This window comes from Dreissena polymorpha, chromosome 3 (assembly GCF_020536995.1).
Source record: "Dreissena polymorpha isolate Duluth1 chromosome 3, UMN_Dpol_1.0, whole genome shotgun sequence".
Classification (NCBI taxonomy): Eukaryota; Metazoa; Mollusca; class Bivalvia; order Myida; family Dreissenidae; genus Dreissena; species Dreissena polymorpha.
This window is the reverse complement of record NC_068357.1, coordinates 83,937,795-84,051,330: the sequence shown is the minus strand read 5'-3', so window position 1 is coordinate 84,051,330 and position 113,536 is coordinate 83,937,795. Positions and strand designations below refer to the sequence as shown.

The following is a 113,536-nucleotide window of genomic DNA, read 5'->3' as shown; positions in this document are numbered from 1 at the left end:
CTGCTAATCCAGCTGAGTCCGCCACCCTCGAGCCGGACGTCTTCTACACTGCTATGTTCGCTGTCTCCCCGACGATGCAGCGGTCTAGTCAACCGCTGTTAATCGACGGGGGTTCGCTGTCTCGGGAATCTTGAAGACCGGGGGCCCGAGCCACTCTGTATGCAAGGGTCAAGGAGGTAGTGTGGCTTTCACACTATACTTTCCAAGAGAGGGACTGGAGAAAGCGGGACAGCGAGCTTACCAGTGTGGAGGACGTACGGGGTGGACCTGGTGATGGTATCAGAAACATCGAGGGTGTGGCCCTAGAGAGTGGACCCGGGGCGGCGGTACTTAGTGCGCTCAACGCACTGGGGAAACCGTCTCGGGGTTGAAGACGACGGCCGGTGACAACGAGAGTGGCCATAAAGGCAGAGCTGCTTGCTGCACTCCCTCGGCGGAGCTGCGTCCAGACAAGAATTAATCTGGAGATTGTCTCCCCTGAAAGATCACAGGGGCAGGTCGATACCTAATGTAGTCGTGAAGACGCGGAAACGACCTGTAAATAAACTACAACAACACACACCCTGGCGTGATTTTATAGATGACCTTACCTTCTGACAAGACTACACACTTGAGCACACTGTTGTGGAGCTACACTGGACGCATATGGGATAAGACATTCGTATGAAGCGGGTCATATATACTGGGTGTAACGGAACACACTTTCATACACTCTCAGTTTGATAATTTCAGATGACAAACACTTATTTTCTATCATCATCATCATCATCATCATTATCATCATCATCATCATCATCATCATCATCTGAACGTATATTCTTAATGAATTTGATGCCTTTAATGCTTGCAAAAATCACAAATCCCATCGTCAGTTTATCAGGGACCTATACAAAACAAACATTTGTTTGTATATGTCCCCGATTAAATGTACGATCTGATTTTAAATAAACTGTCTTGAACCACATATTAATGAAAATCAACGATAAAAAACAACCTTTGGTTGTTAATAGTGAGCTACAGATGCTTATGATGATTGGTAGCATGACGATAATGAAGAGGAGGATCTATTACATTTACCCTTGCATCAGACTTTGGGTTGACACTAAGCAATCCGAACATGTTCATACAATGATAAAACATGCCAGTCTTAATACATTTCAACTATAAAAAAAAAACACTTTACTTCACACTTTTTGGTATTTAAAACTGAAATTCGGCTCACCAATGTGTGGTGCATCAAAGCCTTTTGTAAGTTCATATCTTGATGTGATGACAATTCATTAACAACATCAAGAATGTCATGGGTTTCTTCAACATAAGTGACCTATGGATAAAACACACTTATATTGAGCTATTGTAATAGAGTAAGTACATTTATAAAGCACAATACCATTCATAAAATACTGTCACAGCAAATTCTTTTCCACATATAAAGTGCATTTGCAATGAACATGTAAAATGTATTTGAAGTAAACAAAGACTTTAACACTATCACAGCACAGCAATATACATGACGGGATAAATAGTACTTAACATTTAAGCATTAATTATGTAAGAACCGCATAATGCGAAAATGGGTCTTATGCCATATACGGCAAGTGCACCTTCAGACCAGCCTTAGCATCCACACAGTCTGGGCAGAAGCGACCCTGTAATCTAATGAGACCAAAAGAGCTTGTGTGACTTCATAGCGGACATCGTAGCTCCTAACCTGGTTGAGGGATACGCTAGCTGCACATGCTACTCATTTTCCGTGACGCCGCTTATATAGTAGTCATTTGTTTTTGTTTACAATAGCGCTGCAAAAACAATTCTATAATTTTGAAATACTTTATACTTGCATTTGATTTGTTACTTGCATTTTTTGTAAATTATTATACCTTCATCAGTTAAGAAGTTAGCTCCTCAAAGTTATTAGACATACAATTTAAATGAGCAGACCACCTAACAAAGTGAGTCCTATGAAGTCATGTCTGTTTGCTGACTAACAACCTTGAATATTGAATTAAATGACAAATTACAAGAGTATTAGAACATGAGCTATATCACATGGGGTTGTATTCGGCAAGCGTATCTGAATTATAACATATTGTCATTTCAGTTAAAAATCGTATAAATGTAAAACTTGCAAATTGGGTATAAGCATTACATTAAAAAAAGAAAGATGAACTTTAATAAATTCCAAGAATTCAATGCCGCATTTACAAACATTGCGACAAATTAGGTTTGAATATAGGGTTTTTTGTATAGTCGTTAAACAAAAAACTAAAACTTAGAAATTAAAGTTGGTTTGCAGTAAAAGCAGTTATCAGTGTATACATTCATCAAACAAAATTATCATGGTAAAAATGCTTACAATGCTAACAATATAGCCAAACCAAACTATAGAATTGTTTGGATCAATGTGAATCATAAACTGAAACTTTCAACCAAATAAAATGAAACCTCAAATTTTAAATGATTATTATTGGTCAATACATTCAGAACTTGAAACTCAGCTTGAGAATAAGTACTATTGTAGTTTTTGTGCATAAAAAAGTCACTTCCTTGTCCGCCTATGGCACTCAACAGGTATGTGATAAGTTTGCCATTTTGGCCGTAAAAATATCCACATAGCAGAGTATCAAGATCTCAGTAGGTCACTATCAAGAAGTTGCTGGGCAGTTGGACGGTTGTCAGGATCTGATGACAGCATCTGACGTAATGTATCACACTGAAATGTTATGAAGAAGGTAACACATGTTAATATTGCAGTAGTGGACGGAAAGGTTGTCTACATTGAGATTTTTTACTTCATTTCCATTTCGGGTATTCGTTTTACCCTTTTTATTTGACAACACATACCTGGTACTGATTCCACCATCGAAAAGCATCTTCAAGTGTCAGCAAAAAAACTTCTGCCTTAATAAAACAAAACCTACACATGGGCTACTTAAAAATAAAGTTATCTTAATTTTGTACAGATTAAGAGCTATAAAAAGCCATTCAAGACACATAATCCGAAAATTCCAGGTGATTCCAGGTAATTTGGCTGGTTATTGAATATGAATATTCAATATCATACTATCTTATATTTCATTTGATTTGGGTAAAAGTTGTCAGACATATTCAGGGGAGATAACTCAGCAATTATGCCTTAAATGATTTGAAGGACAAAAATAAAACTTTTTTAACTTTGAAGAAGATTGCATATTACATGTGCGGCTGTAATTAGAAAAAAGACAACGGGTCTACAGACTGTAAGACAGGAAATATTATGAATGATACTCCACCATCTTGGATTGAGGAAAATAAAAGATTGCACAACAGTTTGGATAAAGTAGTTTAGTTTTGCATTTTTTATGAACCACTTTTGGTAAAGAAAACACTATGAAATTATTTTAAAAAATCTGATAAAATTTACAGTATTTTTCACTTGTAACTTTGCCTAGAGAAAACCTTTACCAAGAACATGTTCTTTACGGACTTACCCATCGTGCATGGTTGACCTGAAACTGTTCAGGAAAGTCACGCCTCCTTGCTGCCTCAAGCATTTTTGCTCTCTCTGATCCAGAGTCGAAACTGTGGAACATCTCAAAAACAATCACCCCAAGGGCAAATATGTCCACTTTGTTTGTATATTTTTTTCCTCTCTGAAACAAAAATGGTCTTGTAAATGATCTTATGAAGTATTTAATTTTTTCAACTTGAAGAAAATCAACGTGGACTTGTTAAAAGAATGAAATGTTCAATTATTGTGATCATATGATTTGTTGGTGACTGGTTACGACTTAAAAGTATGACTTTAACATGTAGGGTTTCGAAATATTGATGCAACTTCATTTTATTTAAATAAACTAAACAACATAACATGTTAAATATTTCAGTGAATTAACATATATTTTTTTAATCAAAATGACGTCTAAATATTTCGAAAGCGCAGTTTAATGCATAGAATTTATAATATCAAATAAAATCAGTCTTAGAAAAACAGTAGAATTTGTTACAGTTTAACTACACAACCCCTTAAATGCTGCATGCAATTCTGGTCTCACATACCTGTTCTGGACTCATATAGAAGAAGGTGCCAACTCCTGCAGTATGACTTTTAGCCACCCTCCCTGCATCCAAACTTCCCACATGGTCCTCCGCCATAATCCTTGCCAAACCAAAGTCACCTAGCTTGACAGAGTTGTCAAGTGCAAAGAATATATTTGCTGGTTTAAGGTCTTTATGAATGTATTTCTTATCATGAATGTATGCCAGTGGAGAAGTAATTTCTCTAACAATTTTCGAAATTACATCAGAAGGACGATGTTTTGTTCTATCCAACCAGTCTTTCAAAGTTTCAGCCTTACATAACTCAGTTTGAATGTACAGGAAACTAGGGGGCACCAGTAAATTAGGCGGATTAATGCTTAATTGCTGAAGCCTTTTGTCTTGTCTGTCCAAATCATTAGCTCTCCTATCCATTGATCTTCCACCTTTTGTCGCATCATCATTATTATTCTCGGCCTTTTGCTTTGACTCTTCTGTTTTCCTTTTTCTAGAGGCTTCACTACTTTCAAAAGCAATACCATCATCGTCTTCAACAGCATCCTTATCCTCCTGCCATTTATAATCTTTCCCCTCCTCATTGTCATCATTGTCATCATCCTCATTTTTATCCTTTTTCACCTCATTATCATCAATGTCATCTTTTGTATCTCTACTGGATGTGCCAATTGATGACTTTCCATCAGTGGACCAACCATAGGAGTCAGATACACTCGACTCGGTCGCTTTATTATGTTGACGAACATCATCAACAAAAAAAACAGGGAAATTATTAGCTCCAAAGTTTTGCAAGTCTGCAAGCTGGGCATTTCTTGGTGGTGCAGTGTTTGCAGCAGGTTGTTTATTGCTTGTTTCATCATCAGATTGTTGTTTGGAAGATGTTGTTTCTGTTGGATAGTCATCAGAACAAGTCAGGCTGCTAAGACCCTCCCTGTAATTGACAACGAACAGCGCTCTGAGAAACCATTCTTAGTGAATGTGTGTTAAGTATCGTCTCAGATGTGGGACGACACTTTCCATTTAGAAAGACTTTTGTTTAAAAGTGCCTTCCTTAAACGAATAATTCCATAAACAAGCGGCAAGTTTTGTCCGTCATTATCAGGTGTGGACTGCAAGGCTAGTCTGGGACCATACTTTACTCACCTGAATTATTCCTGGTTTTCCCAGAGTGTGGCTTAAAATAAAATAAAAACTTCCCTCCTTATATCAGATGTGTAGAGTGTATTGCCATAGAAATAATTTCAGGACCAAATCCCCTACAAGTTCTAGTTGGGCCGGGAATATAACCTACGATTGTTGAATCTGTAGTCCAGAAATCTACCGACAGTGCACGACTGCCTGAAACAAGAGTTCCGCGGTCAGAGACATATGCCCTACCCCCAAACAGGGCTTTAGACGAGTGACTCCAATTTAAATAGGGGTCATCTACTGTCAAAGGCCAATGCCCATGTGAAGTATCAAGCCAATCGGTCAATTCGTTGATGAGATATTGATCAGAAACAATTTTCACACTTATTGTGACAGTGACCTTAAGATATGACGTAGTGACCCCAATTTTGATAGGGGTAATCTACTGTCCAAGGCCAATGCGCATGGGAAGTATCAAGCCAATCGGTCGATTCGTTGACAAGTTATTGATCAGAAACGCTTTTCCCACGTATTGTGCCAATGACCATGACCTTTGACCTAGTTACCCCAATTTCAATAGGGTCCCAAAGCCAATGCACACGAGAAGTATCAAGCCAATCGGTGAATCAGTCGATGAGTTATTGATCGGAAACGATTTCACCCTAAGTGTGTATCAGTGACTTTTACCTTTGACCTAGTGACCCCAATATCAATAGTGGTTATCTCCTGTCCAAGGTCAATGTACATGGGAAGTATAAAGCCATGCGGTGAATAAGTTGACGAGTTATTGATCGGAAACAATTTCACACTAAGTGTGTAAAAGCGACCTTGACCTTTGACCTAGTGAACCAAATTTCAATAGGGGTCATCTACTGTCCAAGGCCAATGCACATGGAGAGTGTCAAGCCAATCGATGAATCAGTTGACGAGTTATTGATCCGAAACGATTTTATTTTTAATGTGTAAAAGTGACCTTGACCATTGACCTATAGACCCCAATCAATAGGGATAATCTACAGTCCAAGGCCAATGCACATGTGAAGTATCAAGCCAATCGGTCAATTAGTTGATGAGTTATTGATTGGAAACCATTTTCACACTAAGTGTGATAGTGACCTTGTCCTTTTACCTCGTGACCCAATTTCCATAGGGGTCATCTACTGTCCCAGGCCAAACCGCATGTGAAATATCAAGTCAATTGTTCAATTCGTTGATGAGTTATTGATCGGTAACGATTTTCACATTTAGTGTGATAGTAACCTTGACCTTTGACCCCAAAGTCAATAGGGGTCATCTACTGTCCAAAGCAAAAGCACATGTGAAGTATAAAGCCAATTGGTTAATTCGTTGACGAGTTATTGATCAGAAAAGAACTGGTGTACCGACAGACCGACTGACATCCATCAAAACAATATACCCCTTCTTCTTTGAAGAGGGGTGTACAAAACTGTAAAAATGTGATTGAACTGTAAAACCGCACATACATATGAGTGTCTTGTTCTGCCTGCCAGCCGGAGGGTGGAATTTCCATCCATGCCTGATAGTAGCGCACAATGCCAGGATGGACGAGTCGTGCCAGGGCTCGAACTTCTGGTATCACATCTTTACAGCAAAAAAGACAAGGAGCAAATGATTACAAATGATCCACTGAACCAGCTGAGCTCTTTTAAAAACCATTTAAGACAGCGATGCAATCGTTACAATTATACACCCATTTTTTGTTGGGGGGGGGGGGGGGTTAAGAAAGCATTAACACATTTTCAGATGATTACTTATTGCCTTTGACGTTGATTGATGTTTCATTAAACACGCTAAATTTGCTATAAGATATTTCGTTTCAACAATTCTTAAATATCCTCTTACAATGACCTGTACCTTTAACACCAAATACTTAATGCCATGCTTGATTTTGATAAAAGAATGGATAAAGTTATTACACTAGTTTAACTAGTTGTTGAGTTATTGCCGAGACCTTTATTTATCGTATTTGCGGGTAATAACTGGACCTTTCGTTTAAGACGTCTTTTGTAATTTCTAATAATTTTTTACTTGTCTACCAATACTGACGCACGAAAAACTCATGACATATTCTAAATTATGCATCCCACATGTTTATCGATGTTACACTTCTTTCATGTTTATTTCAGATCAAAAGTGCCTGTTCATGGTGATTGTAGTTCAGTTTTCATAGTCATTTGATATCGCACAATACACAATTATTAAACGCATTCACTGGATCAACAATTAGATTAACAACCATGTATTATCAGTAATTATGGGCCATATCAGCAAAGAAACCGCACTCCAACACCTAAATCCATTTTTTTCCAGATTTTATGAAAAATCAGTAAACAGTAAATATCATGTTCAATAATCTACAAAAAGCATGTAGCTACAAAGTTACAGCGCATTTGATTTGAATGTAGAGGAAATGTCAATTCAAAATCATTTGCAGTTTAATTTAAAATGAACTACACAATTTTTAACCCAAATTAAAAAGTCAAAATCGTTTTCCCTACAAGTGTTGTTTTTTTTACAATATTCAATAAACCCACGCTTTCCATGCAGACCCACGCTTTCCATGCAGATGACTTGATGTTTTACATATGAAAGATAATTTTAGGGCGCTTTTTATCCGGATAATATGATAAACACAAAATTCATGAAAACTGTTTATTTACATTTAGAATTTGCGAAAAACCAAGCTGAAGATGTCATTCTTCAATGTCATTTCTGTTTATAAAAAAACTTCAGACAAGGCTGTACACATGCGAAAATCATTTAGTATTTGCAGTTATTCTATTAATTGATAATCGATATATTTAACAGTACCTGAAATCATTAAGTTAACCATAACTAGATTTCCTCAAACTGAGCTTAATGAATCAAAATAAAAACCAGATTTTATAGTAAAGTATAAACGGCAAATTTGAAAATACTGAGTGTCAAAACATAATTATCTCTGGGACTTTTAACTGTATCACTCTTCTGTCAGGTTTCCACAAATTCTGCACCAACAAACTTATTTTAAAACACCTGCCACTACATTTGTGTTAAATTCTGATCTGAAGATATATTCCTATATGCTGATTATATTCAACACCAAAAAATGCATCATAGTAACATCATCACACAGTGTTGGCTGAACCCATGTATCTATTATGTGAGCGTTTGGTGCCCAATATAGCTGTGTAAAAAATCATAATTGTTATTTCTTCTACCAAAACCAGCCATAAGTAGCATATTTACTTAATCTTACCATTTTTCTTTAATCCTTTTTACCGCATAGTGTAGTAAATCCATTTTATTCTCTGCCTCAAAAACTACTCCACAAGCACCTTTACCCAATACTTTGATCACCGTGAAGTCTTCGCGAAATCTGCAAAAGGATTTCACAAGAGGATTAGTAAAAGTGTTTTCTATTCAGGGAAACATGAGGATAATGAAGTTAATACACAAGATGCTGATAGAACCATGATCAAATACCGGTAGTAAGAAAAGAATGTACAAATAATACAAACTTTAAAAAAATCAGTACATTAAATCTGGTACTTATAGGCTGTATGTGTAACACATTCTTGACATTTGACCTCTTTTGGCGACATTGACCTTAAACCTCAAGAAATACAACACAAATAAAACAAGGGCTGATTGTAAAACATGCATGCCCCCCATATGGGCTGTCCGTTGTAGTGGCAGCCATTGTGTGAATACGATTTTTGTCACTGTGACCTTGACCTTTGACCTAGTGACCTGAAAATCAATAGGGGTCATCTGCGAGTCACGATCAATGTACCTATGAAGTGTCATGATCCTAGGCAAAACCGTTCTTGAGTTATCATCCGAAAATCATTTTACTATTTCCGATCACCGTGACCTTGACCTTTGACCTTGTGACCTCAACATCAATAGGGGTCATCTGCAAGTCATGATCAATCTACCTGTGAAGTTTCATGATCCAAGGCGTATGCGTTTTTGAGTTATCATCCGAAAACCATTTTACTATTTCGGGTCACCGTGACCTTGACCTTTGACCTAGTGACCTCAAAATCATTAGGGGTCATCTGCGACTCATGATCAATCTACCTATGAAGTTTCATGATCCTAGGCGTATGCGTTCTTGAGTTATCATCCGGAAACCATTTTACTATTTTGGGTCACCGTGACCTTGACCTTTGACCTAGTGACCTCAAAATCAATAGAGGTCATCTGCAAGTCATGATCAATCTACCCATGAAGTTTCATGATCCTAGGCGTATGCGTTCTTGAGTTATCATTAAAAAACCATTTTACTATTTCTGGTCACCGTGACCTTGACCTTTGACCTAGTGACCTCAAAATCAATAGGGGTCATCTGCAAGTCATGATCAATGTACCTATGAAGTTTCATGACTCTAGGCCCAAGCGTTCTTGAGTTATCGTCTGACAACCACCTGGTGGGCGGACCGACCGACAGACCGACAGACCGACCACCCGACATGAGCAAAGCAATATACCCCCTCTTCTTCGAAGGGGGGCATAAAAATACATCCATATTTTTTTCGAATTCGACCTTTATGTGACCAAGAAATGCACATAATATACTGTATCCACAAGAAAATGCGCGCAAAGAAACTGAACAAATTAATGATAAGTGATGAATTAAACAAACGTACGAGCTGTTTAATGCCCAAGTTTAATACATGATCTAAAGAACAGAAATAGGTAAATAGGCTGCATGAAAAACCTCCAGTGTTCCTTGCTCGCGGTTTCCCAGGATTCCCATGGTTTTATGTACTATGCAGAACTAGAACTTTGTCACAAACATGACCTTTACCCTGAACCACTTTGTCAGCATCGTATAAGGGCAGATAACTCAGAAATGTGTGGGGAAAAATTCAGCCTTGATCTGAGAAAACGGGGCTTAATACATGTGCGTAGAGTGTCATCCCAGATTAGACTGTGCAGTCTGCAAATCAGGGACGACGCTTTCCGCTTAAACATAATTTTCCGTAAGGAGAGACTTCCTTTAAACTACAAATACCATAAAAGCGGAAAGTGTCGTCCCAGATTAGCCTTTGCGGACTGCACAGGCTAATCTGGGATGAAACTTAACGCACGTGCATTAATACCAGTTTTCTCAGAATGCCGCTCAATTAGGATTAAAAAAGTGTCCTGCACATCTAAACTTTATGGTGATGACATGCTATTTGATGTCAATTATCCAAACAACAAACAAACAAACAGACCAATCGATGAACCTCAATACTCCAAATGTTTGTTTGAAAAATCCGTCACTGCGACCAATATTCTACACTTCACTTATAATGTATAAACTATCAGCAACACTATATACGTCATGTGTACCTTGAGTTAAAGGTTTCTCTTGCTACAGGTGCCCGAGGGGATGTTTGTGATGTAAAAGGCTGGGGTTCTGCAGCATCTGCTAAATTAGGTCTTTGTAAAAGCTGGAATTTAAATAAAACATAAACACCTGTATGTGAATATAACTTTTAAAAAAATAGCAGATTTTTTATGTTTTCAAATGTTCAATACCACTGATATATCAGCATAACCAAACTGATTTTAAGTTTAATATATAACTTGTTATAAGGCAACAGGTAACTTACTGCAAAAAAACAAAATAAGGTTTTTATTGCTTTTTAGCTAAAACACAAATGATAAATATTTGTTATTACAATTCCTTAAAAAAATCTCATTAACCTAGCCTATGTTTATTTTAAAACCCTGTTACATTACCAATCTATTGTCAGCAGCAACCTGTTGATCAACTCTTGCAGCAGCATCTTCAGAAAGAACTAACTGCGATGGTTGAGTAGCTCTTTCTGACTGCAAATAGACTGGGCATTCATGCAGAGCATTTGGTAGGTCAAGTTGTGACCTTGTAGCATGTGTAAGAAACTGTGTGCCTAGTAACTGACACGGCACGTTTCTTATGATTTCACAGGTGTAAGGTGTCTGAAAAACATTAATACGATCTATTACAAATAAATTATTTTTGATGAAGATAAATTAAGATAATTGGAAGGCCATACAAGATGTCTTTGTGAAACACTATGTCTCCCCCATATATTTGACCTTTGACCTTGGACGATGACCTTTACCTTTCACCACTCACAATGTGCAGCTCCATGAGATACATATGCATGCTAAATATCAAGTTACTCTCTTCAATATTGTAAGTTGTAAAAGTTTGACACAGACAAACCAACAAACTGACAAAACGACAGGGCAAAAACAATACAAATTGTTAAACACTTACGACCAAAGACATAATTATACATTCAGAGTAATGTCAAACTATTGTTACAACATAAGATTAGAGATAAATACGAGTTGTGTTTTGGAAAAAAACAGGACTTTGATAATGCATGTGCGTTAAGGTTTATCCCAAAATTTATCAGAGACAACACTTTCAGCCTAAATTGATGATGACACTTTTAAAACACAAATGCATTATGACCCATTTTCCAAGTAAAACAGTTCTTATGGCCATATAGTATTTTTAAGTTGTACCACTACACTTTGTAAATGTACTTTATATTTTGATTCATCGATTGATGCATCGATTGCATTCATCATCTGCGAGATATATTCAGTGCCCTCCGAGAACCAGTCCATTAGCGTTGAGCGTTTTCCTGTGGATGTTGTTAGTAATATGGGAGGTGTCATCGTTGTAACTAGAAGAAAACATAAAGTCATTTTAAAAATACTTAACTTGTAAAATAATCATTAACACTGCGTATGTCCTTTGTTTACTGCATGTCTTTCTTAACATGGTAAACAGAGTGTTAATGTTTCATGAAATGCTAGATCTATAAGTTTAAATAGTACATAACATTGCATTATATGTAATGTAAATAACAACAGATAAGTTAGAAGAATAGTTTTCTTTCAATATGCCCTGCAAACTTAAGATAACAAATTTTAGTTGTTTCATATGTATCCAAGAAAATAAGGCCTAAAGAATAGGTCTGTTTCCTGTTACAAGTTAAAAACAAGTAGGTTCCCCTGTCGGTATTTGTATAAATGAATGAATGAATGGTTATGTTATAAATCAACAAGCCTTTCGTAAAAGCTTAAATCACTAACAGCTTAATTTCATTCTTAGAAAAGATCTAATGAAGAATGGTAGTCATAGACCTGGCCCTTGTCTAATACCTATAAAAGATTTGAGAGAATTTTTATGCGAGTCTTTGTCGAAAAAAACCCATTAATTGCAGGCGAGTATTATATATATACATAAACTCAATAGATACACTCAGGATAATGATGATACTTTTGTTTTGTTGGCAGTTCTGAAGTAGTATGTAAACATGGTCATACATTGATATTGTTTTATGGTAATCAGTGGCATCCCAACTTCAAAAACATTAACAGGGCTGTGATTCAAGAATCGCCACAAAGGAGAATATTACCGTACCCCAACTACAAGGTTGTTGACAAGTTGTATAAAAAATAAAGGTTCTGAAACATTTTCTCCAAATATCAAAACTTTGAAATTCGACTAAGCATTCAGTTTCTAATTGAAATCGGCATCTGTGACAGCCAAAGATATATTCAATAGAATTTCATATTCAGATATTGTGCAAAAATTGCATTATGGAAAACTCGATATGATGAAGTATGATGACGGGGTATTCCCATGGGCACACTTAAACACGGTTATTTAAAACGCTGTAACTACCGGGAAACACATTTTCGGCTTCGGTTATTTCAGTCGGAAATTGAAATTTTATCTTGATAATTGGGGGAAACATATGCATATTTGGCATTGGGATTGGGTCCCACTATCGGACCCGTGAGATAGGCAGAAAAACGCCTAGCCGCCTTTTGGGTTTGACTGCGAACGGGAGACACTCGATATGACAACAGGACCCTTGTTAATTGATCGATTTTGACACATAGCGTAGTCACCTATTTGGGTAGGCATTGCCATGGAGACGCTGCGGATTAGTGGGAACACAGATGCGAGGTACAGTTCAGCCCAAGATAAGGTACATGTATATATGGATGTTGCAAATACCAGGACATTTGACAGATTGCCGGGACTCAGGGATACGCTCTTCATTTCCAGGACTATCCCGGACAATGCGGGGCGTACTGTAAAACCATTAAATTTCGTGTGGTACGAATTTTCGTGGATTTCGTTGGTGAGCTAAACCACGAATTCAAGTACCAACGATTATTTATACATTTTTAATCCGAAATCGATCATTTCCGAATGTCATTTCCGACATTTTATTTTGTTGTCGGTTATCCGAGATATTTGCTTTTTGTAAAAAGTACTTCACTTCAGTAGATCAAATTACACTATATCTTGACTAATTAAAATATTTCCGAATTGAAAATGGTAATAATACTTTTTAAATCAAGCACGGTATTTAAACTGTACATCAACGATTGTTCTTTTTTACGTGGCGTCATCAAATTAAGTTTGCAGATTGATCACATGTGTCAATTCGTGCCAACCAAAGTTAAAAGAGACATAACGGTTATCACACGTGTATTTAGGGGACCTTATTACTCAATTGTTACTACTAGGGGACCTATTACGCTGAAAATTGCAAATATTGTCAAAACAACATTGGTGGCAATTAGCGAGCGGGGACCCACAAGTGCGCCGCTATATCGCTCTTATAGACAATTATCGGCAACACTTTCATGCTTCAGTGCACATTAACCTCAAGTCTTGCTGTCAACACAGATAAGCAGATTATGCTTCGTTATTACTCTGGTTGTTTTAATAAAAGTTTAATTATTATGACGGTCAGTCTTCCCCGAAAAATTTTTAAATCCATGAAATGACGTATCAATGAATTAGTTATTTTTTATTTGAAATCCAAGAAATTACGTGTCAACGAATTAGTTTTTTATTAAACCACGAAATTTCATATCGACAAATTTCTATACGTTTACAGTATGCAAAGTAGTATCCGTTATTCTTTGCCATGTGTTTGGTCAAATTCAGATAATTTTAAAATTGACCCCATGTGTGGCCCTTTTACACGAAAAAGTCCCTTTAAATGTCTATGTAAAACCCCGAAACGGACCGCACACATTCTTACCTGAACATAGCCCGCAAGTCTTTGCACATTTCGTGTTCAAGGCCGGGTTTGGGCAAACGATCTCTTTAAAATCAGCACAAATGTCGGCGTCGTCCTGGCATACTCCTGAAACAGGAGATAACAACAAATGTACGTGAATGGCATGCGTTTGCAAATGGAGACGGCTAGGTATGACTTTAGAGAATCGTGCAAACGATATTCACGTACATGTAACATATCAATGCAGACTTGTGATAAGTGAGATAGCACGCCATTTCTATATAAAAGCTTTTTGGACAGGTAGTATCATAAAAAGACAGTATAAATGATTCGACATAGTGAACAAATAAGGCTTGTGCAAAGGAATACCAAAATGTATGTCTTCAAGAAATCATGTAACGGGAGATGAACCATGTACTAGTATTACTCAATTGTTTCTATTATGGGACCGATTCCGCTGAGAATTGCAAATATTGTCAAATCAACATTGATGGCAATTAGCGAGCAGGGACCCACAAGTGCGCCGCTTTATCGCTCTTATCGACAATTATCGGCAACACTTTCATTCTTCAGTGCACATTAACCTCAAGTATTGCTGTCAACACAGATTATCATATTATGCTTCGTTATAACTCTGCTTGTTTTAATAAAAGTTTTATTATTATGACGGTCAGTCTTCCCCGAAAATTTGAAATCCACAAAATTACGTATCAAAAAATTAGTTGTTTTTTATTTGAAATCCACGAAATTACGTGTCAACGAATTAGTTGTTTTTTTCATTAAACCACGAATTTTCATACCAACGAATTTCTATACGTATACAGTATGTCATGTATGGCCAGCAGATTGGACGCCATGTTTATAGACAGGATATATGCTCGAAAGTATGCAAATACACAAGCACGGCTAATTTTATTGTTTTCGTTGCGGTATAGTCAAACTTTTGTGGAATAAAAATACGGTCGGCGGTAAAAACATACGGTCGGTCGGGTTACAGGAAACAAGACTATTTTTTGTTAGGCCTTACTGTCCGATTATCACACAAAACTGTCACACAACTGTTCCTTCTACTTCACACATCCATACTAATATGTTTGCAAGTTCAAATCAGTCTTAGTATCAGAGAAATTTGCTGTACCAGGGTTCATACAGATTTTTTTCCTAGCGAAATTCAAGCACTTTTTAAATTCTTTTCAAGGGGAAAAAACCTAATTCAAGCACTTTTTTAGTCCGAACCGCTGAAAACTGCACATTATTCTCTGTACAATACTGACAACATTTTTGCTAAATTTGCATCTACTTGCTTAACATTCTTTGTGACTTACAACAGTCTGCACTACCATGCTAATATCAACTTGCCAATAGAGAATCACATGCCAAAATACGTTAAATATTTGCATTAGAATTTTGTCCTTTTGGCTTTTGAGTATATTTGACAAGATGAAAAAAAATGCTATTATATCATTTTTCTGTATTATTATTATGCCGCAGTACACTTCTGATTTTTTGCAAAAATGACCAATGAAAGTACAACAATGAAAAAATATCATATGATCACAAAAACTATATAATAAACACTTAATAACGCTGTCATTCAACCATATTTCAGTTTTAAAAAGGTTTCATTGAAAATGAATTAAACATTACCTACAATAAAATGATGTACACAAAAGCACTAACGATCGCCAATAAATGATCACTGTTTACAGCATTATCTCCCCTGTCAGATCAACAATTGGAGCATCGTCACAAATTTGTAAAATTGTGAATTCATCCAAGAGGCACACACTATGCAACAATTATTCTTGATTTGATTATGCTTTTTCATGAAATACACGATAGTGAACCCCTTTTGGTGTGACCCCCTATTGGCGATTTGACTGTACAGTAACAACTGTTTAATCAAATGTAAGATATTTCATTATGTGATAGTAATCGACCAAAGGCATTACACATACCAAAACAAAAACTGTCATTTGTATTGAATATGTATTGTAAATGTTGACGTTTGGCTCTGGTGACTTTTCAACGCCGATTTCCATGATTTCAACGCGGATTCCCCCATACTAGCGATCTCTATATCTGATATGCATACTTTACAAGATACTTTGACTGTAGAATCGGCGTTGTCAACAACTCAAGGGTACTTAAAAAGCAAAGATTCCCTCAAAATGCATTTATTCGCTAGCATATTTTAGCTTGTCAGCACCGTAATGGTATAATGCGTAAAACAAGAGGGCCATGATGGCCCTAAATCGCTCACCTGACTAAGCTTGCTACATCATCTTAAATTCAATCAGATTTTGGCTTGCTATATCATGAAGTACAAATGGGCCAAATAAAATTTCATTAAGACGTGAAGAAAACCCGGTGACCTAATTTTTGACCCCAGATGACCCATATACGATCCAACATCAGATATTATCAAGATACACATTCTGACCATATGTCATTAAGATCAGAGGGAAACTATTACCTCAACAAGGTTTTTCTATGATTTGACCTAGTGACCTAGTTTCTGAACCCAGGTGACCCAAATACAACCCTAATCCAGATTTAATCAAGATAAACTTTCTGACAAGATTTCAAAAAGATCTGATAAAAAGTGTGACATCTATTGTCTACACAAGGTTTTTCTATTATTTGACCTAGTGACCTAGTTTTTGACCCCAGATGACCCAAATACAATCACAACCCAGATTTCATCAAGATAAACATTCTGACCAAATTTCATAAAGATTGGATGAAAACTGTTTCCTCTACTTTCTACACAAACAAATTGTTGACGGACGGACGCACGCACGCACAACGGACGCTCGACATCAAATGATTACATAAGCTCACTATGTCAATTCGTGACAGGTGAGCTCAAAAATAACCCCGAACTAGACCAATTGGCGGAAGATTGGTAGTAGTTGCCTCCCTTACATTCTAAAACCCTTACCGACCCGTACCGTTCCAGGACCTGTCAGTATAAACAAATGGGAACCGTCATAAATCGTGAAAAAACTACGACTTCAAGGTCTGTGCAAACCCTGTGTACAAGTGTATAAGTTTATTGAATTGATATCTCAATGCAATTTATATGTTTGCACACAAGTAGACAACTGATACATACTTTAAACGCTAACAGTCGAGACTTGAGCAGACTCTGTCTCACTACCATCGAGCACGGTCTGCACAGGCTTGGTGGGGGTTGTCTTGGGCCCATTTGCTGAGAGGCTGACCACCTGGGGTTTCTCGATCTGAAGCTGCCTTGATAACAGGGTCTTCATCTGGCTGTCGATTGCCTGCAGGATGGATTGGGAAATATTTGAGTAGTTTTTTTCATTCTTGATTTTAATATAAGCATTGTTCTGAGAAAACTGGGCTTAATTCATGTGTGTAAAGTGTTGCCCCAGATTAGCCTGTTGCAGTCGGAACATGCTAAAGAAGGTCAAAACTTCAAGCCTAGACTGAATTTTCGTGTGGAAGAGACTTCCTGAACACAACAAATCCCATACAAGCAGGAAGTAGATTCCTTGATTAGATTAAGTGGACTGCAAAGTATAATCTGTGCTCACACTTAAGACAGATGCATTAAACCCAATTTTGCCAGAACAAGGCTGACTTTTAGCTTGGCTGTTTTCGGAGAAAACCCGAGGTATTGTCATAGCCAGCTCGTCGTGTACGCCGTCCGTGTCAAGGTTCGTTAAGGTTTAACATTGGCTTTAAAATCAAAGTCCTTCCACCTACAACTTTAAAATTTCATGTGTAGATGCACCTTGATGAGTTCTACACACCACACCCATTTGGGTCACTATGTCAAAGGTCAAGGTCGCTGTGACCTCTAAAAAAAAAGAAACAAAAATTTCTGAAAAGCTTTCGCAGCCGAGCGTGGCACCCTTTATGCGGTGCTCTTGTTATTCTTAAGTTGAACATGATAAGCATGTTTCATCAAAACAGTCATAAATATGGCTTTTGGAATGGAAACGAGGCAATAAGGTTATTCATTGATTAGACCTTGTGACTTTTTTTGGACATACATGACCTAGATTCAAAAATCCAGATCTTGTGAAGACAGACATGAATACATTTTATCAAAATAAAAAAAAAAGCCTCTAGAATAGATAATGAGCTCCAAGTTGATGACTTTGTGCTCTGGTAAGCTAAGAGCTAAGTCAATTTGGGAACATTAAGATTCCACCATAAATACTCTTTCATGCCCTGATATGAATGGACTTTTAAAAATTCCACAAATCCAAATACACACTCGAGATTTGAACAAACCTGATAAAAAGTGCTTTTTCAGTTTTGTTCAAGCGCAAATAGCTCAGGAATGTGTGCATGTACATTGTCTTGCACATCTATATATCTTGATGAGGACATATAGAGAGAAAGAATTGTTTGATTCAGTGGAATATCGATTTTAATTCACAAGTGATCATAGAAAATAATATTTTCACGACAGGCTGCGCCATGAGTGAAAATTTATATTTTCTATTATCACAAGTGAATGAAAATTATTTTTTTTCACCATTCATTTACATTGTACATGTACACGTGTTTAACTGGAGAATTTCGATTGAATAATGACGTCATTTCACAGTAAAGAAATTTTTAAATTTCACTGTCATGTTTTACTGTTTGAAACAGTGAAATATCAGTTTTAATTCTCTGATATTTCTATATATAAACTACAGGAAAGCATTAAATAAAAACAAGAGATGTGTTTGTCAGAAACACAATGTCCCCTTCTGCCCCGCTTTGAAGCCATACATTTGACCTTTGACTTTGAAGGATGACATTGACCTTTCACCACTCAAAATGTGCAGCTCCATGAGATACACATGCATGCCAAATATCAAGTTGCTATCTAAAGCGATATAGAATTTATGAGCATTTTTCGTAACCTAAATGCAAAACCTTAACGCAAAGTGTGACGGAAAGACAGACAGACGGATAGACAGACGGACGGACGGACGGTCAGATCACTATATGCCCTCCTTCGGCGGCATAAAAATTACTAATAAAACAAGAAATGTGTTTGTCTGAAACACAATGTCCACTACTGCGCCGCTTTGATTTTGTTTTTATTTAAAACTACTATCGTTTGTATTTCTTACAGTGACTAATGTTTTGGGTGAATTCCAATCTCGGCATTTTGCATGATTAAATGATTGTTAAAATCCGCATTGTGCAGCATTTGGGGGAAAGGAGTACTATAACATTGCTATAAAAAAACGCACAATTAAATGCTAAAACTGCACAAAATTGTTTAAAAAAGACGTACATTTTCTTATATACAACTACCAAGTAGTAACTTCAAAAGTAAAACATAACATAAAATACAAATAAAATGTATTATTGCAATTACATAGTGCAGTCAATTAAGAAGCTACTTAGATTGCACTTTAATTCCTTTGGAAGATGAAAACCAAACATTACAAAACATAATTTATGGGATCATAGAAAGCATACTATTAAACTAAAACTGTTTTTAAGCATGTTCTCGTATCCAACAAATAAGCCACAACATGCATTTAATTTTATATATTGTGAATACATAAAACACTAAGGAATGAATGTATCGTTCTTTATCATATAATGCATAGTCTGTGATCGTCAGGAATTTCAAGAAAATCGGGTACTGAACATTACACATTACAAAGGGCTACATACTTTCAATTTTTACAACAGTTTGCAACAGTAATCTATTCAGTCACTATTGCATAGTGGACATAAAGGGACCGAATTCTTGTGGGCTTATGCTAACTTAAATTATTGTTTTTATAATTATATTGCGTACACGAAGTGAGCTTACCTTGATGTTTGCATTAGCCATGTTGTACTGGTTTTGCTGGGGCTGGTCAGTGTAATGGTCAGCCATGCCTAATAAGCTCCACCTACTACGCGGCTCTGGGAAAAGAAGTATTTTATTTTATAGTATTTTATTTTGTATGCTTGTATTGCTGTTAGTTACTTTGTAATAGCGGGAGTAAATAAAAAGTTCATGTCAGTTGGGTCTTGTGTATAAACCATCCATCTAAGGGTCTAGACAATAAATAAAGATAAATAAAGCAACATTAAAGCTGTAGTTGTCGACAGGAATCAAGGCATATACAAACAGCCTTCGATGAACTTGCTATTGCTGACAGGAATTTAGGCATATACAAACAGTATTCAATAACTTGCTATATATTGTTGACAGAAACAGCTTTCAATGAACTTGCTATTGTTGACAGGAATTTAAGCATATACAATCAATATTCAATGAACTTGCTATTGTTGAAAGGAATCTACGCATATTCATACAGTATTCACTGAACTTGCTATGCCGTTTGTAAAAGAAAAGTTGATAATGAAAGGGTCTTAAACACATTAAACATAAATATGTTTGTTTTTAAGGTGCATGTTTAAACAGTTATTATTTATGAATTAGCATATTAAAAATTACAGAGACAGGGACAATAACATACTAATGGTATACAGTGTAGTAGTATATATTTTTCCCAAATGTCCAAATATTCCTGATTGAAACTTTGACTTTTTTAGTTTCAAAAATATTGTTAAGAGATGATACATCTAGAAATAATCTATTTTTAAGTTGTACTATCCATTTAACCTTAAAGTTAATGCTAAGGATTGTCCGTTTTATGTGTGTGTTTTTTACAATAAGTCAAAATTTATATATGAAGCATTGATACTTTTTTCATATTTAAAGAAATTTGACGCTCAAATTCCGAATTTCACAGGAGTAGGTTATATTCCTAAAATGGAGAGAAAACGCCCTGACATTTATTAGATAATGTGAAATGAAAGGGCTTTTTATTTATTACTATCGCTGTGGCCGAATTCGGCCTACATCCTCTCAGTAGATTTGTTTGAATTCATAATGTTAAGCCTAAAATGAAACTTACCTCTAGAAATTGTATTCACCTTTCAGCAACAGCACGTTAACATTTTCCTCAAATAGGGTTTTGCATGTGCTATTTTTCCCCCTGAATGTAAGCTAGAGTCCATTCCCTAAAGTTTGATATTATACCCTAAAGAACAGGCAAAACATACTTATTTTTAAATCTGTAACAAGCATTTACAAGCAGGTAAAGACCAGCAACAAAAACTAATCATAGTAAATACCTGTTGATTGCATGGGAAATCATATGGTTCTTGACCTGCAAGCATCAACAAATAAAAATGATATCAAAGTCAGATTTAAATACTGTTATAAAGTAGTCCTCAACAATTAATTATTTATTCACTCTACAATTCAAATTTACTAATGATTTTGAAAGATGCACAACTGTTGATGAAAATGTTTCTAGCACATTAAAAGGTTTAAGTGAAACAACTAAAACATAAACATATTTAACAAAGTAATGCACTGAAAAAACAAACATACAATAACAACAAGTTAATAACAAGAACAGAAAAATAAGAGCCCATGTACATCCTAACATTCTTGTTCAAATCACAAGTACTTAAAAAAATTGTGACAATTAAAAACAAGAGCACCGCCTTGCGGGTGCAGACCGCTCATCTATTTTCTTTTTAAAGGTGAAGGGACTCTCATTTTCAATCACAAAGGAGGGAGGAGTGGAGTGAAGAGGGGTGTATAGTGTGGGGTTGTGGACATTTATTACATTATCTTCCAAAAAAGCGAAAAAAAAAAAAAAAAAAAAAAAATCGGGGGGGGGGGGGGGGGGTTTTGGGTGCGATGGTTGGACGGTATTTCAAAAATAACCGTTTTAAAAAAAAATGGGGGGGGGGGGTATAGTGTGAGGGTGTGGTGATAATTTGTGAGATGATCTTAAAAAAAAAAAAAAAAAAAAAAATCAAAAAAAAAAATTGGGGGGGGTGGGGTGGGGGGGGTGGGGTGGGGGTATAGTGTGAGGGTGTGGTGGTCATTTGTGAGATGATCTTAAAAAAAAAAAAAAAAAAAAAAAAAAAATAGGGGGGGGGAGGGGGGGAGGGGGGGGAGGAGGGCACGGGGGATGGTTTGGGTGAAGTCTATTGTGGTATGTCAGGTAAGAGTAGTTTCATCAAAGTATCAATCAAATCTAATCATAAATAAAGAAGTTATGGCAATTTTAGCAAAATTTAATAATTTGACCTTGAGAGTCAAGGTCATTCAAAGGTCAAAGTAAAATTCAAGTTGCCAGGTACAGTAACCTCATGATAGCATGTAAGTATTTGAAGTTTGAAAGCAATAGCCTTGATACTTAGAGTGGATCGAAACACAAAATTTAACCATATATTAAAAGTTACTAAGTCAAAAAAGGGCCATAATTCCGTAACAATGACAACCAGAGTTATGCAACTTGTCCTTTTACTGTACCCTTATGATAGTTTGTGAGTGTTCCAAGTATGAAAGCAATATCTATGATACTTTAGGGGTAAAGTGGACCAAAACATAAATCTTAACCAAATTTTCAATTTTCTAAGTATAAAGGGCCCATAATTCCGTCCAAATGCCAGTCAGAGTTACATAACTTTGTCTGCACCGTCCCCTTATGATAGTTCATAAATCTTGCAAGTATGAAAGCAATAGCTTTGATACTGTAGGAATAAAGTGGACCTAAACACAAAACTTAATCAAATTTTCAATTTTCTAAGTATAAAAAGGGCACATAATTCTGTCAAAATGCCAGTCAGATTACATTACTTTGCCTGCACAGTCCCCTTATGATAGTTAGTAAGTGTTGCAAGTATGAAAGCAATAGCTTTGATGCTTAAGGAATAAAATGGACCTAAACACAAAACTTAACCAAAATTGTCAATTTTCTAAGTATAAAAAGGGCTCATAATTCTGTCAAAATGCATGCCAGAGTTATCTAACTTTGCCTGCCCAGTCCCCTCATGATAGTAAGTAAGTGTACCAAGTTTGAATGCAATAGCATTGATACTTACTGAGAAAAGTGGAACTAAACGCAAAACTTAACCAAAATTTTCAATTTTTTAAGTATAAAAAGGGCACATAATTCTGTCAAAATGCACGCCAGAGTTATCTAACTTTGCCTGCCCAGTCCCCTCATGATAGTAAGTAAGTGTACCAAGTTTGAATGCAATAGCATTGATACTTACTGAGAAAAGTGGAACTAAACGCAAAACTTAACCAAAATTTTCAATTTTTTAAGTATAAAAAGGGCACATAATTCTGTCAAAATGCACGCCAGAGTTATCTAACTTTGCCTGCCCAGTCCCCTCATGATAGTAAGTAAGTGTACCAAGTTTGAATGCAATAGCATTGATACTTTCTGAGAAAAGTGGACCTAAACGCAAAACTTAACCGGACGCCGACGCCAACGCCAACGCCAACGCCAACGCCGACGCCGACGCCGACGCCGACGCCGACGCCAAGGTGATGACAATAGCTCATAATTTTTTTTCAAAAAATAGATGAGCTAAAAATAATTCTGAAAGGATTAATATGAATAGAAGAAACAAGAACTTTCCTAACAAAAAACGTTTCATTTTTTAATATGGAAAGCACTGTGTTTTAAATATTTAAATTCATAGTCCAAATAATTAGATGTTGTATAACAGTGAAGTTCAGGTAACCAGCCCGTGAAACACGCACATGCCTCATAGGGAACCAGCGGCCAACCGACAGCACGAGTCTTAACTTTCACTTCTTGCACGGGCTGTTGAAGTGAGTAAATGTGTTTGCCTGAGGTATTACCAGCCGGATTTGTGACTATAAATGAGCCTGTGATTGTATATGTTAGCCGGTGACTGTGTGTGAATACGTATTTGTCAAGTGTAGCCGACGAATTTCCCTCGAGAACGTCAAGGACAATATGTGCCAACCTGACGAAGTTTCCATACGATGTTAATGTATCCATTTTAGTGTCGTCGCTAGTAGTTGCAGTAGTTGTAGTCAAAACCCACGATGAGCTATATGTGTAACCGGTATTACATGTAACACCACAATGGTGGCAGAAGTGGGATTTCAGTGTTGTGTTTTAATGGTTGGGCTAGTTCAATAACTCTTTTGCAAAATCAATCGGCATCGTGGAATGTGTCAGAGGTTTTCCTAGTTCCTAGCCATTTTGGGAAAAGGAGTCTCGTCAAATGGTGATTTTTTCAATCAATATCATGACAAATTTGGGATTTTTTTTATCAACACAATTCATTTACCAAATTTAGATTTTTTTAGCAACAAATATTGACACATCAGGCCATTTCCTGGCCATGTTTGGAAAAAAACAATTCAATAGCGCTTAAAGTCAAATGATTTGGGAAGAACTAATTTAATATAACTCTTTATAATAATGAAAATGAGGAGAACACAATTATATAAAAAGAAGACAAAGATGGCTCTAGTTCGCTCACCTGAGAGGAGTCAGTTCATTCATTCTTTACCAAACGTCAAACTTGACCTAGATATTGTCCAGACAAACATCCTGGTCAAGTTTCATCAATATTGAACCAAACCTCAGGCATATGAAGTGATTTTGTTTTTGTACGATTTGACCTGGTGACCTATATTTTGAGTAGACCCCCCTTACCAAACATCAAGCTTTGCTTACAAAAATAAATATTATGACCAAGATTCATAAAATCTGAATCAAAATTGTGACCTCTAGAGTGTTTACAAGGATTTTGTATAATATAATGAAAATTTGGACAAATTAAGGGCAATAATTATGGCATTAATTATGTGATATATATAAAATCAATCTTTTTCCCAAGTTTCATGATGATTGGACTAAAAATGTGACTTCAAGAGTGTTCACAAGCTTTTTTAGCTCACCTGATTGCTCAGTTGAGCTTTTGTGACCGGTTTTTGTCCATCGTATGTCCGTCCGTCCGTCCGTTAACATTTGCTTGTAAACACTCTACAGGCCACATTTATTGTCCCATCTTCATGAAACTTGGTCAGAAGCTTTGTCCCAATGAAATCTCGGCCGAGTTCGAAACTGGTTTGTGCCGGTTCAAAAACTAGGTCACTAGGTCAAAAAAAGAAAAACCTTGTAAACACTGTAGAAGTCACATTTCATTCCCAATCTTCATGTAACTTTGTCAAAATGTTTGTCTTAATGATATCTTGGTTGAGTTCAAAAGTGGTTCCGATCCGTTGAAAAACATGGCCGCCAGTGGGCGGGGCAGTTTTCCTTATTTGGCTATAGAGAAACCTTGTAAACACTCTAGAAGTCACAATTTTTGCCCAATCATCATGAAAGTTGGTCAAAACATTGGTTCAATTGATGTCTCGGACGAGTTCGAAAATGGTCGAGATCAGTGAAAAAACATGGCCGCCAGTGGGCGGGGCATTTTTCTCTATATGTATATTGTGGCAGTTTTCCCAATTTGGCTATAGAGAAACCTTGTAAACACTCTAGAAGTCACAATTTTTGCCAAATCATCATGAAAGTTGGTCAAAACATTGGTTTTATGGATGGTCGGGATCGGTGAAAAAACATGGCCGCCAGTGGGCGGGGCATTTTTCTCTATATGTATAGAGTGAAAACATGTGAACACAGTAGAAGTCACATTTTAGGCCCAATTTTCATGAAATTTGCTCAGAACATTTGTTTCCTTGATACGAGAGTTGAGTTCAAAAATGGTTCCGGTCAGTTGAATAACATGGCTGCTGGGAGGGGGGCAGTTTTCTCATTCGAAGAAGAGGTGGTATATTGTTTTGCTCATGTCGGTCCGTCCGTCCACCAGATGGTTTCCGGATGATAACTCAAGAGCATGAAACTTCATAGGTACATTGATCATGACTCGCAAATGACCCCTATTGATTTTAAGGTCACTAGGTCAAAGGTCAAGGTCACAATGACCCGAAATAGTAAAATGGTTTCCGAATGATAACTCAAGAACGCTTATGCCTAGGATCAAGAAACTTCATAGGTACATTGATCATGACTCGCAGATGACCCCTATTGATTTTCAGGTCACTAGGTCAAAGGTCAATGTCATGGTGACCCGAAATAGTAAAATGGTTTCCAGATGATAACTCAAGAACGCTTATGCCTAGGATCATGAAACTTCATTATAGGTACATTGATCATGACTTAAAGATGACCCCTATTGATTTTCACATCACTAGGTCAAAGGTCAAGGTCACGGTGACCTGAAATAGTAAAATGGTTTCTGGATGATAACTCAAGAACGCTTATGCCTAGGATCATAAAACTTCATAGGTATAATGATCATGACACGCAGATGACCCCTATTGATTTTCAGGTCATTAGGTCAAAGGTCAAGGTGACCTGAAAAAGTAAAATGGTTTCTGGATGATAACTCATGAGCGCTTATGCCTAGGTTCATGAAACCTCATAGGTATATTGATCATGACTTTCAGATGACCCCTATTGATTATCAGGTCAATAGGTCAAAGGTCAAGGCCACAGTACCTAAAAACGTATTCACACAATGGCTGTCAAGGTTACGGTGACTCAACTTAGAAAAATGGTTTTCGGATGATAACTCAAAAATGCTAACGCCTAGGATCATGAAACTTCATAGGTACATTGATCATGATTTGCAGATGAAATAATGATGAAACTTGACCAGGATGATTGTCTGGACAATATCTAGGTCAAGTTTGACATTTGGTCAATATTGAATGAACCGACTCCTCTCAGGTGAGCGAACTAGGGCCATCTTGGCCCTCTTGTTTACTATATTAATATAAGAAAAACTGCCCCCCCCCCCTGGCAGCCATGTTATTCAACTGACCGGAACCATTTTCAAACTCAACTCTCATATCAAGGAAACAAATGTTCTGACCAAATTTCATGAAAATTGGGCCAAAAATGTGACTTCTAGAGTGTTCACATGTTTTCACTATATACATATAGAGAAAAATGCCCCGCCAACTTGCGGCCATGTTTTTTCACCGATCTGAACCATTTTCAAACTCGTCCGAAATATCAATAAAACCAATGTTTTGACCAACTTTAATGATGATTGGGCAAAAATTGTGACTTCTAGAGTATTAACAAGGTTTCTCTATAGCCAAATAAGGACCCCCCCCCCCCCGGCAGCCATGTAATTCAACTGACCGGAACCATTTTCGAACTTAACTCCCATATCAAGGAAACAAATGTTCTGACCAAATTTCATGAAAATTGGGCAAAAATGTGACTTCTAGAGTGTTCACATGTTTTTACTATATACATATAGAGAAAAATGCCCCGCCCACTGGAAGCCATGTTTTTTCACCGATCTGGACCATTTTCAAACTCGTCCGAGATATCAATAAGACCAATGTTTTGACCAACTTGCATGATGATTGGGCAAAAATTGTGACTTCTAGAGTGTTAAAAAGGTTTCTCTAAAGCCAAATAAGGAAAACTCCCCCCCCCGGCAGCCATGTTATTCAACTGACCAAAACCATTTTTGAACTCAACTCTCATATCAAGGAAACAAATTTCTGACCAAATCTCATGAAAATTGGGCCAAAAATGTGACTTCTAGAGTGTTCACATGTTTTCACTATATACATATAAAGAAAAATGCCCAGCCAACTGGCGGCCATGTTTTTTCACAGATCCCGACCATTTTCAAACTCGTCCGAGATATCAATAAAACCAATGTTTTGACCAACTTTCATGACGATTGGGCAAATATTGTGACTTCTAGAGTGTTTACAAGGTTTCTCTAAAGCCAAATAGGGAAAACTGCCACTATATACATATAGAGAAAAATGCCCCGCCCACTGGCGGCCATGTTTTTCCACTGATCTCGACCACTTTCGAACCCGTCCGAGACATTAATTAAACCAATGTTTTGACCAACTTTCATGATGATTGGGCAAATATTGTGACTTCTAGAGTGTTAACAAGGTTTCTCTATAGCCAAATAAGGAAAACTGCCCCGCCCACTGGAGGCCATGTTTTTCAACTGATCGGAACCACTTTTAAACTCAACCAAGATATCATTTAGACAAACATTTTGACAAAGTTAAATGAAGATTGGGCATGAAATGTGACTTCTACAGTGTTTACAAGGTTTTTCTTATTTTTACCTAGTGACCTAGTTTTTGACAGTTTCGAACTCGTTCGAGCGTTGGGACAATGCTTCTGACTAAGTTTCATGAAGATGGGACAAGAAATGTGGCCTCTAGAGTGTTTACGAGCAAATGTTAACGGACGGACGGACATACAACGGACAAAGACCGGTCACAAAAGCTCACCTGAGCAATCAGGTGAGCTAAAAATAATTAAAAATATTTATTTTGAACATTTGGAAAACACATACAATATCGGTTTGGGATCGGGGCCGGTTCCTTAGGGATGGGTACGTGTTACGGCCTTTTTTATATAGCAGGAAAACTCATGTGTTTCTTTGTCACTTTGTCAAATAGTCATGCAATAATTAATTAAACAAGAGTTCCGCAGTCTGAGTCAAATGCCTGCCCCCCAGACAGGGCTTTGAACTAGTAAGCCCAATTGCCAAGGCCAATGTACATGGGAAGTATCAAGCCAATTGGTCAATTCGTTGACGAGTTATTGATCGGAAACGATACCACAGTTAGTATGACAGTGACCTTGACTTTTGACCTAGTGACCCCAATTTTAATAGGGGCCATCTACTGTCCAAAATCAATGTACAAGGGATGTATCAAGCAAAATGGTCAATCCGTTCGCAAGTTATTGATCGGATTTTTTTATTCTTAGTGTGACAGTGACCTTGACCTTGTGATAAAATTTCAATAGGGGTTATCTACAGTCCAAGGCCAATGCACATGGGAAGTATCAAGCCAATTGGTCAATCTGTTCACAAGTTATTGATCGGAAACAATTTCACTTTTAGTGTGACAGTGACCTTGACCTTTGACCTAGTGACCTTAATTTCAATAGGGGTCATCTACTGGAAAAGGCCAACGCACATGGGAAGTATCAAGCCAGTTGGTCAGTCTGTTCACAAGTTATTGGTCGGAAACGAAATGGTCTACCGACAGGCAGACATCTAGCAAAACAATATTTTCAAAGTGGGGGATATTAAAAATGTATGCGATGTTGGTAAGAATTTTTCAAGAATAATGTCATCAAAACTTTAGAAGGTACAGGGTTCATAAGAAAGACTATCAGACAAGCTTCTTTTGAAACCTAGTAACCCGAATGTGATGTCTACTACACAATAATTGACGGAGAAATCACCAATTATGTTATGTAACTGTTAAATCAGGATTTATCAGACAAAAATCAGAGAACACATGGACTCCTAAATTGGAAGAAGGATTTCAAAAGGAAAACGTAGGAGTCCAAAACGGAATTCAAATATTGCAAGCGGCTTCAAATTTTCATGAAAACAATCTATTTAAATAAAGAATAAATATACATTATTCTTGGTATCATAAAAAATCGACACTACACTAATTATTTATTGAATGTATAGTTATAATCTCTGGTAATGATACAATAAACACAATAGATGTAGCTGATTATCCCATATAACGACAGTTTCGATTAAAACAATAATAATTCAGTCCAATTTTGAGGATCAATGCGTTTAAGAATTTTATAAACATAAAATTACACCATTTTCTGAAGTGAAGTGAACAGTGAATTACGGGACAGGTGTTTTCCAATTGAACATGCAAAAAGCAGGCAACACAATGCGCGCACATCAGGCACTGTTCAATTTTGCTCAAGTGAATCTCAATTTATATTGAAATCAACTGAAAACAAAGCAAAGATTTATTGCGTCATACGCAGTCATGCAAACATTACATGCTTCCCACGGACTCTGGGATTGGTTTTCGATAAGCGTCGTTTTTGAAAATTACGTGTACAATACACTTAAATGATTTCCGCATGAAGTTTCGCTAATTAACATTCATGACAACTTAACAAATTGAACCAAGCAAATTCAGCTGGAAGGCGGAAGCGTCCACTCGTGTCAGGGCAACAGATAATAGTTTGGGTCAATTAGTTTTCACTGCAAGTTTTTTGTAACAATTAGTGTTTTCCCCTCAAAACTATTTGTCAATTAGTTTTTTACAATTTGATCAAAACGCATAAATATTTCTGGATCAGATTAGAGCTTCATTTTTGGATATTGATAATGCTCAGCATTTCTTATTCAAATTTAGTCATTATAATATTCACACAGACAATGGTTGTTTGTAAATATTAGTACTAATTGTATATTGACAAATGGATGATGGAGTCATTTTGTTAAAACCAGTTTCAACACTCCTGCCTTATCAGATCATACTCACATTGCCCAACCCTTTCAATCGATGACAAGCCAGTGGAAATCACGATGTTGTTAGTTTTTGAGACACGGAATCGCAGCGGTGTTTAGAGCCGAATATTTCAGAATATGTCACCTGCGCTATAAAATGTGATCGTATACTCTTCACAATGTCTTTTCCCGACAGTTTGGGTCTCGAAACAAATTGTAAAATATTGGGCGCGCATGCCGTTTATGAAAGTTTCCTCACCCGATTGCGTTTAACAGAGAACCTTTTTCCGAACTTTTTTCGGGTGTCGGCTCTTTCGGACCCAAGCACTTTCGGCCCCGGTTTTTTCAGGCTCATTCGGCCCCAATTTCAGGCTCATTCGGCTCAAGCACCAGGCTTATTCGGCCCCATTTTTTATTTGAATTAATAGTTAACAAGATGTGTTTGTGAAACACAATGTCCCCCTATATGATGTTTGACCTTGAAGGATGACCTTGACCTTGTGAAGGATGACCTTGACCTTTCACCACTCAAAATGTGCAGCTCCATGAGATACACATGCATGCCAAATATCAAGTTGCTATCTTCAATATTGCAAAAGTATTCATAAAATAAGTGATTTGGGCCACATATATTTGACCTCTGACCTTGAAGGATGACCTTGACCTTGACCTTTCACCACTCAAAATGTGCAGCTCCATGAGATGCACATGCATGCCAAATATCAAGTTGCTATCTTAAATATTGCAAAAGTATTTATAAAATAAGCGATTTGGGCCACATATATTTGACCTCTGACCTTGAAGGATGACCTTGACCTTGACCTTTCACCACTCAAAATGTGCAGCTCCATGAGATACACATGCATGCCAAATATCAAGTTGCTATCTTAAATATTGCAAAAGTATTCATAAAATGAGCGATTTTGGCCACATATATTTGACCTCTAACCTTGAAGGATGACCTTGACCTTGAACTTTCACCACTCAAAATATGCAGCTTCATGAGATACACATGCATGCCAAATATGACGTTGCTATCTTCAATATAACAAAAGTTATTGCAAAATGTTAAAGTTGGCGCAAACAGACCAACAGACCAACAGACAGACAGACAGGGCAAAAACAATATGTCCCCCACTACTATAGTGGGGGACATAAAAATATGTTGGTCGAAACAATTTAAAACTATGGAATGTTTATTACAGTAATATATTGTCTTTATTGAGGATTAATCCATTTGAAATAAGATTCTCTTGTCTTTTGCTTCAGGTATATCGTCGTCGAAATGAGACGAATAGATACAAGAGTATGGAACGGCTTTGAAAATAAAACAAACTATAAAATAATTCCTATTAGATATATTTGGATACATTTTAACAACACAATACATTAATTTACTATACTGTAATTACATTATTTACTGCACACAAGTTGTTAATTTTATTAATAAAATTACAATTACATCATAATGATAATAATATTCATTATCATCAACGTAACATCATAATCATCAGCATTATCATCAGCATCATCATCAACAAATCCATTATTGTTTAATAGACACTTATCAATTTATTTTCATAAACAATCAAAGTATCAATTTTCATTCTTATTGACAGCACACACTTGTTCACACATCGTTAAATCATTTAACAGATGTTGCTTTCTTTAATTACTCCGACCCCGTCATTCATTATTAAATGAAGCCATTGTCTAGCACACTCGCACCTATGCCGGGTTTTATGATCTTTATCAGGTTGTTAAATACATGCGTTGTGTGTATTCGGATCAACAGGTAACAAAAAGGTAGATTTAAGTTGATGAATCCGTTAACTTTGAACTGACAATAAAATAAATTTAAAAATTGGCAAATTATAACCATGACAATAAAATAAATTAAAAAATTGGCAAATTAGACCTATGTTCAAGCGTACTTAGGAAAATAATTTATTTGTCGAAAATCAGAGCTAGTCAGTTGGCATTGGCACTAATCTGTATTGTCATCATCCTCTTAAAGTTTTATATAATCAAAATTATGAAAAATGTAAATATTGGATAAGACTATAATAATTAACTCATAATTCATTAATTGCTACGATCCCGTCTTAATTATTCATTCTCGAGTGAAGCCATTGAATAGCACCCGCACCAATGCCCGGTTTTATGACGGTCACCTTAAATTTATCAGGTTGTAAAATACAAGTGTGTAACCAGATTAACAAATTGTAATAAGGCAATTAGATTTATTCACGTTTGCATTAAATGTGTCAGTTCTCATTAAAAGGCATCTGAATACTAGGGCGGCTTTAATAGATTTTGTTGATATCCATATACAACTTTCTAATATTGGAATATTGGTATTTGTATAAACGAAACTTTTGTATATTAAATATTGTATAAACGAACCATATGAAGATTATATATGAGAAATATACTGAGAAATAAAAACTTGCGAGCGGAGGGCCGAGTGGAAAATCTTAATAATTACTTAGACATAAATACAAAATCGCTTATATTGGACAATTACTTAACTGTCGAAAATCTAAGACATTATATTTAATAAACAGAGTTTGAATAATAGACACTTACCTGTATTGCAGGTGCGATGCTGCCATTTGTCACAAACGTCACATGTGATGCCATGCTGCAGCGAGCAAACGGCCTTCTTACAAAACACACACGCGTCCTCCATCACAAAGTCACAATCACTAACACTTGCACTGTTTGTTATAATTTATTTACGATTAACACAAGTAACATCCAATATCATACCAAATTTCACATCGCAATTATAGAACTAGTAACCTAAGTATACCATAGACAGCAAAATGATTTATAATACCAATGAACACAATAATAGCACTTTTATACGTTATTGCAATAATTCCGTTAATAACTGCTCAATAACCGACAAAAAAACACAATGGAACATATCAAACAAATACTCATCATTTACACCTTTAATCAAACGCAATATTTAACAAACAAACCGACAATTAATGCAATTGAAAGCCGGCACAATTGAACAATTAAAACAATTACATTCATTGGTAACAGTTTATAAAACGATAATGGTTTACAATTAATTTCATTAAATCATCAATAATCAAAAGCAATACAAAGGAACAAACCGACAGCATAATATATAAATTTAAACAACTTTATTCAATCATACAACCGCTGTAAATAGGTGTAATAAAATATAGGGCCGAATAATAAACAAGGGCTGTTTGTAAAACATGCATGCCCCCATATGGGCTCTCCGTTGTAGTGAGAGCCATTGTGTGAATATGTTTTTTGTCACAGTGACCTTGACCTTTGACCTGGTGACCTGAAAATCAATAGGGGTCATCTGCCAGTCATGATCAATGTACCTATGAAGTTTCATGCTCCTAGCCATAAGCATTCTTGAGTTATCATCCGGACACCATTTTACTATTTCGGGTCACCGTGACCTTGACCTTTGACCTTGTGACCTCAAAATCAAAAGGGGTCATCTGCGAGTCATGATCAATCTACCTATCAAGATTCATGATCTTTGGCATATGCGTTCTTGAGTTATCATCCGAAAACCATTTTACTATTTCGGGTCACCGTGGCCTTGACCTTTGACCTAGTGACCTCAAAATCAATAGGGGTCATCTGCGAGTCATGATCAATCTACCAATGAAGTTTCATGATCCTAGGCGTATGCATTCTTGAGTTATCATCCGGAAACCATTTTACTATTTCGGGTCACCGTGACCTTGACCTTTGACCTAGTGACCTCAAAATCAATAGGGGTCATCTTCGAGTCATGATCAATCTACCCATGAAGTTTCATGATCCTAGGCGAATGTGTTCTTGAGTTATCATTCAAAAACCATTTTACTATTCCGGGTCACCGTGACCTTGACCTTTGACCTAGTGACCTCAAAATCAATAGGGGTCATCTGCGAGTCATGATCAATGTACCTATGAAGTTTCATGATCCTAGGCCCAAGCGTTCTTGAGTTATCGTCTGACAACCACCTGGTGGACGGACAGACCGACCGACCGACCGACCGACCGACATGAGCAAAGCAATATACCCCCTCTTCTTCGAAGGGGGGCATAAATATAGGGCCGAATGAGCCTGGTCGATTTGGGGCCGAATAAGCTTGGGTCCGAAAGAGCCTGAAAATTCGGTCTGGGCCGAAAGAGCTTGAGTCCGAAAGAGCCTGCTCCTGATATTTCGGCGGAAGTAACTTTTTCATTGACACCGGTCCAAAACGGTGTTTATATGAACTAACTGAAAATAATACGGCCGCACTAAAGGTTACAATACACTTATTATAATTAAACGCGGTACGGCGGAAAACGGAACAAATAAAACGACGAAGAATCGATATAAATTCGTTGTCCATGTTTATAATCCTTTTCTGTACGATTGATTTTTAATTTCTATTCGTTTTCTGTCAAATAAAAATCGTAAAAACGATAAAACGAACCTTATCTGTTGCCTTGTCGCATCTCATAATAGCGATAAATCATGATGAATTCTCGGCATGTATTTATCAACTGTAGTTTTGTTTTGATGTAAATAACAAATACATCAGTAATTTTCTGTTAATTACTGTTTTAACATGCTTGCAACAGGTTTTCATGCCAGTGTGTGATATTAGTAAGTATAGATAGCTATTTTAGCACGACCAGTCGGGCTAGTTTAATGCAGATTTACTAGCCCATCAATTGATCTTACTAGACAATGTTGTTCGGACTTGCCTTATTGTCGAACCCTGGTATATAAAGCATGCTGGCAATATATAAACTTACAGCATATTAATTTTGCATACATTTTGTAAGAAAGAAATTACTAGTGCTTATTTTTTAATGTTGTTCAATATCTCAGTAACTCTGTAAAGGTCGAAACCTTATACAAAAAAAACACACTAATAATTGTAACACACACTACGGTGGAAATATTGGTACGATGTTGCCGAAGACATAATAGATGGAGATCAATGCAACCATGTCTGTTTATCACGTAATATAGAAAAGTAAACTAAATATAATCACCCTATGTTCAATGAATGAGAAAAATATGGATACAGGCAGATTCTATTGGGATAATCTTTCATTATCAAATGATATTTATATCAGTGTCATTGCTGATGTAACTAAGATCTGAGGAAGTCGAAGTTTAAGGGCACGGGATTTGTCAACTGCAATTTTAATTTATTTGTTTCTTAATACAACGGTAAATGCAATTTATTTGTAATTATTTATTTAAGGTCAATTTTATTTTAATTGTCTTCCAGTAGTATGCTTATTTGTATGTTATTTTTTGCAGAGTATTGTTTACTTTAAATTAAAAATGATTTGTGCGAGCAACAGTAGTCGCTCATCGGGGCCCCAATAATTCGGGAGAACTTTGACCCTCCCAAAATGCTAAAGGCAATAGCCGGTGTTGGGCACAAATTGGCGCGGGCAACTGTTATGTTCAGGGAGAGCGCGGGTAATCTGGACCCCGAAACCATGGAAGTATTAATTAGGCGGATCCTAAGTGATAATGAGTTGGAATGTTTAGATTTTCAGATAATTCGAGGGTGGTAGGGGAGGTCCTAGGCAGTGATTTTGAGGAGGAATACATTGAGTGGGCACACTGTACCTCATCTAGGTCTTCGGGGCTCAGGGCCAAGCTGGCCTCCCAGATATCTGAGTTGGAGGCAAATATCACGACTCGCTGGGAGGAGCTCCAGGTGAGAATGAGGGAATCTTTCCCGTTTCTGAAATCCTTGACCCCCAGCGTCTGCTGGAACAACTGAATCCTGTGGTTGCTGATGGCCTGCAAAAACCATTTGTTCATGTGGCCTATGATGCATCACGCCTTCCTGACCCGCCTCAGTTGTTTTCCCCACATGAGGGCAGATATGGCGATACCTTCAAGGGAACGTAACCCTGATTACACTACCTTAGAGGCCCCTTTCACCGACTCCTTAACCACGTATGCACCGGTACGAGTTAGATGGCCCGCGCTATCCGGTGTGACTTCAAAGGAGGCTTTGAAACCCCATCATGTGTCAAATGTTATGAATAGTTACCCTTTCAAATTAACCGTCCAGTACCTAGCAATCTTCCTGTCTTAAGGAGCTTTCCCGTACCCAAAAATCCTCCTGTTCCAAGTAACTGTCCTGTCCAAAACCTGCTATACGATTGGCGGAGAAAATGGTTTGTATTTCAGAGCAAGTTTGAGCGCTACGCCAGGATGCAAAACTGGTCGGACACAGAAAGCGCTGATTGTATGGGCTTGTGTTTGACAGGTAAGGCAATCGATTTTTATGCAGTACTGACCGAGGGGAAGGGAACAGTACCTTACGCAGAGCTTATGCAGCCGCTGCTGGAGGGCTTTGGTGCCGCCGCGCAGGACCGTTTCCAGATTTCCCAACAGAAAGTAGAGTCCCTAGAGGTTGGTCAGATCGGGCGCTCATGCTGGCAACAATGGCGTTTAAGAAACTGACCTTTTCTTACGCTACTGAGCAGGAAGAAACAAAGTTTTGTCACGGCTTGCTTGACAAGGAGGCAGACAAACATGTGAGCTTGCAGTTATCCACAACTATGGGGAATGTCATGAACAAAGCAAAGTTGTTCAATTATGTTCTGTCGGCTTGCGCCTCCGCTCCGAGGAGTGGCAAAACTGGTAAGCAGGAAGATTCGAGATGGGTTCATGTGGTAAACAAGGAACTCATTCTAGAGGGGGTAAGTGGGTTGGCGGTTTATGACATATTTATCCAGGTGTGTGATCAACTACAAGATGCTGTCGAGCGATTGACCAGCTCTTGAGGTAGCCCCGGCACTGATCCCCGCGTCAGACAACCGGTTCAGTTGTTCCGTCCCGATGGAGAAGAGGGATTCTTTTTTGAGTGTGCGGCCGAAAGTCCCTATCAAGGAAGCATCGGTACCATAGTGGGAACCAACATTTAAATTTCCGCCTTTAGTGATCCAAGCGAGGCAGATATGGTTCCAATTGGCTTGGCGAGGCGGGACACATCGTGTTTTATGTGTGGTAGTTTGGAAAATTTACGGAGGGATTGTCTTAAAAATAACAAAACCGTTAGGTGATGCCCTGGTCAGAGACGGAGGCGGCTGAGCAGCTAAGTAAAACGGAAGTAATTCGCGTCAACCGGCTCAGCTTCGCAGTTTTGTTTAAAGGTTAGATTGGTTGACGCAATGGTTGATTCTGCAGCAGAGATCAGTTTTATCTCTGATAGTGTGTTTGAGTCCATGAAGCAGTCACCTTCCAAGTGATGTCAAGCTGCTGATGTCAAGCAGGGACGCCAACATGAAGGGTTCCGTTGTCGGCCCAGTTAGATTAAAGATTGGTAACTGCTGTAACCAGGAGCAGTTTTTGTAGCAGATGTCGATTTGCTACTGGGTTTTGATATTTTGTTAACTCCAGACAGCGTCATAATTAATATGGGAGATACAGGTTTTTAGCCTAAAGAGGGGAGGCCAACAGCATGCCAAGGACATGCACGATGCACTTACATTTGAGCGGCCAACAGTGCCAAAAGTTGTCTGTGATCCAGGGATGGTAATTTAAGTGAGCACTGAAGGAGACCATGGAAATTCTGGGTGCATTGATACATTTCGCATGCAGCGGGTGGCGCAGCAGTCTGTGGAGGCAGCCAGCCGATAAGCGGCTGGAAAAATGGCAGCTTACAGGGCCGATGTGCCATGAGATGGAGATATTTTTGTTGATCACTAGGTGACTGTTTACACTTTAATTGTGGTCTATTGCAGACGTTATGTCGATAGAGTGGTCGGACGTAAGCCGGCTGGCATGCAGACCTGACAATGGAGAGTAAGGTCATGGTGCTTGAGCAAGGGGCACTGCTTCTTCCTTGGGTGCACCGGTACAACTCATTGCCTGTGGGACGACATCCCAAAAGGAGAAAATTTAGAGGAGTGAGGTGCCGGTGATCAGCCCACGAAACATGCACATGCCTCATGATAGGGAGCCGAAGAGTGTAGCCGTCGAGCAGACGCGTTTCCTTCGAGAGCGTTGAGGGCTATTTTTGCCATCCTGAAGAGGTTTCCAGTGAATGTTAATGTGAGTATTTTATTTAGTGTCATTGCTAGTGGTTGCGGTAGTTTAAGTAGAAACCATTGAAAAGCTAATCGATATTAACAACAAAGCAGTATATAGACTTCAAATGTATAGGAGTATTTCAAAAACCATATTTGTCCTGTTGACACAATATTTCTTATCAGGTAGTTTAACTACTGCACTGTATATGTAATATTTACAAGTTACTTTGGATGCTGGAAATGGTAACAACAGGATAAATAAGCATGATGCAATCTTTATAAAATAACAAGGAAGTCTTCAAGTGGCGAGATTTTCAGAAACGTAAATTCAATTCAAACATATGTTACTTGTGAAAATGAAAGTGAAGCTTTAAAAAACAGAATCAGTGAGCTTTGCATATAAAGGACTAATTACACCGTTATACATATTCAAAATTAGTCTTTCTTGTTTGCTTCATGGTAATGGAAAAAAAAACAAATACAACATAATGACCCACATACATATATAATGTTGTGCCGGTGCCCGGTCTACAAAATGCGCACATACCTCGTGATTGGGAACCAGCGACAAATCGGTATAGTGCATGCTGGGTAGCACGAGTTTGTACGGTCTCTTATGCACGGGTGACTGATGCGAGTAGACGTATTTTCCCAAGCTGAGTATTGCTTGGAGTAATTGTGAGCCTGAGTGAGTAATTGTGAGCCTGAGTATAGATTATATTGTATTATATTGTATTATATTGTATTTTATGTGTGTTCAACACGTATTTACCTGGAAGGCCATTCCCAGAAGATATAAGTGAGTCTGTGACTGTGCATGTGAGTCTGTGAGTTGCCTGTGATTGTGTAAATGACAGGCATTTCCCTGGAGGTGTATTCCCAGAAGTATATGTGTATGTAAGCAGGTGACTGTGTGTTTAAGTACGTATTTGCCTGGAGGTGTATTCCCAGAAGTACATGTATAGTGCCATTTTGTGACGTGCAACCGACGAGTATAGCCGACGAGTTCCCTCGAAGACGACGAGGACGTTTGGTGCATCCTGACGAGCATTCCAGTTGATGCCCATGTGAGTAGTTTAGTAACTTGTCGTTGCTAGTAATTGCTGTAGTTGTTGATGAACCCCACAAAGAGCTAACCGTGAAAACACTACAATGGCGCCCAACGTGGGGCAAAGTGAAAATTGTGTTTAACGGTTAGGCTAGTTGCAAAATCAATCGGCATCGCATACTTTATTTTCAATCGACGGATCAAATTTAATTTGAAGTGTATAGAAACTGTTCGTTTCATAAGACGTGATTTCTGTTGTTAACTTGTTGAACTCATTGTTCGTCTATTTTAAGAAGTGTGTAACAAACAAACGGCATCGTAGTTTTTTTTCCATTGTTGGCACTCGCCGGCCATGTTATCAGTCGGTGAAATATTTCTTAAAAAACGTGATTGTCCAATGCTGTTTGTTACAGTTTAATTGCTTGTAATCCACGGATGGCCACGTGTTTTTTTTTATTGGCAATTTTCCCGTGATTAGTTGGCGCGTATTCTGTGCGCAGCAGTTCATGAAAAACGTGTTTGGTTGACTGTTGTATATAGCAGTGTAAATTGCTGATATATCGGTAACTTAAGTCCGAGGAAATAGAAGTTTACACGCACGAGTTTTGTCCTTGGCAATTTTTTTATAGCAGTGTTATTGCGAATGTAAACTGGGTCCCGGGAAATTGGTGCTTAACGTTAAGTTAAAGCGACGTGTTTCTTACTTTCAGTTTTTATTGATTATTGATAGCAACAACAGTGATAGCGATTTTGTTAATTGGTTGTTGTTGGGCAATTCAATTTTAATTGTCTACCAGTAGATACAAAAGTTTTTATTTCAGAATTTCTCGGCCCATTTATTTTAGGTTGTTTATTAATTTAACTTTTTTATATTTACTTGTAAAGTTCTAAATTGACAATGGATATGGGAAGTGGATATACCCCACCATTTTTACTGGTAGCCCCAAGAAAAATTCGAGTGAACTACGACACTCCCACTAGATTATGCAATATTCTGGGTGTGGGCAGACAACTGGCACAGGCCATTGTTTTGATACGGGAAAATACGGGAAATTTGTTACCACATACTTTAGAGGCAATTATAGGGCGGCCGCTGACCTTTGGTGACATGACCGAGTTGGATTTTAGTACTAACCCCGCATTATTTAGAGAAGCCCTGGGGTATGGGGATGGGGCGGAACATGTTGGGGAGGGTGGAATGGGGCGGTCAATCGCAAATAGGCCAATTGACCCACACGAAAGGTGGATAGATATGTCTGTGCTTGAGAAGGAGTCGGTAAGTCAGGATCTCGAGAGGGCCCAACTCGAAGCCCAAATTTCGGCTCTTGAGGCGGACGTAGCTCAATGGGACGATTTTCTTCCCCAGATTGCAAAGCCTTTGTTCCCAAAGCGTCTGTTGTTACAGCCGGATAATATGATGACAAGCATACCGAAACCGTTTAATGTCGCATCAAGCGTCCCCGCCCCGCCCCCTTTGTTAGGTTAGCCCCAGAGTAGGGACAATGGGCCTACGGGATCCCATCGTGCCTCAAAGGGCCATCTTGCCCCGAATGGTCTACCTGTCCCAATTCCATCTACCATAACTATTCCCATACCCAGCAATGCACCGGTTTTCAATAATTTGCCCGGACCAAGCAACCCTCCTGGCCCAAGTATTCCCCCGACACAGAAAGATCGGGATGTTCTGACAAAATTGCCTAAGAGCCTGCTATATGATGGGCAGAGCAATTGGTTTGTTTTTCAGAGCAAGTTTGAGCGCTACGCAAGGGTGCAAGATTGGTCTGACGCAGAATGCGCCGATTGCCTTGGTTGGTGTTTGACAGGAAAGGCGGTCGATTTCTATGCATTGCTTACCGAAGGGAGAGGGACGGTACCTTACGCAGAGCTAATGCAGCGACTGCAGGAGCGTTTTGGCGCCAGGGAGCTTACCGCCACCGCGCAGGGCCGTTTCCACGTTGCCTATCAGGAAGTAGGCGAGTCCCTAGACAATTGGTCAGATCGGGCGCTGAAGCTGGCAACAGCGGCGTTTCGTGATCTGCCCTATGCATACGCCGCTGAACAGGCAGTGACGAAGTTTTGTCACGGTTTGATTGACGAGGAGGCCGGCAAGCATGTTAGTCTGCAGTTACCAACATCTATGGGAGATGCGATGAACATGCTGAAGATATATTGCCATGTTCAGTCGGCTTGCGCCGCGGCTCCGAGGTATACCCAGGAGACTGAGCAAGAAGAGTCAATGTGGGTTCACGAGGTGAAGAAAGCACCCACTGCGGATGAGGTCAGTGTGTCGGCGGTCGACAAATTGACCCAGGTGGTCGAGAAGTTGCTGGATGCTGTGGAGAGATTGTCAAACTCTTTTGGAAGTTCGGCCGTTGATCCCTTTGTCCGACAACCGGGTAAGCCGTTTCGAAATAAAAAAGGCTATGCCGAATACCCTGTGGAGTGCCCCTACCCAGGGAAGGTCCGGAACCGGTGGTACAACGACCAACGCCAGGTTATGTATCCTGCGGGTGCGGGTGGCGGAGGTTTACGTGGGCATCGGAACCAAAATTCAAAAGTCCGCCCTGAGGGATCGTATCGCGGCAGATATGGTTCCAACTGGGGACATTTCCATGCCATGTCCTTGCCCAACCATAAGGAGAAGGAGCCCGCTGTGGTAGCTGCGACGACTAAGCAGTTGGGCCAACCGGAAGTGGATCATGTAAACCAGCTAGGTCCGGTTTCCCAGTTCTGCATGAAGGTGCAGCATGCCAAGGACGTGCACGATGCAGTTCCCTTGGTGCTGCCAACAGTGCCAGATGTCGTCAGTGATCCAAGGATGGTCATTGGCGAGAGCACTGAAGGAGACCATGGGGATTCTGTGTGCGATGATGAATTTCGCGTGCAGCGCGTTGCGGTTCAGTCTGCGGAGGCGGCTAAAAGCATGGCGACCGACAGGGCCGACCAGGTGGGGGCCAAAATAGCCCAACGAAAAGCTGCTGAAACTACTCCGGCCACCGGAAGGCCAGTCCCTGTCAAACGGGCGACAGAAGTTGCCGCGTGTGACCGCCGTGAGGGCGGCGCATGCGGATGCCGAGTTACCCCAGATGACAGCTGGGAAGGTGGTGTTCGAAGACTTGTTATGCGTGGTTCCAAAGGTTGGCGACCCTCTAGTTCTCGCCGCTGGGAGCGGTCCCAGCGGTGGAAATTAGGTTGGCGACCACCAGGGCGTCTAACTTCCAAAATCTGTACCGCCTAAAATTGTAAATGGCGAGGTTAATTGTTAGTAAAACTAGGAAAACAATGCAAAATACAAAAGACCCCCAATTTAAAAAAAATACAGTAAAGTTGCAGTCACATTCTATTCGCGGTGTTGATAACGTATTACGGTGTACGCGGAGTATCTCTAGTAGTAACACTAAAAGCAGCAGCAGTAGTAGTAGTAGTAGTAGTAGTAGTAGTAGTAGTAGTAGTAGTAGAAGTAGTAGTAGTGGTAGTAGTGGTAGTAGTAGTAGTAGTAGTAGTAGTGGTAGTAGTAGTAGTAGCAGAAGTAGTAGTAGTAGTAGTAGTAGTAGTAGTAGTAGTAAAAGCTGTTGTTATGAATATTACATGAAGTACGCGGTGTATAAAAGTAATAGTTCTCTTAAACATTTTGATTAGTTTGATTAGATTGTTTTGAATATATATATATATGTCCTATTGTCTCAGTTTAAGCCCAGCCTTTTATTGCAATATTGTTGGAACTATAAAAGTGAAATTAATCTGTGCAGTGCTCTGCGAAATGGGGGTTTAATGAATAGGCATAAAGTGTCGTCCCAAATTATCTTGTGCCGTCCGCGCTTAACTTCCTGTAATTTTTGTATTACCGCGCTAAGAAGTGCTTTGCACAGTCACGGATGTGTTTGATTATTTCCCGTGAAGTCTGTTGTTTTTTCCTTATGGTCAGGTGTGACATTGTCGGACATTGTCGGACGACCACTGTCACACCGCACCATCGGATGTGGTAACTACGCAGATGGTGAATAGGAACCCGGTTTCCCCTGCAATATCCCAGTCTTGGCACCTCCGTCACCTTTTATCCTTCCATGTTATGATTTGTGAGTCGATCTAACTTCAATCACTTTGTCATTGCTGTATCATGTCATTTATTTCCGTAATTTTCTATAAATTCTTTTCTACCAACCATATGCTGAGCAATGTCGTAGAATTTTGCCGCATTAGTTTGTTTTTTATAGGTGACAGTGCTTGACGACCACTGTTACACTCAATACTGTTGTCCGGAAGTGGTATTTCCCGGAGTTGTTCTTTTAAACAATACTTGCAGGTCTTTTTAAATTTGTGTGTGACCGTGCTTGACGGCAACTGTCTCGTAGCGTCACTTTAATTTTTTGAATGGCCGGAGTTGTTTCCCGGTGCATGTACACTTTTATTTTGTTTTTATTTTTGTAAAGTACATTATTTCTCAGTGTGATCACCACATTCTAATACATAAGTGACTGTATTTGTTGGACGAAAGCCAACAAGAATGTTTTTTCTTGATTATGCAATTGTCGGACGGTAGCCGACAATAATGTTATTTTATTTACTAATGTGATGGAAATTTTCGTATGCAAGAAACATATTGGTCACTAACCGCTAGAATGCAGCGGTCTGTATGTACCCCGCTGGGCAAAGGCACTCCCGTGCCAGCGGGAGGGGGATCATGGTCCCATTTGAGTCTCTGTCTCTTCTGCCTTGGGTGCGACCGTAGGGCGGCGGCCCAAGAGGAGAAAAGTGGGAGGAATGTAGTGGGTACAATAGTTTTATTTTAGTTGTCTTTTCCTCCATATAAGGTCAATGATTATGTTGCAAAAAGGTACGTTCTCTATATAAAATTAAAAGCAATTGTATGTATTATTTGGACAAAAATAAGATTATTTTTATTCTTATATTTTTAACCTTTTTGTCACTTAGATATTATTTTAACGCATTTGTAGTACCTTAGAAAGTTACATTTCTTGTGATTTTTATTTTAATATAACCGAGAGGATTTTTATTACCTTAGAAAGTTAAATTTCTTGTGATTTTTATTGTAATATAACCAAGAGGATTTTTATTGTATATTATGCAGTCACATGCAGAGGGCGTAGGCCTTCTCATTTGGGCTGCGAGGAGATGTATTTGTATGCAGTTATTTTATTTCTTAAAATTTGTGAAAATAGGTTGGAAGGTGGGTACACTTGTCCAATTATTGTGCAGACAAGAAAAGGAGCAAGAGTTACCGGGCCTTATTATGAACTTTTATTTTTAACTCTTTATTAACAAAGATTAAGGCTCATATGCGTTCATATTTGTGCGAAGGTGCTAAACACAAATGGTCATTTAATGGAGATGCATTAACTTTAGTTGTGGTTTATGGCAGGCGTTGTGCCAAAAGAGAGGTCGGACGAAAGCTATGCCTGACTTAGGGGAGTTGGGTCAAGGTGCTTACGCAAGGGGCACTATTACTTCATCGGTGGCGCCGGTACGATTCCTTCGCTGTGTGGCGTCGTCCCAAAAGGACAAAAGTGGGAGGAGTGTTGTGCCGGTGCCCGGTCTACAAAATGCGCACATACCTCGTGATTGGGAACCAGCGACAAATCGGTATAGTGCATGCTGGGTAGCACGAGTTTGTACGGTCTCTTATGCACGGGTGACTGATGCGAGTAGACGTATTTTCCCAAGCTGAGTATTGCTTGGAGTAATTGTGAGCCTGAGTGAGTAATTGTGAGCCTGAGTATAGATTATATTGTATTATATTGTATTTTATGTGTGTTCAACACGTATTTACCTGGAAGGCCATTCCCAGAAGATATAAGTGAGTCTGTGACTGTGCATGTGAGTCTGTGAGTTGCCTGTGATTGTGTAAATGACAGGCATTTCCCTGGAGGTGTATTCCCAGAAGTATATGTGTATGTAAGCAGGTGACTGTGTGTTTAAGTACGTATTTGCCTGGAGGTGTATTCCCAGAAGTACATGTATAGTGCCATTTTGTGACGTGCAACCGACGAGTATAGCCGACGAGTTCCCTCGAAGACGACGAGGACGTTTGGTGCATCCTGACGAGCATTCCAGTTGATGCCCATGTGAGTAGTTTAGTAACTTGTCGTTGCTAGTAATTGCTGTAGTTGTTGATGAACCCCACAAAGAGCTAACCGTGAAAACACTACAATAAGTTCGAGTTCAATCAACTTAATTTGACGTAAGAAACATTATACCTTTTACCATTCATAACAAATTGTGTGTCTTTCGTTGTGACAGAGAAGAAGATAGCAACTACGTCTCTGGTTGTGAAATGCTCAAAACAGAAACTTGATACTCACGTTTTCAAAACGAAAGCGGAAGTTCTTTATTGGCAATTATAGCAAAGGAAAAGAAAAAAGGTTACGCTTCACTATTATTTGTTTCACACGAGTGTCTTATGCTCGCAGATGAAATTGGTAAATTTCAAATTACGGCCACCGAAAAATCCAATAAAATGCAAACCAGGTAACTTAATGTGCAAGACCGACGTGTTTTCGACATCCATTAACACGGAAGATATTTCACGGTTACCAATCAAATACGTCGAAATACTTCGACGGGCGCAGTTTGTTAACACAGCTCGTTTCCTCATTCATTAACACATTTATTCCTTCAAAGAAATTGTTAAGACCGCCATTTCGACTTACCGAGTAAGTATATGCAACGTACGGCACACTGGCTAGTGCACGTGCATCTCTGTGTACAGCGCGTTTTAAAATAAATCAAATCGCAGCTGTACAGGAGAATCACGAGGTTGCCACGATGCACGCATTTTTTTCTAAACAACAAAGCAAATGAACATAATTAAACATTACCATATCTTTTACATGATAATTCTCTTTGAATATTTTTCCACTCGGTGGGGTATACCTTAACCCTAACCCGACCCTAACCTAACCATAACCCTGGGTTATATCCCCTATACCATGCCTCGCTCGTTGTAATTGTCCTCTTCCCGGTCATATACAAATGAACATAGGGTAGTCGACGCTTTGGTCTTTCTTCCGTCCATCATTCCGCACCGTTTACTAGTCCGGATTAATTTGCAGCAAATACGGAATGGTTCGGATTCATTGCAACTTCAGCCGTTTAGATGATTCAACCCCTCTCAGTCCGCGCCTTATGCCACTGTTAAATGTATCCGAAAATTACCATTTTAAAAGCAACAAATGCTATTCGTATTGTGTTATTAATGCTCTGCGTTTGTCGCCTGCGTTAACAATCATTATGATTAAAATTCCGCTTTTGTGTACGTCAGCTGTGGACAATCAATATAATGGACATGTTATTTAGATAATCGAATTCAAACAAACACATTTGGATACATATATACAAAATACGTTTTGAAATATTTTATTTTTTGTTACATGATTTTTAAATTATTTTTTTCATCACGAACACAGCCTTCGATGTTGATTGACTTTAAAAAATGTTCTTATTATCTTATATAATGATTATTTAACAGTTATGATACAACGGTATTACTTAAAGTCGTGTCACTGGTGACGAATGCATGTAATGATCTTTGCGTATGTACGGAACCGGCAAAGCATAAATTGAGACAAATTACATAAGTATACCTTCTCTAATGCCAAATTAAATATACATTTAAACGTCTATAACTATATTGCTATTACAAATAAATGTATTGAAATCAAACAGAATAACACATATACAGATATTTGAACAAAATATACAATAGTCACACATAACTAAATGCTATCGTTTAAAAGCAACATCTTATTGACTGTTGATCAAGGTTTATTCAGATGAAAACCTGGGTTTGACAGCTTTGCCGAAAAAAACTATATTAAATAAATAAACTATGTATAACTTATACATTTTTGGAACGGATATGTATGTTTCATGCTTTTTTCCAGGCTATGCACGCCATGATGCGTTTTGACTGATGCAGCCCTTTCTTTCAAAAATTGAATCAATTATTATTATATTACTATGCTCCTGCCTTGCCAGCTTAACAGTGCATGCCATTATGATATTTCTCAATGCAGTGGCCTGAAAACTTTGTGATGAAAATGTAACGAGGTAAAGCGAACACGATTTGTCCGTTTGTTCACCTTCATGTGAGTAGCGTCATACGAAAATGGGTCGTATGCACATACGGTCAGCTTAGCTCCAGACAAGCCAGGGTTACCCTGTTTTCTAAGTGACCAGGAAACATTGTGTGACTAAATTGCAGACGGGGAGACGATTGCGTTAGCTGGTCTGGAGCTCTGCTGGTCCCATTTGGCTTAAGGCCCAGTTTTGCATGACGCGTCTCATCTTTGTTTTATGTTTTTGTAGTTTATTTTTAGACACGTCAATAAGTCGATTATGCTTAAATATAATTATCTGTATGTTCATTAATTATTTCTGTTGAAATTTCTGTTGTGGATAAAAAACACAACGGTGATACGAATAAGTATAGCATTGTTTCAACTGTGTTTCGTTCTTTTGCTTGCATTGAAATATGTTTGTTCATAACAAATTAAAGTCTTATTTGAATGCAAAATATATGCAAATGCCATGTATGGTTCCGATATCACTAAATACATTTTATAAATACATCAGATACTGCTGGCTGATATGTCTTGTGGGTTGTTTTTATACATTTACTGTACGTACTGACTGCATTGCATGTGATCTTGTTATAATGTCATTTCTGTGATATTTAGAGAAGTATTAGTTTTGTTTGTTTTCCATAGGGTACTTGCATAGCTCCAATCGCATAAAAATCAGTATCTAATGCGTATTGTTTGATTCTTATGCCATATTCTTTAAACATTCAAATGTGCCTCGCTTTCGGAAAACAGGACTTATTGCATGTGCATAGTGTCCTCCCGGATAAGCCTGTGCAGTCTGCAGTCTGATTAGTAACTTCTCTGTCAGCTAATGAGACCACAACACCACCATCATCATCATCATCATCATCGTCATCATCATCATTATCATTATCATCACTATCACTTCTTACATCATCGTCTGAACGTACACACTTAATGAACTAGTTGCCTTTAATACATGCAAAAATCACAAATCCAAATGTCATTTAATGCATGACCTGATTTTGAATCAACTGTCTTGAACCACATTATATATACATATAAATGAAAAAATACAATCCAAAACAACCTTTGGTTGTTAAAAGTAAGCTACAGATGCTGATGATTATTGATAACATGACGATAATAAAGAGGAGGATCACTTTTTTTATTTACCCTTGCAACAGACTTTGTGTCGACACTATGCCACTAGAACTTGTTCATACAATGATAAAACATGCCAGTCTTAAAGGGGCCGTCCAACAGATTGGTAAATTGACAAAATTAAAAAAAGTTGTTTCAGATTCGCACATTTTCGTTTTTGTTATATTTTTGAGGAAATAGTAATACTGACCAATAAAGCGTCGTGCGACGCGAAACGATTGAATAATTTGGAAAGTTCTGTTGTTGTCGTTTTATTATGGGATACTTCGAGGATGAGCATGGATGGTCCAGTGGTCTAGGCGGGAGTCTTTTTTTCCTCAAGGAATCCAGGGGTGAGTGGTTCAAGCCCTGTTGAGGGTTACTTTTTTTACTTTTTTTAAATTGCATTCTTGTATTTTCACTGGAGATTTTAACTTAAAATGTGTTAAATTTATCAATATACAGCATTTAATGTCAAGCTTCAATTCATGCCAAAATCTGTTGGACGGCCCATTTAATACATTTCAACTATAAAAACACATTTTACTTCATACATTTTGGTATTTAAAGGGGCCGTACTCGTAAATGCTTTATATTGATAAATTTAAACATTTGAACTAAGAATCTCCAGTAAAAAACAATAATACAGTTTAAACAAGAGATGTGTTCGTCAGAAACACAATGCCCCCTATTGCGCCGCTTTGAAATAAAAAAACATTAAAAAAATTAACCTTTGACCTTGAATGTTCAGCTTCATGAGATACACATGCATGCCAAATATCAAGTTGCTATCTTCAATATTGCAAAAGTTATGGCCAACGTTAAAGGTTTTTTTTCGGACGGACGGACAGACTGACATACTGACATACTGATGGACAGTTCAACTGCTATATGCCACCCTACCGGGGGCATAAACAAGGAAAAAAGTAACCCTCAACAGGGCTCGAACCACTGACCCCTGGAGTCCCGGAGTAAAAAGTCTCCCGCCTAGACCACTCGAGCATCCATGCTGATGCTTAAAGCTGATGTATTTTTACCTATATAAGCAATCCTTGTAGTATCCCAAAATAAAACGACAACAACAGAACTTTCCAAATTATTCAATCGTTTCGCGTCGCACGACGCTTTATAATTTTCAGGTTTTCAAATCATCAAAAGATGCATATAATAGATATTTAAGAGCATGGTAAATGGTCAGTATTACTATTTCCTCAAAAATATCATAACTAAAACGAAAATTTGCTAATCTGAAATAACTTTTTTTTCATTTTGTCAATTTACCAAAACGTGAAATCTGTTGGACGGCCCCTTTAAAACTGAAATTCGGCTCACCAAAGTGTGGTGCAACAAAGCCTTTTGTAAGTTCATATCTTGATGTGATGACAATTCATTAATTATCAACATGAAAAATGTCATTGGTTTCTTCAATTTAAGTGTCCTATGGATAAAACACAATAATATTGAGCTATTTTAATAGAGTAAGTAAATTTATTAAGCATGATACAATTAAAAAAATACTGTCACAGCGAAGTCTTTAAGACATATGAAGTACATTTACAATTAACATGTAAAGTGTATTTACAGTTAACAAAAACTTAAACAAAATCACAGCTTATAGAAATATACAACACATCAATATACAAAAACAGGATTAACAAGATGTGTTTGTAAAACACAATATCCCCCTATATGACGTTTGACCTTGAAGGATGACCTTGACCTTGACCCTTCACCACTCAAAATGTGCAGCTCCATGAGATACACATGCATTTCAAATATAAAATTGCTAGCTTCAATATTGCAGAAGTGACATTACATGAGCAATTTTGACCCATATATTTGACCTTGAAGGATGACCTTGACCTTTCACCACTCAAAATGTGCAGCTCCATGAGATACACATGCATGCCAAATATCAAGTTGCTATCTTCAATATTACAAAAGTATTCATAAAATAAGCGATTTGGGCCATATATATTTGACCTCTGACCTTGAAGGATGACCTTGACCTTGACCTTTCACCACTCAAAATGTGCAGCTCCATGAGATACACATGCATGCCAAATATCAAGTTGCTATCTTCAATATTGCAAAAGTATTCATAAAATAAGCGATTTAGGCCACATATATTTGACCTCTGACCTTAAAGGATGACCTTGACCTTTCACCACTCAAAATGTGCAGCTCCATGAGATACACATGCATGCCAAATATCAAGTTGCTATCTTCAATATTGCAAAAGTATTCATAAAATGAGCGATTTTGGCCACATATATTTGACCTCTGACCTTGAAGGATGATCTTGACCTTGACCTTTCACCACTCAAAATGTGCAGCTTCTTGAGATACACATGCATGCCAAATATGAAGTTGCTATCTTCAATATAGCAAAAGTTATTGCAAAATGTTAAAGTTGGCGCAAACTAACCAACAGACCAACCAACCAACAGACCAACCAACCAACAGACAGGGCAAAAACAATATGTCCCCCACTACTATAGTGGGGGACATAAAAAACACTTAACATTTAAGCATTAATTTTGTTTGGCCCACATCATTCTAAAATGAGTATCATGCTACAGGCAGCAAGAGTACCTTCAAACCAGCCTTAGCATCTACACAGTCTGGGTAGGTGCGACGCTGTGAGCTATTGAGACTGGGAGAGCTTGTGTGACTTTATAGCGGACAGCGTAGCTCCAAACTAGACTCAGAAATTGCGCAGACTGGTTGGGAGCTTCGCTGGCCGCATATGGCATAAGACTCATTCATTTGATGCCACTTATATAGTAGCCATTGGTTTTTCAATAGCTCTGCAAAACAATTCCATAAACTTGCATTACTTAATACATAATAGTAGTTGCATTCGATTGGTTACTTGCAACAATCACATAATTTTGTAGATTCTTATGCCATTATCAGTTAAGAAGTTAGCTCCGTAAAGCTACAAGACAAACAATTAAAATGAGCAGACCAACTAACAAAGCGAGTCCCATGAATTCATGACTATTTGCTGACTTAGAACGTAAAATATTAAACTAAAAGACAAATTAAAAGAGTTTAAGAAAATAGAGCTATATCACAAGGGTTGTATTTGGGACACATTTCAAGCTTATCTGAATTATAACATATTGTCACTTCAGATAAAAATAGTGTAAACGTTATTGGATATAAGCATTACATTAAAACAAAGAAAGATGAACTTTTATAAATACCAACAATACAATTCTGCTTATAAAAAATTCTGACTAATTAGTTATATAGGGCTATTTTGTATAGTCGGTAAACAAAAAAAAACTAAGCCTTAGAAATGAAAGTTATTTTACAGTTTAAACACTTATCATCATACGGAATTTCCATGTAATAATATTAACAAGGGAGAGAATAAAGCCAAACCCAACTACAGAATTAATTGGATCAATCTGAATCATAAGCTGAAACTTTCAACCAATGAAAATAAAACCTAAAATGTTACAAGCATTATTGGTCAATACATTAAGAGTCGGAGACATATGCCCCCCAGGGCTTTGAACTAGTGACCCCAATATCAATAGGGGTCATCAACTGTCCAAGGCCAATGCGCATCAAGCCAATCCATCAATTCGTTGACGAGTTACTGATCAGAAACAATTTTCACACTTAGTGTGATTGTGACCTTGACATTTGACCTAGTGACCCCAATTTCAATAGGGGTCATCTACTGTCCAAGGCCGATGCACATGTGAAGTATCAAGCCAATCAGTCCATTGCTTAACAAATTATTGATGGGAAACGATTTTCACACTTAGTGTGATAGTGACCTTGACCTTTAACCTAGTGACCCCAATTTTAATAGGGGTCATCTACTGTCCAAGGCCAATGCATATGTGAAGCATCAAGCCAATCGGTCAATTCATTGACGAGTTATTGATCAGAAACGAACTTGTCTACCGACAGACAGACAGAACAACCGACATCCAGCAAAACAATATATCCTTTCTTCTTCGAAGAGAGGCATAATAAGTGCTATTGTAGTTTTTTAGCATAACAAAAAATCACTTGATTGTCCGTCTATGGCACTCAACAGTCATGTGATAAGCTTGTCAGTTTAACAGTAAAATGTCCACATGGGAGAGTATTAAGATCTCAGTAGGTCACTATTAAGAAGTTCCTGGGCAGTGGGACGGTCCTCAGGATCTGTAGAGAGCATCTGACGTACTGTATCACACTGAAAGATTATAAGGAAGGTTACAAATATTAATGTTGCAGTAGCCAAAGGCCAGGTTGTCTACATTGAGATTCATTTCCATTTCGGGTATTTTATTTATCTATTTCATTTGACAACACATACATGGTACTGATTCTACCCTCGAAAAGCATCTTCAAGTGTCAGCAAAAACCTTCTGCTTTGACAAAACAAAACTTAATTAAACAAGAGCTACTTAAAATAAAAAGTAATCTTAGTTTTGGACAGAAGAACTGTAAAAAGGAAAAGGCCATACAAATCATACAAGACACGTAATCCAAAGATTGCATCGGTGATTTGTCTGGTTATTGAACTTGGTCAATATTATGCTTATATCAATAGATCTGACTAAATGCTGTTGGACAAAGAAAATGGAAATGGTCAAAGACCCAATATTCAAGGGAGACATCTCGACAAAAATGCCTTAGTTGATTTGAAGGACTATAAAACTTGACCAAGGTTTAATGCCTACACACAATTTCATTAACTTTGTAGAAGATTGCATATTACATGTACGGCTGTTATTAGGAAAACAATACAACAGGCCTACAGACAGTAAGACAGGCACTTATTGTGAAAGATGCTTCACCGTCTTAGGTTGGAGGAAAAATATTGACGGCAAACAAGTTTGGATTAAGTAGATTATTTACTTTTGTAAGTTGTTTATGAACTACTTTTGTTAAAGGAAAACACAATGAAATTATAAAACATTCAAATAAAATTTATATTATTTTTCACCGGAAAAATTGTAGTTAAACTTTGCCAAGAGACAACCTATACCAAGTACATGTTTTTCACAGACTTACCCATTGTACATGGTCGACCTGAAACTGTTCAGGAAATTCCCGCCTCCTTGCTGCCTCAAGCAGTTTTGCTCTCTCTGAGCCGGAGTCAAAACTGTGGAACATCTCAAAAACAATCACCCCAAGGGCAAATATGTCCACTTTGTTGGTATAAATTTTTCCTCTCTGAAGCACAAATGGCTTTGTAAATTCTCTTATGTAGTATTTAATGCTATCAAGTTAAAGAAAATCCATGTTGACTTGTTTAAAAAATAAAATATTTAAATATTGTTATCATATGATTAGGTGGTGTCTGGTTACAAATTCAAAGTATGCCTTTCATATTTTGCGTTTTAAAATATTAATGCAACCTCATTTTATTCAAACAAGAGATGTGTTTCTCAGAAACACAATGCCCCCTACTGCGTTGCTATGAAGCCATATAATTGACTTCGACCTTGAGATGCACGTGCATGCCAAATATCAAGTTGCTATCTTCAATATTGCAAAAGTTATGGGCAATGTTAAAGTTTTCGAACGGACAGACAGACCTACAGACTGACGGACAGTTCAAATGCTATATGCCACCCTACCGGGGACATAATAAACTGAACAACATAACAAGGTTAATATTTTAGTGAATTAACAGATATTTGTTCAATCAAAATTAAGTCTAAATATTTCCAAGCCTAGTTCAACGCATAGAATTTATAATATCAAATCAAATCAGTCTAAGATAAACAGTAGAAATTGTTATAGTTTAACTGAAGAACCCTTTAATTCTGCATGCATTTCTGGTCTCACATACCTGTTCTGGACTAACACATCTGTTCTGGTCTCACATACCTGTTCTGGACTAACACATCTGTTCTCGTCTCACATACCTGTTCTGGACTAACACATCTGTTCTCGTCTCACATACCTGTTCTGGACGAACACATCTGTTTTCGTCTCACATACCTGTTCTGGACTAACACATCTATTCTCGTCTCACAGACCTGTTCTGGACTAACACACCTGTTCTGGCCTCACATACTTTTTCTGGACTAACACATCTGTTCTGGTCTCACATACCTGTTCTGGACTAACACATCTGTTCTCGTCTCACATACCTGTTCTGGACTAACACATCTGTTCTGGTCTCACATACCTGTTCTGGACTAACACATCTGTTCTCGTCTCACATACCTGTTCTGGACTAACACATCTGTTTTCGTCTCACATACCTGTTCTGGACTAACACATCTGTTCTCGTCTCGCATACCTGTTCTGGACTAACACACCTGTTCTCGTCTCACATACTTGTTCTGGACTAACACATCTGTTCTGGTCTCACATACCTGTTCTGGACTAACACACCTGTTCTCGTCTCACATACCTGTTCTGGACTAACACATCTGTTCTCGTCTCACATACCTGTTCTGGACTAACACATCTGTTCTCGTCTCACATACCTGTTCTGGACTCATATAAAAGAAGGTGCCAACTCCTGAAGTAAGACTTTGAGCTACCCTTCCTGCATCCGAACTTCCCAAATGGTCCTCCGCCATTATCTTTGCCAAACCAAAGTCACCTAGCTTTACAGAGTTGTCAAATGCAAAGAATATATTTGCCGGTTTAAGGTCTCTATGAATGTATTGCTTATCATGAATGTATGCCAGTGCAGAAGTAATTTCTCTCAGAATTTTCGAAATTACATCAGGAAAACGATTTTTTGTTTTATCCAACCAGTCTTTCAAAGTTTCAGTCTTACATAACTCAGTTTGAATGTACAGGAAAGTAGGGGGCACCGGTAAACTAGGCTGATTAATGCCTAATTGCTGAAGCCTTTGGTCTTGTCTGTCCAAATCATGAGCTCTCCTATCCATTGAATTTCCACCTTCTGTTGTATCATCATTATTATTCTCGGCCTTTTTCTTTACCTCTTCTGTTTTCCTTTTTCTAGAGGCTTCACTACTTTCAAAAACAATACCATCATCGTCTTCATCATCATCCTTATCCTCCTGCCATTGATAATCTTTCCCCTCCTCATTGTCATCATTGTCATCATCCTCATTTTTATCCCCCTCCTCCTCATTATCATCATCGTCATCTTTTGTATCTCTACTGGTTGTGCCGATTGATGACTTTTCATCACTGGACCAACCATAGGAGTCGGATACACTCGACTCGGTCGCTTTATTATGTTGAAGAACATCATCAACAACAAAATCTGGGAAATTATTAGCTCCAAAGTTTTGCAAGTCTGCAAACTGGAGATTTCTTGGTGGTGAAGTGTTTGCAGCAGGTTGTTTATTGCTTGTTTCATCATCAGATTGTCGTTCAGAAGATGCTGTTTCTGTTTGATAATCATCAGTATAATTCAGGCTGCTAAGACCCTCCCTGTAATTGACAACGAACAGCGCTCTGAGAAACCATTCTTAGTGAATGTGTGTTAAGTATCGTCTCAGATGTGGGACGACACTTTCCATTTAGAAAGGATTTTTTTTGAAGTGCCTTCCTTAAACAAATAATTCCATGAAAAGTTGCAAGTTTCGTCCTTAATTATCAAAAGTGGACTGCAAGGCTAGTCCGGGACGATACTTTACTCACCTGAATTATTCCTGGTTTTCCCAGAGTGTGGATCAAAAAGGACTGGCAACTTCCCTTCTTAAATCAGATAGATGGGCTGTATGGCCATAGAATTAATTTCATGACCAAATCCCCTACAATTTCTGGTTGGGCTGGGCATTAAACCCATGATTGTTAAATCTGTAGTCTAGAAACCTACTGACAGTGCAAGACTACCTGACAACAAATTTTGTAAAATTGTGATGGCACTGTAAAACCGCACATACATATGAGAGTCTTGTTCCGCTTGCCAGCCGAGGGGTGGGGTTTCCATCCATGCATGATAGTAGCGCACAATGCCAGGATCGTCAAGTCGTGCTAGGGCTCGAACCTCTGGCATCACATCTTTACTGCAAAAAGACAAGAACACGAGCTAGTTTTGCTATAAGATATTTAGTTTCAACAATTCTTCAATATCCACTTACAATGATCTTAACCATCAACACTACACATTAAATGCCATGCTTATTTTGATAAAAGGATGGAAGAAGTTACAGTACACTAGTTTAATTTGTTATTGAGTTATTGCTGAGACCTTTATGTATCGTGTTGTTGGGTTATAACTGGCAATATAGTTTAAGACACATTTTGTAATTTCACATAGTTTTCTACTTTGTCCAAAAAATAATGACGCACAAAAATTATCATGATTAATTTTAAATTATGCATCACAAATGTTTATTGATGTTTCACTTCTTTCAAGTTTTATTTCAGATCAAAAATGCCTGTTCATTGTGTTTGTATTTCAATATTCGTTGTCATTTGATATCGCACAATACACAATAATTGAACGTATTCATTGGAACAACAATTAGATTAACAACCATGTATTAGCAGTAATTATGAGCCATATCAGCAAAGAAACAGCACCCCAACACCTTTATCCAATTTTTTCCAAATTTTCTTTTAAATCAGTAAACAGTAAAATATCGTGTTCAATAATTACCTATCTACAAAAAGCGCGTAGCTACAAAGATACAACGCATTTAATTTGAATGCAGAAAAGATGCCAATTCAAAATCATTTGTGGTTTAATTTTGTAAAATTGAACTATTAAACTTTTAACCCAAATTAAAAGGTCCCAAAGAGCTCTGCGCTACAAGTGTGTGTTTTTACAATAATCAAGAAACCCATGCTTTCCATGCAGATGACTTGATGTTGTACATATAGAAGATACTTTTAGTGCGCTTTTTATCAGGAAAATATGATAAACACAAAATTAATGAAAACTGTTTATTTACAATTAGAATTAGTGGGGAAAAAACAAGCTGAAGATTATATTCTTCAATTTCATTTCTGTCAATAATTTTTATGAAATAAACTTCAGACAATGCTGTAAACTTGAGAAAATTATTTAGAATTTGCAGTTCTTTTCATTTTTCAATATTTTTACAAGTCGATTATTTGATCATCGATATATTTAACGGTAACTAAAATCATAAAGTAAACCATAACTAGGTTTCTCCCAAACTGAGCTTAATGAATCAAAATAAAAACCAGGTCTAGTAAAGTATAAACAGCAAATTTGAAAATACTGAGAGTCAAAACATAATTATCTCTGGGTTTTTCAACTGTATCACTCTTCTGTCAGGTTTCCACAAATTCTGCCCCAACAAACTTATTTTAACACACCTGCCACTACAATTTTGTTAAATTCTGATCTGAAGATATATTCCTATCTAGACTGATTATATTCGACATCCAAAAATGCCTCATAGTTACATCATCACACAGTGTTGACCCATGTACCTATAATGTGAGCGTTTGGCACCAAATATAGCTGTGTAAAAACATAAATGCTATTCATTCTACCAAGACCAGCCATAATTTGAATATTTACTCAATCTTACCCTTTTACTTTAATCCGTTTTACAGCATAGCGTTGTAAATCAATTTTTTTCTCTGCCTCAAAAACTACTCCAAATGCACCTTTACCCAATACTTTGATCATCGTAAAGTCTTCACAAAATCTGCAAAAGGATTTCACAAGATAATTAGTACAAGTGTTTTCTATTTAGGGAAATACGATGATAAATGTAGTGAACACACAGGGTGCTGCTAGAACCAAGATCAACTAGTAATAAGAATGTAACATTAATAAAAAATTCGGTACATGAAATCTGGTACTTATAGGCTGTATGTGTAACACATACTTGACCTTTGACCTTGTATGGCCACATTGACCTTAAACCTTAAGAAATACACCACAAATGAAAAAATATAATTATTTTTTTTTTCGAATACGATCTTTATGTGATCAAGAAATGCACGTAACATACTGTCTCCACAAGAAAATGCGCGCAAAGAAAATGAACAAATCCCTAATAAGTGATGAATTAAGCGTGTGTACGAGCTGTTTAATGCCCAAGTTTAATACATGATCTAAAGATCAGACATAGGTCTATGGGCTGCATAAAAAACCTCAAATGCTCCTTGCAATTTCCCAGGCTGTCCATGAACTTGTGTACAATGCAGAACTAGAGCTTTGTCACAAACATGACCTACACCCTGAACCACTTTGTCAGCTTCGTATAAAGGCAAATAACTCAGAAATGTGTGGGGATAAATTCGGATAAAACATGTGTCCTGCACATCTTCACTTTATGGTGATGATAGGTTTTTTTCATTGCTTGAGACGTTTCCAAGTAACTTGCCCCATAAACGTGTAACATTTGATGCCAATTATCCAAACACCTAACAAACAAACAGACCAACTAATGGACCCCAATACTCCAAATGTTTGAGTGGGGAAAAATCCTTCACTGAGACCAATATTCTACACTACACTTATGATGTATAAACTATAAGCAACACTATACATGTGTACCTTGAGTTGAAGGTTTCTCTTGATACAGGTGCCTGAGGAGATGCCTGTGATGTCAAAGGCTGGGATTCTGCAGCATCTGCTAAATTGGATCTTTGTGAAAGCTGGAATTTAAAGAAAAAACCTTAACACCCGTATGTGAATATAACTTAAAAAATTGCTTAGATTTTTTATGTTTTCAAATTTTAAATACCAGTGATATATCAGCATTACCGAATTGACTGTAAGTAAATAATATATTACTTGTTATAAGGCAACAGACAACTCACCGCAAATAACAAACTAAGGTTTAGAAATTTTTTAGCAAAAACTCAAATGATAAATATTTTTTATTACAATTCCTAAAAAATCTCATTAACCGAGCCTATGTTTATTTTAAAACCCTGTTACATTACCAATCTATTGTCAGCAGCAACCTGTTGATCAACTCTTGCAGCAGCATCTTCAGAAAGAACTAACTGTGATGGTAGAGTTGCTCTTTCTGACTGCGAATCTACTAGGCATTCATGCAGAGCATTTGGTAGGTCAGGTTGTGACAATGTAGCCGGTGTAAGTGACTGCCCACCTGGTGGCTGTAGATTTCCTGGTGACTGACCAGATATTGCAGATGAAGGCTGTATACTTTCTGGTGACTGACCAGATATTGCAGATGAAGGCTGTAGATTTCCTGGTAACTGAGCAGATATTGCAGATGAAGGCTGTATATTTCCTGCCAACTGACCAGATATTGCAGATGAAGGCTGTATACTTTCTGTTGACTGACCAGATATTGCAGATGAAGGCTGTATATTTCCTGGTGGCTGACCAGATATTGCAGATGAAGGCTGTAGCTTTCCTGGTGACTGACCAGGTATAGCAGATGAAGGCTGTAGATTTCCTGGTAACTGACCAGATATTGCAGAGGAAGGCTGTATACTTTCTGGTGACTGACCAGATATTGCAGATGAAGTCTGTATATTTCCTGCCAACTGACCAGATATTGCAGATGAAGGCTGTATACTTTCTGGTGACTGACCAGGTATTGCAGATGAAGGCTGTAGATTTCCTGGTAACTGACCAGATATTGCAGATAAAGGCTGTATATTGTCTGGTGACAGACCAGATATTGCAGATGAAGTCTGTAGATTTCCAGGTGACTGACCAGGTATTAAAGATGAAGGCTGTATATTTCCTGGTAGCTGACCAGATATGGCAGACGAAGGCTGTATATTTCCTGGTGAATGACCAGAAATTGCAGATGAAGGCTGTATATTTCCAGGTGACTGACCAGGTATTACAGATGAAGGCTGTATATTTCCTGGTAGCTGACCAGATATGGCAGATGAAGGCTGTATATTTCCTGGTGAATGACCAGAAATTGCAGATGAAGGCTGTAGATTTCTAGGTGAATGACCAGGTATTGCAGATGAAGGCTGTATATTTCCTGGTAACTGACCAGATATGGCAGATGAAGGCTGTATATTTCCTGGTGAATGACCAGATATTACAGATGAAGGCTGTAGATTTTCTAATAACTGCATGGATTTCATGTTTAAATACTGAGACTGGCCTGGCCTTAAGGATGAACGCTCTTCAATCAGTCTGAGCGATTTTGTAGAAGCTTGATCCTTTAGGGACTCTGATGTCAATGTTGGAATTCCAGAAGACATGCTGGATGTACTTAGAGAAGACTCTGTTTTAGGAATAGCGTCTTGTTGTAATATTGGTATCCTGTGGTAAATAAGGCCTTGCTCTTGGTTAGGTGTTGCATAAAAGTACTGAGCAGGTCCTTGAAATTGGTCAAAAGGATTTGTAGGATGTTCATGAGGGCTGCCTTGAAAGAATCCTTGAAATTGAGCAGGTTGTCCTTGAATAAGACCTGACACTGCAGACGGATTTTCTCGCAACTGACCTTGCATCAGAGAAGGATGTCCTTGAATATGACCTGCCACTGTTGCAGGTTGTTCTTGAAATTGACCTGCCACTGTTTCCAGTTGTCCTTGAAATTGACCTGCCACTGTTGCAGGTTGACCTTGAAATTGACCTGCCACTGTGGCAGGTTGTCTTTGAAATTGACCTGACACCAAAGGTTGTCCTTGAAAAAGACCTGGCACCAAAGGTTGTCCTTGAAATTGATTTGGCATAACATTGGTGTAATAAGGTTGTCCTTGAAAATGTGGTAATGAATAAGGTTGATGATATTGATCTTGGAACTGGTCTATCATCATACCAGGGTGAAAAGCTTGCCCAGGATATGGATATGGCATTTCATAGGTATTCTGATATTGATTATTTGGCATTACATTAGGATGGTTCTGTATACCCTTTGCCTTTGGTTGCTGATGGGGTATGTTGGTATTTGCTGCTGTGAAGTGGACAGGTGGTGTTGATAAATGTGGACTTGGAGCTGTGATCTGTTCTTGTGCAAAGGACTGGTGTGGTCTTACAACTTGAGACGTGGATTGTAGATGAGAGCTTGTCTGTTGATCTATTGGTGGTCCTGCAATACACATAAGTGACCATATGGATGGAAGTGCATGGCATATATTACCATATTTAACAATTTGCAAGATTTCCAATTATGTATTCTGATACCTATGACTACATCACACACTTACAAACATTATGTTAATGGGTGTTAAAACAGAATAGTATATACTTGTATATAAATATTTCATTGTACCTGCAAAATATATTATTATTATTATTATCATCATCATCATTATTATTATTAGTAGTAACTTATTATTATTATTATTATTATTATTATTATTATTATTATTATTATTATTATCATGATACAACAAGTTAAGTTAGTATTAGCTTTCATAACTGTTGGGATTGGACACCAAGACACTTACTATATGTGTACATTAAAGTCAGTACTAGTGAAATAATTATCAATGACATGTAAATTATGTCCAGCTTCAAGCATGTAGATTATAGTTCAACAGTTCTATTGTCTCTGAAAAAAATCATTGAAGTGTGTGCTTTATGAAAGTGTGAATTTAAATCCTACTGGTACATTAAAATGAAAAATATATTTTCAACACATGTTCTTATTACTTCCCACTTTTAAATATTTTGCACAAAAATACCTTTTATTATAAAAAGTCCTGGGCCCTTATTCAGAAAGCTCATTACAGTAATCTTCACTTGTGTTGCTTTTAGGTAACAACAGTACTTCAGATCAAATTTTGCAATATAAATCCGATGTTTTCAACTAACAAACAGTTACACAATTTCAATTTAGCGAATTATATATGCTTTTTAACATTTTAACAGTTTAACATAAAGAAACCTAAAACCAAAAATGTCAAACACTCTTTATCAGTGTTCTCCAGAACAATTTGAGTAGCAAGTTATATTTTCAAAGTAGCCTGCAACTAAGCAACAGAACAGGTGTATTTGCGTCATTTCAACTGATATTTTGGGGGAAAAGTAGCCTGCATCTAGATTGAATGTAACCGTTGAAATTGGCAGCAGCCGATGTTTCCGGAGAACATTGTCTTTATGAATTTTTGAATTTCCTACACTTGTCCCTACTTTAGCTTTGTGAATATATATTGGCTATTGATGTTTGACAACAACTGACCTCTAATAGCTCTGTCTGGATCCAGCCTGTCAGCTATGAATGAGTAGTTATTGTGCTCGAGTGCAATGACAATTTGATGGTATCCTTTGGGCCGTCGAAGTAGTGCAGAATGCAACTCCTGATTCGCCCAATTTTTAGAACGGTTATGGTAATGGTTTCGAATCTGTTCCTACAATTCATAAACAAGAGGGCTATGATGGCCCTTAAGTGCTCACTTGAGTTCATGGACACCAATTGTTGAAGACTTTACCAAATAGAAGGTACTCGCTTAGTAAGAGAACAATAGGATACACCTAAATGAATGAGTTCCCCACATTCAAATTTTGTATCAAAACTCTGCTTGTCAAACACATGCTGTTATTGGTAATATTCTACATTTGACCTCTAAGAGTGACATTGAGGAAATGAGACAGGGGATACATGCAACACTCTCCTAACGCAGGGGTTTTCCTAGCCATTTGGGAAAAGAAGCCTGGTGAAATTGGGATTTTTTAACTCAATAAAATGGCAAAGTTTGGAGAAAAAAAATTGTCAATAAAATGGACCAAAGTGGGATTTTTTTACAAAAAATATATATAATTAATTGGATATTGTTTTACAATTTCGGTTTGGGATCTGGTCCGCTTGCTTTGGTATTGGGTTCATTAACGGACTTTTTTAAATAGTAGGAAACCCACTGTACTGGTTGTCGTTGGCAGTGAGTTTTTGTTTAACTGAATAATAAATGAAAAAGTTACAGTCAGGACAAGATCTAACAGCTGAGGTAAGTAGACAAGTCACACACAAAAAGACTAACCTTACGGTTGTCATAACTTGTTTGTTATCTTAAATTAGCATGATGAATGACAAAGTTACAGTCTGGACAAGCTGCTACATGGCCAAATTTTAACTTTGAACTCTTAAATGTGACCATCACTTTTGAGGTCAGGACTGGACAAGCTGCTTTATGGCCAAATTTGAACTTTGAACTCTTAAATGTGACCATCACTTTTGAGGTCAGGACTGGACAAGCTGCTTTATGGCCAAATTTGAACTTTGAACTCTTAAATGTGACCATCACTTTTGAGGTCAGGACTGGACAAGCTGCTTTATGGCCAAATTTGAACTTTGAACTCTTAAATGTGACCATCACTTTTGAGGTCAGGACTGGACAAGCTGCTTTATGGCCAAATTTGAACTTTGAACTCTTAAATGTGACCATCACTTTTGAGGTCAGGACTGGACAAGCTGCTTTATGGCCAAATTTGAACTTTGAACTCTTAAATGTGACCATCACTTTTGAGGTCAGGAGACAAGTTCAACACACGACTTGTTATCTTATGATGGACTACATTTGTGCAAAGTTATTTTTTAAATCCATCAATAGATGGCAAAATAATGACAGAGATAGGAATGTTCACGCTTTTTAATGGCCAAAATTTGACCACTACATGTGACCATGATCTGTGAGGTAGGGAGACAGTTGTTACACACAACAGGTAGACTTACGTTGGTTTACTTGTGTGCTTAGTTATGATAAAATCCCTCAATAAATGGCAAAGATATGGCTGAGACAGGAAGTGCCAAGCATTTGTATGACCAAATTTGACATTATAAGACTAGGAAGGGACACATGTGCAACAAGCAACACGTGGTCTAATGATGGTGAATATTTGTGCAATTATTTAAAAATCTGTCAAAATATGGCAAGGTGTTTCTGCGACAGGAACTTTGATACCTACATACAGAGGACAGACATGCAGTGCGACTGCTATAGGCTGTCTTCTTCAAAAGGGGGCATACAAATAAAATTAACACACTTATGATACACACAAGTTAACTCAAACATTCATGATTAACATAGAAATCACAGGGGGGGGGTAACTGAGTCAATTATATATTTAATATTAATAAGAGTTGTCTCACATGATACATAAGCAAAGTTTATGGTTACAAGGTTTTTCTACCATTTGATCTGCTTACCTTGTTTAATGAAACAGGCGACACAGATTTAAACTTGGCCTTGATATTGCTAACATAACATTCTGACCAAGTATTATCAAGATTAAGTCCTAATTATGGCCTCCAAAGTGGAAACAATGTTTTTCTAAAAATTGACCCAGTGAACTGAACTTGATTTTGGAAGCATGTGAACCAGATTTGAAATCTGCATAGATATTGTTCAGGTAAACATTCTAACCATGTTTCATCAAGATTTGATTACAAATGTGGCCTCTAGAGTGGTAATAAGTTTAAAGTTGACAAAGTACCACACCTTATGACCGCATGACCATGCAGCCGGATAAAGGGTAATCACAAGAGCTCACACTGATCACTTTTACCTAAGGTGAACTCAGAACAAGTATACAAGGGTTTCTTGTTAATTTTCAAAAATGGTGTCATGTATTTTAAACAGAAACATACAAAACAAATAATTGATTTTTTTGTGTTTCCTTATAATAATACAGGGCTCAACATTAACAGTTGTCCTATTGCCCCTGGCAAGTAAAAGTTGGGTCCGGGCAAGTTATTATATAATCTAGTTGTCCGCCCAGGCAAGGGCAAAAAAAACAAAGAGCATTAAATTTCGACTTTAATTAGACTTTAATTGCTGAAATCATTTTGTTAAATTTGCAAAACCAAAAAGTGTTTTATGTATCATTTTGATCTTTATTAAAAAATATGAGGTTTACAGTTAATGTGATATTTCATGTTTGGGCAAGTGGCTTTACGTTCAGGGCATGTAGATTTTCTAAGTACTTGCCCGGCAGGGCAAGTTGGTTTTTAGGTTAATGTTAAACCCTGTTATATTTTCTGTTGCAATCTACTTAAGTTATTTTAAATAAGGGACATTAAAAAAACACAGTAAACGATTCCTTTCAAAGATATTTTAAAAGTAATACCTTTGTAGGCTCTGTCAGGCAGTCCAGATATGGCAGCAGTGGGATTGGATCCACAAAATTCGTAAAATCTGGAAGGACCTTATTAAAGATTTCTTTCTGCCTCCTATCCATGTTGGGATTTCATCAGCTACCAAAGTAAAAACTAGATATGTGTTTGAAGGACACAGATGCCACCGCTATATTCTGGAGTCAGAAATTAGGGTTGATTGCCACAAATCATTTCAACAAGTAATACAGCATGTATGTATCAGTCCTTTGCAACTGTTGCTATACATAAAGCCTATTTGACATTGACCTTAAACCTTTACCATTATTGGTACATAAAACATGTCGTCTTGAAACTTAAAACATGCATGTCAATCCACTTTAAAGGAACAGAACTCAAACTCACATGAATATATTATATCACCAATGCTTTTTTCTAACCATTTTATGAATGAGGTAGATACAGTTTTCATTGAGAAAAATCATGATTTTTAGACTAAAATTGGGAATAAAATTATTATTACTATAAAATGTCAAATTTGTGTTATAAACATAATATGTGTTAAGTTAAAAATATAGAGCTGGATAAAGAGATAACATAATTTTATTTAATTTAAAAAATAAATAAATATATAGTGAATTTTTATTTATATTTTTTGGGGGGAGGGGGGACCTTAAATGTGTAATGTTAGGGCGTCTTTTGGTAAGAATACATACTTTCTGAGATTGGGAACGTTATTAAATTTTGGCCCCAAAGTTGACAAAACAAAAAGCCCACTGGTGACATAGCGGCAAAGCCATAGCATCATTCTTTGTAGTTTAATTCATTATCACATTAGGGTGAATGTTTATCATTTGTAAAGAATCTACAACTGATCAAGTTTTTTTTTATTTCCACACCATTACTTTAGCCAATCAAACTGTGTTCTATATGGCAAGGTGTCCATCATAGCGGACAAAAATTAAAATATTTTTAAATCAAAATTACATCAAGAACATAAACACAAAAACAAACTTTCCAAACCTCATAAAAACAGTACTGAGAGAAGAATAAAAGAATACTCTAATGACTGTGAATTTTTGTAACTCTTTTTTTGTAAAGCACTGTACAAGCAGTAGAATGAAGTTTTTATCCTATTATTTTCAACTGTGTCATTTTTTTTCATTAAAGGAATTAGAAAAGAAAAATGATGATCAGAAATATATAACAAATCTTAATTCTTTCTGTAATTGCTTATAAATGTTCATACAATGTAAATTTAGCTTGCCAAATGAAATTGTTTGCTGTAAACTAAGATTATTGTTGATGAAGTTGATGTCAAATCCACAAGTGAAACCATAATTCAAGAAGGCAAGTTAGAGCTTGAATGAAGGATCGATTGGCTGTAGTTTAGTGGTTTTACCTTATTAATGAGTTAATACCTAACCTTCTATGGTCAATAATTAACTATATGTGCTTTGTTGTTCAACAGGTAAAAATCTATGTACACAATATCTGCTTAAGTGTAAAATTATATGTAGACAAAGGAACTTCAGCAAACAAGTTTAACAATACAGACCAGACCTGTAGAGGTGTCACAAAGTCAGACAATATAGAGACAGGCCCGTAGCCAGGGTTTTGAAAAGAGGGGTGCAAATTTCCCATCAACAATTGTTATTATTGCATAAACGCAATCAATCTATAATGCCCTCTGGCGGGGTGCAGAAACTTGTTAAAAGGAGGGCTTTAACGGGAGAAATCGTGTATTAACAAGGCGATTCACGTGCTGTTCAAGCCCTGTTATGTGTTTTTCATATCCATAAACAGGTCCACGCCCAGTTACTTCCCACTTTTCATTGGATTCAATGAAGTTATTATGAACTTAGTTAATAACTCCACCCTTCGGCGACTTTCCAAGCATAAATGGGGAACTGAATAAGCATTAGTTTCCTCATGCATGCAGGGATAAAGGCAATGAATATTTCAATCCACTTTTCAAATTATACCATCTGCACTCTCTTGAAAACAGCTTTATTTATTGGCAACATCAATGAAGTTAAGGTTATTTACTCAACACTTCCAAAAGACTATGCTGTAAGTGTTTATGTACCTTCAACGTTCCTGCTTTATGCTTGAAATACTTCAGTGACAATATGTTGGCAGTATTAATTTTTAGAAAATTTAGTTGGAACGAAATAAGATGGACCTGTATAAAAGAAACATCTATGAAAACAATGACTTATTCTGACGATATATTTACCTTTCACGACCTGTAAATTCGAAAATAATTCCTGATTTCTTACTTTGTGCGGCTGCATTTCAACTTTGCATTAATCCACTGTTTAAACACATTTTAAATAGAAAACTGCCTATCCAAAGGTAATGTCTTGTCATTTCTGATGATTACCGATTGAGGCATATGCAAAACACAACCTTGAACTGTATGACGTTATATGAAACAATCAAATTATTTTGTCGATGTCGAATGAACAAGACATATTGTTTTCAATGTTATTTTAATTTATGTTGGTTTGTGTGATTTGTTTATGCAATCATGGGCGTCGGAAGCAAATTGACATTGGGGCGGCAGAGGGGTGGGTAGGGGAGGAGGTATCCCCCTCCCGTTGGTGCGTTTTTTTTTGCCTGATACCTGACCGTATACACATCTATTGCAGGCATATTCTGAATGACAAAAGTTGTGACAGACAAACAGACGATGGAGAAGTGATCTCTATATGTCGCAGTTTGTACTTTGTTGCAGGCGACACAACAATAGGGATCATATGGGTTGAAAGAACATTCTTCGGGATTTTTTTTACCGAATCTCCGTTTTGGAAATTTGAAATTCGTTGGTTGTTTTGGGGTAGACATACATGTATTGAAATGACAAAAAGGTGGTAAAAAACATCAGTTTTTTAGAATTATCGATTTACTTTGAGTTATTAAAATTAATTCAGGTATCTTGAGGTATCTTTTGTTTTGTGATAATTAAGGACTATTGGATATTGGCACATTTGTTTCATGTCATACTTTCCTTTATATTAATAAAAAGAAGCAAAGGATTAGATCATACCGACAATTAAAGATTCCCAGGTTTAATTACTCAAGAATAAAGGGATTATCGTTATCAAAGAGACTGATCAATTAACAACATAATTGGCATGTTCATTACCGCGGGCGGATGATTACAATCAACAATACACGTGTCATAACCGCGAAAGCGTGATTACCTTGCTTTGTGGTAAAGATAGTTTCAAATATACGGGTATTGAAATTAAAAAAAGGAAAATAAGGTCTTTGCCGAAATTTCATTTTTGCCGAAAATATTGGGGCGGCGGCCGCTGCCCCTATGCCCCAGCTCCGATGCCTCTGGCAATAATAGCGAAATTACACATTTTCTCGCACATGATAAGATAAGATAAGATTTATTTTGAGTCGGCAAGACATAAATAGACAACATAAGCCATTAAGGCTTTTGAACCGACTATATAAACATGTGTATAAATGTAACAAGTATTAAACAGCTACAATATGGAAATAAAATATAGCAAAATAAGTTAATAGATATGATTTGCATGCTGATAAGTTAATGAAATCATAGTATTACATTCTACTAGTTTTCATGTTATTTAAAGAAATATTGTGCAGGAAACCGCTGATATTGATCTATAAGTAGATCTAAAACACTGCCGTAAAAATTTGCGAGCTTCAAAACTAGGAAGAAATGAAACACAAAATGAGCTAAGAAAGTGGGTAAAAGCGAAGTATCAGATCGAATCAGATTCGAAGTGAACTGGTCAGCAGCTTCCTCACAAATAAAACGTTGCAAGTACACAAAAGCACATATAAAACTGACAAGCACAGCAAGTACACATAAGCACATAAAAGACTGACAAGTACACATAAGCACATAAAAAACTGACAAGCACAGCAAGTACATATAAGCACATATAAAACTGACAAGCACAGCAAGTACATATTAGCCCATATAAAACTGACAAGCACAGCAAGTACATATAAGCACATATCAAAACTGACAATCACAGCACACAGAAGGTAATTATAGATTTAAGGTAAAAGCAGATTACATGACAAACAAAATAATAGTGAAGAATGTTCATGGACTGGCATCAAGCACATAAAAACTGACAAGCAAGGCAAGCTTTGGGTTGTACTAGTATTTAGGTAACAAGTAAAATAGTAGTGAAATGATCATCTGCGGGCGCTCTCAAAATCCGTACTTGCACGAGACGGATTTTCGAGCGCCTGCAGATGATCATGCCTTTGAAAGCGTGTTTAATCCCTATATTGAGCAACAAAGTGGCGAAGGATGTAGGTGCGGGGGAGGCTGCCCCTCTCCTGCAATCGGGGGGTTTGGAGGTCCTCCCCCTTGACAATTTTGAAAATGAAACTTAAAATCCTGCATTCTGGTGACTTTTTAAATGTACAGTCTACTCTCGTTATCTCGAAGTTGGCGGGACCAAGAAAAAATATCGAGATAACGAGAGTTTGAGATATCCGATTAGGCGTTTTCAAAGAAAAAATTAGTCGAAAATTTACTTTTTTTTAACATCTATATACCTGTTAAGTGGTCTAACTAAATCCGTCACCGTGTGGCATAATACTCTCTACTAACCTATCTATTTCCTTATATATACGCAATTTTAAAAGGCACAATTAAAATTTCTATTTAAATGCTTAAAGTGATATTATGGGCATTTTTCACTGTTGAATTGAGCTTAAAAGAATTAACAGGTCAAAAGAGTTAGTTAAAATGTGTTTACTGACCAAATTATCTGCAACTCATCTTGCTACCATTTGTTTATTAAATCTATATTTTACATGTATATTCGATATTTTACATGACTCACCCAGTCCTCTAAGCTGAAATGATCAGTAAAACAACAGTGTGTCTTTGCGTCGTATGAACGAATCTGCACTAACACTAAATCTAGGTTCATGTCGTACATGCATGATCAGTTGTCAAACGAAAGTACGGTTGATATTCAAATGCATTATTTCTTTTTCCGGGATATTGTTTTAGTATGTTGATGCTGCATTAACAAATATAAGTGTAAATGAAGTGAAAACACCAAGAATAAACAACGGTTGCGATAGACACCAATACACTGTTAGATGCCCATAATATCTCTTTAAAAATAACGTTTTAAGTGATACAGAATTGCATGAACACATGCGGTTATCACTTTCTAAACTATCAAGTGACCATCCGGTACTGTTGCTATTAAAAATTATGATGCAATTGACATTCAATCAAGACGAGGGTTTTTCATCTGAACATGCGTAAATGACGTTCCGGAATACTGAACTGTACATGCACATTTTGTAGTTCTGCAACTTTGCGACGGTTAATATACGCAAAAATATAACTCAATGCATTTTGGAATGTTGTTTATAAAAACAATTAGTTGTTCGGCCTTTCGGCAGGATGTGTATTAATTGCAGTTAAAGTGACAGTTAAAGTGACAGGCCTTACTCAAGTGTTAATGGCTAACGACATTACACACGTGTGATCATTGATGCAATTAACCAATATCTACTGCACATAATCGGGAGCAGCCGGGCAAAGCGGGACAATGAAGTATCAAATAAATATTTTTTCACCTTTACCGAAACTGGGACAGTTATTCGCACTTCGAGATTAACCACAGTAAATACATGTACAATATGGATTTCGGAAAAAAAATTATATCGAGATATTGGATTTTTTGACATAACGAAAATCAAGATATGCGATGTTTATTAATATAGATACAGAAGGAAAAAAGTTGGGACATTGAGCTTACTTCGACATATCCAGAAAATCGAGATATCCGATGTCGAGATAACAAGAGTAGACTGTATTTAGAGACTTAAGTTATTGAGCATTTTTATATGACATTTCACTTTCATTTACCATACTCAGTGACTGATAAAAACAAGAATATCAGTGAAACTGATGGATGCTCCCCGATGATGCGCTTTGTAAATCTATGTGTTCGCTTTGTCAATCTATGTGTTAATAACCACCTAAAAAAATCTATTATCAGCCTCGGTGACCTTGACCCCAGTGACCTCAAACCTCATCAAAAGGTAGAGGTCCATGCAAGGTACCTACATGCCAAATATGAAAGCGATTGGTGAAGTATTGAAGGCGCTATGAGAATCGGTAGCAAAAGTGTGACGGAAGGAAGGAAGACAGTAAGGAATAACGGAACTACAAAGTGGCAATTATATGCTCCACCGAAAATATTTTCGGGGAGCGTAAAAATGTTGGCGTATCTTGTCATCTAGGGTCCGTGGGTTATGGTAGCCAGAACTAGGATTTTTTATTGTCCAACAACCAAGCGCCTATTGAATTTTCTAATCCTCTTCTTATTGAAATTCCTGTTCACATTTTTATCTGCCTTTTGAGTTGTTTTCAACTACTATATAACTTTTGTAAAGTGGGACAGTGGTGACATGCCTTTATTATTGCACGTAATGCACCTGATTAACAGATATTACCGTTTGTAAATAAGGATGAAATGACTTCGATACCGCTAACTCGATAAATCCATGTCTAATTTCTAACAAAGGGAAGCTACTATTGAATGGTTCGCATTTTTAATGAAAACTAATTGCCTCCCCTGCTTCCTCGCTTTAAAAGGACACAGACTCATCATTTTTTCCCCATATGAACGCGAAGTTAAGAAATTTACGTGCACTTCTGTCCGTACCGAAATTATGCTGTTCGGACTGCAACTTCATCATTTATCATGGAATTTAACAAAAACATGGCACGAATGGTCCGCTAGTTTAGACATGCGCAAATGCGAAATGCGCAAAAAAGCCTTAAAGGGATCTTTTCACGCTTTGGTAAATTGACAAAATTGAAAAAAGTTGTTTCAGAATCGCAAATTTTCGTTTTAGTTATGATATTTGTGAGGAAACAGTAATAATGAACATTTACTATGGTCTAATAGAGCCATTATATGCATCTTTTGACGATTTTAAAACCTAAAAATTATAAAGCGTTGCAACGCGAAACGATTGAATAATTTGGAGAGTTCTGTTTTTGTCGTTAAATTTTCTGAAACTACGAAGATTGCTTATATAACGTATAAAATACGTTCAACATGTGTACACGGCGGAATAGCTCAGTAGGCTAAAGCGTTTTTACTTCAGGATTCTGGCAGGACTCCAGGGGTCACTGGTTCGAAACCTGGTCCGCGCAATGTTCTTTTCCTTTTTTTTATTTTATTCTTGATTTTTTACTGGAGCTTTTACGATCCAATGTTTACATTTATCGATATAAAGCATTTAATGAATAAGTTAAAAAATGCCAAAATCTGTGAAAAGGCCCCTTTAAACTAACAAGGTAAAAGATCAAGACGAAATTCGGAATAATTTCCCAAAATCCAACAGCCCGCCGATAGACGGTTAAACCAGTTTCTTCATTCTATACATAGATGGTGACGTCGCTACGTTATTGTCAGTAAGACCGGTGTGTACACAATGCCAGTTTCTTAATAATCAACCACCTATGCTTTTCTGTATGTGCTGGAGTCGGATAGGATGTGTCAATGCATATAAAGATCAAGGCGAAATGATCAAGCATTGGAATTGCACGTTTGAAAAAAATGACCATACTGATTGTTCTCAATTTATATTTTGGCATATGTTCAAAAATGTTATGATTTCTCTACGACCATTACACATTAGACTTTACTCAGTGTTCGTCACACACACAAGTCTTTTCTACTCGGTAAAGACTGTCAGCACCACTGGAATAGAACACTCCTCACTTTGACAGAATGATGCACGGAGAGCCCACCTTCATTCATCATCAAAAGGCGGATCGAAAACCCGACCAACGTAGAAATCAACGCATGCTTGTTGAGCCTGTACTGACAGCCTTCAATCCGCGAGCGCATTTCTACCACGTATTTTCAAAGTTAGCAGGCCGCGGTTAAGTGTTAAAGTTCTGTGACTGATGTTATTGTGAATTGGATCTGGATCTGGAGCGGGATGGTTACGTCGAAGAAACCAATTCTGGCTTTTACTCGACGGTGTTGGAGTGCGCGATTTTACACTATTGCTGTTTTATTACACTGTCTTTGAAAATGTCAATTGTTGAAGAGTTCACAATGTCATTACTTAGTTTATTCCAATCTATTTAACAAAGAATGAATTTTTAAAGAGGACAGTTTTTGCTGGGATAGTTTCAAAGCACTTGGAGTTATTGTTCACAAGGTTACACACTATGTTATGATGGATATAGTCCTCGTATTGTTTAGCGCTTATGGTGCGTTTAGGCCTTAGTGGCTTAAGGTAGCGTTCAATGGGAATGGCCGGTACGTGCCCTTTCACCGCCTTGTACAATAGCGTCAACCTTTTGGCGCGCCGTCTGTCCTGGGGTGGAGGGAGTTCCAACTTGTGGAGCATTTCTGTGACGCAGCCAGGCTGTCTGGAGCGGTAGTCTCTGGGGATGAACCTTGCGGCTGATCGCTGGACACCCTCTAGGCGGTCAATGTCTGTTTGGTAGAATGGGTCCCATACAACACTGGCATATTCTAGTTTGGAGCGGACTAGTGCTAGGAAGGCATTTTTGCGGCATTCTAAAGGGCAGTGACTGAGGTTTCTTCTTAGGAATCCAAGGGTGGAGTTAGCTCGCTTTGTTATGTTTGTGATATAAGTTTTCCATTCCATGTCTTCAGATAAGGTGATTCCAAGGTATGGATTTTCTTGTACTCTTTTGAGAATTTCTTTGTTAATATTGTAGAAGTAGCTGGATTTGTGTTTTGAGCTTAGAAGGTAACATTTCTTGCCGTTAAATTCCATCCCCCACTCGTTGGCCCATTTGTGAAGGTTATCTAGGTCATTTTGCAGAATTTCATGATCTTTAAATGTGTTTATAGATCTGTAGAGGAGACAGTCGTCTGCGAAAAGTCGATTCTGGGACTTCACCCTCTCTGGCAGGTCGTTGATATGACACAAAAATAGCAACGGTCCTAGCACTGTCCCTTGGGGAACTCCGGAACCCACTGGGACTTGGTGTGATTACTCCCCGTCAAGGACCACACACATTTCTCGGCGGGTGAGGAAGTTCGAGATCAGGACAGGAGGTTGCCTCGGATTCCGTAGGTCTCAAGTTTCAGTATTAGGCGTTGGTGTGGGACCGTGTCGAGGGCCTTGCTGAAGTCCAGGATGATGGTATCGACTTGTTTATTTTGGTCATAGAAGTTAAGTAGATCGTGGGTTGTTACAACTAGTTGAGTTTCGCAGGAGTATCCAGAGCGAAAGCCCTGATTTAAGAAGGTGAGAACTTTGTGTTTATCAAGATGGTTTAGAATGTGGTGGCAGATGATATGTTCGAGAAGTTTGGAGGTGACACTGGTAAGGGATACAGGCTGGTAATTTTATGCCGCATGACGGTCTCCCTTCTTGTAGACTGGTGCTATGTTTGCATCTCTCCAATCTTTCGGCAGTTCTCCAGTGTTGATTGATTGCTGGAAGATAGCGGTTATAGCTGGGGCTAGCTCCGTCGCACAGGTCTGGAGGACTTTGTTGGGTACATCGTCAGGGCCTACGGCTTTGTTGACCTTAAGATTCTTTAGTAGTTTGAGTACGCCTTCTTGACCGATCAAAAGTGTAGGGATGTTTTCAGTAACATAGCCTGTGAGTACTGTTTTCTGTTGTGAGCCATCATCTTTGGTGAAAACTGATTTAAACTGGTTAAGTAGGATTTCAGCTCTGCTTTTGGAGTCGGTGACTAGGTGACCATTGGAGCGTAGAGGTGCAATACCGATGTTATCCTGTTTCTTTAGTTTGACATATGACCAGAATGGCTTTGTATTGTTGGTCTGAAGACCTTCATTGATTATTCTGTTGACATGCTCCCATTCAGCCTGGCGGATTCTTTTCTTACTTTCCTTTTGGAATGTTCTATAATTTGTCCAATTTTTTGAGGTTCTAGCTTTTTTATACAGGCGTGCTTTCTTCTTTATTACTGATTTTACTTCCCTTGTGATCCATGGAGTTGAGTTTTTAGATTTTTTCATTTTTGAAGGGATGTTTGCGTTGATGGCAGCAGTAAGATCCGATTTGAAAGTATCCCAAAGTTCATGGACTGAAGAGTTGTTTTTGAACATGGTGGTAATGTTTCCTCATATTTCGTTGGCTTTCACCTTTAAGAGATCCCAGTTGGCTTAAGAAAACAGGTAACAACGTCTGGGCGACCTCTTTGTGTAAAACGGTTTAGTATCCGAGTCTGCAACGACTATATCATGGTCTGAAATCCCAGGAGCGTTTGATGTGGATTTGATGAGAGAAGTGTTTGTTGTAAAAATAAGATCTAGAAGGGTATTCTCCCTGGTGGGTTTGTCGTGAACTTGAGTAAGATTGAAGTCAGCCGATAGGTCTAGGAGAGCTTGTTGGACATCTTTGTCTTGGGCACTGTTCCTCACAGCTAGGTTCTCCCAGTCGATGTCAGGGCAACTGAAATCCCCCGCTATGACCATTTGACGGTTATGGTTGAGTGTAGCCAGTTCAAGTGATTTGCAAAGTTCCTGGATGTCAGACATGTTTCTATGTGGCATATTGAAAGAAGATACTAGGAGGTCTTTCTTGCCTTCCATTTTGATCTGTACCCATTCAACTTCGCAGTTTGTCACAAGCTCGGCTTTCTCCTCAGCGATGAGGTCCTCATGGACTAATACAAATACTCCACCCCCTAGTGTGCCTCTGTCATTTCTGAATGATTTATAATGGCTTGGGAAGACCTCGCTTGATTGGATGGCGTCTGAGGAAGATGGTTTTCCAGGTTTGATCCCCTTGAGCAAGGATTCGGTCCCAAATACTATGTCGGGTTTAATGTATTGTAAGGCTGCCTGTAACTCAGAGCTCTTTCCGCCGCCAAGGCTTCTGCAATTTACATTCATGAAACGAAGATTCCTTTTGTCTGAGACGCAGTAGAGGGATGAGGTATTTGTCTTAGACGTGCTGGAGGAGGATAAGTGTCTGGGTACGCTAGAGGTGCTTCGTCTATCTGTTGGGCTACTGACGTTAAGTGGGCTAAATACAGAGGTTGAGTTAAATGAGTCATTGGTTGAATCTAGTTATCGAAATCAGCAAAGTTATAGTTTTTCATTTTCCATATACTGACATTAATTTGGCAGACCATTAGTTACTTGAAGAAGTATCGTTTATAACTTGTTTAAAGTGGATGGAAAAAGAGTTTCCCTACTCTTCTAGAAGAGACGACCATAATAATTGAGAAGCGCTCTGGGAAAACCGGGCTTATTGTATATGCTTGTCGTCCCAGATCAGCGTATTTAGTCCGCTAGTCTGGATTTTCGTTTAGAAGAGACCTCCTCTCAATATAATCTTCTATACAGGCGGAAAGTGTTGTCACAGGTTAGCCTGAATTAACTCCAAAGGACAACAATATAAGTACATGCATTCATTTATGTGTATAAACTAGCGCATTATGGGTGATATTTTTGCGCATTATGTTTTATATTTTTGCGCATTATGGGTGATATTTTTGCGCATCATGAGTGATATTTTTGCTTATTATGGGTGATATTTTTGCGCATTATTAGTGATATTTTTGCGCATTATGGGTGATATTTTTGCGCATTATGGTTGATATTTTTGCGCAATATGGTTGATATTTTTGCACATTATGGGTGATATTTTTGCGCATTATGGGTGATATTTTTGCTTATTATGGGTGATATTTTTGCGCATTATGGGTGATATTTTTGCGCGTTATGAGTGATATTTTTGCGCGTTATGGGTGATATTTTTTGCGCATTATGAGTGATATGTTTTCGCATTATGGGTGATATTTTTGCGCATTATGGGTGATATTTTTGCGCATAATGGTTGATATATTTGCGCATTATGGTTGATATTTTTGCGCATTATGGGTGATATTTTTTCGCATTATGGGTGATATATTTTCGCATAATGGGTGGTATTTTTGCGCATTATGGTTTATATTTTTGCGCATTATGGTTTTATTTTTTACTTGGATTGGTCTCTAAGGAATAATTTTGATTTCTCATTTCAGGGGCATCAGATACTTTCAAAATATGAATTGTGCATGAATGCACTTTGGATAAGCTTTGGAATCAGGTGAAGGGTACGGCACTCTGACCCCCCCCCACCTCTCCCCCACTGTAAAATTGTGTGTGATTTACAGATGCAATATGTCAAACAACATGTGTATATTTATAACTCGTTTGTTAAGCTAATAGAATATATTGAATTTTATTAAATGGTTGTTGTTTTGTGTATCGATAACTTGATCGCATCGATTACAGGTGTCGCGTGAAATCTGTAAGAAACAGGAAATGGAAACTCGTAACTGCGTCCCTTGGGCCTCTGGATGAGCTGGGTTCTTTGATTCATTTTAATAGCATCCATACTAAGAACCATTATCTGAAAACTCTACTGCACGATAACATGTTTTCAATGGCACATCTGCCGTCAAAAACAACAACAACAAATCATCAAAACGTCATTTTCACAACACACGTGCATGCAATTAATTAATCGATAGCCGAAAGGTAACTGCATACAATCACAAAATGGTTGCTGTCTAGTAAGAGTTGCGAATTCGCATTATTTTGTTGATTTTCGAAATTAATGTGTACTTTAGTACATTATTGCTACGTAAAATTATGTGTAAAAGTTATCATTTATACACTATACAGTGCACTTTACATTTAATCGTATAAATGTATGTTTATATTTATTTATTTATTTATACCACTTGAAATTGTAAATGTAAATGGGTTATTTGGTCACTTTAAAGGGATCTTTTCACGCTTTGGTAAATTGACAAAATTGAAAAAAGTTGTTTCAGATTCGCAAATTTTCGTTTAAGTTATGATATTTGCGAGGAAACAGTAATACTGAACATTTACCATGGTCTAATAGAGCCATTATATGCATCTTTTGACGATTTTAAAACCTAAAAATTATAAAGCGTTGCAACGCGAAACGATTGAATAATTTGGAGAGTTCTGTTTTTGTCGTTAAATTTTGTGAAACTACGAAGATTGCTTATATAAGGTATAAAATACGTGCAGCATGTGTACTCGGCGGAATAGCTCAGTAGGCTAAAGCGTTTTTACTTCAGGACTCTGGCAGGACTCCAGGGGTCACTGGTTCGAAACCTGGTCCGGGCAATGTTCTTTTCCTTTTTTTAATTTTATTCTTGATTTTTTACTGGAGCTATTACGATCCAATGTTTACATTTATCGATATAAAGCATTTAATGAATAAGTTAAAAAATGCCAAAATCTGTGAAAAGGCCCCTTTAAATGCTATTGTACATAAAATAAGGTGAGCAAAAAGAATAACACAATATAAACAATTTATTTAAAGTTAAATTAATTTGGTATTATTCATGAAGTATTTTAATAAAATAATCATAAATAGTTACACAATGACAACAATAATAACAAGCTCAGCTCGATGTCATGACATTTGGTTTACGAGCCCTAAATGTTAATCTGTCCGCTGCACCACCAAAATGTAAGGTAAAATATATGCCGTTGGTGCTATGTATCGCCATCACGGACGCAAATGTTTGTTTATATTGATGTCCTTGTTCCTCCCGATTTTATTACGGGAAAAGACGAATAATGGGTGAAAGTTAATTAGGGCTAGGCTACATCTATCGTATAATATTAACATTCTTCTTACAATCAGAGGTCGATACAGCACATATTAAGTGCAGCGCCATTAATAGTATGTCAATAGAGAACATTAAAAACTTTAATGCCGAAGCGATTTTCAGTGTACATTTATCGCATGACTAGGTTGTTTTTTGGACTCATTTAGAAGAAAATGTAATACGCAAGTGCAGTCTGAACGAAAGTTTACGTGACTCTATTGAAATGGCAGTTCCTAAATTTTTCTGTGACAAATAACAATGTTATGAAATTGATCTGTATTCATCCTAATAAAAAAACAACAACGATTCTTTAGAAAATATTCTGAAATGACGCACACTGAAGTTTTTTATCAATAATTATACAATTGCTGTTGTTGAGTATCAAATGCGTTTTGTTCTGAGAAAAATGGGCAAAATGCATAGGTGTAAAGTGTCGTCCCAAATTAGCCTGTGCCCATGCCCATATAGTCTTTAATAAATAGTTAGCATACTGTCACACAATACAATATAAGTTTATTTATGTAACGTTGTGAAGTCAATTGTTTATTCATTTACCAACACGTAAACTTGACTATTTGGGATAACGCATTTGCTTAACCAATGTATGCCTAGTGGACCCTCCCATCTTTCTGATTTAGAACAATCTATTTCCAAAATTAGGGATGTCTAGTATATTTGTTTCTATATTTAGAATATTTCTTACAGAAATTCCTTTATGCAAACAGCGCAGACCCAGATGAGACGCCGCATCACGCATCATGGGTCGACGCTGTTTACCATGGCCGTTTTTTCTAGACGCTAGGCATAAATGGGTTAAGAACATGTTTATTATTTCACCATCGTCATATAACAGCAGGATCGATGATCAGTGACTTCAATAAAAAAAGAACTTGCCATATGAAAGTCGTGTCAAAACATATTTCAGGAGCAAAACACCATTATTTATCGGAATAGCCATCTTGATTAATTAAATTCCAGCTGAGAATTACACCGGAGCAATTAACCCATTTATGTCCAGTTGACTATCTCATCCTTCTAAATCGGATCAATTTATATCCAAAAATTAGGGATGTCTAGTATAAGTATTTCTATATTTAGAATATTTCTTACAGAAATTAAGCAAACAGCGCAGACCCAGATAGGACGCCGCATCATACGGCGTCTCATCTGGGTCTGCGCTGTTTGCCAAGGCCTTTTTTCTAGACGCTAGGCATAAATGGGTTAATGGAATGCGTACTGTTTTCTGGTCGTGCTCACTTACAAAGGACACTCGGCTAAAGGACTCACTGTTGTCATTGGTGATAGGCGTTGTTATTGGCCCCGTTTGAAGCCAGCCATAACCTTGCTTATTATTTGCTATGATCATAACGTCAATATGCATCTGTATTAAGGAATTGTCTTATTGTACGCTGTCCTAAAGTTTGGCTTAATAATGTGTCAAACCACTGGAATAACTTTATTTTCTATCTTGTGTTTGGCAACTGGTATGTATACTTACAAATAATTGGTTTTCCAACCTGAAATAAGTATTTTAACCGCAAACGCCGTTTTCAAATGTATAATAATAAAAATAATAATAATAATAATAATATTAATATTAATAATAATGATAATAATAATAATAATAATAAATAATTATCATTAGTATTATTGTCATTAATTATTATCATTTTATTTTGAACATACATTCGAACACGGCGTTTGCTGTTAAAATATTTTTTTCCGGTTGGAAAACAAATATCTATGACATTTAGTTATATTACATATTACGTATCATAATATATATATATATATATATATATATATATATATATATATATATATATATATATATATATATATATCTTTTATTACATATTTGATATCTTTATAGTGATTAATTACTATGACATAAAAACAATATGGACCGTGCTCTGTGAAAATGTGGTTTAATGCATATGCGTAAAGTGTCCTTCCAGATAGGCCAGTGCAGTCCGCAAAGGCTAATCAGGGACTACTCTTTCCGCTTTTATGATATTTTTCATTTACAGAGAGTCTCTTCTTAGCAAAAATCAATTTTAGACGGAAAGTGTCGTCCGTGATTAGCCTGTGCGGACTGCACAGGCTAATCTGGAACGGCACTTCACGCACATGCATTAAATCCCCTTTTCACATAGAATGGCTAAATTATATTTAATTATGTATTATGGTTTTGTGATTTTTTAGTGTAAGTTTAACATGTAGCACATATTTCTAGAAACATTCAGGCTTTCCCTTCAATGTTTTACTTTACGCAAAAAGCGCGTTTGGAACAATGTTTTATCATCAATAAATGTATAAAAAGGAATACTTACAGACTCGATAAATACAGATATATGACATACACTATTTAAATTGCACCTTTAGCATCATGAAAGATATGTGCCTCGTCTGGGATATTTCGACTAAATGTATGTGCGTAAAGTACCGTTTCAGATTAGCCTGTGCAATCCACACAGGCGAATCATGGATAACACTTTTTGCTTACTTAAAAGTTTTCGTTTCAAAAAGTCTCTTCTGAACGAAATTCCACTTACGGCGGAAAGTGTCTTTCCCGATTAGCCTGTGCGGACTGCACATGCGTATCTGGGTCGATACTTTATGCTCATACATTTAGCCTAGTTTTCGTTAAAAAATAACCAACTTACGACACATACGTTACCGCCAGTTCAAGGCGTTCAACTGGACAATATCTCTTACGTGGCGGCCAGAAAGCAGCCCCTTGGCGGGGGCTCGTGGAAAGCAGAGGTGCAGAACCTCGAGTTCCGGTTTCCGGGACAGAGCATCACGCAGCCTAACTCCGCCTACATTTTCGTCAGATTCAGCGTCCCAATTACTCGGTACAAGGTAGGGAACCGTTGCCGAACAGGTTATTTTTTCCGGTTTTATTGGCTATTATTGATTACGCGCTCCATCGAACGGCTTTGCAAACGAGGTTATGTTTTTCGTGCACAATCGACTCCCATGCCCCGAAAGTAGGCGAAAATGGTTGTCCCTGATTGCGGACTGCACAGTCTTATCTGGGACGACCATTTACGCACACGCATCAATGCCCGTTTTTCCCACTGCGAGGATCGTTTGTAATAAACCAAACAATGATACTCCCTGAACTCAGGAGAGATTTTTGTCTTATTTACTACATTTAAGACAAACCCAACTATAAACGTTAAATGATGAAAATCTTATCAGCGTCTTCGAACGGTCACATGGGGGTGGGGGTAAAGCAGTTTGAGGGCTAGCAGAATCTCACACTTACACAAGAAATAAGCAAAAGCGTGTTGTGTCACAGAGATGGGGCTTTTTCAACTGACGCCTAAATGTTACTGTACTTCTCCTCCATTTATCACTTCCATTTTATTTGGAAAAGTTCGTTCTTTACACACCCTCGTTGGTGACTTTTGTGTAATCCGATGTTGTAATCATTCTGATTTAAGTAGTTAATTGTTTTCACATTTAGAAGCATGTGCTTTTTTTCCACGTGTCATATTGTTTCAGTATTACTTTTTCTTTCTTGTTTTCGAAACCCTAAATTGTGTTACATCGTTAATCGCTTAATGTGTGTGTTTAATATCACGGCTTAAAGGGATCTTTTCACGCTTTGGTAAATTGACAAAATTGAAAAAAGTTGTTTCAGAATCGCAAATTTTCGTTTTAGTTATGATATTTGTGAGGAAACAGTAATACTGAACATTTACCAAGGTCTAATATAGCCATTATATGCATCTTTTGACGATTTTAAAACCTAAAAATTATAAAGCGTTGCAACGCGAAACGATTGAATAATTTGGAGAGTTCTGTTTTTGTCGTTAAATTTTGTGAAACTACGAAGATTGCTTATGTAAGGTATAAAATGCGTCAAGTATGTGTACTAGGCGGAATAGCTCAGTAGGCTAAAGCGTTTTTACTTCAGGACTCTGGCAGGACTCCAGGGGTCACTGGTTCGAAACCTGCTCCGGGCAATGTTCTTTTCCTTTTTTTAATTTTATTCTTGATTTTTTACTGGAGCTTTTACGATCCAATGTTTACATTTATCAATATAAAGCATTTAATGAATAAGTTAAAAAATGCCAAAATCTGTGAAAAGGCCCCTTTAAGACACGGAACAATGACTGTTTATCCCAACGTCCTTGTTGGAATGTTTAGGTTATGATGACCATTATATTAAATAAGGCCATGGGAGTGGATATGCTTAGATTATGTAATGATATGATTAATTTCTTTTGTTGACTCAAATAAAATTAATGTTAATTCCATTCCATTAATATCTTATTACATAACACATCTTAAATTATTTGGACTTATTCAATCAATGGGCCCTTATTCACGATACCATTCTTGGACTTAAAAAAATAAAGAATAGACTTGGAGCCAAGAAAAATGCGTTCAGTGTTTGAAAAAATACAGGCCTCCACCGCAGATTATGTCATTACCAAAATGTTCTACATGCAGAATGATGAAGAAAGAGGTGTTAAATGCCAAGTTTGACTCAAAATTCAAGCAATTCTTCGATATATAAATGTAAAGAATCTTCTTTATTCTAAGACATAAGTTAAGGAATAGTTTGGTGAATAAGAGCCCCGTTGAACGTTTAAAATAGGGGTTGATTCATTATGTGTAGATACTTAGTAGATTTTAAAGTGCCCTAACAGTGATGCACTCGCTACAACACAAACCCGTTACAAGCGCATTGTGCTACAACACAAAACCCGTTACAAGCGCATAGCGCTACAACACAAACCCGTTACAAGCGCATTGCGCTACAACACAAACCCGTTACAAGCGCATTGCGCTACAACACAAACCCGTTACAAGCGCATTGCGCTACAACACAAACCCGTTACAAGCGCATTGTGCTACAACACAAACCCGTTACAAGCGAATTGCGCTACAACACAAACACGTTACAAGCGCATTGGCATTTCCATTAATACAGGACCACTTGCGTGCTCTATAAGAGAAACAAAATGAATTTTATTCACAGATCTGAAAGTTTTTCCACTTGTGTGTGTATCGATTCATAATCTGTGTAGTTTGTTGCTTTATGATGCCAATATACCCATCCTGAAAACAAGTAATCGAAAAGATCGTACATCAATTTAAAGTAAAAACACATATTAAAAAAGTAATTGCAATATGATGTAAAACAACCATTAGCTGAAAGTCTTATGTTATCTTTTGTTCAACGAGTTCTTTATTGCAAAATATCATTAAATGAGGATCATTGTCGCAATATAAAAAAGAGGTTGTTTTGATTGCCGATTTGAATGGCCTCTTGAGAGGCCTCGCAAGTTTACATGCATTGGAATTATCCTTGCAATATGACACTTTTTATTTAGTACAGTCGTTGAATGTTAAATTGATTAAGTTTTTTTAGTTGTTGTTTTTTTTCTAACACATTTTCGTATCAACTCAAACATGTTACAAACATAAATATCATACAATACAAAATCATTGTCATTAGTACGTTTACATAGCTACAAAAACAACAATTCATTTTAAAACCTACAAATAATACAAATAAATAAAGCACACTTTCGAATGCAAGCATATATAGTCGTTAGCTATATTTCATGTTTGTGTTTGTTTTGTGCTGTTTGTATTTTTATTTGTTTATCAAATATCTAAAATATTGTGTAACTGTTACGAAAGTAATTTTGTCGCATAAATACCCCTGGATCATCTATATTTTTTCCGCATAGATGGTTGACGCTGGGGTATGATACAATTTAAATTGACTAGTGTATATAGATGGAGATTTTACTTTTAGAACTTTTAGATTGCCCTCTAAATGATACGATTTTAATATTCACTAAAGAACCATATCCCTATAGATCATCTATAGTTTCGATTTTCGTATAGGTGGTCAACAAATGGGAAAGTAATAATACATGTATTAACACTAATACAATACTTAACTACAAGTAAGTGTAACAAATTTTGAGGTATTATTTTCATTACAAACAGCTTTAAATTTATCAGCATTCCTATCCCATATTTATAAAATTCATTTTACTACGAATGAAAATAAAATTCAAATATAAAGTTGGATTGATACGGTTATATATGCCCATCATATGACTTCATATTAATGTATTTTTCTTTGTTAAAAAGACTGAATGGTTTGAATGCATAAAAAACGAGTAATATCTTCCATATGCACGCCGGGTATGCGAATACTTCGTTGACGGATGGCACTTCATTAACAGAGAACAACAAAAGCCACGCGCGAGAGGTGAGTTCTTCAGCTTTTTTGTATTTATGTTCTGTTTATTTGGTTTTTAGACACAGAACATTGTTTGGGTGATTAATGGTATAGCACTTCGTATTGCGAAGAAAGAAATTCGCGGAAAAACGGTGAATTATTAAAAAAAACACGATAAAATTCCATCGATAATCAGCATGAATTGAATGATCAGTACATTTTTTAACAAAATAAACACACTTGGAAATAAATCAAGAACGTGCTTACTATTCGAAATAAAAGATCAATATATTCAGTAATGTTACAACATGTTACATTTTAGTTTACTAATGTATTTGAGAAAATTCAAATGTTTTAAGAGTCGCATGCACATTTTTCATCTGCACTTCGTTTACCGATCATCTAAAAAACAATGGCACTTCGTTTCCCGACATCTAGACACTTTTTTACAGATATAACACACTCGTTTTTTGTGAATCAAAAATGCAGAATTCGCTGTGGAATACTGGTAAAGTAAGCAGGCAATAAATAAAAATGTATGTACTTAGTACGCAAATAAAAAACGAATTACCGAAGCATGTTCTTATCCCTTTGAAATATGATTATGATTTGGTATAAATGTGAAAGATAAATGTTAAACAAATTGGATATGTCTAATGAGTAAAATCTATATGACCATATATTTTAAATTACGTTCTAAACGGTTGATCTAAAGCATTTATCTTTATGTCCAAATGAAGGTACTAAGGCTATTTACTTATATATTAGATAGCATGTCATGAATTATCACTCTACTTAAACTGCCTCTCAGAGATTAATATCAGCAGCGATGCAGGTCCGAAATTCTATTGGAACTTTTTGGCTCAATGCCAGTAAACGAAAATAGCAATAAAAGAACGGGCGGGGTCGATTTAATCACACGACAGTGGTGTAAAAAGTTATGCATATCCGTCTTTGTTTTTAATATAAACACAACACATGCTGCATATGAAGTTGCATATAAGTGGTGACACAATTATTTATTACAGGATGAGTGAATCGGAGCTTATGAATGTCGCCGACGGTTCGTTGTTGGACATTAGTTTAGAAGAAGAATTGTGTACAAGCGAACGGTTCTCGTGTGGAATTTGTGAGGCCAGTTATGCTAGGAAAGCCTACTTGAAGCGTCATTTGAAGACACATGACTTAGTTTTGACCCCGCATGGCCCATGTTTGAACTTTGCCTATACATCATCAAGATACAACTTCTGACCAAGTTTGGTGAATATCTGATGAATACTACTTGAATTAGAGAGCGGACACCATGTTAAATGTTAAAAAACGCACCAAGTGACCCCGTGACCTAGTTTTTGGCCCGGCATGGCCCATGTTCAAACTTGGCCTAGACATCATCTTAATACAACTTCTGACCATGTTTGGCAAATATTGGATGAACACTACTTGAATTAGAGAGCGGACACCATGCTGAATGTTTAAAACGCACTAAGTGACCCCGTGACCTAGTTTTTGACCCGTCATGACCAATATTCAAACTTGACATAGACATCATCTAGATACCACTTCTGACCAAGTTTGGTGAAGATCGGATGAAAACCGAGAGAGCGGACACTTAATACGGACCGACCGATAGACAGACAGACAAGTTCTATCCTATATAGCACCCTAAACTTTGTTTGTGGGGGTATACTAAGTACTGACTCCATAATATGACATTTACACATTTTATGTACGCATTCCTTTTTTTCCAGAATCAGTTGTTTTTACGATTTAATATTACCCGTGTTTCTTTAAACTCAACCAATACAGTGATTTAGGGTCAGGTGAATCGCACTTCGAGCAAACGTTAGCGTTGCGTAAAGGGAAGTGCTTCCTATAAGCAGGACTCAAAATTAAGGGAGTTTTACCATTCTCTTTTTAAATTTGTTGCTACGCATAAGTATCGTCTTGATGATTCGATTAAAATAAGCACAACCGACATAGGATTTTATGAAGAACAAATGTGTATTTGCCTCATAAAGACCCATTCACTACCGTTATCTAGAGCCCTGCTATAAGTAAAATTAAACACGATTGTGTTGATCCGCATTATCCGTTGTATTTTCATTTCTCTGAATCTCAAGTTACTAATAAAAAACAAGTTCATTATGTACACATTTATTTAATAATAATTATTATCTTATTTGAAAATTGCAATTATAATAAACATAGTATAAATTAATAGTAATGTGATTTTTGAAAAATATATTTTCAAAATGTTTCGTATGAATAGCCATAATATAAATAAATGCATTTAAGGTAGAAGATAAAACTCAGTTATTAGAGTGCCCGCTTTGTTGAAAGTCTCCGTAATCTGAAGTGCCCTTTATCGGTAAACAAAGTGCCTGCAACTTTATGTATGCCACCTATGCACTATCATGCACTATCTTTGTTTATATTTCATTGAATACTATCAAAATTTCAGTATTTGAAGCACAGTGATTACTCTACATGCTGGAATAGCAAAATAATTTCTTGCAATAATTCTAAGTAGTTTTATTTTGTTAAAATGTTTACTGTTCATCCAGTTTATGCTGTTTTCAGATCGAATTTTCTATTTTTTGGGCAAAACTGTACCATTCTTCCGTGAAATTGTGTATTCCCAATACAAAAGGATACACCATTTATCAACTCGACCATGTGTCTTGTCTTAAAAACTAATCTTTAGGATATAACTTTAAATAAAACAGAGGAATTTACCTCTCGCGCGTGGCGTTTGTTGTTCTCTGTTAGTGAAGTGCCATCCGTCAACGAAGTATTCGCATACCCGGCGTGATATGAAGTTGGAAATAAAAATCCTATTCACTAGTGAAACTTGTTGCAGAATAATATAATGAGTGCTGCAATTATTAAATTACGTTTGAAATTATATTATAACATTCTCACGTAAACACGATAACATGTTTACTCCTTATATTGTAAAATGATCTGTCTACGAAATGATTATATTTTTTTGTATTTACCGGTACTTCATGCTGTTATTGTTTACGATTGTAAATGACGATGAGCTTGACATGCTTAAGTCTGAATAAACGATTCTGTTCTGTTCTGCTAAAGCATATTTCAATATTATGCATTAACCCAGTTATGCATAGCGTCTAGAAAAAAAGGCCTTGGCAAACAGCGTAGACCTAGATGAGACGCCGCAGGATGCGGCGTCTCATCAGGGTCTGCGTTGTTTGCTTAAAGGAATTTCTGTAAGAAATATTAAAAACATAGAAATAAATATACTAGACATCCCTTATTGGGATAGTCCACTAGGCATACATGGGTTAAGAAATATGAGAAATGCTATCAATACGATTTTTATGCAACGAATAATAAGAGAAGCTGTAAATTAATGAAATAATATATGTAGACAATATACTTTGATGATAAAAGAAAACAATGGAAGACGTTTATTTGATTTGTCTCTGCATAGTTCTTGGTTAAAATGGCAGTCAATATCGACATAGGAATTTAAATAGAATTTATAACATGTGTTGGAGTTTCCGGAACTGGTGTTTAAGTACAAATACAACCTGACCGAATAGCTACACACAACGGTTTGAATACCTGGAGGTGGATGAAATAAATTGTACCACTCTTCTTAAGCTTAATCCATTTATGCCTATCGTCTAGAAAAAAGGCCTTGGCAAACAGCATAGACCCAGATGAGACGCCGTATGATGCGGCGTCTCATCTGGGTCTGCGCTGTTTGCTTACATGAATTTCTGTAAGAAATGTTCTAAATATAGAAATGAATATACTGGACATCCCTAATTTTGGAAATATATTGATCCAATTTAGAAGGATGGGAGAGTCCACTAGGCATAAATGGGTTAAAAGAGAGGTCCTTCAAGCATATAGATAATCGATAAATAAAAAAAAGTAGAACATAAGTTGAAACTACTTTGAGCTGTCAAAATGTCTCATAATATTGATTTTGATTTAGTAAAATAAAAACTTTCAATTGTTTATAAAAAATATTGTGGACTATTTCTTAAAACAGAAATATGAAAACCAAGATAATCATATTCATATATAATGTTTTTTTATGTTTTCGTTGTTGGTCACAGTCACAGGGCCGTAGTAATCTTCCCTGGTAAACAGCACAGCACTACTAATGTTGGCTAAATTGTGTTTGAGCATCACGCAGCCAAACAGTAAATGAACTGATATTGGTTATTGCTCGATTTTGTAGTACATGTTGGTCCAAGCAGTAATATTTTCTAAAAAAAAAATTGAAATTACTCTAATTTTCTGAGCCGAAAATCCTTATTTAACTGTAGGAAAATCCTCACTTTTCTGTGCACATATTTTTATGCAATTTATGGTTCTACAACCGGTTCGTGTAAGCGTGGGTATCGGTTGAGTGTTTGCAATAACTAGCTCGTCATGATTTTCACTACATGGCACATACGATGTGAGGCGCACTCTGTGGTAAAGGGGTTCAATTAATATGCGTAAAGTGCCGTCCCAGATTAGCTTGTGTAATGCGACACAGCTAATCTAGGACGACAGTTTACGCTTGTATACTTTGTTTGCTTAAAACGTAAGTCTCATCTCAGCAAAACGGATGCCTCTTAATTAACGCACATGCATTAACCCATTTATGTCTAGTGTCTAGAAAAAAAAGGCATTGGCAAACAGCGTAGACCCAGATGAGACGCTGCATAATGCGGCGTCTCATCTCGGTCTGTGCTGTTTTCTTTGTGGAATTTCTGTAAGAAATATTCTATATATAGTAATAAATATACTAGACATCCCTAATTTTGGAAATAAATTGATCCAATTTAGAAGGATGGGAGAGTCCACTAGGCATAAATGGGTTAAGTCCCGTTATCTTATTCAGGACTACGTCAACGGCAACGGCACTGCTAGCCAGGACCCCGATTCTCGATGGCTGATTACAAACGTCGGATACGTAGGCACTGGCTCGTTGCCGTTCAGCTTCGAGTTTGATTACACGCGTTGGCTCGGCACAACCATGCCCACGGGCGACTGTGCGTTGTTCACGACGCTCCAGGAAGCAGAGACTCAAGCGGCCAATCTTGACAGCCTTGACTACCCGGAAAGCCCTCAAGCAGGTAAAATATGAGCCACGCTCTGATAAATCGAGGCTTAATGCATGTGCGGAAAAGGTTGCCTCTGATTTAAAGGAAAATCAAGTCTAGGCGGAACGTTTCGTCCCTGATCAGCCTGTGCGGACTGCACATGTTAATATGCGACGGCTCTTTACACACATGCATCAAGTCCCGTTCTCCTATATTTCGGATCATATTAAATTCAAAAGAAGCGAATCGATTCTGTTCTGATTTCCGTGTCCTCTTCCTTCAGAACCAACTTCTCAGTTACTATCCACATTAACTTTCGTTTTCGGTATTAAATATCTGTAATATCATAATGCTAACTAGCATGGGTAGCCTCTTTAGTAAAATGATGTTGCAAAAGAATCGTTTAGTATATGGAAATATAGTTTTAATTGAATTCATACGCAAGTGGCAAGGTAAGCTTTCACAATTCACAGCGAAAATTAAGAAACAACACGGTGTTGTATAATTGACAAAAATGCAACACATGTTCCATAACGTTGCGTCTTTTAACTGCCAATCGGAACATGCATCGTATAATGTTGCGAAGTAATAAAGCCGCGTTATACGAATATGGGTGTTATGCTACATGCGGCCAGCTCAGCTTCAGACCAGCCTGCTCAAGTTTCCGCGATCTCCTTAGAGGATAGCGTGGCCTCTGTTCAGAATGAGCGATTGGACAGTCTTGTCTGGAGCTTCGCTGGCCGCATATGACATTAGACCCATTTTTGCATGTCGATAGGCGTTATTCGCTCTCATGGCTGGGGAAACATGTAAGATGTTCAGTTCAAAGTGCGCTACATTTACGTATATTATTTACAATTATGATTTATTTTTGTCAAGCCATGTTAAATATTCACATTTCATTAAAAAAATGGAATTATATTGTTCAACTTCCAACCAGCATACACTTACGGTGCATTTACTCTCATATAATATAGGATCATTTTTACTATAAAATAGTTGGAGTTATAGGATTCCTGAAACAACAAAACATCATTTACACCTTATTTTGTGAGATGTTGCGCTTCAGATAATACCACTTTCACGTCAGTGTTTGTCAAATGCGTAGATAGAGAAATTATAGTGAACACAACCAATACAATTTTAACATGTTTATGACTGATAACATCGCATAACGGGCGACATAGAATAGATTCAATTGATAATAACATGAAATGGAAGCAACTTCGTTGATGCTTTCACGTCAATTGTCATTAATGTAACCATGGTCATAGATGTATGCCCGAGATTAATTCCCACACCTCACATCCGTAGTTCAAATTGATATCAACAGCTGAACATGATTATGATTCGTGTACTCTCACAGAATTCAATATGACAGCGAAAACGTCCAATGCTCATGATTACTTTGATATGAGAGCATTTTAATGTGCCATTTCAATTGACAATGCAATGATAATTAAACATATCGGCAAAATCAATTAAGAGACAGTAACTCAGCTTTTGACAATATATGATGGCCTCTTCTTAAGTGCTATTCTTAAAAGTATAAAAAACGAAATGCATGCCCATTCTACTATTAACCGCGCCGTTAAAAATGGGTATCATGCCTTATTCCGCAAGCGTAGTTCAAACCAGCCTGCGCATTCGTCTTGTAAGGAGCTACCCCCACCTCCGTTATAAAGTCACGCAAAGTTTCCTCGTCGCATTACCGGATAGCGTCAGTCTAGACAAGCCTGTGCATTCGTTTGATAAGGAGCTACTCTGTCCGCTATGAAGTCATCCAAAGTTTCCTCGTCATGTTACCGGATAGCATCAGTCTAGACAAGCCTGTGCATTCGTTTGGAAAGGAGCTACTCTGTCCGCTATGAAGTCATCCAAAGTTTCCTCGTCACATTACCGGATAGCGTCAGTCTAGACAAGCCTGTGCATTCGTTTGGTAAGGAGCTACTCTGTCCGCTATGAAGTCATCCAAAGTTTCCTGGTCTCATTAGCGGATAGCGTCAGTCTAGACAAGCCTTTGCATTCGTTTGGTAAGGAGCTACTCTGTCCGCTATGAAGTCATCCAAAGTTTCCTCGTCACATTACCGGATAGCGTCAGTCTAGACAAGCCTGTGCATTCGTTTGGAAAGGAGCTACTCTGTCCGCTATGAAGTTATCTAAGGTTTCCTAGTCTCATTAGCGGACATCATGCCTCATCACAAGAGTTAAAGCCCCATGTTAAAAACACTCAAAATCGCCAGTGTCGCGTTCGCTCGTAAATGTTCGGATATCGTCGCGGGAAATTCACATGGAATATATTGTCACACACAAAATAAAAACGAGAATTTTGTATCTCGTTAAATATATGTTACCATACCAAATTTAGCGTCGAAATTTCGGCTTTTTGCTATAAGGACCATTGACTTTTCACAGGTTAACTTAATTTTACGAAATGCTTTTAGAAAAATTTGTTTATTTTGAGTGCTTATGTGGCTTTTAAGATACAGAGGCACATCTGGAACACCACTTAACGGATATGTCCTATTTAAGACCCATTTTCGCACGATTGTTATTCATTAACACATTAATTGACTTTAAAAAAAAACATCCAAATGTTTATGGTTAAAAAATGTAAACTATGAAGGTGCATTTCAATCAAATTTAACCGAAGAATATTTAGTTACAAGGAAATGATTTACTTAACCCATTTATGCCTAGCTTCTAGAAAAAAAGGCCTTGGCAGACAGCTTAGACACAGATGAGGCGTCTCATCAGGGTCTGCGCTGTTTGCTTAAAGGAATTTCTGTAAGAAATATTCTAAATATAGAAATAAATATACTAGACACCCCTTATTTTGCAAACAAATTGATCCAATTTAGAAGGATTGGAGAGTCCACTAGGCATAAATGGGTTAATAACACATCGTAAAACATCCATCAGTTTAATAAAGAATTATACTTATAATTAACCTTAGCTGAGAGGAGTTGACTGGCTGAGCTTTCTGTTTTGGTGTTTGTTGAAATATCTGAAAATAAGAGTTTCGTTCTGTGACAATTGGCTTGATCAATGTGTGCACTGTGTCCTCCCAGATCAGCACGTGCAGTCCACACAGGCTTGAAAGGTACGACACTTTCCGCTTTATAATTTTTTTCTTTTAAAGAAAATATCTTCTTACTGAAAATCCAGTTTAAGCGGAAAGTGTCGTCCTTGATTAGCCTGTGCGGACTGCACGGGTTAATCTGGGACAAAACTTTACGAACTTGCATTAAGATTAGTTTCGGAAGGAGGCTCATGTAAATCCAGACTAGTTTATCCATAGCAGGTTTATCGGGCTGAACGGAGAACACAGACCCGTGGACAGTGTCAATATTTTAGAAATATTACTTAACAATATATTGAACTGAAAGCATGTCTAAATTGTATTCTGTAACTATTCGTGTTTTTTTTTTGCAAATATAACTGTGTAAAGAACCGTTTTCTCTTAAAACGCAAATTTGACGACTTTATATTACTTGTACGAAATACAAATGATTGCCATAACCGACATAACATTTAAGGCAATATGCACTTATTGTTAACGTTTCAGAAACATTCCTTAACGAGTCCATCATTTTGCTGCAAAACTCCCACCCGACTGGGGGATCCACTACCTTCTATGCGTCCTGCTCATACAGTTTTCCGGGTCTTGAGTATGGAGCGAATGAAGCATATTCCCTCATATCGTTCACCGAACACGTAGACCTGGCAACGTATGTGGTGCGTATACATGAACACACACTACAAGACTATAATGATTTGCATCGTGGACGATTTTAACAATACAATTGAGTCTAGCTGTGGGAAAACGAGGTGCGTGTGCATGCAGGCCAATAAGGGGCGGCACTTTTTATGGTATTTTTCGTTCAAACGTTCCAAGGAAGTACCTAGTTAGAAAAAATGAAGTTGAGACGGAAAGTGTCGTCTCCGAGTAGTCTGTGCACAGGCTAATGTTAGGCGACACGTCGCACATGTATTCAGTCCGGGTTTTCAAGGGTGAAGCTCATTTGATTTATATTAAGTTTATCTTCCGATCTCAGATTCGTAGTTCTGAATCAAGTCCTCGACTAAACCATAATTAGTCTTCGCAAACAATCACATTCTTCTGGACTCTTTAAACGTATCCAACACATAACAACACCTAATTTGTATACAATTACCGCTCTATTTTCTTAGATTTTGTCCTATTTTCCGGCCAAACCGGATTTTTTAAATAAGAAACGTTCTTTAAACGAAAAATACCATTAAAGCGGAAAGTGCCGTCCCTGATTAGTCTGTGTGAACTGCACATGCTTATCCGGTAAGACACTTTACGCTCATGCATTAAACCCCTTTTTCACAGGGCGATACTCATTTACAATATATGGCAACTGAGCGCCTCTGTTCCGGTAAGACACTTTACGAACATGCATTAAACCCCCTTTTCACAGGGCGATACTCATTTACAATATATGGCAACTGAGCGCCTCTGTTCGTTAGAAAACGAAGAGCTAGCTACTGGATTGAAAATTAATTTACTTACACCATAATGAGATAATATACTTGTGTTGAAAGGTCTTGTTTGTGTAGCGATGGGAACAGAGGAAGCTTTTCAAATGCTTTTCTTTTTGGAAATGTTTCAGGATTATGATGGCGACAATTTCTTCTTAGACCCAAATGGCAAGTATATCATAATCATGATGAGCAATGGAGCTAATGGCAACAGCCAAATAACATTTAATGTACAAACAAACAGTAATGTGCAATCGATAATTGCCAACGGTAAATGCAAACTATACATCGGCCAATCAGCAGCGATTGCAGCAGGCGATGTACTCACACCCACAACGACATCTCAAGCGCAAGTCACAACATCGCCTGCAGACGTTACGTCTCAATCGCAATCGACCACACAAACCACTGCTGATGTCTCTGATCCTACAACACTGACTGTGGCGGAGGCTTCTGATTCGATAGCACCTGTAACTGAGTCGACAACGACAGCTGTTCCGTCGACTCCAGTAATTACCGACGGTCAAGCGCCAGTTGTCACCGATTCTACATCCCCGACTGTGGCGGAGGCTTCTGATTCGATAGCACCTGTAACTGAGTCGACAACGACAGCTGTTCCATCGACTCCAGTAATTACCGACGGTCAGTCGCAGGATTATGTTGCATGGTTACCAGTTGAACCCATTGAAAATCAGGGACAAACAACTGTGTCAACTTTAGGCAATGAAATGTCACAGACAAGCTCGTCGTATTCTACCACCACAGCGGTTGCAGATGTCGCAAATACACGTGGTATTAATGCTAAGTAGTCAACTATTACTTCTTTTCTTTCGCACCTGTACGGGTTTTTATGTTAAGAAGGTTGTTCTGTTTCATTTTTTAAAGATGATTTGAACATTGTTAGCGAAATTCTGTAACGTGTTTGGCTGTTAAGGGAATGAATTTTAGGAAGATTTTAAATGTCTTTTTCATATAATTATTTGAGTATTCTGAACAAAACACGTGTATCGACCATAACTACTGATACAAATCGTATTAAACCATAAGTTATGGTAAATATTAAATTGATTATTAAAATATATTTATTATTGTAGTAAAGACGCATGAAGGGTCTGCAGAAAAACATCAGTTCGCTACAGGCACATTGTTGTGGGACGAAAAGTATTCGAATATCTTACGTTGCATGCGAAGGTGTCTTCGAGATTTGGACTGTGAGGGTTTCGTTTGGAAATCTGAGGAACTCGAGTGCCAAGGATATAAAGACATCGAAACTTCCGGTTTAAAGACATCTGTACCGTCTTTTGTATATACTATCGAAACTTTATAATGTTCAAGGTTTTTGTTCCTTGAATGTTAACCCTTTCAGTGCGGGAACCGAATTTTGAAGGCCTTTGCAAACAGTTTGGATCCAGATGAGACGACACAGAACGTGGCGTCTCATCAGGATCCAAACTGTTTGCTATTCTGATAGTATTCTTTGAAAAAAATCGAAGAAAATGCTAATTTTAGAAATTGAGCAGACGACATTTTAGCAGACGACAAATTTCCCAGCATGCAAAGGGTTAATTGGTCGTAATAAGGATCTTATTATTCAGCAAAACATTTATTTACAGGTTAAAGCCATTCTGATTTGCGAGATGTAAGCATTTTGATGTGTGGGCTATAACCAATTTGATTGGCTGGCTATAACAATTTTGATTGGCGGGCTATAACCAATTTATTTGGTCGACTATAACCATTCTGAATTGCGGACTTTTACCTTTCAAAAAAAACTTAACGATATAAATTATTGGACATTGTGTATTTATTTATAGTAGACTTAATACTAGTATACAACAACAAGAAGATAAAGAGCAACATTGGTTTGGTTAATCTTTTTTTATAGCAGTTTTAAAAAAACGGATATTTTGTTAAATAATGTCAAATACACAATTTAACGGTCACACACTAAACACAAAAACATTTATTGTATTGATTTTTTCTTTACATTTGTTTACTGGCACAATTGCTCCGATGTTGAAAAACTGGCATAAATATCCAAGAATCGTGGGTTCTATTGATAATCCGGTCAGAACCTTTCTGTGGGAAGCAAGTACAAACCAATAGCAAAAACGCCTACGAGCGTTACCATTAAAACTAATAATATTTACTCTACAGAGTGGAGTGTAGGCCGTTTGGAAAAGAATCACTACAACAGTGTTATATAAACAAATTCAATATGGTAGATGAACTCCATAAAACTTTGGAATAAGTCATCATCCGGGCAAAACACTTGACCCGTGAACTCAATTATTAAACCAATAAATCAATCAAATACCCTTATGTCATTATTAATTTCACTCCGATTATTATCTTACCATAATCGTTGAATATGAAGTTTGCAAGCTAACGTAAGGGGCAAAGGATTGTGGATATTATTTTGTCATACTGTGATTTGCGAACACGCTTTAATAATGAATTAATTGAAGAATAGCAATTGTACATTTCAAACACCTCAACCAAATAACGTTATATATAATAAAATGACTTTAAATAAATGTTTATTCTTTTGTGTGGCAAACATTGATTTTTAACGATTGCTAACTGAGAAATATTGACTAACAATTGTATGACACCGACGTGGTTTTTGATAAACAGTTGTTTGTAGTCAATATGAAAGTGATACGGAGACAGCAAAAATTATTTTTACATTTGATTTTTTTGACAATACATATTAAATATGGACAATAATTGTGAACGTTTAAACTTAATACATTCTTAATAAATGTATCAATTTAAACTTTTAACACTTATTACTTGTTCAGTCTTCAACATTCCTAGAAGTTTTACACAATTGTTTAAGTCGTCATGCTGCGTTTTCCTTTGTTGACGTATTATTGGGAGCGACACGCAAGAGATTAAACAAGCCGTATTATGCCCTTTAGTGATTTTAATTAACACAATTTTATAAGACGACACTTGATGATATTCATAAAGACCAAGAACAAAATACCGTTGTTGTACCATTTCCAAACAATGCAGTAAGATGTTTCAGCACTGCAAGTGTATTTTTGACGATGCTGCGAAGCAGCTCGTCTAAGTTATCATATATGTAAAAGACCGAGCCAGTCCGATTGAGAGAGCTCGATTTTTCTAATCGGTATACCTCGCTGATTATCATTGATAAAGGTATAGGAAGCTCAGCTATAAATACGACAGCATATTCTGGGAAAAAGATTTAATAATAGTTTGAAAACGTTAATTTTAAATCAGTTATATTAAATCCATTTTATGTTTATAGATCAATAAAACAACTATGCATTTTCTGTATTGTATTTGACATTTGTCGTGATTCAGTAAATAAATTGCGAATTAAAACGTGTATAATTAACTTTCAACGCGATCATGAGTGTAAAGAAAACCAATTATTTCGAACCTGCCATTTGTAAACATTGTAGCGACTATGGTATATAAACAGCATAATAGCCGTATGACATTTGTGAAACTCGCCATTATGCGTGCTTTGTCATTTTGCATATTTAATAAACTTTTCAAACAGAAATTACAGAGCCACACAAGTGCACATACTATGTTTGATAATTCATTCGTTTGTTGGATATTGTTTGCTGTTTTAAACACATATTTGGTCATATCGCGGAGATTTAGTTAACCTTACCATGTGTTCATTGGCGAACTCACGTATTCAAGTGCTCTTACGACTATGTGCTCATACCTACTTTCGGGAATCATAATGAAATTATTGCCGTACTTAACGAACAAACATGCCTTAGCTTATTGAATTAGTGAAAAAAACAACACAATAATCAAAAGAGAAAAATTATATGTTCATGCACATGGGCATGTAAAATCACGTCCGTACACATAGCATCATTAACTTAAAAAAGGAAACAACGAAATATAAAGTTTGGTATGATATACGTGTGAAATTAAAGAGCATGGTGTAATTAAAGAACATGTCAAGTTTTGAATTTATATGCTGAAACGTAATGTTATAACCCACAAACGTTTTACTCTAACAGAACGTTTTATAAGATAAGTGGTACAGAAAATACACGTTTAATATCTATTTAAAGATATTTCTTGTTATATTTGATCAAGAATGTAACCCGCCTCCCAGTTTCGCTGAATGGATCAAGTTCCCCACGGGTACTACTTCCCAGTACCCCCAATTTTTTTTAAGTACCCTACATTTTTCGTACCCAATTTGTTTTCCTACCCAAATTTTTGCTCGTACCCAAACAAAATTTCGTACCCATTTTTTTTTCCTACCCAATTTTTTTTCGTACCCAAATCTTTTTTCGTACCCAATTTTTGTTGGCAGAATTTTTGTACCCCAAATTTTCGTACCCATTTTTTTCCTACCCAAAATTTTTGTATCCACATACACAATTGTGGTGATGTAGATAAACTTAAATAGATGCTTTTATATCAATCCTCTTCAAAAGCATCGTCACACCAGTACTGTCAGTACTTTGATTCAAGTAACTTGCGCAGTATCATTACGTACCTCTGGTTTGAGGTACACAGTTTTCATTACGCGATTAACTGAAACTTTCAGATACATGCTAATTTAGTGTTACGCTGGTTCTATCAAATATGACGCGAGTTAAAATAAACGTTCAAACACTTATTTATTCATATGAAGATAAATAATCGCAGTTAACATTCCGTAAGAGAGAAACACAATGTAAGTGGCTTGTAACCGTCAGTATTCGATAATTATACAAGCGTAGTATCTACAAAGTTCTACACATCACTCTGGATCGGCAGACGATTTATTCCATAATAATATCTTACGATTGTTGGCATCGCTCTGGAGAGCGGCGACTGGTATGTAATGCATTTTTTTCGCTTATGGGAGGAGAGGTTATTTTACGGATCAATGTATATATTTTTGTTTTAAGAATATCTTGCATAGTGGTGATTTTTTGTGTAAATTAGTGTAAATAAGTACTACATTTGTGCCTATAACATTTATTACAACATTTATTGCCAATAATGCAAAGCTAATTGTTTTAATTAATAACCGATCCACAACTGATCACAGGGGAAAGATCACGGGGACTGGGCAAATACGCGAAACTTTCTGGTTTTGTATAAAAACAAAACATAATCAAAATATATTTATTTTGTGTTTTTTCTAATTTGCTTATTTAGTGGAGAATCAATGTAGTACGATATTTGACGACCTATCGCGCAAGCAAATTTATTGGAAGGCGTAGTGGTACGAAAACGTACAATGTATTAGTTTATTAATAGACATATTATAACGATCGCTATACACAACTTCACCAAATAGCAGTACATAAATGATGTCAGCCGGAATAGCTCAGTTGGGAGAGCTAACGAGACTGAAGTTGTTTACGCAACAATGGTTTAAGGTCCCCCGGTTCAATCCCGGGTTCCGGCACGACGGAGCAGTTCGGCGGCTGACAATATTTTTCAGTCAGGTTAATAAATATAATAAAGCTTTATTTTATGTAGACATTTTAAAATCCATTTTACTACAATTGGACATTTTTATTAAAATTAATGAATGCCGCGTGGTAACAACGTTAATTAAAATTTCTTACATCACTTAAATATCTTATTAAAAAATACACAAGTTTTTATATTAACAAATAAATGCAAACAACACATCTATTATCCATGTATTTTTATGGTTGTCTATCATAGGCCCTAAGTACTATCCCTACCACATATAGAGCGCGAAGCGCGACACGTATTATTGATTGTAACCATGAATTGCGATAAAGGAAGCAGCCGCTTATCAAGGAGGAGCTGTGTCCCAGCAACCAGTTTCCCTAGAGTCAAGCACTCCTCGGAGTTTGTTTTTTTAAGAACCACATATAGAGCGCGAAGCGCGACACGCATTACTATCCAGGTGGTATGGGCTCTTTAGCATTATCCGACCATTTCGTCCATAGTTATCTTCCTTAGAATTTGAGAAATTTTGAAATCGTTGTTCGAAGTCCAAAATTTTCATCCGATTGTTCCCAAACTTGCACAGGGTTTTTTTTATCAATGAGGACCCAACCCAAACTCTCTATATGAGCAATATCGGACCATAAGTCCAGAATTATGTCTCTTTGAATTTAAAAATAAAAGTGAAAAACTGCTTGTTTAGGTGATTATGTCAACATTTTTCATCAGATCCTTTCCAAACTTACAGTGTCTTCATATCAATGAGCATTTATACCTCAATAAAAATGAGAAACATCGGGACAATAAGTCCAGAATTGTTTTCTATTAAATTTGACAAAATAGACCATTTCCACTTGTTTAAAAGATTTCACAACTTTCGTCTGAATCTTTCCAAACTTGTTAAGTGTTTTTATATCAGTATTTCTCGAACGCTATTGAAAATGATGAATATCGGAGCAATAAATCTATTATGATCTTTTACTGAATTTCAAAGTATTGTGAAATGCAGCTTCTTTATGCAATTTTCATTCTTTCTTTTTTTTAAACTTTTACAGTGTTTTCATATCAATGAGTATTCAACCCCTATCGTAAATTAGCAACGTAAGAATAAGTTCAGAATCATCTCCCTTTGAAGTTGAGAAAAATATGAAATTACGCTTACAAGATGAAGCAGATTTTTTAAAACCTACACAGTTCTGTTCCATTAATGATGCCAGTAAAAAAAGGAAACCAATGTAAATAAAATGAACTATGAATTATTTGGGGGTTACAACACAAAATCATAGATAATGGTTATTTGGGAGTTATAACACAACATCATAGATAATGGTTATTTGGGGGTTATAACACAAAATTATAGATAATGGTTACCGGTATACCAGTATCTTTTTCTATTTTGTTAAAAATAATCGGCCAATATATTAATATTTACAGTAGAGAAAAAATCGTTCCATGTAACTTCATTGAGTGCCTTTTACACTGAAATTCCCGACGCCCTTTGATGCTTTGCATCAATACTTATCTTGATTTACACATGTGACGCACAGACATTCAGTTCCGAGTTCGTTCAGGTTTATTTAAAGGAAACAAGAAAAGCGTTATAAAAGCTTCCGAAATCAGTGTTACTTAATACGAAAGCCTATTAGTACCAGTTAATTTTTAAATAAAAGAGTGCGAAGACGTATTAACGCGAAAAAAGGCGTTTCTACGCAAATAAACACGTAATTTCGAAAACAAACGCATTGTAACGCTAATAAACGTGTACTAACGCGAAAAAAGGCATAACAATGCAAAATAAAGGCGTAAAAACGCTAAAACAGGTGTTATAACGCAAACTTAAAGGCGTGAACATACGCTAAAAAAGGCGTTATGCCGCAAAGTAAAAGGCGTACAAACGCTAAAAAAGGCGTAATAACGCCAACCTAAAAGGAGTAAAACGCTTAAAAAGGCGTTATAGCGCAATGTGTACTATACAACGTGATGGCTTCTTTGAAGAAATTAATTCAAACCAAAACGTTATTAATACATTTGAGTTTATTGAATTTGTAAAGACAATTTGAGCCTTTCTGGTAATCGTCCCTGAAAGCCATAATGGGCAACCGACATTTCTACGGAATTCACTTAGTGTCATCCCATATGAATGGATTGGTTTTATACGGAATACTCGATAGTGCGACAATGTTGTTATTGTAACCATCCACATCAAGGCGACAGTTCGATGGCGATAACTCGTCAGAATGATGATGATAACGCGACAGTTCGATTATGAAAACGCAATATCACGGCAATGCCAAAATAATAAGACGACAGTGCGATAATGAAAACGCGATATATAACGACATTATGATGGTGAAAATGCGACAGTACTATTGGCGACAACAAGAAGTTATGTCGCCTTATCGTCATCGTACTGTCGTAATTTCGCGTTTTCGTTATGGTAATCCAGCAATCATCATGATTGCGCGTTTGTATCGTAGTCATATCGAGTATTGCGTTTAAGATCAACCCGTTCATAGGCAATATCCATATCAGGATTGCCTACATTTGCCAGTCCGCAGTTAGTAAGACAGCCTGATTTCAAATTGCAATCTTAAGTATCGTGGCTAGATTTTTTTCATTTATAAAGCGAAATGAAATATACAAGTTTATTTGTATTTAATGAATGCAACTAACAACTGAAAAAAACAATTAAATCTTTGTCATTCATTTAATTATTTAGAAAAGAAAAGTTTAAACTTATATTTTTGAAATCAAGATATACGCAAAATATCTTTTTTTAAATGTATTTCTTGTTCATCATAATCAGAGATGACCCTTTTTAAGTTTAAATACAATTTCAACTTGTGTCGCTCGTAATACGATTCGTTATGCTGCTTGGGCGATGAAACTGTATAAAGAAGTGAAACTGTATAAACGTATATTAACCAGCATGTGCACTTGCGCGTCCTGATATTTTGGATCATTTTTACGTATTCACAGTTATGGCCCATATTAAGCAAAAAAGGACTGTAAAACTGTGATACACAACAGTAGTTTTGCTACACGGATGATGCGTAACAAACACATTTTCAGCATGTAAATGTATGCACTTTAGTATTTTGATGCATTTAACATAACCATATTTAAGAACCCTTTTTGCAAAACAACAACAGCAACCCAATAGCATTTAAGCCTTTTGTCGGGTATACTGTGTAACTGCTAGCTGAATTATACGTGTCTTATATTAATATCAATCACCCTGTGTTTTATGCAAACATTTTACTTACTGTGTAACTGCTAGCTGAATTATACGTGTCTTATATTAATATCAATCACCCTGTGTTTTATGCAAACATTTTACTTACTGTGTAACTGCTAGCTGAATTATACGTGTCTTATATTAATATCAATCACCCTGTGTTTTATGCAAACATTTTACTTACTGTGTAACTGCTAGCTGAATTATACGTGTCTTATATTAATATCAATCACCCTGTGTTTTATGCAAACATTTTACTTACTGTGTAAGTGCTAGCTCAATTATACGTGTCTTATATTAATATCAATCACCCTGTGTTTTATGCAAACATTTTACTTACTGTGTAACTGCTAGCTGAATTATACGTGTCTTATATTAATATCAATCACCCTGTGTTTTATGCAAACATTTTACTTACTGTGTAACTGCTAGCTGAATTATACGTGTCTTATATTAATATCAATCACCCTGTGTTTTATGCAAACATTTTACTTACTGTGTAAGTGCTAGCTCAATTATACGTGTCTTATATTAATATCAATCACCCTGTGTTTTGTGCAAACATTTTACTAATTCGATTAGTGTTCAATGCTCCTGCTGCATTAATTATTGCAACTCATCTACGTAAAACGCGATGTAAAACAGCTACGTCCAATTAAAGAAACACTATTTATATTTCTAAATCACTCATACAGGAACATAGCTATTTTATGACATATTTATACATTGCAAAGGTATCATATTATTACATACATTTGAGTTAATTAACAGTGGGCAAAAAAGAGAGATACGTCACAAAAAATAAAGTGTTTTTTTTCACGTCACAATATTTAGTCTCACATATCGTTATAGACCTTTTAATCATAATCGAATTTGTTGTCGTAAACGTACACTTGGAGACTTTTATAACGCAACACTTTTCAAACTTGAATATCTCAGTCATTAGTAAAAATATGATTTTAACGTTTGCATGTGATAATTTGACTTCATTTGACGCACTGTCGCCTTCCTATGCTGACGGATACACTAACAGCATCGTCGTACTTTCGAGTAATAGGCATACAATCAACCCATTTACAGGGGATTATACTAACAGGATTCCGTACTAATGTCGGTTGCTTATTCTGGCCTATGGGGACGATTTCTAGAAAGACTGAAATTGTCTTTACAAAAACAATAAACTCAACTGTATCCATAACATTTTGGTTTGATTAATGTCTAAGATGTCATCGCTTTATATAGTACAAAATGCGTTAGTATGACTTTTTAAAGCGTTTGTACGCCTTTGAAATTGGCGTTATAACGCCTTTTAAAGCGTTTGTACGCCTTTTAGTTTGCGTTATTACGCCTTTTTAGCGTGTGTACGCCTTTTTTTAGCGCTATTGCGCTTTTTTAGCGTTTGTACGCTTTTAAGTTTAGCGTTAGTACGCCTTTTTTAACGTTTGTACGCCTTTTGGTTTGCGTTTTAACTCTTTTAATGGCGTTTGTACGCCTTTAAATTCGCGTTATAACGCCTTTTTTAGCGTTTGTATGCCTTTTATTTTGGCTTTATAGCACCTGATTAAGCCTTTTGTACGCCTTTTTTAGCGTTATTACGCCTTTCTAGCGTTATTACGCCTTTTTAGCGTTTGTACGCCTTTCAGTTTAGCGTTATTTCGCCTTTTTTAGCGTTATTACGTATTTATTAGCTTTATAATGCGTTTGTTTGCGTTTTACGTGTTTATTGTCGAAGTTACGCCTTTATTCCCGTAAATACGACTTCGAACTATTGTTTTGGTAATTTTCAGTGATACTAATGGGCTTTCGTAACTTAACGTATACAATGTGTTTAAAACTATTTACTATTACTATGAAACCGACGTGATTACGACTTAGAGGTATTTACAATTGACTTTGAGAAGTGAATGACTGTCTATCAACAAAAATACGTCTTTACTGGATCTTGAGTAAAACTCAACTGAATCCTATTTTGACTTCTTGTTTGAAAGTTACGATGACCAAAACTGGTCAGTGACCAAGAGTATGGTCATTAATTACAATTATTCTGGGAACCAGTGACAAAACTTGGCCGGTCACGTGACTGACCAAAATAATGACCAAGAATAATGCCCAAGAAATGACGTTGTTTACCAAACATCGAGAATAAGACAAAAAGCGACTTATAAAGAAAAACTATGAAAAATACAAAATATTAAAATGGATGGCTCACTTCGATATTACAGTTCTGTTTAGATTACATAGACTCAGTTGTAAAATTGTGTAAATAATTTTATATAGTCACATAATTTTACCAGTACTGACGCAGTGTACCGGTAAGTCTTAACTTTGAACACCAAATTCTTGTTTATTAATTGATTAACAACACAACTTAGAAAATGATTTCTTAATTATAATCACAAAATGTCGGTTTCTGCGTGTTGTAAGTTTAAGTGAACCATAATAGCAATGTTATTGCCATTCAGAAACTTCATTTAATGAAATGATATTTTATAGTTAAACAAGGCTTTAATAGTATTTTTCGCATACCGGTCGGATAATGTAGCACACCGGTTATGTGAATTAATATTTCCATATACCATTTCTCCCTTTTATGCCCTATTAGTATACCAACCATAAAAACAGTTTAAAATATACTTTGTTACATAGGTACACCTACCTTAAATCAACATACACTTTTTTCCTTTTTTATTTTTTGACACTGTTTTAAACATATTTTACCCAAATCAACCATATTGTTTATAGATGCTGTGTTCAATAACGAGAATCGGGCAAAAAGGTTTAAACAGTTAGATCTATTATCTTTTTTAGTATTTTGAAAAGATAATCTGTTTTATGCAAAATATATCATGTTTACGAGGAAAATAAAAATTGGAATTACAAAAAATAAATTCTCTGCTCGGCCATAAAAACTGTGTCGGTATTGGTCATTAACGGCCACTCTCCTCCTAAAAGTTATCCAAGTAAGACAGATTTCAGTTCCTGGCAGAAGTATGTCCAGTTAGCAAAGTCTGCACAGAGTCTTCAAACTCAGCGCAATATGATTCAACTACTGATGAAAACAGCAAAAACGCCAAACACCTTTGTTATTTAAAGTGTGTACACAGTTTAACGATAAAATCTTAAGTTATTTTAACTAATGCAAAATGTCAGTGTTTGGCAATGGACAGACGGACGGACGAACAGAAGAAGGGATTGACAGAAAGACATACAAAAACACTAACGCTGAATGTATGTCATTTAACAAATGTTTGACCTTTGTCTTTAAGCATCCCACGTTTCGCCCAAGTAAATTCAGTATTTGTCAATAAATCGTAGAAGAATGAACCGACAGACAGACAGACATGGCGGACGGAGGGTTAACCGGTAGGGAACCTAAAAAACTTCTATTAACTGGAAAGAACTACCCTTAGCTCATCGATATACATGTACATGTAAACCTAACATCAAAAGTGCCCACTCAGTATGCAATAAAACTATTGATTTCATGTAGACGTGTACTAAAATATTTTTCTTAGACCATTTACAGCAAATAATAATGTTGATAGAAAATGATTTCACGCAAAGCATACATTGAAGTAAATATTAAATATACCATAGAATATTAGTCTAAAAGTCCTCTCGAGGGTGCAAACAAATCACAATAGCGTGGTAATGCGATTGTCATTTTCATAGGTCATCGAATAAACAGAGCCATAGCTACCAACGATCGTATTGTCCAGAAATGACCATTTATAAACGATGAAACAATTTAGATCACAAGTACACTATACGGGCCGGGCAGTAAGTTGAATACACTCATTTTATGAAAGGGCCCTGAAGATGAAAGAAGTGGACGGAAATGCTATCTTGATCCTGCTGACTATCTGTCTGCGAAGCTCATTCGGTAAGACACTTATATACTCACGTTAAAATATTTAAGCTATGAAAATAATTAGAAAAAACAACAACATTGAAATACATATTTTACATTTTGAGTGTTTCTTCGTATGAATATATTGAAGCCTCGCTCTGGGAAAACCAGGCTAAATAAGCCTAAGTAAACTGTTGTCAAAAATAAGCCTGTGCAATTCGCACAGGCTTATCAAAGGGAAACGTTCCACACTGACTGGAACTTCCTTGAGAAATACTTTTGTTTTATATAAAAATTTCAATAAAAGCGGAAAGTATTTCGATTTTCGATTTTCTGAAAACAAGAATGGTATAATCCGAATGCAAATTAAAATTCTCTTTATAAGTTAAAACTATAAAACAATTCACTCCAGTCTGCGGTGTGATAGGCAACCAAATATGCAATATTCATTTCAGTCAGCGCTAAACTAGGCATATAATTTATACAATAATCACTGAAGTTTTCGGTATAATTATCCTACAACAAATTTAAACAATTGCGGGTATATACGATTTTGTCAAATATTTATGAATTTATATAAAATGTGTACACAACTTATTATATATATATTTCAATATAAATTAAAATAAAAGTTAAGAAGAACATGTGTCGAAAAATGCGAAATAAGCCAAATATTTAATTCTGAAATTGAAAACGGCTGTACAGCCGAATTCGCCAGCATGTATACCATACATGTACGATGTGAATCTAAACTTAGTTTAACGGTTTATTTGAATTCCTGCAACGATATCTATTCATACGACACACGAACACTAACTCAAATCCTAATACAAAGACGAATGCTTCGGTTATTGTAGGAAAATATGTACGCCACAATCGGCTCGGGCGCTAATTTGTCTTGGCTGTATTTTATGAAATTCGGCTTAAATGTATAATTTCTCTTGCCTATTTTGTGTTATTGTAACATATTTTATCAATATATTACAATTAAACACATATAAAAATCGTATATACCCGCTTTAACCGGCTTTCCGTACTTTTATTTTCTATCAATAGTTTACTCAATTTATGACGTATCGCATAGGGCGTAATTTCTGTGACAAAACACACTAGACTCTCTGTTGTTGTTTTTGGGACGGGACAACTATGCGGACGTGGAGCGTTTTTATTTAACAGTTATTTTGTATACGAATCCAAAACGTATTTCGTGTTAGTTATGATATTTTTGAGGAAATAGTAATACTGACCATTTACCATGCTCCTTAATATCTGTTATATGCATCATTTGACGATTTGAAAACCTGAAAATTATAAAGCGTTGTGCGACGCGAAACGACTGAATTTGGAAAGTTCTGTTGCTGTCCTTATATTTTGGAAAACTACGAGGATTGCTTATATTGGTAAAAAAAAAATCCGCTCTAAACATGAGAATGGATGGTCGAGTGGTCTATGCGAGAGACTTTTTACTTTAGGACTCCAGGGGTCAGTGGTTCGAGCCCGGTTGAGGGTTACTGTTTTTCCTTTTTTTAATTGTATTCTTGTTTTTTTACTGGAGATTTTTAGGTCAAATGTTTAAATTTATCAATATAAAGCATTTAATGACAAGCTTCATACATGCCAAAATCTGTTAAACGGCCCCTTTAAAGTGTGATTCATAAACAAAATAAATAAACGGTTGGAATTACAGAAACTACGATGGCATAAATGTGACATAGGAAATATTTTTTTAACGGTCTCTATGACGTTGCTTTGACGTGAAAGTTAAAGGTAAAAGGTAAAGGCATACTTTTATAGTCTGATTACTCACTATGATTCAATCGACTTTGACATTTATCCCCCGATCACTGGGATTTAAGTCGTCCGTTTACATATTCAGTATCGCGTGCGAACGCGATAGCTATGAAGTGCACACGTCATAGCTGACCAATCAAAAAAGGTATCAGATCAGAATAGGTAGCGCGCGCGATTGTGTAATTCACACAATACATGTATGGGTTCTGGGCCAGACATTATGAACAATCGCACTAACATGAAATACGTTCTTTATTGAAAATAAACAAAAATATAGCACTACCAATACTTTGGTAGTTCTAACTAACAGAAGAACACTAATAGTTGTATTGTTTAATTATAATGAAAATATAATGTAAGTAAGAAAAACTGATTTGTATACGTAAAGCAATAATTTCTACGTATTTGTTGTCATGTTTCTGAATGTCCATTGCCCGAATTTAGTGTTGGCAATGGAGTGTTCATTTTATTATAACATTGTCCATTGAAAACAAGAGTATGGTAGATCCCAAAGTTTCTCATCTGAAGCCACTGACTCTTGGTTAGCGTATTCACTTGCGCGACACCTTTTTAACCTCGTAAATAATTATAGGTTATTAGACGTTTCACTGTACAATACGGAAATATATTTGGACGAGCACACAGTTTGACGTCATATTGGACGAGCCGTTAGGCGAGTCCAATATTACTTCAAACTGTGTGCGAGTCCAAATATATCACGTATTGTACAGTTTAAACGTCTATTAAGCTTTTTATTCTAAATCCTTTTCTTCAGCTCTTTGTTTCATTTAAATTTTTATTTTAAAATGCTTTAATTGCATCAATGCTATTTTCAAGACAAGCGCCCGTGTGAGTCGATTATAGTACATTCGGATACTTTTTCTCGGTCACGGCTTTTATCGTTATAAAACAATTGCTTAGTGCACTTGTACTCAACTGTCCAATATGGAAAAAATACAGACTTTTTGGATCATATACCGGAATATATTGGACGGTCACGTGGTACATATGAAGAATGCCGATTTGATGAATTTATTGGATATAGAATAATAGGTTATATGATCGGCGAAGCTTTAAGCAGTCTACTTATTATGTTTAGTACATCAAAACACACTTACTTATGCAACACTTTGTTAAACATTAGAATGAAAGCGTAACGACTTCAAATGTTAAAGAAATGTGCGCTTAGATGTATTTTTACGGATGAAAGGTGATACTGTTATGTTAAGAATTGAAAAAATAACTAAACACACGCGCTACACGTGCGACGTGACCTATTGGACAATTTATAAATTTCCACACCTAAATAACAGGATATTGTGTGAATTAAAGGATTCCGTTAATGCGATGCACATATATTGTTATATTTGTGACTGCAATTTACTAAAACAGTATCTACATTAATCAAATGGAATATTAAACTATTAGAAAATTTATTGAAACAAAACAGCACAATGTCAGAAGAAACAAGACTATTGTCAAGCAATATTGTACCCTACCGGTGAAACTCCACCATTGTCAGATTTTTTTTTTGTTGTTATATGTTGCCATAGCAACCAGAATTTTTGACGTAGGAACAAAATAAAATGACGTGCATAATCTGACTGATTGACTGACTGACTGACTGACTGACTGACTGACTGACTGACTGACTGACTGACTGACTGACTGACTGACTGACTGACTGACTGACTGACTGACTGACTGACTGACTGACTGACTGACTGACTGACTGACTGACTGACTGACTGACTGACTGACTGACTGACACACAGAGCGGTAGGGGACAATAAAACCCCAAGCGGGTATCAAACACATGACTTAGATCAAAACGTAACGACGTTATGATCGTAAGACATCGTATTACAGGTCACGTTCAAATACCATTATCTACAATACAGTTATCAGTCCTGCTGGGTCAAACTAGTGAAATTGCTTTTTGCATTAGCATGGTTAGCGATTTTTGGTAAGGATATAGTTTTCCAACAGATCTTCGAGGAAGTATCATGTGCAGTACATTTTAGGTGGACGAAAATGGATGTACAGCGGTACCTTAGGCGATCAAACAGCAATTGTTCACGTTAATTTAATTTGTCTGATTTTATTGACAGAAATGACAAGTCAATAGATAAATGGGCATAATCGAGCGTGTACACGTTTACAAGATGAAATTGTTTAGTTATATATTTAAATGTATTTTCCGAAACTTAACTTTTGTTTTAATAACGATAGACTCATATTAATTCTTATTCACGTGACAATTTTAATATTGACCGTTTTAAACCATAATTTTACGCAGTGTTTAGTGTGTTAAAGGAGTATGCGTTTTTTATAAACTTAGTACGTACCCATTTAGGAAATCTTTTCTTTTTTTTCGCTTTTGTAAAGGAGGTCGTAAATCATGGCTATCTAGACCCGTCACTGCAACATATGATGTAACGTACGAATATATTTACATGTATATATAACTTATATGACGAGTTTGGGACTCGAGAGATTATTAAAGTAACCCCACAACGCCTTTTTGGCCAAGAATAAATGACGATTGCATATTCTCTTTGTAAAAGTCTTGTAAAAACAGAATAACAGTTGATACCAGCTCAAATTCAACGTTCAAGTTATTGAAGCACGTTTTGTAAGGAAAACTGACCTCTCCAACAACTGTATTAAAACTTATTTTTGGGATGAAAATATGCATCACTTGATTGAGTATGGAGGAAACTTTTTCCCAAGTTCGTTAATTCTTATTTTAGACAATTTTCAATCATCACATTCATATCTAACGTGCATTAGAGTTCGATTTCTCAGTTCCATATTTAGGAAGTGTCGCCGTAATACATTCTACAAGAACCGCTGATATTTGGTAAACACGCATTAGCTTCCGTTTTAGGCGAATCGTACAGCACATCGCATTTAACTGTTAGCTCAAATGAATAATAGTCTGTCAATGAAAATTGCTTTGGTAAATAGTAAAGTATATCGCGCAAGAATAACTAAATGAAATGAGATAACATAATCGCACGCGTAACCTATTCTGATCTGATAACTTTCTGATTGGTCAGCTATGACTTTCGCACGTCATAACTATGAGGTTCGCACGTCATAACTATCTCGTGCGCAATTCATAGCTTTGGCGTGCGCACGTCATATAGACCGTTAAATAAAATAGTTCCCAGGTCCCCTCTATGCGACCGTAGAAAACGGAATAGCACATCGTTGCTGTTATTATTATAGTTATCGCATTAAAGTTATCATCGGTGTAAGCATGGTAAGTGTGATCTTTACTATAAATTTTGATGTTTGATGAATCCTGTTAAAGCTCAAATAGAGAAATCAATCTTATGTACAGAAGAGTTTTAGTTTAAATAAACATTTGTACTATCCAAATTGTGTGCAACGTGTCATTGTATGGTTCTTTCGTTGACTTGTGGCTTAATTTTATTGATCACCGTTGGCTAAGACTGAATGTGGACGCCAATTTGTTCATTTGAAGTCGCGCGATCCAATTCTTTTCAAATATAAAAATAGGCCCGGCTAAGCTTGCGACGTCATTTTGTAACTATTTATAATAACGATAATGTAATAGCTAATATAACAAATCAAACACTTAATTTAGCTATTGGTATATAAAAGCATATAACATACCCACTTTATAGTCTGTTTTACAATAAACAAACAACATTAAAATATTAAGTATAGTAAGCATATACCGTATATAATATTCAATTAAATCGGAGATATAATAAGCATACAGCATATAAATATAAAGCCGAAATATAAAGCATTTACCGCGTGTCAATGTAAAACTTTAAACAGGTCGTCACATAAACTTGCAGAAGATGTGAAAAAAGGCACCATCACGGCGGCAGCCATTTTTTCCAAACAAACCAGGTTCGTAGCAAATGGCAAATATAAAAAGAGTTCTTATTGGCTGATGCCATAATCTAAAAATAAATGCTGGTCGAGCAGAATTTTTCTGCTGCAGCAGAAACAAATGCTGCTCGGGCAGGAATTTGCTGGTCGAACAGCATCTAGATGCTGCGGGACCAGTAAATTCCTGCTTGACGAGCATCTAGTTAAAGTTTCGACCCCTTTGGTGCGCCATACAATGACGAGTCGGAGCTTATCGAAGCTTCAAATTATGCATGAAAAACACACAATCCGAAATACGTTTTGGATTCATTCGCTACTTAAAACAGTTTTAACCCTCCGCGTCGAAAAATTGTTTTCTCTTAAATCCAGACAGTTTAGCTAAAACTAATC

General features: G+C 36.9%; 2 protein-coding genes across 15 annotated transcripts; one reads left to right on the top strand and one right to left on the bottom strand.

Annotated features, from left to right (window-relative positions):
- Nucleotides 1-1,360: 1,360 nt before the first annotated feature.
- On the bottom strand, nucleotides 1,361-72,075 carry LOC127875045 (uncharacterized). Of its 14 annotated transcripts, XM_052419848.1 has the most exons (12): nucleotides 72,005-72,075; nucleotides 65,533-65,659; nucleotides 62,651-62,819; nucleotides 60,660-61,555; nucleotides 59,472-60,494; nucleotides 59,080-59,180; nucleotides 58,103-58,222; nucleotides 56,480-56,602; nucleotides 4,039-4,966; nucleotides 3,471-3,632; nucleotides 2,845-2,901; nucleotides 1,361-2,713 (listed from the first exon to the last, which is right to left on the bottom strand). In XM_052419848.1, exons 2-12 carry the CDS (start codon nucleotides 65,641-65,643, stop codon nucleotides 2,624-2,626), a joined length of 3,780 nt encoding a protein of 1,259 aa, XP_052275808.1. In that variant the 5' UTR covers nucleotides 65,644-65,659; nucleotides 72,005-72,075; the 3' UTR covers nucleotides 1,361-2,623. The 14 variants fall into 14 exon arrangements, 9 of the variants coding, with proteins under 9 accessions (XP_052275808.1, XP_052275807.1, XP_052275806.1 ...); XR_008047231.1 differs by lacking the exons at nucleotides 1,361-2,713; nucleotides 2,845-2,901; nucleotides 3,471-3,632; nucleotides 4,039-4,966 and adding exons at nucleotides 48,598-50,501; nucleotides 50,800-52,842; nucleotides 53,667-53,828; nucleotides 55,097-56,024 and having other exon boundaries at nucleotides 59,472-61,555; XR_008047230.1 differs by lacking the exons at nucleotides 1,361-2,713; nucleotides 2,845-2,901; nucleotides 3,471-3,632; nucleotides 4,039-4,966 and adding exons at nucleotides 48,599-50,501; nucleotides 50,648-52,842; nucleotides 53,667-53,828; nucleotides 55,097-56,024 and having other exon boundaries at nucleotides 59,472-61,555.
- Nucleotides 72,076-84,886: 12,811 nt separating this feature from the next.
- Nucleotides 84,887-96,537, top strand: LOC127872366 (uncharacterized). The gene is made up of 5 exons (XM_052415697.1): nucleotides 84,887-84,901; nucleotides 90,260-90,494; nucleotides 94,030-94,199; nucleotides 95,102-95,762; nucleotides 96,065-96,537. Exons 1-5 carry the CDS (start codon nucleotides 84,887-84,889, stop codon nucleotides 96,295-96,297), a joined length of 1,314 nt encoding a protein of 437 aa, XP_052271657.1. The 3' UTR covers nucleotides 96,298-96,537.
- The last annotated feature ends 16,999 nt before the right edge of the window (nucleotides 96,538-113,536 follow it).

Bases quoted from the DNA above. Each gene is read 5' to 3' on its own strand.
- LOC127875045 (XM_052419847.1), bottom strand. From the start codon at position 65,643: ATGGATAGGAGGCAGAAAGAAATCTTTAATAAGGTCCTTCCAGATTTT. The intron at 61,556-62,650 runs GTCAGTTGTTGT...TGTGTATTGCAG, and splicing joins TCCAGACAGAGCTATTAGAG to GACCACCAATAGATCAACAG. The intron at 2,714-3,470 runs GTAAGTCCGTAA...ATAACATTTCAG, and splicing joins AGGTCAACCATGCACGATGG to TGTGATACATTACGTCAGAT.
- LOC127872366 (XM_052415697.1), top strand. The intron at 90,495-94,029 runs GTAAAATATGAG...TTAACGTTTCAG, and splicing joins CCCGGAAAGCCCTCAAGCAG to AAACATTCCTTAACGAGTCC. The intron at 95,763-96,064 runs GTATTAATGCTA...TTATTATTGTAG, and splicing joins AGATGTCGCAAATACACGTG to TAAAGACGCATGAAGGGTCT.